The sequence below is a fragment of the Miniopterus schreibersii genome (genome assembly GCF_964146895.1).
Source record: "Miniopterus schreibersii genome assembly, chromosome: 2".
Classification (NCBI taxonomy): domain Eukaryota; kingdom Metazoa; phylum Chordata; class Mammalia; order Chiroptera; family Miniopteridae; genus Miniopterus; species Miniopterus schreibersii.
Window position 1 is genome coordinate 141,714,532 of NC_138102.1, and position 144,179 is coordinate 141,858,710.

General features: G+C 43.3%; 3 protein-coding genes and 1 pseudogene across 4 annotated transcripts in view; 3 read left to right on the top strand and 1 right to left on the bottom strand.

The window, feature by feature from the left end:
• Positions 1–1,601: 1,601 nt before the first annotated feature.
• SLC4A8 (solute carrier family 4 member 8) lies at positions 1,602–73,143 on the bottom strand. Its single transcript, XM_081127125.1, has 25 exons — positions 73,045–73,143; positions 60,363–60,444; positions 51,899–52,066; positions 51,281–51,416; positions 49,673–49,833; positions 47,421–47,609; positions 46,061–46,152; positions 45,002–45,159; positions 44,036–44,123; positions 42,901–43,047; positions 41,745–41,845; positions 34,505–34,679; positions 33,767–33,900; positions 32,568–32,813; positions 31,213–31,318; positions 30,433–30,594; positions 28,182–28,295; positions 24,345–24,506; positions 23,298–23,549; positions 21,582–21,650; positions 20,249–20,422; positions 14,542–14,679; positions 11,190–11,281; positions 8,833–8,928; positions 1,602–7,741 (listed from the first exon to the last, which is right to left on the bottom strand). The coding sequence occupies exons 1-25, from the start codon at positions 73,087–73,089 to the stop codon at positions 7,729–7,731; spliced, it is 3,300 nt and encodes a 1,099-aa protein (XP_080983251.1). The 5' UTR covers positions 73,090–73,143; the 3' UTR covers positions 1,602–7,728.
• Positions 73,088–82,085, top strand: LOC308552552 (thioredoxin-dependent peroxide reductase, mitochondrial pseudogene; annotated as a pseudogene). Its single transcript has 2 exons — positions 73,088–73,316; positions 81,423–82,085. The product of its transcript is annotated as a thioredoxin-dependent peroxide reductase, mitochondrial pseudogene (transcript).
• A 16,349-nt stretch (positions 82,086–98,434) lies between these two features.
• On the top strand, positions 98,435–129,057 carry GALNT6 (polypeptide N-acetylgalactosaminyltransferase 6). Its single transcript, XM_081129273.1, has 13 exons — positions 98,435–98,502; positions 100,475–100,573; positions 105,015–105,137; positions 108,434–109,025; positions 110,614–110,786; positions 117,134–117,283; positions 118,352–118,586; positions 121,993–122,110; positions 123,459–123,659; positions 124,199–124,330; positions 124,931–125,032; positions 126,058–126,210; positions 127,120–129,057. The coding sequence occupies exons 4-13, from the start codon at positions 108,535–108,537 to the stop codon at positions 127,231–127,233; spliced, it is 1,869 nt and encodes a 622-aa protein (XP_080985399.1). The 5' UTR covers positions 98,435–98,502; positions 100,475–100,573; positions 105,015–105,137; positions 108,434–108,534; the 3' UTR covers positions 127,234–129,057.
• Positions 129,058–140,364: 11,307 nt separating this feature from the next.
• CELA1 (chymotrypsin like elastase 1) overlaps positions 140,365–144,179 on the top strand; it is a gene marked incomplete at both ends in the record, with an annotated part of 12,055 nt that continues 8,240 nt past the window's right edge. Inside the window, 7 exon segments of the mRNA XM_081127780.1 lie at positions 140,365–140,404; positions 141,076–141,158; positions 142,031–142,073; positions 142,076–142,136; positions 142,138–142,198; positions 142,291–142,391; positions 143,248–143,373. Of these exon segments, the coding sequence (XP_080983906.1) occupies positions 140,365–140,404; positions 141,076–141,158; positions 142,031–142,073; positions 142,076–142,136; positions 142,138–142,198; positions 142,291–142,391; positions 143,248–143,373 (515 nt within the window).

Here is a 144,179-nt window from a genome sequence, read left to right on the forward strand (position 1 = left end):
ACACCGGCACTGCAGAAGGGCTACGAAGGGGAAGACCATGTATGCGGCGAGGGTGAGGAGGAGCTAACTGAAGTGAAGCAGGCACAGAAGAGCCGTCAGGCAAAGGTGAAGCCTTAGAGCAGATGACGCGCAGCCCTGCACATAAGCTAAGAATCACCTGGAGAGGATTCAACAAACACTAGTGCCTGCGCTTTCCCCCCGATTCCATTTAATTGGTGTGGAGTAGGGGCCTGACATTAGTAAGTTAAAACTCTCAAGTGAAATTTCCTGTAAAGGCAGGTGGAGAAGCACTGCTCAGTGAGGTGCCCTGGCGCCTTGAGGTTCCACTCTGCAGGAGCCCCAGGGTTCAGTTGCTCCTGGGTTCTTTGGCAGACACATTTGGATATTTAATTACTTACAGCTCCTGCCTCATTCCTTGCTAACAGAATCCTAGTTTTGTACAAGTAGTGGAGTAGCAATATGGTCCAGGAAGATGGGCCCAACTCCGGAGGATGAAGCCTAATCGGTCCAAGCCAAACAAAGAAATTCCGCCTGCCCCTCCCCACCTTAGAGGGGAGTATGTGATCCAGTTCTGACCAATGACACGGGAGAGGGCGACCCTCTCAGAGTTTCCTCTTTAAAGAGAGAGAGGCTGGAGGAAGTCATGCTAGCTGCATTCATAAGTTATACTGGCTGATGTGATTCCTGGAGCTCCTGGAGCCATCTTGTATGAGAGGAAAACCAAGGGAACCGCAGAGAATTGGGCCCTCATGCAACTGCTACTGACAGAACCTACCCAGGAACCACCTGCCTCCAGAGTATATGCTTATTACGAGCCAGGTGCTGTTTTAAGCACTTTTTGCGTATTACTTAATGAAAGCCTTAACAACCCTGAGGCTAGCCCTCTGGATGTGAGAATGATCAGTGCTCCCCCACCCCCCACCCCAGAACTGGCTCCATACCTTGCATGAGTAGTTTTCCCACTACTTAGTACAACTGAAGCATGTCTGAGACAAACTGACATAATGTGGATACTGTCGGGATACTTAAAAAGTAGCCAAAAGCTAGAAAAAGGCCTCAGAGCCCGTGAGTTGTGTGTACTCACAGTGGGCTGCGTGTCCAGGATGCTCTCACGTGAGGCCTTTCTAGTCATTCCACAAAGCCTGCCGACACCTCGCCCTCACCCTTGCTTTTACTCCATCACTGGTCTCTCTACTCTTACTCCATTGTTTCCCTTTTCCCCTTTTCTCCAACCCACCAACTGAATTTGAGAAGAAGAGAAACACAGCACCTCCCACCCCCCAAAAACCCTACAGAGTGACAGCAAATTTTTAAAATCTGAATTTCTAAGCAGTGGAAAGTTCTTAAATATTAGCAATTCCTCTCATCAGCCTGGTTGCATCTCCAAAATGGGCTTTCTTTTCATGCTGTCCTGTCCCCCCCACCCAAACATAAGTCTAAGCGTTACTCCTTCCATGGCTCTGCCTCAAGGAGGTGTCCACACCCCTCCCAAGACACCCTCTGCAGACACCACCACATCTTTCCCTCACCATTCATAACTTTCTTCACAAGTTCTGAACTTGCTCAGCATCGGGCTCAAAGAACACCACAGGTGTCAGCAGTTTACACAGACTTTATTTTTCACCCACTGGGCACAGGGAAGTCTGGGCAGACAGAGGTGCCACACCACCTCCCCTGGTTCCCAGACAGACCATGAGACTTGGTGGTGAGGGAGAGGGGTCCTAGTCCTACCACAGATTGCTATGGGGTTATCACAACACATGATTCTTGGTTCTATTTACACCATGGAGTGTGGAGAGGGTACATTTCTTACACTAAAAATATATACTTTGGAATCTCTAAAACAAAAATATCTCTATCTCTACATGAACCCTACTAAAAAGAACATAGAAAACAGGGAAATGTACCAGCACCTCAAGTTGTCCCCTCCCAAGGGAAGGCTGCTCTGCTTTCCACTTGACACCCTTAGTTTGGGAGGGCAGCCATATCTAACCAATCAGACAAATACAGGTAAATAAGAGGGAGGCCCATCATCTTGGAGGAGTGAATATGGAAGAAAGGAGCAGGGAGGAGGATTTTGGCCTCTTTTGCAAAAGGAGTAATTGCACATTCAGTTTGGTACTTGTTTCCAACATTATTGCACATGGGGAAAACCTGTGTGTTGGCGCCAATTGCAAACCTGTGAAGAGAAGCCCCAGCTCTGATTTCAGCTGGGCTCAGAAAAGTGCCGTGGGTGGTTTCTCTCTCAGGAAATATTAATGCCATCAGCTGGAAGAAAAAGCTCTGTATTCCCTGGTGCCGAAAGTGGGTTAGTTTTAAAAATGTCACTCCTGCCCTGGCCAGTAGCTCAGTTGGTTAGAGCATCATCCCTCTACGCCAAGGTTGCAGGCTCCATCCTCAGGGCACATAAAAGCAGCAACCAATGAATGCATAAATAAGTGGAACAACAAATCGATGTTTCTCTCTCTCCCTCTCTCTAAAATCAATAAATTAAAAAAGAATGTCATTTACTTTATTTTCAGAGGATTAGAAACCATTCCGTTCCCTTTGAGCACAGAATCTCCTAAAAGAATTTTGCCTATGGGTGAATCATTCCAGTTTCTGAATTTTCCTACTGAAAAGATTCACAGAACTCTTTTCATGTTTCAAGCGGCGATGGATACCATGACTTCACACCTCTTTTGGTTATGAAAATTAGCCTCCTTTCTGGTAAAGAAATGTAAACTGCATTTCAGAGTCAACTGCCCATTCTCTATAATTAATGTAAGAGACCAAGGGTACCAAGAATCATAAAGAAAAATCCCTGGCTGGGTAACTCAGTTGATTTGAACGTAGTCTGGATACACCAAGGTTGTGGGTTCCATCCCCAGTCAGGGCACATGCAAGAAGCAACCAATGAATGTATAAATAAGTGAAACAACAAATCAATGTTTCTCTCTCTTTCTCCCCCTTCTTCTCTCTAAAATCAATAAAATTTTTTTTAGACTCAAAGAATAGATTTGGTAGAAAAATTACTTCTATTTGGTTTTACAGTGTCTTTTTCTATTTATACTGAAATATGGATGAGCCCAAGGGCTTGAGAATCCATAGTCCCTCATCCTAAATAAGAAAAAATAACCACAATGTCCCCTTTGCAAAAAACCCCAGAACCTTTCAACCTCCTCACCTCTCTCAACACCCCCAAAGCTGGTGGTGAGCTTTAGAATCTCTGACCAAGAACTTCTCTCCAAGGAGAACTTGAAAGACTGAGGAAAAGGCAGAAGAGAGAGGAAAGGGTGCTTGGAAAGCTGAGTTAGTAAACGGGATAGGACGTGGATGATGTCTCCTTTGGCCAGCCAGGGACCACAGGAAGGACTTCCACTTTATGGGAGGCCTGACAGCTACAACCGAAAGTCAGGAAGGCTGAGAACACTCAGTGCAGGGGTCCTGAATGCCCTGCCAGGATGAGAATCCAAGGAAGACGCAGCATCAAACTGGCAGACAGTGTCTGAAGTCCTAGGAGAAGGTGCTCACTCTCGCAAAAGAGACTCAGAGAAGCCGGTAAAGCAGAGAGGACATACTGGATTGTATTTCTGATGCGAGTTAAAAGGAAAGCCAGGGACCTGGGGTCAAGCCTTCTCCTGTGCTTCAGGAAAATGTGGAGACTCAGAACATGGATGCTGAAATCAATGGAGAAGATGCAGGGAGAACTGCTGACTATTCTAAGAGGAAAGTCTGGAGAGTTGAGTGGATAGAAAATACAGTAGAACTGGGAATCATCTGTTTTAGATGACCAGAAACCAGATTCCTAGCATCAGAGACCTCTTGAAGGTCACAGTGGTCATAGCCTGAGATGTCAACCCAGCCTGAGACTTAGCATATACCATATTTTTACCAAACATTTATGACTAAATTGCCCTGGCTGGTGTGACTCAGTTGGTTAAGCACTGTCCTGTGCACTGAAAGGTCACTGGTCCAGTCCCCAGTCCAGGTGTGTGCAGGGGGCAACCATTCAATGTTTCTCTCTCGCACTGATGTTTTTTCCCCTCTCCCCCTCTCCCTCCCTCTCTCTTCCTCTCTAAAATCAATAAAAACATATTTTAAAAAAAAAACATTTATGACTAATTTAAAAGCAAGTCATATCCCAAAGAGAAACAGCAAATGTTCACACTGTCTTTTGGAAATATGTGATTCACTACCCCCCTATCCTAAAGGCAAATTTATATGACTAAGGAGACAGGGATAGGAGCTGCACGTGGTAAAGACCAGATCTCCTGATTATTCCATCATCTGAAGTCTGAAATCATATTAGCCACAAAGAGCTAGCCTGCATTTTATGCAACCAAACATATCTGGCAACTTCCAGCATATTTCTGCTGGTTTTCACCTTCTCTCCATTCCTTCCCTAAAAGTCCTGGGCTAAGCTCCAGCTGGTGTGTCCCAGGGGTTAGAGCATCAACCCACAAACCAAAGGGTCGCAGGTTCGATTCCCATTCAAAGGCAGATAGCTGGGTTGCAGGTTTGATCCCCAGCCCTGGCTGGGGCTCATACAGGAGGCAACCAATTGATGTTCCTTTCTCACACTGATGTTTCTCTCTCTCAACCTCTCTCTCTGTCTCCCTCTCTAAAAAAAAAAAAAAAAAAAGGAAAAAATATCCTCAGGTGAGGATTAACAGCAACAACAAAAAAGTCATGGGCTAGGAAGTAACCCACTCTCTTAGCAATGCCACTTCTTCCTCCCCCTTACAACCAAGATTCCACTCATCATCACTTTCTGAAATTCCTGACCTCTGTACTACCAGCCTGCCAACACTCAACTGAAATCTGCCCTTGTCGTAACAGGTGGACTGCTTCTCTGGCCCAAGCAAACTGGGGCACAGAAATCACGTAACTACCTGCCTTGCTTTTCTACCCCTAAGTCAGTTTCTCACCCTTTTCTATAGACTAATCAGTCTATATTTATCCTCAAGCTATTCTACTGGAGAAGTCTGAGAGGGGAACCCCTAGATGGGGGAATGATCATATTATTTTGATGTCCCCACAGCTTAGGTGCTCCGGCAATGTTTAATAGCAGCAATGAAAGCTTACGGATCAACTTTCATTTGTTGATAAGCACACATGCATATGCGCACGCACACACACAATCTACTGCTGCTGTTTCACCTCCACTCACAGTTTGCTACCCCACACACAGTGCACCTTGACCCTGCCACCAGAGTCACCGGCTACAGACCTGAGCAAGGAAGCAACCAGGACTGAGATGGAGTGTTTGGTGGGAGCTGGGAGACAGGAAAGAATAAGAGTAGGGAATGATGCCTATCACTAAGCTGTAGCACATATGAGTCTGGCTATTGTCTGAGAAAAATCTAATGGCCTAAAAATATTGGAACAGCCTTCAAAAGCAGCTAGTGTTCCTAGGGCACAGTAACTTGGGAGGGTCTGGCTTGGCAAGGACTCAAAAATGCACATGTGGCCCTGTAACTGCTCTGCACGGTTAACGAAGACAGATTCCCTACTCTGAGGAAGCCTAGCAGACACAAGGCATCACAAGACATCAGCATATTAGGAGAGAGATTTTTCTGAGTGATAGTCACCCAGTTTTGATGCATGAAGGGCTTTTCCCTGTTACATTCCTTACAGCCACTCTGAGGCTAGGGAACAGGTGAAGCAGTCACCAACCTCCCTACACAGAGGTGGCAGGTGAAGATGGGAGGGGCAAGATGGAGGGAGTGTGCAGGGGTGTTCTCTGGAAACAAAGGTGAGAAAGAAGGCAAGCTCAAGGATGCATCCAGAGAGGGACAGGGAAAGCTAGCAGAAAAGCTTTTCCTGTAGACAGGCTGCCTTTTGATTTTCTAGATTAGGTAGGTAAATGGGCACAATTATTACATTTATCCTAAAATGATAAAATATGAAACTTTGGCTCACAAAGATTTTAATGCCCATATAGTTCAAAAAATTCCGATTCCTGTCTGCACTACATGAAAGGAAGTCGAGGCTGTCCCTAAAACAGCCTTGTAAGTAGAAAAATCAGAAGAATCAGGAAAAGTATCCACAACTCAAAGGGATATCATTTTAACATTTGAAAGCAGTGTGCTGTTCAGCCAATAGATCATGCATATTGCTTGTTTACAGCAGGTATCCGTTCTGAGTGGATGGTGTCCTTCCTATACCAGTTGTTAAATATTTTGAAAATCATCTGTGTATTAAAAGAACTGTGGCTCTAAGAGACAGGGAAATATGAAAGAAAAGCAGGACTCCTTCAATATCAAAGGTCCTTAGAGTAAGCCTAGAATACACTAATACATTTTAAAAGTCTAAGGAATGCAAGATTCCATAAAGTTATCTAGCCAACTCTTCATCTATGAAATGAGAGTACACTGAGGGGACATCCCACTACACAAAGATTTTCCAGGACGGGAAACTAGTATGATCAGATTCCTTGGTGTTGATATGCTTGCCAGTAATGTTCTGTGCACAGAGGAAGGGAAGGTCTATACACATTGGAGCCCAAATCATTGATATTCACTGCAACAGGGAAGAGAATAAAACTATAAGTGTAGCTGTACACTAAACACCAAAATTAATTTTACATGTACAGTCATTCCCCAATGTGGCTTTTCACATCTGACAGCCAGAACATTTCTCAACCAAAAAAAATCCATGATGATGAAGAAACAACATGGCTGAAGGCGGCTTTGGTCCATTGATGGTTTGCTACTAAGGCAGCTAAGGAGACATTAAGTAAGCACTTAGATATCTCCAGGAATGGAATCAGATGTGCTCTCAAGAGACAGCAGCAAGACACAGGTGTTTCCACAACATGGCCAATAAAAACACCTTATCTTCCCTCCCAGTCACCAACAACTACTATCAAACCTTTCCCAGGCACCAAGAAAGCAAACACTATGACAAATTTTCCACCCAGGAAGTCCTCCTAGTGTCTAATTCCATCTGCAGCAATTTAAGTTCAGTCTCTTACTCTATCCTGAAGGAAACCAAGAGAAGCTACTCATTCTCACTTATCATTATTGATTTCCCCCCCGAGCCTTCCCTAAGCTAAACAACTCCAATGTCCCACTTGGCTCTTTTATCGTCTGAGGTCCTTGCTTAGTTATGCAAGCTGCTGCTAGGGAACCATGAAGGTGCACCCGGGTCAGAGGTGTCTTCTGGCTGTGGTGAGCACTGCCAATGCCCTGGCTGCTGACTCTCCTAGTAGCCAATCCTCCTGACAGCCTCTGACTCTGACCAGCATCCTCTTGGCAGGCAATCCAACCAAGGTCCAGGGTCCTAACAGCCTACAGACACTCTGGGACTGGGGAGCCTTCCCTTTCCTCTCTGCTCTGCTCCCACTCCTTACCCCTCCTTTAGGAAGAGGAACCTCACTGAAGGGATCTGCAGTGACAGAATGGGTCCTATGGTTTGGCAGGCCAGCAGAGTTTCAGAGAAAATGTCTGGAAGCTGGGAAGCTGGGTCTTCAGTGGTGGCAGTTTCGAAGAGAAGAGAAGCGAGAGGAGAAGTACCAGCAGGTGGTCTTCTGCTTCCACGGTCCCATCTGGCTGCTGGTATGGGGACAGCTGGGTGCCCTCCAACACACACCATGAATAACTGAATGCTTCAGCATGGCTTTGACATGACCAAGGACAGGGCCAGACTTGGTCTTGCTGCTTGTCTGACAGATTCACCATCTTCTCTGTAACCAGACTTTCCTGAGGCACCTCATGGCCCAAATCTTCCATCTCGGCAAAGATTTTAGTTGAAGAGACTAAATAAAAGTGTTACAATTAGACAAAAAGGGAACACATGATTCATTCCAGCTTTTAAGACAATACTTTGAAGATGTCACCACAATTTGGATCTGGCTATATTTTCAGTTCATTGACAAGTAGACTAGTTCTCAACTAAAAATAATCATGTGAGTTATACATTTCAACAGCTGCCTGGATTTTCCTCTGAAGGAAAGAAGATTCTATATTTCACTCACATTCAAGCACAGATTTGTTTTAACCCATTCAATAAAGAAATAACCAGTTTCTCCTCAGAGCAGCCTTATGAGTACAACGGTTATGACCATTCCCATTTTCCTGCCGAGTAAACTGAGAGCCAGAAACAGTGGCCTGCCAAATTGCAGGAATTAATAACTGAGCTAGGTCTCTTCATTGCTAGTCTCCTTTTTTTTTTTTTTTTTAACTAGGAAAGTTGCCTTTAATAAAACCTAAGAGCTTCCCTTCAGTTATCTGCCTACTTAAAGTTAAGTGGTGTTTGGACTAAATTATTCAATTTGGGTGCATGGCCTACCTCACTGCAGGCAAAGATGCCTCAAGTCCTTCCATTTTCTCCATTAACCTGATTAAATTTGATCTATGCTATTGGCAAATGATATACAGAATTTAGTTTCCAAAATAATTCCAGCTGCAATTTAATACTTCAAAATCTTTTCTTGGCAATAATTCTCATTATGGAATTGTATCAATACTATCAACACTATATGAATATTTTAGCAATTTCCCAGTTTGTGTGGTTTCAGTAACCAGAGAAATGCTCTATAGATTTTGAAATGAGGACTGGAAAGATTAAGGGAACTAAATAGGTAAAGCAAATTTATATCCCCAAATAATTCCATCCTGACTTTGGACCTGTATAAATGGGCAGCTCAAAATGGCATATCTGTTCAAATAGTTAGAAAACATTTTTATTTTACTTAGGCTTGCAGTCATTCTTGTGGGGTTAGTAGCAGTCCTGGAAGGGATATTTGTTAGACAAATTCAATTTTACAACTAAAATATCTTTTACTTTCAACATGATTGCTATTTTTAAAAGCCAGAAATAAAAATCAGCAATTATAGTTCTCTTTACCTCTTTTCCTTGGTATTTCCAGAATTCATACTGAGAGCTTTCCAGACCGTGGTTTTAGGCATTTCATCAGATATATTAATCTCAGAGGGGTCACATCTGAAATGAATACTTAGAACAGTAAATTCCAGACATACAAATAAGATACATATCTTACACTATACTGAGCACCACCCACCAGAAGGGAAAATATGAGGTCTGAAGGAGCTCAACTAAGAGCTCTTAGGAGGACTGGGAACCAGACAGTCGGAATGTAGAGAGGCAAGGTGACCCTTGAGGTGCTTGCTGCTGAGGTCTGGGCTGGTGTGCCAGGTGGTGGCCAGCCCTGCCCCCACAATTCTGCACTCCCTCGAGGGGCCCCTCTGGGGTTGCTGATGTCAGTGCTGTAATGCCAATGGCGGTAGCATCAGGAGCTCCCACTTACTGAGTACTTGCTGTGTGCCAGCCACAAGGCTAAGCACTCTTCATTCATTTTCTCACTTACTTGGTCAAATGTTTTCCATCTGTAGTTAACAAAGGACTTTTATAATATATTATTTTAACTATCACAGATTCAGAGATTATTAACATCCTCATTTGAAGATGCAGAAACCAAAGCTCCCAGGGCTAACTGACCATCCAAGGTCAAATGCTAGTAAGTGGGGAATCAAGACCTTGAATCCAATCCTTGGTTTCCTAGAAACCCAGAGTGCTCTGAAGTTTTCTACAAGCCACGCTGTATCCTTTCAAAAGGCCAAGAGAGGAGGCAGCATCCTAGTAGAGGAGGAACATTGCTCCTACTTTGCCACCAGAGATTCAAAGCCTATGGCTCCTTCTAGAACAGCCTGTAGAAAGTTTATTAAAGTCCAAAGATTCCACTTCTTTTGGGGTCAGTTAAAAAGTCAACCTCATAGTAACATAGTAACAGGGAGTAGAATGGTGACTACCAGAGGCTGGGAGATGGGGGAAAAGGGAAGATGCTGATCAAAGGGTACAAACTTTCAGTTATAAGATGAATAAATTCTGAACACCTATGAACAGCATGGTGAACACAGTTAATAATAACATATCGTACATGTGAAATTTGCTAAGAAAGTGGATCTCAAGTGTTGTCACCACAAAAAAAAGGAATGGTAACTATAGGAGGTGATGCATATGTTATTAGTTTGATTGTAGTAATTATTTCACAATATATACATATATCAAAATATCATGTTGTACACCTTAAATATATACTAGTTTTATTTAAAACTAATATATATTTATTTTTAATTTTTAAAAATGTTTCATTATCTTTATTGTTGAGACCAATACAGATGTCCCCCTTTTAACCCCACTGATCCCCTCCACCCCACATCCATCCCACCCCCAGGCCCTCCTCACACCAATGTCCGTGTCCATGGGCCATGCCCATAAACTAATATATTCTTAAATAAATATATTTTAAAGCTTTTAAACTTTAAAAGAAAAGTCTGTCCTCACTTCCCCCTCAGTATAAACCACAATCAATTCAATGATTCAGCAATAAAATATCCAGGATCTAGATGACCCAAATCCTCTTTCTTCCATTTCTGCCCCTTCGTGACCTCTGGGCTTCTTTCAGCTTGAATGTATCTCTTCCATAGTGGAAACAAAATGCCAGGAATGAAACCACAAATGGACCTATTTAGCTTCCTGTGACTTGTGGTGAGCAATAGCTTCAACAGAGAAAGGGGCTGAAATCACTGGCAGAAGTAAGGAGTTTCTGTGACCCATTTCAGTTCATGGGACTATAGATGCCATGAGCCAAGCTGGAATGGGCTATCTCTGCCCATCCCCAAAGGCTTGCCCAAGCTTGGGAATTTCATGCCCACCAGGTTGAGAACTCACTGAAAACAAAGACCACTTCCTACTCATCTTTGGAAGGTAACAGAGAAAGGCAGAGGAAACACTGGGCTGAGGAGTACAAAGACGAGGAGTTGAATCTTAAACTTTCTACTTAGCAGCATTGTGACCTTGGGCATATTGCCTAAAATCCTCCAAACCTCGGTTTCCTCACTGTACAAATGTGGATAGTGACACTTATATCAGAAAGCTGTTGTAAAGATTAAATGAGAGAACATAGTAAACCTTCTAGCACAGTCCTGGCACAGAGAAGACACTCAGTACATGGGCTCCGTTAGCTCTGTCCTTGTGATTCCCAGCACTGGTCTAGTGCCTCACACAGGGCAGGTCCTCAGTGAACCATGAAAGGAAAAGTTGTTTTCCACATTTTCAAACGGGAAGGCTGAGCATTAGCTTTTTATACCAGCAGCTGCAATGGTGACCCCCTCCCCCACAACACACACACACACAGCCAGAACAACCAAAACAGTCAACTCCTTGGTGTTTTGGGATTTTACCTGAAACTGTTGTTCTTTCCGGGACTACTTAGTAACTTCCTGCTCTCTAAGGGGAACTTGTCTCCCCCCATGTCTAACATTTTCTCAGCCTCCTGGAAGAAAAGGAGACATTATTATATCTTGGACCAGGTAAAACCGTAAGTCTACACCAGTCCATTTTTTTCTATCACCACAATGTCTACCTAATTTTTCTCACATTTATTATAAAAAAGTATAATTATGTTCTTTCCTAGAATTCGCTCATCACAAAAAGAGAGACTACTAAATATCTGTACCCATGGAATAGTATTTTTTTTAAATCCTGAATTTGAATAAGCCTCTAGATCCAACTACCATACCAATTTACTGGAAGCACAGAGGACAGATGAAAATGTTAAATGACACAAGGACACATTTAGTAAAATCTAAATGGTGGGAAACCCTATAGGTCAAAGACCCAGTTTCTTCAGCAAAAAGTAAAGGGACAGAAGGGGAACTCCTAAACAGTTTTAAGAAACATATCAACCAACTGCAATATATGGATCATATTTGGATCCTGATTCAAACATATTATTAAAAATAATCATAAGGCAATTGGAGGAAATATGAATACTGAATATTCTTTCTACTTTTGTATATGCTTGAAATATTCCAAAATAAAATGTTTTCTTAGAAATAATTCCATTAATACAAAGGAAATAATTATAGAGAAAAATATGTACAGAGATGTTTAAATTAGTATAATTAATAATAAAACCTAAAACTATAAACTTTAACAAAGGAAGAATGTTTAGATTATTAGATATTATAGAATATTATGCAGCCATTAAAATAATAAATATGAGCCCTGGCCTGTGTTGCTCAATGGTTAGAACATCAGCCTGAAAACCAAAGGGTTGCTGGTTCCATTCCCCATCAAGGGCTCTGGGTTACAGGTTTGATCCCCAGTCCTGGTCGAGGTGCACGCAGGAGGCAACCAATCGATGTGTCTCTCTCACATCGATGTTTCTCTCTTTCTCTCTCTCCCCCTGCTCCCTTCCACTTTCTCTAAAAATCAATGGAAAAAATATCCTTGGGTGAGGATTAACAACAACAAAAAAGAACAAATATAATTCTTTATTGTATGGACACACAGAAACATGCAAGTGTCATAAAATCAAGTTAAGGGGGGGAATAAGAATATATATACCACCCCAGAAACAAATATACAATTATTACACTTATGTGAAAACTATGTTAAGGATTTAAAGAGAACGTAAAGAAATAAACATAAATGTTGAATGCTAACATGAAATTTTGTGGTGAAATCTTCAATTTTTTTTTTTTTTTTAATCTTCACCCAAGGATATTTTTTCCATTGCTTTTCAGAGAAAGAGAGAGAGGAAAAAAACACTGGTATGAGAAAGACACATCAGTTGGTTGCCTCCCACATGTGCCCCAGCCAGGGATGGAGCCTGCAACCAAGGTATGTGCTCTTGGCCAGAATCAAACCTGGGACCCTTTGGTTTGTGGGCCAACACCCTAACCACGGAGCCAAACCAGCTAAGGCAAAATCTTCATTTTTTTCATTTGATTTAGTTTTTAAAATAATTTTATAAAGAATTTTTGGGAAGTAAGGAGTATAATGTTTACTAGCCACCTTATGTTTAACATCCAAAAGACATCCCTTGATTTTCATCTCAAATCTGCCGTTCCTTGCTCTTCCCCATATTAATAGCACAACCATTCATCTAATTGTTTCTCCAAAAATCTAAGTGGTGTCCTTCATTCGTCTCTCACCCATCCTCACTATAGTTAGCAAAACCCATCAGCTCTATCTTCAAAATAAGCCCCCAAACCAGCCATTTTCATCAACTCTCCCTTAGCCTAAGCCACCATCACCTCTTGCCTGAACTATTGCCAAGAGATAACAGATGCTGGCAAAGATGTGGAAAAAAGGGGACCCTTGTACACTGTTGGTGGGAATATAAATTGGTACAGCCACCGTGGAAGACAGTATGGAGGTTCTTAAAAAAACTAAAAAAGAACTACCATGATCCAGCAATTCCACTTCTGGGTATATAGCCAAAGGAAATGAAATCACTATCTCAAAGTGGTATCTGTACCCCCATGTTTATTGCAGCATTATTTACAATAGCCAAGACATGGAAACAACTTAAGTGTCCATCAATAGATGAGTGGATAAAGAAAGGTTATTACACGCACATACACACACACACACAGGGATATTATTCAGCCATAAAAAGGAAATCCTGCTGTTTGCAACAACATGAATGAATCTTGAGGACATTATGTTAAGTGAACTAAGTCAGGCAGAGAAAGACAAATACTTTATGATCTCACACGTGGAATCTAAAAAAACTGAAGTCATAGAAATAGAACACATTGGTGGTTACCAAGGGTGGAGGTTAGGTGGGGGAAATGGGTGAAGGTAGTCAAAGGGTACAAACCTTCAGTTATAAGATGAATAAATTTTTCTGGGGATATAATGTACAGCATGGTGACTATACTTGACAATACTGTATTGTATATTTGAAAATTGCTAAGAGAGATTTCAAAGTTCTCACCACAAAGAAATAATTGTGACTACGTGAGGTGATGGATGTGTTAACTAATGCTATTGTGGCAATCATTTTGCAATGTATACATATATCAAATCATTATGTAGTACACCTTAAACCTATACAATGTTATATGTCAATTATATCTCAATAAAACTAGAAAAAATAATACAAGATTTTTGAAATTCAAGATATATTTTAAAAAGTCCTTTAAAATGCATTGCAAAGGACACTATTTCAAGCACTAAGTGTACTTGGAAACACTTTCCAACTCAGTTCTTGGTCTGGTATTTTCATTTTGCTACACATCCATTCTTTGAACATAGAGGCCACTGACTGAGGGTCCATTGTATGGATGGCAGATGCCAAGTGCTAAGGGAAATACAGAAGGACAGAAAGCCCTATGCAAGTTATCTTTGCATGGTGCCAACCACAACATCATCTGCAATTAGGTACATAACAAATACTCTCAGAAAATAACAGGTTTTGTATACTTATCAAATTAGACCTTTTGGGAAAACATGACCCATTAGATCTGATAAAAGCAGATTTTATGTTTATATTCTAAGTGTGAATCTGGTGAGTAGACTGTAGACAAACCAAAAAACAACTGGTTATCAAATCCAAAAATGAAGGACAAACAGAGACAAGAATTCTTAATCCTTTCTCAGCTGAGAACAGCTCTGGAGAAATCTTCCCAGCTCCCAGATATAACCCTTGGGATTCCAGACATGCTGACTTTTCCTGTGGCCCTTCCTATGTTTGGTAATTTAAGGCTGCCCCAAATGTACAGTTAGTGCAAGAACTATGACCTCTTCCTCCTTGGCCTTCTTTTTGGCATCATCCAACTTCTTCTTTTTGCTTTCAGGCATGAGATCATCTAACCAGCTCAGCTCTCGCTTAGAGAAACAGAGATCCATGACTTTCCTGACAAAGACCAAGGCCAAAACCTGAAGAAAAATAAAAAAAATACATTAAAGGGACTCATTTACTTCCTGGAGTTAAGAGCAAAATCTTATTTTCATAGCAGACTAGGACATTTCCTGTTAAATCAAACTCATAATAATCATGATAGTTGCCTTCTACTGACTGCCCTCTTTGTACCAGATACTAAGGTAAGTGTTTTATATACAGTATTTTACTTAATTTTCATAACAACTTAGAGAGCAACTAATTTAATTCTCTCATTAAAAAAAAAGCCTTGAAGTAAGAGAAACAACAAGATGGCGGTGTAGGTAACCACAGTACCTGCCACTTCCCACAATCACATCAAAATTACAACTAAAATACAGAACAACCATCATTCAGAACCTCCTGAAATCTACCTAAACAGAAGTCCTACAATGAGGGAACTAAAGAAGCATCGAGATGGGTAGGAGGGGCAGAGAGATGGAGCAGAACTGCGGAGACACAGCGATGGTCCCACACCCAGGTGCCGCGGTTTAAGCCCGGGAGGGATATCTCAGCGGTGGAGGTTTCTCAGAGGAGCAAGGAGTCCCAGCCTCACATCAGGCCCCCCAGCCCAGGGTTCCAGTGCCGGGAAGAGAAGTCCCCACAACTTTGGGCTGTAAAAACCAGCGGGGATTGTGGCTGAGGCTGTGGGAGGCTGTGGGAGTCCCAGGCAGCTCCTCTTAAAGGGTCGGCACCTCGACTTACTCAGACGCGCTCCCTCTGAGCTCCAGCACTGGGCAGCAGCTTGAAAGGAACCTGGGATATTTGGGGAGGAATTAACTTGCCTGGAATCAGGATGGGAGCTGGAGGGGCAGCTTTCTCACAGACAGAGGAGCTGGCAGAGGTCATTGCTCCTTTGGCAAGCCCTCCCCACACAGAGCTGGCAGGCAGGCACCATATATGAATCTCTAGCACCTGACTCACACCTTTGGCCTTGCCCTTGCGATTCCCAGAGACCCCGCCCCTCCCTACGTGCAAGCTCATCCAAGCCATTTCCAGGGGCTTTTCTATGCAAGTGGCCTCTCTAGTTTCATACTTGGGACTTTCCTAAAATCTAGTTTCATGCTTGGGACTTTCCCAAACAAGCAGCAGCTGGCCTCAGCATGCCCCATATGTCTTGGTAAGTGGCCCCAGACCTGGCATTAGTGGCAGCCTGCATTGGTTCACAGCTTGGCCTCTCCTGGACACCTCCAAGCCCAGCACAAGTAGCAGCCAACAAACTGCTGTGTAGCTCATGCTGGGTGGCCCTGGGCAAGGCACAGGCAGAGGCTGACTTTGCACCTCCAGGGAGGCTCCAGAGACAGTGCACCTGGTGGTCAGACTTGACCATGCTGGATTACAACCCTACCACATCCACGAATGACACACTCAAGGGGTGAACTTGGTGAACACCAAAGCTCCACTGACGTAAATCCTGCTCCACAGGGGAGTCTCCAGCACAGCAGCTCTTTGGCTGTAGTTGCAGTTTTGTCCTCACAGCCGACTAGTCTGGGGTCAATTCCTCCCAGTGACGCCAACAACAACCAAGGCTCAACTACAACAGGACAGTGCACACAGTTCAGTCCACACAGGGGAGCATTTAGAAGGCCCAGCTCAGGTGACTGGGGAGGCTGAGCCACTGGGCCCTACAGGACACCTACTACACAAAGCCACTCTACCAATTCCAGGAGACATAGCAGCTCTACCTAATACAAAGAAACAAACACCAGGAAGCAGCCAAAATGTAGAGGCACAAAAACATGTCACAAAGGAAAGAACAGAAGAAATCTCTAGAAGAGGAACTAAATGAAATAGAGCCAAGCAAGCTACTAGATACAGAGTTCAGAATAATGGTTATAAGGATCCTCAAGGATCTTAGATCTTAATAAGACTATTAAAGAAACTAGTGAGATCATTAATGACATAATAAAGAACCAGTCAGAAATGAAGGCTACACTAACTGAAAGGCAGAATAATTTACAGGGAATCAACAGTAGAGCAGAGGATGCTGAGAGTCATATCAGCAATTTGGAATATGAGGAAATAAAAAACACCCAACCAGAAGAGCAAAAAGAAAAAAAGAATCCAGAAATATGAAGATAGTATAGGAGTCTCCGGGACAACTTCAAGTGGCCCAACATTCGCATTATGGGGATACAAAAGGAGAAGAAAGAAAGCAAGAAATCGAAAAACTATTTGAAAAATAGTGACAGAAAACTTCCCCTACCTGAGGAAAGAAAAAGACTTACAAGTCCAAGAAGCACAGAGAGTCCCAAACAAGAGGAACTCAAAGAGGCCCACAGCAAAACACATCATAATTAAAATGCCAAAGGTTAAAGACAAAGAGAGAATCTTAAAAGCAGCAAGAGAAAAGCAATTAGTTACCTACAAGGGAGCACCCATAGGACTGTCAGCTAATTTCTCAACAGAAACCTTGCAGGCCAGAAGGGAGTGGCAAGAAATATTCAAAGTGATGAAAAGCAAGAACCTACAACCAAGATTGCTCTACCCAGCAAAGCTGTCATTTAGAACTGAGGTCAGACACAGAGCTTCACAGATAAGAAAAAGCTAAAGGAGTTCATCACCACCATACCAGTACTACATGAAATGTTGAAGGGTCTCCTGTAAGAAGAAGCTAATGAACAAAAGAATCTGACAAACAAAACAGACCCAGAGACATTGAAGCATGCAACAGACTGTCATACCTCAGAGGGAAGAGGGAAGAGGGAAGAGGGAAGAAGAGGGAAGAGGGAAGAGGGAAGAGGGAAGAGGGAAGAGGGAAGAGGGAAGAGGGAAGAGGGAAGAGGGAAGAGGGAAGAGGGAAGAGGGAAGAGGGAAGAGGGAAGAGGGAAGAGGGAAGAGGGAAGAGGGAAGAGGGAAGAGGGAAGAGGGAAGAGGGAAGAGGGAAGAGGGAAGAGGGGAGGGAAGAGATTAACCAAGGAAGTTAATATGCATAACCCATGGACATAGACAATAATGGGGTGAAGGCCAGGGGAGGGGGTTGGAGTGAGATGGAGGGGTTCAATGGGGGAAAAAATGGGATACCTGTAATACTTTCAACAATAAAGATGAATTTTTAAAAAAAGAGAGAAAAAAGCCTCCATTTGCAGATGGCCCAAAGAGTTGACTTTCCCTGGCTTGGGGCCAGCAGGAAGGGCTACAGGGAAGCATGGGGGTGGAGAGCCTCTGCAGGAACAGGGCCATGATGGGCCAGTTACGAACAGCCCAAGCATGCCTCACCAAGGGGTGAGGGGACCTTGACAGCCTGGATTCCCTCTAATCCTTTGCCTTTACGTTTTCCCACAAAATCCTTGTTTTATGCCCTGCATCATGGATCTGTAGTGGTTTTTGTCTTTGCACTTTGGCCTGGTCTGATAGTCATTTTATAAGTGGAAAACTGAGGCCCAGAGAGAGAAAGTAACTTGCCTAAAATCTGACAACTAATTGCCTCAATAGAAACAGCTCAGGGTGTCTCATTTGCTGCTCCATTTTGCCCCATAAGGGCCATTTTAGCCAAAGGAAAACAAATAACCCAGAACGACCTGCCTGGATTGATTGGTGTTCACCAGCTACCTCTGGTGGCTAGAGAAAGAACGAGGCAAATTGGGCTTATGAAATTCAACCACATTTCTCTTCAGGAGAGGCTATATCTAGGAGGCTAGAGTAAAAAAAAAAAAAAAAACCCTCCAGTTTCCTCACCCGTAAATATTCTCTCATTTAGACAGAGTTCAAAAGTACCTAAACAGGTACCAAACATTATCCTCACTGCCTTTTCCCTCTAGAGGCCCACCTTTTGGGTAACTTTCAAACAGCCCACTGAATTCTCAGCTTCCTCATGACACAGAGCCAGAGAAAGGAAGGCATCAAGAGGAGGCGATGAAACAGTCAGGTGGCAAGAATTTCATCACCACCCTGGATTTAGAAAACAGCCTGTTACCTGTTGCACCACACACAGTTCAGTTTCTCTAGTCTTCTTTCCAAAGCCCTTGCTTCAGTTAGAAAAGAGGTAATACTGTCCCAGTCACTTAGTGCTAGAGCAACCTTTTCCTCTCTCCCAGAGGCTCAAAAGAGTGCATTTCTTCCACTTTAAGCACTTCTGATTGCAATAAATTCTAAATTGGAACTCTACTACTTTGAAGCAACATGCAAATCATTGCAAACATGAGGAATCCTTTCCATGTCAGATTCACAAAAGAAAGTAAGGGGGGGAGGGAGGAAGGAAGAAAGAACAGGCAGACTGGTGGCTTGGAAAGTAAATATGGCAAACTGTTACACACTTGTACCCACACCTCAAGGTCCCCAAAATAATGTTGCTCCTACAAAGACCAACCAAAAAACAAAACCTCACCAATAAGGGATTGATATCCAGATTTTATAAAGAACTCCTAAAATTCAACAACAAAAAAAAATAAACAGCCCTGGCCAGTGTGGTTCAGTGGCTCGAGGACTGAACTGCACACCAAATGGTCATGGGTTCGATTCCAAGTCAAGGGCACGTATCTGGGTTGCAGGTTCAACCCCTAGCCCTCGTCGGGGTGCATGCAGGGGGCAACCAATCAATGTGTCTCTCTCACATCAATGTTTCGCTTTTTCCCTCTCTCTTTCTCTACCTCCTCTCTCCCTCCCTTCTACTCTACTCCCTTTAAAAATCAATGGAAAAAATATCCTCGGGTAAGGATTAACAAAAAAACAAACAACCCAATTTTAAAAATGGGCAAAGAACTTGAATAGGCATTTCTCCAAAGAAGATATACTAATAACCAATAATCACATGAAAAGATGCTCAACATTATTAATCATTAGAGAAATGCAAATCAAAACCACAATGATACCACTTCATACCCATTAGGATGGCCATTATAAACACACACACGCACACACACAAAACAGACCAAAAAACAGAAATTAAGTGTTGGCAAAGATGTGGAGAAATTGAAATCCTGTGCACTGCTGGTAGAAATGTAAAATGGTGCAATCGCTATGAAAACCAGTGTGACAGGCCCTCAGGAAATTAAAAATGGAAGTACCAATATGACCCAGAAATCCCACTTCTTGGTATTTACCCAACAGAACTAAAAGCAGAGACACAAACAGGTATCTGTTTCCCGTTACCATTATTCACATGGTCAAAGCATTATCCACAAGAGCCAAAAAGTGGAAGTAATCCAAGTGTCTATCGACAAATGAATAAACAAAATGTGGTCTATATACATAACGGGATATTATTCATCATTTAAAAAGGAAAGAAGTTCCTACACATGTTACAACGTGGATGAACCTTGAAGACATGTTAAGTGAAAAAAGCAAATCACAAAAGGACAAATACTACAGGATTCCACCCACATGAGGTGCTAGAGTAGTTAAATTCAGAGACAGAAAGTAGGGTGGTGGTTACCAAGGGCTGGTGGGTGGAGGGAGTGGAGAATTATTGTTTAATGTGTATGGAGTTTCAGTTTTGCAAGGTTAAAAAAGTTCTGGAGGTGTATGGTGGCAATGTGAATGTACTTAAAAATGGTTAAGATGGTAAATTTTATGTCATGTGTATTTTATCACAATTTTTTAAATAAGTAATAACTTTTTAGAACTCACCATCATTGGAAAGACAATGGCAGCTGGAGATGCCTTGATGACCCAGAGCAGGACCAGGCAGGTCAGCTGGATGAGGGTAAAGAGGTGCACTTTGCGGAGTGGCACGTGCCGGAGGTAAATGAAATCTGGCTGGTGCTTTGCAGGCATCCCGAAGAGCTTCAGCCGATCAAAGAACTAAAAGAAAGGGACTAGAATTTATTTCCAGGAAGTTTCTCTGGGTCAGAAACTTGTTAGGCCCATTCATACCTCTTACATCACCTGCTTTGAAAGGTAGACAATACTATTTCCACTAGACAGAATGGAAACAGTCTCAGAACAGGTGGCTAAGGTTGGTAAGTGGCAGAGTCAAATTTAAAATTCATCTTAAATTCTGGGTTCAAATTTCTTTTTCCTATCCCACACTGTGGCTCCTAAGAGAGCTCTTTCTCAGGGAGTGTTGAAAATAAGGCAATTGCATCTTTCTCTCTATTATCAAAACCAAATCTCTTCTGGCTATTGGAGGAGTTTGGAGATTCTCATTATTTATAGTAAATACATAAAATGAAACCTGATAACATTATTATTTATAGTAAAGACATAAAATGAAACGTCATAACATTCTGGATATAGAAAATATGGCTATCCTTATATTATAAAATGAAAAACAGGCCCAGAGAGATTAAATAACCTCTCCAGAGTCACATTACAATTCAGTGTATAAGAATGACCACTGGACATTCCATAAAAACAAACAGGAACCAGCCACCAAGAGTAGAAGCAGATAAGTCATATCATCTGGGGTACCCAAGTAATCAGGGACAAGCTCCTGAGTTTCTCTGTTCAAAGGACTCAGAGGAATGAATAGATGGGAAATGGCAGAGTATGCCAGGAAGTACTATCTGCTTACCTGGAGAAGCTCCCACTGCTCCCCAATCTCTTCACCAGAGTACCCCAAGTTAAACCCCTGTCTCACACTTTAGCCTGGCACTAAAACTATCACTGTTCATGTTTGGAAGCCAGTTTGGTTCTTGACCAACCTTTCATATCTAAGTTCACCAGCCTTAATAGCTGACAAAGCACCTATTATTTAATGTGTGGCTAATAAGTGTCTGTTGAAAAAGATGACAAATGACTGGAATCATGACGTCAGGCCAGGCTACTGTGTAAGTCCTTATACCCTCATGCCAACATGGCTGTATTTTTCCCAGTGTCCAAAGAAATGTCTAAAATAGCTTAACCAGCAAGACTAGGAAAAGGTTTCTCAAGAACTAGTTTGTGCTGGAGCTGTCCCACCCTGGTCAGGACAAGTGAGCTCACAGTGAGAAGACATTGCACTGGCTGAGCCATATGATACCTGAATTCCCTGTAGAGAAGAGACTCCCATGTAGAGGAAGACTCCGTAGAGCACTGGCATAGGGATGAACTAAAGACAAAGGGCAGAAAGACCAGAGATTACACTTGGTATCAGCACACTCAAGACTATAACAACTTTTACATCTCCAAGAAGGAAGTAGTCACAAAATCACAACATAAACATTGCATTAGTTTCTGCTGCTTTTTCATGATGTAGAAGTAGAAGCAAAATAAGCTGACTACGATAAAAATCCCTTTGTTCTGAAATGAAATGATTACATGTAAGTGTAATCTCGTCCTGGTTAAATCATAGGCCTTGTGTCTTACCCACATCTGGCTCTTCCTCCTCTGTGGGGATGGGGTTACACACACACACACACACACACATACACACACACAAACACCTCTTTGTTTTTTTACTAGTGAGAGAGGAAAGGTGTATTTTTTTCATTTTTTAAATTTTATTTTTTGCCCGGCTGGGCGTGGCTCAGTGGTTGAGCGTCGACCTGGGATCCAGGCCATTGGGGTTCGATTCCTGGTCAGGGCACATGCCCAGGTTGCGGGCTCAGTCCCCAGTCGGGGGCGTGCAGGAGGCGGCCAATCAATCACTCTCTCATCATTGATGTTTCTATCTCTCTCTCTCCCTCTCCTTTCCTCTCTCCGAAATCAATATATATTTTAAAAAAAAAATATTTTTCAATAATAGTTGACATTCAATATTATTTTATATTAGTTTCAGGTGTACAGAATAGTGGATAGACAATTATATAATTTATGAAGTGATCCTCCTGGTAATTCTAGTACCCACCTGGCACCATATATAGTTATTATAATATTATTGACTATATTCCCTACGCTATACTTTACATCCCCATGACTATTTTGTAACTACCATTTAGAACTTCTTAATCCCTTCACCTTTTTCTCCCTGCCCCCCAACCTCTATCCCATCTGGCAACCTTCAGTTTGTTCTCTGTATCTATGAGTGTGTTTCTGTTTTGTTTGCTCATTTATTTTGTTCTTTAGATTCTATATATAAGTGAAATCATATCATATTAGTCTTTCTCTGTCTGGTTTATTTTGCTCAGCATAATACCCTCTAGGTTCATCCATGCTGTCACAAATGGTAAAACTTCATTCTTTTTTATGGCCAAGTAAGATTCCATTGTATATATATACCAAAGCTTTTTTATCCACTCATCTATTGATGGGTACTTGGGCTGCTTCTGTATCTTGGCTATTGTAAATACCATCTCCTTAGACAGGCCTTTTCTAACCACACTAACTAAAACAGTACCCCCTTAATTCTCTATGGCACCATAGGCCACTATATACTCCCTTTTATCATTTATATTCTCTAATTATTATGTTTCTTTTCTTTTTTTAAAAGATTTTTAAAATTGATTTTTAGAGAGAGAGGAAGGGAGAGGGAGAGAGAGAAACACTGATGTGAGAGCAAAACATCAGTCGGCTGCTGATCCCCTATTGGGGATCAAGCCTGAAACCTGGGCATGTGCCCTGACCAGGAATTGAACTGGCAACCTTCTGGTGCACAGGACGACACCTAACCAAGTAAGCCACACCAGCCAGGGTTTGTTTGTTTTCTTAATTAACTTTCTTAACTACATCTTATTTATCTTACCCCATTAGAATAAGCTCTTTCTTATTTTCAAATCAGGCACTCAATATATTACCTAACGAGTAAATGAATGATTACCTTTAATATAGCCGTCATGAAGACTGAGCAGCCCATCAGCACAAAAATCATAAGGCCTGTCACTCTCTGTTCTCGGATGCCCAAGAACTTGGGCTGTTCTCCAGGAGCAGAGCACTCGGATTCCAGTTTGAGGCTGTTCACATGTGTGATAGACAGGACAGTTGCAGCCACAAACCAGGGCAGGCCCATGATGGAGCAGACGCCCAGCATGATGGCTACCATTAGCAGGTCCAGGTGGTAACCACAGCCTTTCTGTGGGGAAACAGAGTCTCCATCACCATCAGTCTGGCATAGATCAGTGAGCTAAGAGTATTGCAGCCCCTCCTGGTTTGGAGGGAACAGAGAAGAAAAAGGGAAACTTTAGCCTGTCTAAAACATGCCAGTATCCATTCTTTATGCAAGTGCCCTCAGATTTCACTTTGATTCTCACACATTCAAAGATTCATCCTTTCTTGGCAGAGTAACCAGAGATCAAGACACATTTTGACTATTCTAGATGGTAGACACTATAGAGGTTGAAGATAAATACTCTTATTGGGTTCCTATAAACACCCCCTGGATCCTTGCCAAATTTGCATGTTGCCTACTATAAGTAAGGAAAGAACAAAGATGAACACATGAAGCCTCTCACTAATACATGCACTGGAACCAACCCTACATCTGTAGGATCCTTGGGCTTAAGGTTCAGTCTGGAAACCCCAGTAATGGACAACAGTGGGAGAATACCTGCCTCTAGGAAACAGTGGGCCAAGCCCTGACCTGAACCTCAGGAAGGTAGTCCTGACCCAGAGCATGTGGCTACATAAGGATCACTAGTCCTCTGCTTTCCCCATAGGTTTGAATGGAGAGTAATGGAGCCCAAGCTTCTTTTGCATCATACCATCATGCTCCACTCTAGGGATTAGAAACCCCTAGAAACCTCTCATGAGCTCCTTCCATGACTTTTTCATCCAGGTTCTACAGTTCCTGATTTAAATGGGTTTACCCTAATTTTTTTTTAATGTAACAGGATGCCATTAATCCTTCTAGGTCATAATATCTTGTTACCTTGAGTTTGTGTTCCTTCCTGTTAATGATAACAGCTGTGATCTGCTGGTCCATGAATATTAAGATAGTGCAGAGTAGAGCTGGGATAATTGCAGCTATCACAGTCCACCAGGGATTGGGGCCAATGGGACTAATAATCCACCCTCGATCATCCCTTGTTGGCTAAAGGAAAAAACAAGATCTTATTTTTGTATTTTAACTATAGTTATTAAAGCAAAACAGATTAAACTGAATCATAATATCCACAATTATGTTTATTCCTGAGTGAAAATGCTTTAAAAAAAAAAAGGCATGAAATACAGCAACTTTTTTTTTCTTTCAGTGCAAGCTCTATCTATTTGAAAGACAGATTTTTACACATTTCCCTTGTCCAGTTATCTTCACCTGCATGCATATATGCTTCCTTATCTTCAGTTACACTCAAGGCATGCTACATGATTCTATTTAAAGCCAGCCTATCCAGTTCTGCACCTGACTCCCTGTCCTCATACTTACTTAAGAACTTCTTTCATTTTGCTACACTCTTGGTTCTTTAATTTTTCCTTTAACCGAAGCACTCCACTCAAATATAATTATTTTATAATGTCTCATATTTAAAGAAAACTCCCATCTGCTCCTCATGCATACTCCAGACACTATCCCATCATTGTGTTCTATTCTATAATACTATAGTGTATAGCAACTCCTTTGGAAATCTATCACCTTGCTCAGAGTCAAGCTTCAATTATCAACTTCTTATGAAATATTCATTAGTTCTTCATTTCCTTCTTCTGCTCTCCAAACCCTTATGTATAGAGAAAGCAACTTTATCTCAACATTAGCCCAAACAAAATATAATTAACAAAATTTGTTGTCCAATGTAATTTAATAACTTCTAAAGATAAATATAAATAATTTTGACTCTCTTCCTCCTGAAGCCATATAGTGTATGTCTACAGGACAAATAAAGGCAAAGTAGAGCCAGCTGCACGGAATCTTATGGGCTTAGCTTGGATTGGTTTAGGGGCCTTCTCCCATCAGCACTGAAACAGGGGCCCAGGCACTGAAGACTTGGGAGAGGAACCTAAGACTGCTGAACCCGGGTACTTGTTTAATCCAGGACCCTTCCAATGCCCCTCTAAGACCACACTGTTCATAAATCTTATTTGAGTGTTCATGATATACCTAAATTCTCCTAGGTCCTCAACCTCTGTCTCCCCTGTCCAAAGCAGTCTGAGGAAGAAAAGTTCCACTTGTTTGGCAAGCAGCGAATGAGTATAAAGGCCCAGGATACAAGCTGGCCCAGAACTCAAACTCAACAAACAAAGCCATGGCTGTTATATCCAAAGTATTTGTTTCCATATTGGTCATGACTCTAGGATTCAAAGACTCTTCAATAATGTCACCAAGTCCCAAATAATGAATGGGTTAGGTTTTGAATGTTTACAGAATCTTTGTCTCCTTAGTAACAATGTTCTAAGTGGCAATTAAATTGTCAGACCAACACAAAAACTGATTAAACCCTGACTGACATTAAGCCATCAGTAATAATACTAGCCTTCAGATTGGGTCTTGGTCACTGGGGTCCATGTGGAGTAACAGGGAAGGAAAGAAGTAAGACAATTTCTTCTCTGCTTCCTGAAAGCAAGGCCTGCCAATGAACATTTTCTTTGACATTCTCCCATTTCCCTTTCTCATCCGTCCCATCTATCTCCCAGAGACCTTCTTCCCAGATGTCCCAGGAATTCAGTGCCTTCTGACTATCTTAAGCCTACCCATCAGGGACAGGTTAATGCCCCCAAATTACTTATTTTTACACAAAATCCATTCCTCCTGCAGGGTTGACCTGAACTAGGTATTAGAGGGAGAGCTGAATGCACTCATTCACACAAAGGTAAGAATGACATATTCTTGGAAGTATTACATTTTTAAAGAGAGTGTTGTTGTTTTTAATCCATGAATTTCTAACTGGTGGCATTTTCAGCAAATTTACCAAAATATAATACAAAAATTTTAGGCCTACTTTAGGAAAAGAGAGAAAGGGAAGACAAAGGCCATTTATAAGTCAAAGACTGCCTTTATTCCTGTCTTCCTTCTCCTTCCCAGCCTCTCTTATCCTCGCATTAAATGATTATTTTCCAGTGATTGAGTATAGCCAGCTTTTCTCTCCTCTCCACCATGTAGGGATCTATGGAGCTGAGCTCAGCCTTTCCATCTTCTCTGTTTACTCAGTGTCCCCAAACAGAACTGAAGTCCCACATATTGATCATTTATTTTACTTTTTATATAGGTTTCTGGAAAAATATTATGGATTATAGAGAGTTATATAAACAATGAAATAAGGTTAAAGACATGTCATGGTTACTCTGGCAGGAGCCCTACACTCTGGATGGGGACCCGTGGCCAGCTCACCTCTTCACCTGGCAAGATTCTTTAGGGTAGGGGCCAAGTCCTACATTTAGCTTTCTCACCCTTTCCAGTGTCCTCATACAACAAATGGGCACCATATTTGAGACTCCATAAACCTGGCTATCACTGTTTGCCCCTACCCTGGTGATTCCCTGAGACCCCACCCCACCAAACTTATGGGCCCACCCAAGCTGCTTCCGGTGCCTTTTCTATATGAACAGTCTGTCTTGGCTTATGCTTCAGGCTTTCCCAAAATCTCTCAAACAGCCTCTGGCTCAGCATGCCCATACTTCTTGCTAAGTGGCCCCAGGCCCAGCACTAGCAGCAGCCAGCCATGGTTCACAGCTTGGTCTCTCCTGGGCACCTCCAAGCCCAGCATAAGTAGCAGAGAAGATAAGAATAATCCAACCTAGCTGGCGTGGCTCAGTTGGTTGAGCATCATCCTATGATCTAGGAGATCTCGGTACAATTCCCGGTCAAGGGCACATGCCCAGGTTTCGGGCTCGACCCCCAGCAGGGGGAGTGCAGGAGGCAGCTGATCAATGATTTTCTCTCATCATTGATGTTTCTCTCTCTCTCTCTCCCTTTCTCTTTCTGAAACCAATTTAAAAAAAAATTTTTTTTTTAAAAAGGAAACACACTCATAGATACAGAGAACATTTTGACAGCTACCAGATGGGAGAGGCGTTGGGAGGATGGGTGAAAAAGGTGAAGGGATTAAGAAGTAGAAATTGGTTGTTACAGAATAGTCATGGGGATGTAAAGTACAGCATAGAGAATATAGTTAATAATATTCTAATAACTATGTATGGTGTCAGATGGGTATGAGATTTATCAGGATGATCACTTAGTAAATTATATAATGTCTAATTACTGGGATATATACCTGAAACTAATATTGTATGTCAACAGTAATTGAAAAATAAAAAATGAACAAAATAAACTGACGAACAAAATAGATCCAGAGACATGGAAGCATGGAACAGACTGACAAATCTCAGAGGGCTGGGGGGGAGGGGGGAGGAGATAAACCAAAGAACTTATATGCACATATGGATAACCCATGGACATAGACAATAGTGCTCTAGGCCTGGGGGGGGGGGGGGGGAAGGTGGTCAATGAGGGGGATGTCTGTAATACTTTCAATATAGATAATATAGATAAATTTAAAAATTAAGTAATTTTTAAAAATAAAACAGTTAAGTGGCATTAATGATAGTAAACAATACTTTTTGTTCATTAAGTGAACTGGGGCTTGTCCCTTTCTGACCTAAACTTAGCCAGCCTAGAAAGCCCACTTTTGGGAATAGTAAGGCACAAAGGGCAAGGCTCACAGGCAGAGGGCTGCAAAACTCGTGGCATAGGGTCGGAAAGAGGCCTTTGAACTTAACTCTGAACCCGGATCTGTGAAACTACATGAGGGTACCAAGTACCCCAAAATCTGTTTACCTTGAACACACTGGGAACTTGAAGTTTTGGTGATGGAACTCCAATCAAAAAATCAATAACCACCATTGTGAAGATTGTGAGGAAAACAGCAAAGTCACTCACCATGGAGCGTACCTGGCATGCAAAGGAATTAGAAAAGTGTTTTAGTAGGTTGAATACAGTAGAAGAGAATTTAATATTGTAAAAGGTTTAAAAATCCTCCGAGAATGCTTTAATTTTATACTTGAATTAATACAAGCATATTTAAACAACAGGAGTATGTTAATATGCCCAAGTTAATGCCTCCACCAAAACCCTGAAATGGTTGTTCAGTTCAATGAGTTAAAAACCCAAAAGGCCTTCTTGGCCTATGAGGCCCACACACACTCACATCATTACGTCTCTGACCCTAGCTCCTATGCTCTCCCACTTGTTCACTCTGCACACAGGCCTCACTGTTTTTTCTTAAACATGCCAGACTCACTCCCACCTGAGTCGTTGAACTTGTTCATACCTCTACCTCAAATGTTTTTTCTCCAGTAATTTCTTGGGTCACTCCTTTACCTTCTTTATGTTCACTCAAATAACACCTTCTCCATGAGATCTTCTCTGAAGACCCTACTTAAAATCGGTTGCCACCCGCTACCCCAGCACTTTCTATACTCCTTTCCTGCTTTATTTTTCTCCATAGCACTTATCACCATTTTGTTCTAAGAGGACTAGCCCACTTTATAATTTAGTGTAGCTAAATACAATACCTCTGAAATGCTCAGTGCCTGTCTTAAGCTGAACTTGCAACAGAGATAGAGCAAAATATATCTCAAACACGTTTAACATCACTAATACCTGAACCTGACTTTGCTTTCCTTTGAAATCTGAGCTTTCCAGCTCCCCCTCCCTGATTTTGTTAGTTCTCCTCTGAATGCTACATAAATTCTCTGAACATGTAGCTGTCCCTGCCATGAAGCCCGTCTTGACATTCCTGGGGCCCAGTGGCTCTTCTCTCCTCTGAACTCCTATGGCACTTTACACCCCAGGCTGGTACCCAACTCTTCACTACTGTCTCATAAGGACCTGGTTGTTGCATGTTTCCACTTCTTATCCAGTGGCAGAGACCAGGTTTTTTTGTTTTGTTTTTTAATCCTCACTCAAGGATATTTTTTCTATTGCTTTTCAGAGAGAGTGGGAGGGGGAGAGAGGGAGAGAGAAAAACATCGATGTGAGAGAGACACATTAATTGGTCACTTCCTGCTCGCATGCCAATCAGGGCCAGGGATTGAGCCTACAACAGCGGTGCATGCCCTTGGCCAGAATCGAATCCATGGGCCAATACTCTAACCACTGAGCCAAACTGGCCAGGGTACAGAGACCTGGTTTTAAACTTCTTTTGCATCCCCCATAGCACTTAGTAGTAGTACACAACTGAGCAAGTAGTACACAACTGCCACTTGCTCACTATTTGTCCAGACTGGAAACGACCCAGAGCGTATCCAGTATGTGCCTCCTTAACTACTGTGTAGGCCCACTGAAGTCTAAGTATGTGTTTTAGTCACATATGTGTGTACAGTAAATATTCAATCAACTGAGCCCATTCCCCATTCATACATCCTGCTCTGCAAATGTGCCTGACTGAAACCTTACTTACAGAAAAACCACCAATTCCGCCTGATTCAAGCACCTTTTCAAAGCAATGGCCCCTTCAGTTACTCTACATTTGGCCTATAATTCTGTCCTACCATAACTGGTCATGACAAACAGTGCCATCTGCATCAGAGAAACGTTGCTGAGGCTTCAAACGGTCATGCAAACTAAGTCAGGAGCGTTCTCACTGCTGCAGTCAATGTGACCAGTGATTTCATAAGCTAACACAAGAGCCATCCCTGGGAGGAGACTTTGGGATCCCCTACATATCCAAAGCAGTCATCCCAATTAACTATATTAAGGAGCCAGCTGTAACTGCTGCATTCTGGAAATAAAACTTAATAGCATTCTAGATATGAGACTTAATAGCTTTTAGAGAATACTACTCCACCTTAAACTTACCTGGGACTTTTAAATAAAAAAGCTTTTATGTATTAACTCCTCATTCCACATCAGCCCCTATCTATGAAAGGGGCTGCTGGACACTAGAAGAAGAGATGCTACAGTGGGGCTCATCAGACATTTAGAGCTCTCCACTGCCACCCAACTTAGCAAGCAGCCTGGAGGCTGAGAAGAGGCTCTGTTATATTAGAATTCTAACACAAAAGAAATGTATGAACATGCTACCTACTCTGGTTGGGAAATAGCGGCTTGTCTTAAATGTCTTTAAAGTGCTTGAGAGGATGAAGGTGGTGAAGAAGAGAATGCAGGACCAAAAGAGCACATCGGGAGTATAGGGTCCATGATGGCCACACGCAGATCCTGTGAACTCTCCATGCATCTCCTGGCATTCCTGGAGAAATAAACATTCTGGGTAATGAAAAGCAGGCAGGACGGAATATCTCGCAGCTGCCTTCTGAGCCCACTACTCATGGTTACTGGGGAGCACAAGCTGCCAGCACCACTAACCTCCATGCAGTTGTGGGGCTCTCACTTGCACAGGCCCCTTCCAGGCAGAGTGACTACTTTATGGTCTAAGCAAAGACATTTTTGAAAATGAAACCAGAAATCAGAACTGTCTCAAGCCAACATGAGGTTCTAAGAGGGCTCTAGCAATTTGTATTATTTTTATTACAGAGGACTTCCGGATTTGAATGTTCTTCAAGCTCGATAAAACCTGAATCTGCTCCCCAACCCTGCCTGGATTCATCCCCACATATCCTTAGTGCAGGGTCACTGGGTAGGGGGGATCTATTGCATGTGGGAAAGAAAAGAGAGAGAATATTATTTTCCCTTTATGTACAAGAGAATTTTGAAGGGGGGGAAGTCAGTTTAAGAATAGTTTAAAAGAATAAAAATGCTTTATTTTTGTAAATGCCAGAGCTTGCTAAAGGGCTTCCCACTTCTACCTAGAAGACCCCTTGTACCTGGTAGTCACAATGCTAGGCCAAATGGCAGCTCCCAGACTTACAGTAACAGTCAGGTTAGCCCAGTGGACTTCTGTTGTCACGATGTTATGGTCTTTCCAATACTGTAGTGTGTGATTGTTTGGATTCTCTGGGACAGTACACCTGCAGCTAGAGGGGAAGAAAAGATTCCTGAGGAAAGCAGTCAACTATTCAATGAATATTTTTAGCCATGACTGGGCTAAAGGCCCTAGCATCAGAGCCTTCCTTGCTTCTTTGCCCACTTCAGATCCCTGAGGTTGGTCCTATTGGTTGAGGCCCATCTGTAGGCCCAACCACATCCCAATTTTTCAGTCAATCACTAATAAAGATGGACTCAAATCAGTGTGTGGGTCTTGGATTCGACTGTACTGACAACCAAGCTTAGCATCTGATGCACCCAAAATGAGCCCTGGTGGTTTCTTACTTAGTTTCTATCTCTTAGGGCTCTTCCTGTGGAATTCCGTCTGCATAGCAAGGAGGACATGATAACCCACTCAGCTCTCAACAGCTTCCTCTAAACCTGGATGTCTTGCTCCCTATACCCCTATCACATTCTTGCTCTAAAATTCAGAGTCTCCTGGAATTGTGATGTAAGTTCTTCCTGACACTGAGTCATCCCTGGTAAGCCACTACCTTAGCCATTCCCTGGCTTCCCAGGCTGCTTCTATCTAAATCGGACCAGACCAGACTTGTCCCACTGGCTACCATGCTGCCTCCCAGTCCCAGCATGCTTCATGCCTGAAATGGCCCCATGTAGATTCAAATGATATAGCCATTCCCACCAACTTTATTTCACCTGAGAATTTAATGAGCATGCCTTCTAATAGCATGAACAGATTAAAATTCAAAAAGATCTCAACAGTTTATAAAATAAGAGGAAATCAACAAGATGAAAAGTAATAGGGAAAGCTATAAAGTCCTACATTTACGTATAAAAAAATCAATTTCAAACTTGGAAGCAACATAGTGTCCTTAGTTGAAATCTAGATAAGTAAATAGATTTCTAGATATCTTGATAACACGGTCCCAGGGTCTCACAGTCCTTACAAAAGTTCTTCCCAAGAACTAATCTGAATTCTCCCACTACATTTGCAGCCTATTTTTATCTCAATGCCTGGAACCAAAAGACATGCTTGGGAGCATTTCTCAAGTCCCATCTGAGTTTCACTCTTAGTCTGTCCTCTCCATCATCAATTTTGACTGTTCTCCTCTGGCAGCCCCCAAAGTCTCCACATCCATACCTGAGCTCTGTTTCACAAAGGGCCAAGACAGTTCCATAACAGAAGCTGTAAGCACTGCCTGACATACTACATTAGTCATTAAACTCAGATCCTTTGCTCAATTTTTTTTAAAAAAGACCAGCAGAAAGCATACTTACTAATACAAGCTAAGATGGTCCAGTTGACTATGCATGTGGATGGGGTAGGTCTCTGCCAGGTGAATCAGCTTTTCGATTGCTTCATAGATGAAAATAATGCAAATCAGGGAGGCAAATGCTTCTTCAGTGAAGCGAGTAATGTAGCAGACAAGGGAACTGGCATCGGTTGCCACAAGGACAATACATAGGAAGGCGGTCCACAGTCCAATACAAGCACGCAAGGAAAGGTATGAAAGAGCGTAGTCTCTGAAACAAGACCAACATTCATCAAAAAGCATGGCTGAATGGCATTAAAAGACAAAGGGTCAGAAACATTGTTAATTCATTTCATATTATCTATACCAGTATTGCAGCCCAATTTCCCCTTATTCTGACTGCACTGCATTTTTAAATGCTGCCCTGGAACAGTTGTGACAAAGATCTGCTTCATGGATGGTACCTGCTATAGCAAGGACATGAAAAGTGGAGAATTGCACCCCCCATTTCTGCTGTTAATGTCCAACGTAACAAGATCTTATTCTTGCAGTTAAGAAAAAAAAGAGCTGGCTAGCCCTTGTTCCATGTGCTCCTATTTCTACTACAAAATTTTTTTAAAAAATAGTCTATTAAAAAATCAGTTCTAGGAAAAGTAGGGAAATGAGGGCACTGCTGAGCACCCACCACTGGCAACCAGAAAACAAGTTTAAAACAGACTTGAAGTGGAAACAGGGGAGTTTAAATTAGCGAGGGAAAGTTTTTTTAAAGATAAAGATTTCAATAATGGCTGAGGGACAGTAATAAAGCTCTTTAAGACTTGGAGATCTGTGCCCTGGCCAGTGTGGCTCAGTTGGTTGGAGCATCGTCCCATACGCCAAAGGTTGCCATATGTATTCCTGGTCAGGGCACATACCTAGGTAGCCAGTGGGAGGGGCGTATGAGAAGCACCAATCGATGTTTCTCTCTCCCTTTCCCTTCCCCTCTCTCTAAAATCAGTAAATACATATCCTCCAATGAGGATTGAAGGAAAAAAAAAACTAGATCTGCTGTTTTAGGTATGGTACCACCTGGAGGCAGGACAACAGACCAAATGATGTTCTTTCTTCAGGTTTTTACCATCCAGAATGATATTTACCTACTTATACTCATCTGGGACCCTGACATTAAACCCTAACAGCACAATAACACATCCAGTTCGAGTTTTCAAAAACCAAGTGTCTTACTTGCAGAATTTGAACAAAATCTTTTCAAACACAAGCACGGGCCCAGTGCTTCCCAGGATGGTGAGAGCCTGTCCCGCAAATAAGGAATAGGCAATCCCAGTCATGGAGGCTCCAAACAAAGATTCAATTGCACTCTGAGAGGAAAAAAAAGATCATTATTGAGTCCACAGCCCATCTGCAATGAGTGATGTGGGCTTATGTACGTCTCTGACTTAGCTCTCATGTGTGCCCTGACGAATCATTTGCTTGTATTTCATCTTAGCAAGAGTGGTATGTACACACTGTCTAATACTCCTGTAAATGGTATCACTTTGATAATTCAGAAGCTCAAATCCATCCACATATGATTCCTTAACTAAGTCCTGTTCTGCAGTGACTCACTTCAGTATTTAATAGATATAGAAAGCACATTGATACCATTCACACTACAAGCTGTCATACAAAGTCACCTAAACCTTGTTTTCAAATGACATTAATATATCATTTTCTATCCCTGGAGCAACAGGCAATTCAACTGGGCAATCAGCTACTGAAATTGATATTCAAGCAGAAGTGAGTCTGTTCTAAAGGAAAAACTGTGTTGCTGTGTAGTATGAAGTCAGAATACATAGTAATTCAATAGAAAGACTCCAGTCTCCTTAGTCCTAGCCCAGGCAATTTCTCCCTCAGTGGACTTGGCAGCCACCACAATATTTTAAGTTTTCTTTGGGACCATTAAGAGTGGTTAAAAGTTCTTACTATGCGTCCCTCAGTGGCTTCTCCAAGTAAACCCCCAAAGGTGATGACAGGTGACATGCAGGCACAGTACAGGAACAGAAAGGAGGCCAAACACTGTAAGCTGAGCGCATCCCGGTAGTCACTCCAGTACCAGGGGGTCTTCCGCTTAATGTCCAGCACCAAGCCCCCAAAGAGCCTGTGGAAACACAGAAGACAGGCCTCTAGCACAGTCCCTCTTCTACAGAACCATCATTTAAAGGCACTTCAAATGTCCTCTGTACTGAGGTAATACTTTGGTTTTAATTTGACCCCAAGTACAAGAGATCTGTCTGGGTCAGAACAGATTCTATTTGCAACCAAGGGCATGAATTTAAATGATGATTCCAAGCATAAAAAGAATTAATTTAGGTGTGCATATTACCCACTCAATAGAAAGTGCCAAAAAATTAACATGAAGTATTAGCTTCAAACTTCAAATCTGAGTTGTCAGGAGGAAATGTGCAAAACCAAATCAAGGAATTAAAATCATTAGTTTTATTACATCTTTCCTAGATATAAAGCCTCTTTCACATGCACTTTCCTATTCTAAACAAACTATCCACCTTACGCTTGAGAAATTAGCATAATAATTCATTCATGCAGTTGACAAGTAGTAGCAGATACTTCCAAGCCAGGCACTGAGCCAGGTATTGAAGATGCAGCAGTGAGCAAGACAAACACAGCCCTTCTCTCCAGGACAAAGGTCTAGTTCAGGAGACAGGCTGTGCTGTGAGGGTGTCATGGCAGCATGTGACAGGGAGCAGCATTTCAGCAAGGGCTCAGAGAATGGACCAGGAGTTAGCCTGATGAGGCAGAGGGGCCAGCATGGATGAAACCTAGAAGTGAGAGCACATGGCAGGTTCGAGGTGCTGAAAGAGATATGGCTGGATAAGACAGTGTGAGGGGCAAATACCAATAGCTGAGGCTGGAGAAGCTAGAAAAGTAGAACCACAAAAAGCCTTGGAAACTGTCTTAAGGAATTTAAACTTTATCCTAATGGCATGTCAAGTAGCTAAAGGATTGTAAACAGGGGAGCAAATAATTAAACCTGTATTCTGGAAAGATCACTCTGGTAGAGGTGTAACTAATGGAACATGGGGAAAGACTAGAAGTAGTGGATAGGGATGAAGAGAAGCGGATTGATTCAGAGGCTAATCAGGAGTTAGAATCAACAGGACTTGGTGGCAGGACTTCAAAACCCCTCCCCACTTCCCAAGGATGAGACAGGTCAAGTGCAAGATAGCCCACACCAAGGATGAGTAGTGTTCCCACTCTGAGTGACTTCTAAGAGTGCAGTAACTGTACCATGGTGAAAGTTGTTCGGTGAATAACAGAAAGAGCCACTGAGCTTTCAACAGAGCAATTTGCCTGTTTTCTTCTGCAAATCAGTGGCATAGAAAAAAAGGAGGGTGGGCCGTGATAGACTGGAAACATAATAACCAAATGCAAACTTTGATTGGATCCTATGTCAAACAAATTAACTCTAAAAAGATGTTGCTAAGACAATCACAAAAAGTTGCATATGGACTGAGCAATATGCAAATTTAAAGAATTATTGTTAATTGTGTTAGATTTAATAATGGCACGATAGTTGTTTTTAAAATGTTCTTATCAAAGTATTCATACAACTCAACAAAAGGAAGACAGACAATCCAATTTTAAAATGGGCAGAGGACCTGAATAGACACTTCTCCAAAAGAGGACATACAAATGGCCAAGAGACATATGAAAAAATGTTCAAAGTCACTAATCATCAGGGAGATGCAAATTAAAACAACAATGAGGTACACCTCACACCTGCCAGAATGGCTGCTATCAACAAATCAACAAACAACAAGTGCTGGTGCGGATGTGGAGAAAAGGGAACCCTAGTATACTACTGCTGGTGGGAATGCAGACTGGTGCAGCCACTGTGGCAAACAGTACGGAGTTTCCTCAAAAAATTAGAAATGGAACTGTCATTTGACCCAGCGATCCCACTTCTAGGAATATATCCTAAGAATCCCAAAACACTAATCAGAAAGAATATATGCACCTCTATGTTCATAGCAGCATTATTTACAATAGCTAAGATCAGGAAACAGCCCAAGTGCCCATCAGTAGATGAGTGGATAAAAAAGCTGTGGGACATTTATATCATGGAATACTACCCAGCTGTAAAAAAGAAGGATCTCTTATCCTTTGAGGCCCTTTGAGCATGGAAGGACCTGGAGAGTATTATGCTAAGCGAAATAAGCCAGTCAGAGAAAGACAGGTATCACATCATCTCACTTATCTTTGTAATCAAATGAACACAATAAACTGATGAATAAAATCGAACCAGTGGCATGGAAGCACATAACAGAATGACTAATCTCAGAGGGAAAGGGGGAGGGAAAGCGGGAAAAGATTAACCAAAGAAGTTACATGCATATATACACTGCCCATGAACACAGACAATAGAGTGGTGAAGGCCTGGGGTGGGGGTAGGAACCGGATGGTTGGGGACAAGAAGAAGGAAAAAAAGGGGGGACATCTGTAATACTATCAACAATAAAAATAATTTTTTTTAAAAAGTGTCCTTATCAAACGAAGATACATACTGAAGTAGTTACAAGTAAAATGACACACTACCAGTGATTTGGTTTAAAATAATCTAGAAAATATAAAAATAAAACAATCAAGTTGTGAAGAAATAGGTGAAAGAAGACTGGCAAAATGTTGATAACTGTTGATGGGCACATGGGGAGGTTCATTATACTATCCTCTCTTCCTTTTTATATGTTTGAAATTTTCTATAATAAAAAGCTTTAAAAAGCAATCTACTCTCTCATAAAAGGAAGTTTGACCAGTCCTTCCCTTTCCTTCCTTCTCCTTTCCTTCCTTCCTTCCTTCCTTCCTTCCTTCCTTCCTTCCTTCCTTCCTTCCTTCCTTCCTTCCTTCCTTCCCTCCCTCCCTCCCTCCCTCCCTCCTTCCCTCTCTTTTTTTTAGGGGCCCGGAGGTGTACCACAAGGTCTGGGACCTGTATGCCAGGGGAGAAGGCACAACAAGCTCTCTCCATTCAAAAGCTCTCTGTCTCGTCTGGCTAGGTACAATGTGTGTGCTGGTAGACACAGGGAAGATGGTGTTCTATCATACCCACTTGCTCTTTTCCTCTGGTTTGGGTGGATACAGTTGGGATTCACCCTTTCTCAATCTATAGCAGTAACATCCCAATGTGGATCTGGGCTTAGGGAGAAAAGCAGAGCCAGTCTTGTGACCTGCTTTGGTTTTAGCCTGCCTGGCAAACCTAACTTAGGAAGGAACTATCTACAGGGTCCAACCTAGAGCACAAGAGATCTGACTCAGGGTTTGAGACCAAGGCTCCCGTTTGTAATAAAGTGTTATTTCTTGCTTTCTTCTCTGGGTAATTCGCCCTTTAAGGAACTTACAGGCAGCTGCAATTAGTCTGGGGCAAGATTCTAGTGTTTCTGGGTTCTTGGCCAACATAGCATCTTAGCACAACATGAATATCACCTCTCAATCACCAATGCCCTTCCTCTGAAGAGTATTATTCTGAGGGAAGAATTTCCTTCTGCAATAATGAGTCTCACCCCACTTAGGCAACCAGAAATGCTGCCATGATTGGTCAGTCCCCTGGACACAGGAGGCACCTTCAGAAAGGAGTGTCTGTGAGTTACAGACAAAAGATTTATGTGAAATGGATTTATGAGAAGCCATAGAGAGGGAGGACATCTGTCTGCCTAGCAGTAATTAAAAGGGGAGAGAAAGAGCTGAAGCTTTTATTGATGGTATACTATAAATTAATAATTTCTGAACCCTGTTTATGGAGTCAGCTGCATACCTCACTCATGCATAAAATCAGACCATAACTGCACATCTACCACAGATATTAATCAGATATGGATGCTTTTTTCCACATTTTGGACTTCCTTTCCCTTTCAACACTACCCCTTAATGTTCAAATTTGGGGTGGGAGGCAGGAGGCACACAGGAATATGAACTTAAGTTTGATGCAAGGAAGGACTTACCTGTGTAGAGGGTCACTAGGCTCTGGAGGACTGACTTAGGGAGCCCTTCTCTGGAGGGCTTTAGGGACAGGCCAGCCATTCTTTTGTCTGGTGTGCTTTGGAAGAAACCTGTTTGAAGTGTGTAGGGGATCACGGAGATAGCAGTTCCTGATTCTTTTTTTCATTAACCCTTCCCAAAAGTGGCATCCACAATTAAGTACATAAATCTACCTTGGAAACCCCCATTCCAGAGTATCTTCTCTGCTGTGAAGTGTCTGGCCTAGGAATGCTCTAGTCAGACTCTCCTTTCGTTATGTACAGGAATGCACTGGCCTCGTCCCTACGCCAGCATCAGCGAGGTCTAAGATACTGCCTGAGCCCTGGCTTGGTGATCAGGCGACACAAACCTCAGAGTACTGTTTTCAACTTTGTCTCCTTTCTCTAGTCTTAGGAGTCTACACTACACTTAAAGAGTCTTCAAACACCTCTCCACCAACGAGGATAATATCCTCAAAGTCTCCAAGTTCTGCCCCAGGCTGTGCACAAAGAAATACAACTAATGGTGAGAAGAATTATAAATCCCAGGCTCATATTTTTAGTCTGTGCAGTCCAGGTGGATCCAGAAAGTTCTATGATATCCATCTGCAGGGGCAGGTTCAGGTTCACCCCCTATATAAATTGAGATTGGGAAAGGGGCCAGAGTTGGCATGGAAGTATGGTCCCTGATAAAGGCATTAGGGCACCCTGGCCTAAAAGGCTACAAACGGGAGCAAGGCAAAGTGTCTTGAGGTCTTTTATGAAGGGCTCTGAAGAGTTTAGGAAGAGAAAGCATCTCTCACACCAAGCACGGACACAGGGAAGACACTGTCCTCCCTCCCTTCCTTCCATTGAAAAGGTCTCTCTCATCTGGCTAGGTAAAATAAGGGCAGACACTGGACAAAACTAGGCTTTGAGCTCAGACAACCCTTCTAATTTCAGCTTTGTCAATTCCCAAAGTTCCTGATGTGACATTATGAGAGAACGTCCTCAAACTCCAATTGAATTTGTGAGTAAAGTCATTTGGGGTTGATGATTAAGCCTGTGATGGTCCTAGCTATATGGAATTTTGGGGGAGTAAGTCAGGCACCATTTCTGAGATTCTATAACTATTGAAATCCAATCTAATGGTCTCCTAAACCCCCTATGAAATTGATTATAAATGACCCCACTCAAAAGGCCTGGGACCCTAGTTTCTTCTCCTCCGACACCAAAAGAAACCTAAAGTCTTACCTCTACATGAATTATCTGTTTGGAGGAAACCCTGCTGCCCTCATTTCTTCTACTTTCAAACTCTAAATCCTAGGGGTGTAGATACCCTTTATATTTCAAAGATAAATCATAACTCTGAAATAGTATCAAATCCATACCCCAAGACCCTTCCCCTTAAAAACCAGCACCTCCTCTAAGACAGTCTCAATCCTGGAACCTACTCTAAGGACAGATGCTACCCTTGAACTGCCTCTCAATACCAGGCCTCTCCACCCAATTCAGAACGCTCCCCACCTAAAAGAAAATGTTAAACTTACTCTTAGAGGTTGCTCCTTCTTTTCAGTGACTCCTTCCAACAAAGGGCTCCTCCTTTCATCCAGTGATCCCTCTCCAGGACCTACTTGTCTTTCCCCACCCTCAATACATTCCTCCAACCAAGAAATATATTCCCCCTAACAGGATGTTACCAGTTAAGTGTCATTCTCTCCTGCTCCTCAATCTCATTTCATTTCCTCTCCCTAAATTTCCAAGAATGGAAAAATAAATCACTCTCCACAATTTAACAAAAAACACACCCTTGAGTTGCCTTTGTGTAGGGTACTGAAGATGGAAAAGTAAGGAAAGCAATTTTAAGGAGGAAAAAAAATAAAGTGAAAGCAGGGGAGTACAAAATGTTAAAAGCTGCTTTCTATGATCTGAGTCTTGTCCTGAGAATCTCCACCCAGCAGATGATTTCTTAGACAAGCATGACTTACAGAGTCAGGACCATAGTCTCAACCTTCTCCCACAATCTAGGGGACACCACCGGATATCACTCCAACCCAAAATATCATCCTCTTTTACCACCTTCCTACCTGGCAAACAAAACCTCCTAGGTCTGGGGACCTGCTTCCCTCACCTATCATAGAGAATCTCCTTCTTAGACATCACTCCTTAAAATCTTGGCCTAGCCCTAGCCAGTTTTGCTCAGTAATTTGAGTGTCAGCCCATGGACTGAAGGGTCCTGGGTTTGATTCTGGCCAAGGGCACGTACCTCAGTTGCAGGCTCCATCCCCAGCCCCTGTTGGGTGTGTGCAGAAGAAAACCAATCGATGTGTCTCTCACATCAATGTTTTCTCTCTCTCTCTGCCTCCCTCCCTCCCTCCCACTTTCTCTGAAAAGCAATAAAAAAATATCCTCGAGTAAGAATTTAAATAAATAAATAAATAAATAAATAAATAAATAAATAATCTTGGCCTAGAAGAGTATGTTGCCTATTCTGAGACACACACCTAAAAGAGTACCTATTTTTCTACTCCAAGGGAATTTCTTAACATAATCACTCAATACTTATCTATACCTAGTTAGTCCATTCATGTTTCTAAACAGGCATCATTCTAAAAGTATTCATTCATTCATACATTCATTCATTTGATGTTGAGTGCCTGCTCTGTGCAGAGCGTTGTGCCGGGTGCTAGCAAAATAATGGGGTCCCTGCCCTTATGGAGCAAACATTCTAGCAGGAAAGACAATGAATCAAACAATAATAATGAAGTATAATAAGAGCTGTGACACGGGGTTGAAGGTAGGGTGGCAGGCAGGCAGGAGACAGAGCTCAAAGCTGTGACACCACATAGCAGGAATACCTAAACTCATCTATAGAGAGTCCTGGAAGGTTTTCCAAAAGAAGTGACACCTAAGCTGAGACAAAGGATAGGTAGCAGTTAGTCAGGAGATGAGGAAGAGGACGGTATTCAAATCAGAGGGAACAGTGTGTGGGAAGAACTGGAGGTAAGACAGAACATGGTAGGTAGTCTGAGAAACCTGAATGAATGAATACAATATTGATATATTCATAATACTTACAGTCAATGGTGCCATTTGAAAAGTCATTCCCAGACAATTAAAATCCCACAGAGAAGAAGGCTGAAAGCAGAGGATGACTCACTCCTTTACACAATGCTGCCCAGCAAGCAGTATCAGCTGTGAAACACCCCAGAACTTACCGCCCGGTGCGCTGAAGTTCTGGCCCGCTGTGGCCCCCATGTGGTTCTGGTTCTATGTGGCAAACGTTTCCATTTGGAACTCCAGGCATTTTCCTTTTCTCCTTTTAACAGATGACCACAAAATTAGCTAAGTCAGCCATCTATTCTGTTCTTTCTACTAACAGCGGGGAGTGGTAAAATAATCCAAAAGCAGCTAAAAAATACCCAAGTGTTTGTAGCTTTCAAATGCATTCATTGATTTGGGGCAGTTTACTGACTTTCTGAAAAACAAACAAACACATAATTTCTCCTCCTCTCCACAAGTACCTGACTTCTAACTCTGCCTTGCCCAGAAACAGGAAAATGGAGGCTTTGGCATCAGATATAACCTAAGGTCCAGTTTCAAATCTGCCTCTGTATAATCTTACTTTACCTTAAAACCTTGAAGATGGTTTTATTCCTTATTTGTAAAACTAAGGATAACAATACCTATTTGAGGATGTTGCTGAGAAGATTGAATCAGCATATGTAAGGCATCTGGCCTACTGTCCATTGCATGGTAGGAGTACTATGCCCATTTTTAACCTGTCAAAAAAGTATGGGGCGCCCAGCTGGGTGTGGCTCAGCAATTGAGTGCCGACCTAGGATCCAGGCGATCGGGGTTCAATTCCCAGTCAGGGCACATGCCCAGGTTGCGGGCTCGATCCCTAGTCGGGGGCGTGCAGGAGGCAGCCGATCAATGACTCTCATCATTGTTGTTTCTGTCTCTCTCCCTCTCCTTTCCTCTCTCTGAAATCAATAAAGATATATTTTTTTAAAAAAAAAAAGTATGGGGAACTCTATTTGCTCTCTATATACAACTTGCTCTTTGCATTTAAAATGGCTTCATTCATGATATACTCACAAAATATGTCCTTCCCTCTCCTCTCTGCCATTCCACATCAATTCTTCAAAAGTTGGCCTAAAATTCATCCTGTGTAATCCTGACAGACCCTATCACACCTGAGCCAATCTGTATTATTGCATATTCATCTTTATTACTGTACTGACATTCTAGGTGCCCCAAACAGGGTCATGGGTCAACTTATTTAGCATATACCCAACATGGCCTTTGCTTTTGTCCATGGTTGGGCACTCAGTGACACTAAGCCACCATTGGCTAATGTGCATACATTACCTGGGAAGGGACGTTTTTGGGTGGCTCAATTCTAATGGAGGGGTCCCACTCCCCTGGAGGGAGCACCGTCACCTGGTCTAGGAACTCATCAATCCCCGCCAGGAGATCATCTCTCTCTTTTGCCTTATATGCCACATCATGAAAAATCTACAAAGAAGAAAAAACCCTCAGGAAAGTTGAAAATGACTTTACTTAAAGCAATCACCAATGGACATGGTGAAGAATGAATACCTTCTCTTGATTTTACTTCTGTCATAGGGATCTGAAATGTAGAAACTTTAGCACTTAGAAAAGTATAAATATAAAAGGATTTTTAAAAATGAACCTAAAGATGAGATAAGTCAAAAAGAACTGAATATATATCTATATAAGAAGAGATAAGACATCTGCATAATTCTTACATTTGTATAAGACATTCTATAATTCTACAGCTGTATAATTCTGTTATCTCCTCAAAGAATGGAATAAAAAGCAAAGTGCATGGGAAAATTTTCCTGATCATAATGGTTGGGAAAACTGGATGGAATTACTAAGGTCCTCTGTGAAACAAGCCTCCCAATCAGAGAGCTGATTAAATACAGCCCCATTTCCTCTGCCTGCTAAGACATATGCCTTGAAACCCCTGCTTTGCAACTTACATGAGCAGCAAAGTCCTTATGGGGTATTCAGGGGGGGTTCAGCCCCATGGCAGTCAAAATGTCTGGCTGCCTCGGTACATTTGCATTACCATGCCAAGCATAAACCCCTGACTTATACAAAATGGTCTCATTTATGTGGAACGGGACTGAGGTTCCTTCATGTAAATAGGTTGGATGCATTTAATTAACAATCCTCTTCAGAAAGTTAAGTCAACCTTAATATCTTTCTCTCTTAAGTAGTCTACTTGGCAATAATAATTTTCCAAGAAAAAGATTTCTTCTGTACCCTTGATTCTTCAAAAAGGGAGAGATGACACAGGAAGAAATATCCCCCCAAAGGGCTCAGTCCTCCCACAATAAGAATTCAGAGAAGTGACCTGAACTGTTTCCCAATCGAGATTGCAATTGTAATTATTTTATCCCCAACAACTGGCACAGTGCCTGGCACAGAGTAAATACTCAATACATATTTATGAGATGAATGAAGTGGCACATACCTCATCTGTCATGATGGTGGCCATGGATCTGCCAATCTCATGGTACTGCTGACCCTTCCCTACTGGACCCAATAGGATAAACAAAAATCTGGCAACACATACAAAGGACAAAAGTAAGTAAGTAAACATAAAGAAGTGGCATCTTCCTCCTCTCTAAACAGCAGAACATTTATCTCTCCTATCAAACAGAAATCATCACGGTACCTTCAATAAAAAGAGGCAGACTAATGATGGAGCAATATGAGCTGCTTTGACCTAAAAGCTCCACTATGGGCACTGGAAGCTATTTGTATGACTCCATTAATAATGTGGTTATAAATCTTAGGATTTTCATAGACACTATTCCTTGCTATAGAAAAGACACTTTTTTAAAACATGGCATTGTAATGCAAATTCAAGGTTATCTGAATCTTACTGATTGCTCTAATAAGAAAATGATGGGGAGAGGATAGGAATAAGGAAGTTGAAATTATCAAGCCCTGAAGAAGAGTCTAAATTGTATTCTGGACATGTGAATACTGTGTAATTAATAGGGCTGAGTCACCTGAATCACCACCTTCAGAGTGCATGAATAGCCTTTTGAACAAATGTGGACATATCTGCAAGCCAAACAAATCCTGCCAGACACTGGAAAGAGACATCAATGCCTTTGCTCAGAGACATTTCCCTGGGATACAGCTCTGTAGAACTAGGAGGGTAACACAGTCCCTGCTATGTCCTTTGAATGTTCTTCAGTTTTCCATTTCCAAGGCCTCAGATATTGTACAGTCATAGCCTTAAAAGTCTTAAAATTCTGCATGGAGGTTAACCAAATATACCCCAGTGAAATCACTGCTGAATTTTAAGCAGCATTCCCAAAATAATTAATTATCCTAAGTTTTGCCATTAGCTGATTTCTTCCCCTAGCGCTCACACAAATCTGTACTTTGGATAGAATGCACTGAGTCACGCAGTCTTTCTCTCTACCTTGTTGGGATGGGCACTTCTGTCAAGCCTGAGAGAAGAACAGCTGGAGACAGCCTCACAAAGGCAACGATGGGGCGATCCAGAGTATCTACCTCGCCAACCAGGACGTTTGAGGCCTCTGCCCCAGTGGGAATTTTTTTCATGAAATGAAGGTCTACCTGAAAGTTCAAAAGAGCCTCTGAACCTGAGAGCCAACCCATCACCTCAAATGTCAATCACCATCCTCATGCCTTACATTCATATGTCATTTCATGATTTAACAAATGTTTTCTCATTCTATTTCATTTGATACTTACAAGAACTCTGTGGGTAAGACATGTCTTATTAGCAGCATTTTTTAATTTAAAAAATGAAGGAAATGAGACCCAGAGAGGTGAGGTTGACTAGCTCAGGACAACAGAGCTTTTAAGAGAGAGAATTTAAATCCAGGTGTTCTGATTTGAATTCCAGCACACCATGCTTCCTCAAAGAAAAATGTTTTTGAAGCTCTAGGTCAAATTTTTTCCATTTTAACATACTTAAATGCTTTGTCAGAGGTTTCAGGTTTTTATAAGGCTCCTTGCCTTATGAGCAGAGATGTGACCTGACACTATGCATGTTTTAGAAAGACAGTGTCAAGGACAGGCCAGATCAAGAAAAGGCTGGAGGCAGGAGATCATGGCTTAAATCAGAAACTGCAGTGAGGCCTCGGATACCAAAGTCACAGTCCCAACTACAAAGCAGTTTTAGGAGACAGTAGCAAATGTATTGTTTTGACAAAACCCCTGGAGGTAAGGAGGAGCTGCTGGAGAGCAGGTACCAAAAAATATATCTGAAAAATCAGGAGGTCTGTGTGAGGGAGGATTATCTGTGGCAAGTCCCAGTTTCAGCATGTCGAGCCTGGTGAAACAAACTGATGAGTCAGCCCCGTCCAGGCTGGAGTAGAAGGAAAAAGACACAAGCAGACGGGCCTCTTTTTCTACAGAAGGGGCTCTGGTCTTGGAAAAAGGGTGTTGCAATACCAAAGCTCTCTAGAGGTACTCTTAGGCCTATAAGCCAACTTCCCATGTCTCCGCTCACCTTGCTTAAATCCACAGGACTGTGTTCACAATTCACTCCATTTTTTACTTCAAGGTTTGTAGTTGGAACAGACTGAGGAGACACAGTTTGACCTATTTGGAGAAAATCAAAGAGAATTCTCTGAGTCCCTGCCCTTTCCACCTCTGACACACCTCATTCATTATCATTTGGCTATGACTATCTCCCGCAAAGCCCACACAAAGAGGTTAAGATGATTAAGAAGCTAGGACCACACATACCTATCTCCTTATCTACTAATTAGTGCTTTAAGGAGAACAGAGGTATTACCATTCCTGCACCCTCTTCTTGAACACCTTTGTAATCCTCTTTTCTTCCTCTATTAAGGTAGCAATCTTTCACCAGGAATGCATATCAGAGACTCCTATGGAGAACTTTCCAAATATATAGATTCCCAAGCATATCCTCTGTACACTGTAATTCAGTACATGTGGGAACAAGGACACCAATCCAGGTTAGGCCCTGCCTGGCCACAGAAAATGAACCCAATCAGCAGCTGAAATTCATTGAGTGCACCTGGCTAAGGGCCTTACGTGAATTAAGTTATTGAAACCTCACAATAAACTTATGGAGTTGAACCTATTATTATCCTCATTTTACAGAGAAGAACATGAGACTTAAAGAGATTTAGGAGGTTTCCCAAGGTCACACACTTTGCAAGTGGTGAAGCCGGAATCTCAAACCTAGAAGTCTGAATCAAGAGTCTACACAACTGTATTTTGACTCCCTAAACTAAGACATTTGTTTACTCTTTTAAAATCTCCAACTGAGCCCTGGCTTGTGTTTCTCAGTGGTTAGAGCATCAGCCCACACACCAAAGGGTCGTGAGTTCGATTCCCAGTCAAGGGCATGTACCTGGGTTGCAGGTTCAGTCCCCAGCCCCAGTCGGGGTGAGTGCGGGAGGCAACCAATTGATGTGTCTCTCTCAAATTGATGTTTCTCTCTCTCCCCGTCCCTCCCTTCTACTCTCTCTAAATCAATGGGAAAAATATCCTTGGGTGAGGATTAACAACAACAACAACAAAAATCTCCAGTTGACCTTTTCTGGCCCCAAATTATCCCCAAAGTGGATATCTCCCAAAAACCACATCAGTTCTGAGGCAACTCTGGGCTACAAACCTCTCACCCTGGGTCCACTGAGCTCTATCTGAGGCAGGCATCCCTAGTGCCACAAGCGATAGATAGTCATCAGTCCCAGCCAATCACAAAAAGTAGTGTCTAAGTGAGCATGGAAGCATATTAGATAAATATAGCTCCTACCCTCTAGTAACTTAGTATCTCCAGCTAGTTCCTAAGTGTCTGATTAAAAAAAAGAGAAAACAGTCACTCCTAATAATCTTACCATTTTTGTCCATTGAATGTGGATCAGACTGCTTCTTGCCAACCTCAGCAAAGGAGCGAACAATGGGAATGAGGTTATTTCTCTTCTTTTCATTCTGATGATGATGCTTTTTGAGAAGAGCTTCCCGTACTTTAACCCTCATGCTGTCACTCAGGTCACTGAACAGTTCTTGCTGGTCCAGGACCAGGTCTGGAAAACAGACGCTAACATGAACACTCTGATGGCCAGTGGACCCAAAGAGACCAACGTCACGTGGAGTAAGAGGTGAGGGTCAAGGAGTAGGGAGAGGCAGTTCAACCATTGTCAGTGAGATACAATTTCCTCTTCAGTGCCTGAAATAGTTATCTGATGACAGCAGCTGTGGCAAGTTATACTTCATTCATATAGCAAATCATTATTATTAGAAATAGAAACTACTGAGCACTTTGTATGTGCCAGGAACTATACTAGATTTTCTAATCTGATCCTTATAAAAACTCTGAAAATTGTCTGGTATAATGATGTCTACAGATTAGGAAACTGAGGTCCAAACATTACAGAAATTCCTCAAGGTCTCACATCTAGTAAGTTGCAGAGCTGGGATTCAAACACAAGACTGTCTGACTTCAAAGGCCACAGTATTACCCATTTTGTTCTGTCATCTACAAAAGTTCTCTATATTCCCTTCCTCCAAGAATCCATTGCTGTGATTCATCACTGGCCTGAATACATCAGGTACCTAATGTGGAAAACAATAGCAGTTTTATTTCAATCCTACCTACCTACTCCCAAGCCTCCCCCAAACTTCAACCTGTTCTCAACTCCAACTTCACCCATAACTATCCCAATGCTAGTAGCAATAAATAAAGAAAATCTATTTCAAATATTCAGTCCAAAGATCCATGTTCCTCTATCTTTAACCTTTGTTTGATTGGTTCTTTGCCCCCACTTTATAAACATACTTCAGGATCCTTCATCTTGGGGGGAAAAGAAAAAAAAAGAATATCTTCCCCAAGTCCTCCTTTATCTATTTCATCGATTTCTCCCCCTCTCTCCCTCCCTCCCTCCTTCCCTCTCTGCTATCACTTAAAGTTCTCAAAACAAAAATTCTTCAGCGCACTACAATTTGGCTTCTTCAAAGAAACTGCTTTTGATAAAATCATCAATAACTTTCCACTTGCTAAATCTGATAGATGTTTCTAGTCCTTCCCTAACCTGACATCTCTGCAGCATTTGAAACTGATGAATTAAAACTCTCTTCCCTTTTGCCTTTTGTAGTGTGTTGAATGGTGGCCCCCTAAAATATATGTCTATATACAACCCCCAGACCTGTGAATGTGATTTATTTGTAAAAAAAAAAAAAGGGGGGGGTCTTTGCAGATGTACTTAAGGATCTCCAGATGAGATCATCCTGGATGATATTGACAAATATCCTTATGAGAGAGACACAGATCCTTGTAAGACAGACACTAGAAGCTAAAGCTAGAAGCATCAAGGAATAACTTTCCCCTAGAGTCTTGGGAGGGGACACAGGATCCCATCAGTGCTGACCCCTCCCTTGGGTCCCCATGTGATCCCAGAGAGGCATTACTTGGATACTTTAAATGGAGAAAAGTTTGGAGAAATCCTTATTTAACCTGTCCAGCCAAACCAAGCTAAGCTGAAGGAAAAATCCTCACATGCACCCAGATGTTTCCCAAACTCCATTCCCAAAACATAGTATCATAACACTCAACCACTCCATGAAACTCCATTAGACATATCCCCTTCGTATCTTGCTGAAGAAGTGGGGGTACTTTGGCTCAGTTTCTTACATGTCTTCCCCAACTGCCATATTTTTAAAATCTTTAACTCCCTTTTCTCTGCACAGCTCCTAGTTGCCTCTTTCTCTAATTATCAAAACATATCTCCCACTGTTGCACTTATATTGTTCCATAGCTGTTTTTCCCACTAAAAGATGAGCTTCTTGAAGGTAGGAGCTGCATTTTATCTTTATTCCCCAGTGCCTACAATATAATCAGGCATAAATGAATACAAAATAAATTTTTGCTGAATGAACAAACAAATGGAAGACTAAACACCATGTCATTTGAATCCCATAAGTCTGTGAAATAGCTGATTTCTTAGTTTGAAACCCATCCCACTGCTGAGAATGTTGAGGTCAGGAACGTTAAGTGACTTGCCTAAGGACACACAGCCACTTGATTCTTTCCTCTATACCATACTTCTTAATTTGCACAAACATTCCTCTGTTTTCCTTCACCTAACCTTACCTGCAATTTCTTCTATGCTATTTGCACGCATATCCAGAAGGACCGTTCCATTAATAAGGCAGCTCCTTAGCTCAAAGAGACTGTGCAATGAAAGGGTTGCCACATAGGGCTTGCTCCAGCGTTCTCCCCCATCCTCAACATCTTCTTCAAACTTCAACCACCTGAAAGCATTACAAAGAACTAAATGCCAAAGACAGAAAATGAGGACTTTTCAAGAGAGAATCTTTAATGTAAGTCACAAAGAAAGATATGTGAATAATCACACTGAACACTGTAACCTAATCTCTATGTTCAGGGTACACTGCAAAGTGAAAACAGCAGGCTATAAAACAGTGCAAGCCCTAGCTGGTTTGGCTCAGTGGTTAGAGCGTCGGCCTGCCGGGCCTGGTCAGCGTGCGTGCAGGAGGCAACCAATCAATGTGTCTCTCTCACATCAATGTTTCTCTCTCCCTTCCACTCTCTCTGAAAAGCAATGAAAAAATATCCTCGGATGAGGATGAAAATAACAAAAACCAGTGCAAGATTGAGTATAGTTTAATTCCATTTTCATTTAAAGAAATTTAAAAAAACAAAAATGCATACATATATATGACACCAAATATTATATTCCTCATTCTCCCTGGGATTCTGCACATAATTTTCATTTTCTAATTGCTTATCTTTATTTTCTAATTTTTTATGATGAGCATGTATTACTTATGCAATTAAAAATAGATCTAATCTCTATCATTTGGATACATTGACAAATCACATTAATAAAATGTTTTCTTTCTTAAAGAGCCTATCCATGTGACCTTTAGCAGTTTGCAAAGACAGAATGACAAGACTAATTGTTTTTTCACTTAGTATCAGGTCGCTTGGCTTGTTTAATCCTCTCTACCTGTAGAAAACATCCACATCAGCAGGCATCCAGGAATAGCTGTTCCAATAGGAGCTGGAGCCATGCTTTGCTGGTTACCCACATTGCCTCTTACCCCAACGCTCAGGCATGCTAGCTTCGTGTGATACATAAGGCTCACTGGTCAGTTACTAGAGGAGCCTAGACATGGCCCTGGTTAATCTAGGTGCTCTTTTTGGGTTTGATCCTCAGACAAGCACAGCCACTCTACAACTACCCCAGGAAGCTTACTATCAGACAGGCTATAATCTCAAGGGTCTCCATGAGGTTGGATTGTCCCATAGGAAGTTAAAGTCTCAAAAATTCTGGGAATTCCAGTGAATTCAAACCCAAATGACTCTATGGTTCACCTGCAGGAAAAGTCTGGACCTGTGCTCTGTCTTCTGGGCTAGTCCAAACCAAGGTGGCCCTGTCAGGCGTCTTCTAAACCAGACCTATAATATCAAGATAGCCCATGAAGTACTCTGAGCCCCAAATAAATGAGAGAGGACTTCAATCCTAGGCTCAAGGTGAACTGGCATAGGTGTGACCAGAGACACCACAAAGAGGCCAATATCAAGACTCTCCACAGAATACTCTCGAACATCAGTCCCTAAGTCAGTCATCACTTCTCCCATGAAGAAATAAAAGACAAGGCAGGCCTGTCACTTGCTGAAAGGCAACACTGCCTACCCAAGCAAATCCTGACCCAGTTTATTGTAGGGCCTTACCTGGCTGTCTCTTTCCACTCAGCATCTTCTCCCTCTTTCACACAGATCTCATCCAGCTCTGTGAACAGCTCGTGAGGAACATGCTCTTCATCTTCCTCAGTGCCAAGAATGAACTGAACACGCTGAGATGGTGTGTCTAGAAAATCAACCACAGAGAAAGGTCTGCTCCCAGCCTCAACTTAGAGATAGAATTCTGCCATACTTAGCGCATCTGGGGGCCTTAAAACTTCAGTAACATTAGATAATTCTGAACACAGATCTGAAAATTTTTTCTTTATTCCCAGAAAATTTTTAAAAATCTCTTCTGTGAAAGCAGTTTCATGGGAGGAAAAATTATTAACTAAGACCACTTGAAGAAAACCTGCAAGAAATTGGAAATCTGATGAACCTGATCAAAAGGAATGGCTCGTTCTCTGGCAGATGATTTCACCTAGTATGGTATTGATTTGGGGGCCTGAACTGTATAGTTTTCATGAAGACAATTTTGATTCTTAGAAGCATTTCTTGGAAGCAAGCTCTGAAAACTCAATAGAAGGGCTAGAGAATCAAGACCACCTGCTTAATGTCCATCACACATTCCCTTCAGCCTTACCAATCCTCCCAGCCATGGACACTCACCCTCTCTCCCAAGGGTGATACCATGGGCCAGGGCCTCCTGGCCTTCCTCCCCTTGGCTGGCTCCTTTGCCCCGGCCTCTTCTCCGGTGCTTCTGGCCATGGGTTCGGTGATGCCGATGGCTCTGCCGGCCCAGTGGCATCCGAACGCCCACGTACAGAGTTCTATGACCTGAAAAGAAGCAAAAGGTCTGTAGAGAAAACCCCTTTAGTAAAAGGAGTCTAGCATCTTTAAGGGGGGGCAGGGAGGGATGCACAGAGATTACAGTTCTTTGGCCTGGTCACAACACTGTAATGATAAAACTTCAAAGACTTCCAGAACTAAGAATATAGAGATCTTGGAAGTTCTCCTTTGCTTGCATACAGCTGCAAACCTCACAGGAGTGTTGTTAAGATCAAAGGAAACAATTACATGAACATTAAAGGCCAATACAAATGCTAGTTGTTATTACAACAACAATCTGATCAATTGTAAAACAGCAATATATAGTCACTTTATGACAACTGCAACAAGTCTTGGCAGGGAGGCAGCTCAGAAAAGTGGTTAAGTACTCAGGTCAACTGGTCTGGGTCCAAAACTCGACCTCATCATTTACTAGCCTTGTGATCTTGAACAAGTTATCTAATCTCTCTGTGACTGTCTTTAAAAAGGAGTACTGACAGTTTATCATTTAAACTCAGAAGGGTTTTGTGAGCAGTAAATAAGATAATGTAAGTAAAATGCTTAACACAATGCCTGGAATAAATTTTAGCAGCCAATATATTCTAGGATCAGTTTCTTTTTTTTTTTTTTTCTTCCTCCTGCACTGTAGAATATACAATGTAGAATAGCTTGAGAGACTAGTTACAAATCAGGGAGCATAAGGCTGGGTTTATAGGGGGAGATATGAAATAATTGTACAAAAAGAGGGGAACATGAAAAAATGACCCAATAGCATTCCTCTCTAGTTCCTCCTTTCCTTACTCGCTCATTCCCTCTATAAACCTTATTTTGTTCTCTTCATGACTTCCAGGCATCTCTCACCTCTACCTGGCTTCATTAGCCTTCCTGTCTGGCCTGGAGCCCAGAATCAGAAGCTTCCAGGATGCTCCCACCCCTCCACACACACAGCCTCGGTCTTCCCCATTTCTGCTGTTACTGCTGATCATCACTCTAGATCTCAGGCTGACTCCCAACATCTTCCATCACAAAAGCTGTTCCAGTCTTTAGTCACTGTCTTCAATCCACAGCCTTCTCCACATTGCCTCTCTCTGAGCAGGTGACCTTGCTTCATGTTTTAATGGGAAGACTCAGGCCCCCTCATGTAAGCTCCTCCACCTCAGCCTGGCTCACTTTCCTCCTCCAGTTTCTCCTCTTTGCCAGGCTAATGAGCTTTACCTCCCAGCCCTGGAGTTCTGCTCCATCAGTTGTCCTCTGTCTCTCCTTTCCATCCAGCCCCTCCACAAGTTTCTCCTGAGTACACACATTCTTATCTTAAAAAGAAACTTTCCCAATGCAATGCTACTCTCCCAAGTTCCTGCCTTGTCTTCTTTGCTTCTCCATCAAAACACTTTCAAGAACAGTCTATCAACTTAGCTCCCTTTCCTCACCATCTCCTTGTTTGATAGTCAATGCTTGTAACCACTCTCCACTGAAACTGCTCTCCTTAGGGACACCAAAGACCACCTAATCTCTAACACCAAATCTCTATCTTACGTCTCTCAACAAGAAGACTTCTTGAGAGCCCACCAGGTTCCACGCAGTATCCAAATCCCTTGACCACTGCCTCCCCTTGGTGGTCTGGGCTCCCTTAGTGCGTGTCCCACTGCCCTCCCCAGCTCGCCTGCACGTCCCTGACTGTGTTTCTTCATCCCTTCCACAATCCCACCATCCATCAAAGGAAGGCTCCCTGGATTTCCCTCCTTGACCCTTTCTTCTCTTCTTTCAGTGATATTTACTCCCCTGATTTCAAAGTTCACTTCTACAAATGACCCCCAAATCTTTATCTAAATGATTCAATTATGTCCCAAAGCAAAGCACCATCCTCCATCTCAAATTAGGCTCATCTATTCATTTCCTCATGTTTCTGTCCATGGCATCACCATTCTCTCAATTTTCCAGGCTTGAAACCTCAGAATTACCTTAGATTTCCACCACTACCCCTTCCCCTTCAGGGCTACATCCTATAGGTTAGGGCTGTCAAGTCTTTCTCTCCTCCCACTTGGACAACAGCAGGGGCCTCCCTCCTTTCCCCCAGCACCAATTCAATCCTACAACCAATCCTCCTGCAGCACTTCTCTGATCACTGCTCACTCCCACATGGTCACAGCATCCTTTATTCTCCGGCATGCTCGGGGTCCCAACCTCCTTTCTAGTTTTTTCTTCCTCTAGGACAAATAATACATTCAATAGGAAAATAAAGGGAAAGGCCCCTAAAGGAACTGAGTGACAAACGTGAAAATCTTACACATTGAATAAATGTTCTGGGGGTGAGGAGATAGTAACAGAATGGCTTGGTTTTGACTGTCTCCTCCTCATTGCCTTGGCTGCTGCACCCATCATCATCTCACACTCTTTCTTCTACCTAAACCAAACCACTATTCTTCAAATCTGCCAATGCCTTTTGGACACTGATGTGGCTCCCTCCTTCAAGATTCAATGCAATGCACCTTCCTTCTTGGTATTATTCCTGATCTCCCTGATCAGATGGGCCACCTCCTTTCTCTAAATCCCCAGAGTCCTTGCCTAGCATTCTCTTGTGCACTCATCTTATGCCTTGCATTACAGTTAAGCCTCTATCAATATCATCTCCCACTATTTATTTGCAAGCTCCTCAAGGTCCCACGTCAGACCTTCTTCCTCTTGGAATCCCTCACATAACAAAGCCCAATGTCTTGTACATGCTCATCCTTCCACAGATCCAGAAAATGGAATACTTCCTAAGTGCCTCCACTAGGAACATAAACCCTTAGAACCTCCTCAGGAGAACATAAGATAACCTAGGATGAAATACTTACCAGGGCATGTGAGGAATGAGAAAATCCTAGCCAACCTGGTAACTGAAAGCTTAATTTAGGAAGACCTCCTAGATAAGTAGGCTTCATGGAAAGAGTTACTTCTTCCCCAGCAATGGAGTTTCCTAAGATTGTGCTCAACTTCTTCTTTGGGGGTTCCTTCACAGTGCTCTCTACTTCCAAGTGGGGTTAAAGTGCCTTGGGGTGCTGCTCCAACACCCCTTTATTTCTCCTTCCTTTTCTTTGTTTCTTTATTTCTCCCTCCTTTTCTTTGTTTCTTTATTTCTCCCTCCTTTTCTCTGTCCTCCCCTGTCTCTCAATTTCCAAAGTGAAAAAACAAAATAAAAAAGAAACAGTGAGGATGGGAAGATAATCAGAGATTAGTTAGAGTGTTGAGAGGCAGACAGGATAATAAAATATTTGGATCTGGTAGAATCGCACCTCTTACACACCTACTGTCTCGGGACAGTCCTGTTGACTTGGGCACACCTCAGACATTGGAGAGACAGATTTCTACACATAATGTAGTTATCTTGAAACTTTATTGAAACAGAAATATAGAGCCAGAAGAGGTCATTTGCTAAGATGAGGGATTTCAGACCTCTGTCATTATCAGTGAAAACTATAAAGTGTGAAAATTACTAAATTAAGTACCATTTTAATAAAATACGATGTTAACTAATAATGTTCGACTATAATATTTAATTAGGTCTCTGCAGTATACCACTGAGGTCAACCCAGGCTGGGTTGTGCCAGGTCTTGTTCCAAGGGCTGGGGATACAGCAGTGAACAGCACAAAATCCCTGTCTTCAAGACACATATTCTAGTTGGGGAGGACAGACATCATAAAAACAAAAACATATTATTTCAAATATTGATAATTATTATGAATAAAATACAATAAAGTACTAGAGTGTCTGTGGTGGGGGTAGGATGGAGAAGGGAGACTTTAGCTAAGATGATTAGAAGAGACATCCCAATGATGAGAAGGAAAGGTCATGAGAAGACCTGGGAGAAGAGCATTCCAAGAAGAGGGAAGATCAAGTGCATAGGCCCTACAATGGCAACGTGTGGGGCTGGTTCCAAAAGAAAAGGACAGCCAGAAGGGCCAGAGCAAGGTGAAAGAGGAAAGGAGAGGAGGAGGAAAGGTTAGAAAGACCGACATGAAGAACCTGTAGGCCATGAAAAGCATGATTAGATCCTAGAGAATCACTTCAACCACCCCCTAAAATAGTGACCTAAGTGTAAAATCAGGTGTGTCCTAGTAGAGCTGGACTTAGGTGAAGAACAGTCTGAGGAGTAACTTTCAGTCCTTCAATAGAGCCAATCTAACCATCCTAGCAAATCCCCCAAAGGTTACTGGTCAGGGTAGGCCCTCCACTTCTCCTTACGCACACTCCAAATGCTTCCACTGGGCTCGTGCTTGTATGTTGTTAGTATTGTTTAATTTTAACTACATTCTAAAGAGAAATTGAGGAGATTGTGATTAGGTATTAGGACCCATCTTATCAGACCTCATTTTTTTGGTTAATTTACTCACTAACACTATCAAAGTGAAACAAGAGGTTGGACCAAATGACTTCTCAGGTCTTGTCCAAATGATGATTAGTCCAGGTTGTAATGTTCAAGACCTAGGAAAGTCCCAGGCTAAGGCTTTCTTTGAAGAAGTCACAGTGGTTCAATTGTTCTCACTATCCTTATTTATTGCTGCAAAAAGAAATTATAAAAGGGCCTCAGTATTTACTCAGTTTGTTGAGTAAATAATGTTCGGTTTTGCTTGATATTTAAATTCCCATTAGGCAGGTCTGTAGCATAACAGGGAAGAATCCTACAGATGCCTTTGATGGCTCTGTAGGAAGTAAGGTAAAGCTTAAATCTTAGAGAAAGAAGACTCCTCCTTCTCTAAGTAGCTTTTTTAGTCTAATCAGTTCTCACAAACTTTAGCCAACCACGTGCCTGCCTTTTGAAAACACCAGCGAGACAAGCATTAATGAAAACAAGCCCCAGCAGAGGTCAGAGCTAAGCAAGACCAAGTAGCTATCAGAAAATTACCCATCTGTTTCTAGGCTGGGAACTCTGAAGCAGAAACTTGGATTTTCTGAGTGAAATCAGCAGAAAAGATGACAAAAAAATGGACACTAGGAAATTAATATAGCACCAATAAAATTCAGTCCTAACTGGATTCTGGCAGTGTGGTGACTTCACTAAACTAATTCCGTGGTCACTTTGCTGGCCATTCAACTGCTCTCCTACCCTCACAACCTTCATCCCCCCCCCCCATCTACCTATAAACTCACTCAAATTCTACCTCCATCTAATTCTCCATTCTTTTCTCCAGTCATTGCCAAATCTACTCTTTGGAAGCTATCTGTATGCAAATACAAGTATTCATTTAGTAAAAATTATGGAAAAGATATAACAGTGTATATATTTTTTAAATAAGTATGTATACAAATGCAGACAACAATCATTAGTGAACTGGGACTGAATCTTGTAGAGCAGGACAGAAATCACAGGTGAGACCCATCCTGCAGCTGGAGGCTGGATTTACCATTCCATACACGCTGTTTACCGAGAGTGCAGACAGAACTCATTAGCACATACAAAAGGTGTTCCACTCCCCTGGGCTACAGTTTGATACAAAGTCAATAACCACAGAGGAGGAATCTAACATGTGGAGCAGATGCAAGCCTTTTTCTTTTTTTCTTTTAAACTTATAAATATGAGCAAATGGCTCTTACACATTTGTTAAAAACTTATTAGACGGCGCTAAACTTACTCTAGGATTCATAAATCTAGTAGTTAATCAGGAATAATGATCTGTCAGAAAAAATGGAAAAATCCATTCTTCTAACTAAAGCAACTGCTCTGTGTTCCTCTAGGACTGGGAGAGTCCACTGAAGCACATCATGGACTATTGCTCTTTGTGAGTTTATCTTTGGAAATCTGCTTTAATGTTTGCTTTTGACTCCTCCCATACATAGTTTTTAAAAAGCAATGTCATGGTTTAATGCGCCATCTCCTACTGATGGAATTAACTTACACAAAAGACCCATATTTTAAAAAGTCTCTCACAATGTCCAGAGACTAAATCTCAGACTAGTTCTGAAAATGAGTGAGGAAATGGTTTATGTCACGTGGGGTAGACAGTATGGAATAAAGGGGGAGAAAGACCAGGAATTTATCTGTAGCCACAAAATCTTATATCAGGGCATACATATTGAATCAGAATATAATTTACTTGTCTCCCATCAAAGTGAGGCTGATTTTATCCCACACCATCAAGAAACAATGACACCCTGAGTGCAGCCTCACTGAGTCCCAGAGCTGCCCTCAGAGTGAGTCAAAGTAGAGCTCACAGCATGGCCAGATCCACAGCAAATCCCTCTTCTCATCAGAGCTGCTCTAGAACTACATTTGTCCTCCATTTGCCTGGAGTGCTTTTTTAAAATAGTGCTAACATAAATAAGATTCTAGTTTTCAAAACGATCTATGTATAAAGGACCATTTCCCAACACACTACCCCCTAGTAATGACATCATAGATGACTATCTTTTATGGCAAAATGGAGAATGCATAAAAAATAGATGTCACCATGAGAAGTTGCTCCTACTGCCTATTATTCAGCTGACCTCTGTGGATGGAACACAGTCCTCAGGATTCGAGAGAGTTTGCTCAAGTTTATTATTCTACTTGCAAGTGTTTATAAATGGTTACCTCTGTGCTAAGGATGGAGGTCTAGTAGGCCCAAACAACTAAACTGAGAGCAACACTGCCCCCACAGAGCAATGAGAGGGTAGAGAGGCAACAGGATTCAGGGCAGGAAGTGGATAATACATAAAAATATTTATATAATGGAGAAAAAGCAGACTTTCGTCCCATCTCACCTGCCATCAGGCTAGACCAGCAATTTTCAACCGGCGTCACACCAGTGTACACCAAGAATTTTTAAAACATGCAATACCTGACCATTTAGTCAGGGGCACTGACCTCTTTTCCCTTAGATTGTCAAATAAAAAAATGACTACAGCCAACACGAAAACAGCCATCTGATGTGAATGAATCAAAATGATACCACTTTTTTTTGTCAGGTCAACAAAAAATATTGTTTTGGTGTGCAGCAGAATTTTAGAATTAGCTTATGTGTGCCATGGGATGAAAAAGGTTGAAAATCATGGGGCTAGATGACTGTGAACAGTTTTCCCTAAAATAGGATAAAACTTACCTGCCTTTGTTGTTGAGAAGATAAAAAAGACAACTTGTTCAAAGGCCCCAGTCAAATGCCTAACACACAGGGTCATTCAACAAATGTTAGCCTTCCATCCCCTACCCCCTTTCCTTCTCCCACTTTCTCCCAATTGCTGAAACCCACAGTGGCTTTTCCATCTGGTTAAAATAACTTGGAAAACTTGACCTTGATACATCCAAACTCCACTGACCTACACAGAGCCACCTACATAAGTTCTCATGGTAACAGATCCGAAGGCTGAGTCAGCCTCTAGAGCTTTCACTCTCCCCATCCAAAGGACAAGTTTTCTCGGGGGACTGTAAGACTTTGATGGAAAAAAAGTCACGGGAACAAGCAGTACAGAGAGAATTTTTCACATGCTGCCCCTCATTAGAAAGTTGCTGCATCATAGCCTTCAACATTGCAGGGGATGTTGCAGAGAGTTCACAAAGGCTTTTGAGCCAAATGTGGGTTCTCACTAAAGCTATACTAGACAGGAGCCTTTCTCTAATAAAACGGAGCATCACCAATTATCAGGAAACTATGCCCCATGGGAAAAAGGAAAGCAGAAGGACCTCACACATGGTCCTGTGGGGAGCTAGGGGTGGGGCAGGTGAGGAAGAAGAGCCTTAATAAGGTAAACCAGAAACAGCAGATCGATAAAAATGTTTCTTCCTGTCCACTTCCGTTGGCTTTTTATATAACACTGTGCTGTGAACCTTAAAGAATATGTTACAGGTATGTACGTGTTTTCCCTTTTCTTGTTTAGATGAAAACACCAGGCAGAAATGTGTTTAGTTAGAAGGAAAGAGTAAACATTGTAAATGGGGTAAAAACAGGGTTATATAGCCAAACTGAGTTTTAAATTTTATTTGTATTTTTTTCTTTTAAATTTTTGCACATGCTTATATTTCTAAGCTGTTGTCAAGCAAGAATCAATAAACTGATCTGAGTGCTTCACATTCTCATGGAATAGATCATTTATTAATGTTTATATTGGACTTTACAGTGCTCAAAGCACTGTCTCAGATGATGTCTATTAGATCCTAATAGTAAGACAGGTATTATTATCCCTACTTTTATTTAACAAACAAGGAAATTGAGCTATTAAGTGATTTTTCCCCCAGGGTCTTACAGCTAGTGAGCATTAGGACTCAAACCCAGGTCTCCTGATGACAAAGCTGTTCCTCCCACACCAGGTTGCCTCACACTAATTTCTCCCATTACACAGAAGAGCAGTTCTTACCTTCCAACTCTTCTTTCTCATAGTGAATATTGAGAATTGTGCTGGTCCCACCCTGATCCACCACAGCTTCTTCATCTGGTCTCTGTTAAAACATAAATAAGTAGTCATAGTAATACCCATTCATTCATTCATTCATTCATTCATTCAAACATTCAGCACAGTACCCTGTGTCAGACTCTCTATGCAACACTTGGAAGAAAAACACAATGGTTTATATATTTTTAAAATTTGAACCTCACAATAACTTTGAGATGCAAATATGGCAGCCATTCTCTTTCTTATTTTATAAATGAGCAGCCTGGGACTCAGAGAACATTAAATAATTGTTGCCCAAGGTCACAAATGGGGTAAAAGCAGAGCTAGGACTGAATCCAAGTCTTATGACGGCCGAATCTCATGCCTTTTCACCTCTGCACTCCATCTATACAACCGTATAACAGGTTGGCATTTTTGTTGTTGTTGTTAATCTTCACTGGAGGATATTTTTTCCATTGATTTTTTAGAGAGGGTAAGAGGGAGGGAGGAGAGAGGAGAGAGAGAGAGAAACATCGATGAGAGAGAGACACATCAATTGGTTGCCTGGCTGACACTCTAACCACTGGGCAACACCGGCCAGGGCCAGGTTGGCATTTTGTAAGTGGTGTCAACCACATTGTCTCATTTGGTGTAAATTGGTCTCCTTGACCTCTGCAGCATTTAAACCTGTTTAACACTATATCCTTGAAATTCTCCATCCTGCTCCCTGACCAAATCTTCTCTGCCTCATCCTAAGGCTCATCTTCTTCCTCTGAATATAATTCCCAAGAAAGAGCTGTCTACCTTTTGTTTCCCTCACTTGAGTATTACAATTTCAACAGCACCCTAAACAGTGTGTGGCTCAGTATTTGACAAACCCCTGGAAGGCCACACCTCAAGACTCATGTGTCTAAAACCGAATTAATCTTCCTTCCAAAACTAGCAGCCTGTGCTCATTTCCTTACTCCTTCCTATGGCACCATCATTTCTTAGTCCACATTTGAAATTTCAAATGTATTTAGTCATCCGTTCCATATATATTGAATGCCAATTATATGCCTTCAGGAAAACAGTTCTCTTTTCTTATCAAGATCTCTTTTGCAATTTCCCTCGAATTTACTCTCATCTCACATCCACTCTATCCCATATTCTCCAATACTTTTAGTCACACTGGACATTTTTTTTTCTGTTCTAGAACCATACTCACTTTCTTCCCTACTATGGCCTACTACTCTCACCCCGCCACCAGCAACTAATACTTATTCATCATCCCATATATCTCAGTCTAAATGCACTTCCTTGGAAGACTTCCCTGACTACCACTCTTCTAAACTAAGCTAGGCCCCCCCATTTTTATGCCTTCATATCACAATGTACTTCTTCTTAGTAAAGAAATGTCTCTGCTTCTGAAGGGAGGGACCACCGCTCTGTCTTCCTCACCGCTGTTTCCCCAGCACTCTGCACAGACTTCACATAGTGGGTGATCAATAAATCTTTGTTAAAAGAATGAATATAGCCCTAGCTGGTCTGGCTCAGTGGTGAAAGTGTCGACCCACGGACTGAAGGGTCCCAGGTTTGATTCCCGTCAAGGGCATGTACCTTGGTTGCAGATTCCATCCCTGACCCCTGTTGGGGCATGTGTGGGAGGCAACCAATCGATGTGTCTCTCCCACATCCATATCTCTCTCTCTCTCTCTCTCTCTCCCCCCCGCCCCCTTCCACTCTCTTTGAAAAGCAATGGAAAAAATACCCTTGGGTGAGGATTAAAAAAAAAAAAGAATGAATATAATGGCACCTACTCTATCAAGACCATCACCATACCCTGAATTACTTCAAAAAATATCTTAACTGATCTCCCTGCTAGTCTATTTCCTTTACCAAGCCTGCAGCTCCAGTCAGGCTTACTGATCCCACAGGCACCGTGCACATTCCCACCTTCATGCCTTTGCTCTCACTATCCCTTCACTTAACATTCCTTTTCCCCAACTCTCCAGCACAGCAAATCCTAACCATCCTTCCCGATCCTGCACAAATTTCCATTTTACTGTTCTAACTTTACTATTTTGTAGTTATCATCTATATCCTCCAATAAGGCAACCCTGACTATAAGACAATCCATTTTTCTAAAAAGAAGATTAAAAAAAAAAAAGGTTTTGTAGTCAACTTGAATAAACTTTTAGGGAAGTAGATGAAACACTCAAATGTCTACTTATAGTACTTTATTTACTTAGTTTTATACACATGTTTAAAAGTATATATTACTACCACTATGTAATAAGCTACAAGATATAATATTAAGTTTAAAAAGTAAGGTGGAAAAAACTGTATAATTTTTGTCTAAGAAAGGGTTTTGGACTATAAGCATCTGCTTATAATTAAAAATACATAAAGGAAGAATAAGCCATAAAACATGTTTTTATTTTTTAATTTTCTTAGTTCATCTGGAGTTGTCTATTGGTTCAGAGAGAAAAACCAACCCATTATATAGTTACCTACTGAGGGAGGAAGGGCATCTAGGAAAGGAGACAAGGATAGAAACTAAAATTCTGTGAACATACTTTTATTTTATATATATTTTACACAACTTCAAAACAAAATTAAGAATTTAAAAAGCAATTCCCAGAAATCAAAAACAAAATAAAAACAAATGCCAAATTGATGGCATAACTATTCCAAGAGAAATTATTCCAAGTAACTTTAAAACATAATAAATTGAGTATCCTTCCTGGGATATATCCTAAGGACAAAAAGAACTGAAAAAGATCCTAAATTGCTTTTTGGTTACTATATTGTTGGTTGTAGTGATGTTATTGTTCTGAGACTGTTGCGTATTGTGGGATGAATCAAATAATTATGTGAACTTTTTCTGTTACTCTCAATGTGACTGTGAACTGGGATTCTCAGCAGGGGTAAAAGGAGAAACAGTTGTAAGATAGAAGGTAAGTAAAGAGCAGTGCAGTTCTGAATGTGAATTGAAGTATCAATAAGAATATATGACATATTTTTATCTGTAAATATTTTTAAATCTATAAATTTATATTTTCTAGCTCTGTCCATTCAAAAGCCCTAGAAAAAATGGCCAGCCAATAGCAATGAGTATCATTAGCACCTAGACTATGGTCTCTTAAAGTGCTATTTTCCACTAAAAGGCACTCAAAGACAGCTAGGGTCCTGTCCAAAGGACTCGACAGCCAACTTAAAGAGGTCCCTTGCCAAAAACAGGACAATGTAAGCACCAGTAAGGGTAATAACTGCACCAGACTGGATATATCAAATACATACATTAAAATCCACGAGTTCAAAATGCCACGTTGAAAATGAACTAGTTGGTCAACATAAAGTTCATGCTAATAAACTGATTGCTTTGAAAACTGTTAAAAATTAATCCCAGTTTACCTATATAAAATGTACCACAGAGTAGATGAGACAAGTTTCTCATTACAAAAAAGAATAAATGGAAAGGAGTGTTAGAATTAGAACACTGCCATTTTGCAGTCCAAATGGACTGCACTGATCTTCAACAGCCACCAACATCACACAGAGGGAGACAACCAGGCATTACATGCCTCCTAAAGGGAGATCTTATCACCACCCATAAGGCAATCTTACCAAATAAATTGTCTCTGAATCTGATCAAACCTCTAAATCCAAATACCAATTTACTGAAAATACAATGAATCAGAGCTCCACGGAAAAACATCACCACGGGAATACGATCAGCAAAATCCAGACTGTGGGAAACTATATAGAACAAATCCCCCCCAACCCCCTTTTTAAAAATAAATAACTGAAAGAAGAAAGAGAGACAGACAGACAGACAGACAGACAGAGGAAGAGGAAGGTGAAACCAACAGGTTAAGAGACAACGAGCCAACCAAAATGTGGATGTTACTTGAATCTTGATTCAAACAAACTAACTGAAATACATTTTTTAGTTATTTTTTAAATACCTTTTCAAAGTTATGACACTTGAGACGATTGGAAATTTGAATATTGACTAGACCTTTTATGATATTAAAGAAATTGTTAGGCCCGGCCGGGCGTGGCTTAGCAGTTGAGTGTTGACCTAGGATCCAGGCAATCAGGGTTAGATTCCCAGTCAGGGCACATGCCCAGTTGCGGGCTTGATCAACGACTCTCTCATCATTGATGTTTCTCTCTCTCTCCCTCTCCTTTCCTATCTCTGAAATCAATAAAGATATGTTTAAAAAAAAAAAAAAAGAACTGCCCAGCAGCAATAAAAGCTAAATAAAAATAAAAATAAAAAAAGAAACTTAGTGTACTGTGCTTATTTTTTAAAGAATGCTTATCTTTTAGTGATACATACTGAAATATTTATGGATAAAGCTGAAAGATTACTGATATGTAAAATAATAAATTAACTTAGAAATATTACTTATTGTCACATTTTATAAATGTTCCTCAAAATCTTCAAATACACCTTTAACATCAATGTCCTCATCACCATAGGTGCTTTGAGTCAATTTTCCAAGCATGTCAGTTTCACTTCCATCCAGGTTGTAAAGACTCTTGTATAAAGTCCTGCCTGAGGAATAACTTCTAGGTAGAAAAAACTTGCCTTTATTTTAGACTTATTTGTTCACCTAGCTTATGATTAAGATCATGAGTTTCCTGACAGCAGGCGCCACATTCTTTCACCTTTATGTCCTCCCAGAGTCTAATACAGTAGCTTACCATTTTAAGCAGCTTGCTCTCTCTAAGTCCCAGGAGGGTAGGTACTTATATTCACCACTATGTACCTAGCACCCAGTAAAATGTCACATTATGTAGTAAGTATCCAGTAAATTTTGATGAATAAATATTTATTAGTTTTCTGAACTCTTTAAGTCATATAACATATTTTCTCATAATAATTTTTCACATTGGCTTCCCCACAGGTTTGTAATATCCAGAGGGCAAGGACCAGTTAATTTGGATGCTTAAACTGTCTACAGACACCTCACACAGCATAGAACACAGCAGGAATCTGGATGAAGAGGAGAAAGGAGGGATGATTGATTTTTGACTCAAAGACTATGAAAGCAAAATATAAAGAGCAAGGTCAACTGTCTGAAAAATTCAGGTTGAAAGTCAACTTGTTTGTTTCCTTAATTTAGATTGGTTACCCACAGCCTAAATTCACTGAATAAAATGTTCATCTACTTTCTTTGTCTTCCCAAAGAAAACAGAGCCACTGTCAAACACCATTAGCCAGAGCATTTGAAAGGTCAGGCTTGAATGTGAATGTGTGGACCTTGTTTGGATCCTGATTCAAATAAGTCAACTACTTAAAAACTTATAAGGCACTCACAGAATTTTAAACAACTGAATGGATATTTGATTATAGAAAGAATATGTTAATTTTTAAGTGTAACAATAATATTATAATATGGTGGTTTTGTCATTTTTTAAAATGGTCCTTAATAGTGATACATACTGAAGTTTTTGCTGATGAAATAATATGATGTCTGGAATTTGGAGAATGAGTGGAGACATAGATGAATCAATACAGGTGTGTTCACTGTCAAACCCAAGTCATTGGGTACATGACAATCCATTTTTATTTTTTTATTATTATTATTTTTTAATCCTCACCAGAAGATATTTTTTCCATTGCTTTTCACAGAGAGTGGGAGGGAGAGAGCGGGGGGGGGGGGGGGGAGAGGGAGAGGGGGTGAGAGAGAGAGAGAGAGAGAGAAACATCGATGTGAGAGAGGCACATCAATTGATTGCCTCCAGCACGTACATGAATAGGGCCAGGATCAAGCCTGCAACCAAGGTACGGCTTGGCCAGAACTGAACCCAGGACCCTTCAGGCCATGGACTGACGCTCTAACCACTGAACCAATTCATTTCTATGTCTAACCAATTCATTTTTATGTCTTTCTTACTTTGGTACATGCTTGAAATGTTCCATAGATTTCAAGTATATATAAAGTTTGTTTAAAATCATAAAAATGAAAAGTACATTTAGTCTCACTGGTCTGTTCATGTTGCAGATTCCCCACCAGTTGACTATTATTTCCTCTGACACCATCATTATTTATGGCAGAGGTTTCTTAACCATGGATTTCTAGGGCTCCTCGGAATCGGCTTCAGAGGATTGTGTGAGTGTACATTTTTCTTGGTAAAGGTTCATAACTTTCATCGGATTCTCAGGGGAGCTTATGACTCAGAAAAAAATTAGAATCATGTTAGCCACATTATATAAGTTTAGGAGAAAAAAGGAAGGAGGGAAAGAGGAATGAACTAGAAAAAAGGCCCTGTTTCTAAGTCTCTTTTCTGTACTTCCTCCTAACTCACTGATAAGGATCCACTATGTAACTGTGAATTGATTTGGGTGCCTATCACATGGACACGAAAAAATAAAAAGAACTAAGGGAGTTAAATAAACATTAAAACACTGAAATTGCAAGGCACATAGTGAGAAAGCATTATTATGAGCTTTGAAAAATGAATGAATTATAGCTGAGGAGCAAACCAGATTCTCACTTACAGTTAATGAACAAATTAAAAGGCAGGGGCAGGGATGAGTCTTACATAATGGCTCCTGCTCCTAGAATCAGCCACAGAGGCTGCAGGGGAGGGAGAAGAGGCAGGCAGTGGAGCCTACCTTAAGCCCTCTCCCTGACACCCCTCCCCTGCTGTTCCACTCCACCTGTGAAGTTGTAGACCTGCCAAATTCAACCCCACCTCCTTTTCAGCAGTCAGTCTCAGATTTTTTACCTCTAAAGACCTCTTTCATCTTTTTTTCCTAAGGATCCAATGTTTTCAGGGATTGTAAGTAACACTCTTCTACCCCTCCCCCTCCCCCACCCAGGACAATAAAAAGATTCAGGCATTTATTAAGTTCTAATATATTTAACCAAGTTTTAAAAATCAATAAATATATAAGTGGCTTCAAGGGTTTCTAATAGCAAACTGAGTTAATGCAATTAGTATTAGAAACAAATATTTATGATCACTTACTATATGCCTAGCATTGTGCTTTATACATATATTACCTCACTCAATCCTCACTACAGACCTAAGTCAAGGCTAAATAAGATCTCGCAAGAGCTAAGTGGGATAGGAAGCACTCAGGTTCCTGTGTTCCTTATATTAACATTATACTCTAATATTGCTAAAAGCAAAGAACCCGGTTGTTTTGAGAGCTCATGTCCACAGTGAGAACAGCTCGAGTTCCACATTATTACCTTCCTAAGTTCTTACTGCTCCAGAAGCCTGTCCCTCACACTGCCCCAGACTTGCAACAGTTCTCTCTGTCTCTTTATTCACTTCCATCTTCCTCTTCACCCAGCATGAATTCTGGTCCCTTAAAGACTCTGTCACTGAATCTGACCCATAGATCCTCAACTCTTTAATGACCTCAATTTCACTTCCTCACCGAATGCAGTCACCCTAACAAGAGACAAGGGTTCCAGATCTCTTCTCCGTGGCCATGAGCTCCTGAATACCCACGAACTCCCTGTTCTGACTCTTCAGCAGCCTTCTAGAGGACTAAAATTTCAAAGTGGTTCTGGTTTCTCAGTGATGCTTTTATTGAATCCCACTTGGAGTCACTCCTGTTCAGTACAGATTACTGGTTAATACACTATGGTAGGCAGAATAATGACCCCCGAAATAAGTTTGCAGATGGAAGTAAGATTGTTAATCAGCTGAATTTAAAATAAAGAGATTATCCTGGATTCTCTGATGGGCTCCACATAATCACAAGGGTCCCTTAAAAGTGCAAGAGGGATGCAGAAGAATCGAGTCAGAGAAAGAGATATGATGCCAAAGGCAGGGTCTGAGACACTGTGTTGCTGGCCTTGAAGATGGAGTAAGGAGCTATATAAGCCAAGGAAGGCAGGTAGCCTCTAGAAGCTGAAAAAGTCAAGCAAAGAGATTCTCTCCTAGAGCCTCCAGAAAGAAACACTGCCCCACCAACACTTTGATTTTAGCCCATTGTGATCTTGTTGAACTTCTGAACTACAGGATGGTAAGAGTACCAGTTAGAGTTAAGCCACTAAATTTGTGGTAATTTGTTATGGAAGCAATAGAAACTAATACATACATTATGGCTTTCTAACTACCAAGACGAGAGTAAATGTGTTACTACCTTATAAGAAACAAACCTCTCCATTATCTAAGATTTGCTGTTTCCTAGCAGCAGATTTAGAATAAACACAGTTGCTTTGCTGTGTCCTGGTTACTACCGTGCCGGCTTGACTGAGAGCTCTGTCTACTCTGCCAAGGCAAACCATGAGCTAAGAGAATTATCTACAAATATTTCAGGAAGTAAATTTGCAGCCTGAATTGTCCCCCAGACGACCTCAATTCTCTGCTTAGCATGATAGCCCACACTTCTACTGAAGTTTCCCTGGTAAAGCCAGGTAAAGAGAATGCTCACAGCTTCGCCAATTCCCACTTAGGGAAAGAACACCCAGCGTGTGTTGGGAGAGGGTGGAGGAGTATGGACTATACACTGCAATGCAGTGAGAGAAGAACTGCTATGGTTGATACTTTTGTTCAATAACATTCAGCAAATATTTACTGACTGCTTATCATAAACTGAACTCAGAAAAGTTGACCTGCTCTCTACAGAGCCATTCATTCACTTAGAAAATATTTACTGAGCTTCGACATGTGCCAGAGTCACTGGGCACGGGCAGTCAGGCCCCTTCAGGAACTCTTGTCTTAGAGCTTTCTCAGGGCTACCATAAAACATATAGTGTGACTCTCTTCCCATGTGGCCATGCTTCTCAATTATCACCCACTTACCAGGGTTTGTTATTCTAAAGATTTCTGCAAAATTTTCCATTCTGAGCAGGCCTGATTCACAGAAAAGCCTTAGTAATTTCCCAAATTCACTTGCTCCCCACTTCCACCCTCTCTGAACCTCCCTGCAAGTCCCAGCATCACTTGACTCAAGTGCTAATGGTTCTGACCACTCCAGCCTCCTCCTCCCCCAGCACTTCTTTCTGCTCAGTTCTTAAAGTGCTGATTAGGAGAACTTTGAAGAATTTTGAAGATGTCCCCAGTTCCAGTACAAACTAGGGGCTTTCCCTAAAGCTTTCTTATCTCCTTTCATTACTACTCCCTTTAAGAGCTCCCAGACTCCTAAAATTTCAATAATCACCTCTGGAGATCTCATCAAAATTCAATAATGCAGACTTTTGTTGACTCATTCTAAATTACACCCTCCTAGCTGGCCCCCTCATTCCAGTCTCTTCCTACTCTAATAATTTCCTTTGCACACCTTGCCACACATATCTTCCTAAACACTTATTAAATGCTAACTCTGAGCGAGGCACCGGTCAAAAACCAAACGCTACATTAATAGTGTTAGTTAAGGGCACATCCTTTGAAGAGGGGCAGCCACTTACTAGAAAAAGTTACTTAACCTTTCTGCATCTTGGTTTCCTCGTTTGAAAAATGGGAATAATAAATAAAAGCATGTAACTCTCAGGGCTATTGAGAGACTTAAATGAAATAATGCATGGAAAGCACTTACAGTGTCCGGCACACGGCAAGCACCAATAAAAGCATACATAAACAACAATATCAAAGGGAGATGTCAGATTAGCAATAGAGATGAACAGGTATATTCCATAAGTAAGGGGTGGGAGAACTAACAGAACTTGGTGGGTGTCATGAGCAGAGAAGACGAGTGATGAATTCTGATGGTGATATGAAGCTTGAAGGTTAAAATGGGATATTTTGGAGAGGGGAGGAAAGATTTTCCAGCTGGGAACACCTGGGCAAAGACAGGACAGCACAGAAGGGAGTGCTTTTGTGTAATTGAGCAATGGCATCTGTTGCCCTGTGCTGATTCTGACAAGGCCGTGAGCTCCTTAAGGAGAGGCACACTGGCGTTGGCTATGGAAGAATCATTCATTTACTCATGTAACTAAGCACCTATATTATACCTAGCACTGTGGTAGATGAAAATACTTTGTGCCTGGTCCCTGCCCTCATGAGGCTTCTATTTGAAAATAAACATAAAGGCAAAACAAGAACACTTCAGATAAATTATATGTGCTATTAAGAAAACAAAACAGGATCATATGAAAGGGGGTGACTTCAGTTAAAGGTCAAGGAAAGGCACTCTTAGGAGATGACACTTGAGTAATAAGAAGACTAGGTAGAAAAATGTCCTAGGCAGAGGTAACAACACGAACAAAGGTCCTGAAGCATAAAGGTGCTTGCCATATTGAAGAAACAGAAAGCCAGTGTTAGGGGTGCATGGTGAGAGGGTGGAAGAGAGGCAGTCAGGGAGGGTGGTCAAGGCCTTGATCACTTTAAAGCTTGGTAGGCCACGATAAGGAGTTTGGATTTTATTCTAAAATGCACTGGGAAGCCATTAAAAGGTTTCAAGATAGGATATGACATAATCTGATTTGTGTTTTTAAAAGCTCCCTCTGGCTGCCATGTTTAAAGTAGAATGGCAAGAGAAAAGGCAGAGGGAATCATTAGAAGGCTAGTGCAATAGTCCAAAGCAGAGAAAACAACACAGACTTATGATATTTAGATGTGAGGTCTGGAATCTCTCTGTTTACATAAGTTATACAATCTCCTCATTTTGTAAGGTCTGTCTCCCTTCCACACAGCCTACTTGGCACATAGGAGGCTTAACTGGTAATTTTCAGTTGGCTGACTGCGTCTCCCACAAATCAGCCCCATTTACTTTCCTCCTTCCACCCTCATTTCTTCTCCTGCCTATGTACACGTTCCCTTATGTCCAATACCTGACTCAGCCTTCACAAGGTCCTACTGTTCCCACTCCATTCCTTTTCTTCTCATCCCACCACCCATGGAAGTTTCATGAACTAGATGTAAAGGAGACAATTATTTTCTATCCTATCTCAGAAGCACTCTGGAATTATCAATTTCACAGAATACTAATAGAAGCCTAAGGGTTATTATGACCTTGACAATATAACCTGTACACATTCTGCAATTAAGGACACTGTCTCCTCACATTCGTTCCAGCCTGTTCTCCCCACTGCAGCCAGAGAAATCTTTTTAATAGGAAAATCTGGTCATGATCTCATTGGCTCCCTTTCTTTCTCTAGCTCATTCTCTCTCTCTCTCTCTCTTTCTCTCTCTCTCTCTCTCTCTCCTTTTGCTCCCCACTTAAATCCTTTTAGTGGCTTCCCCTTGTTCCTCAGAGAAATACCAACTTCCTCAGCATGGGTTACAAAGGCCCAGAGTACATCTCACACCATTCCCCTCATTTGCTCTCTGTGGCTCTAGCCACACTGGCCCTCTTTCGAGTCTTGTAGCCAGATGTGCCTCCTTCTGCCACAGAACCTTTGCATATGGTGTTCTCTTTGTCTCCAAGGCCCTTTGAGCTCCCTCTTCCCTCAAGTGACACATTCTTTAGATTTTTGTCCATATTTTGTCTGTCTTTCAAAGTACTTATCACAGTTTATAATACGTTTACTTGTGTGGTAATCCCCACCTCCCCAACACACACACACACACACACACACACGATAGGAAGCACCAGAGGGCAAGGACATTGCCTATTTCTGTTCATCACTGTATTCCAAATATAGAGTGAATACACTTAGTAGGCCTTAACAGGATTAGATAAGAAATTTTTTTTCCACAAACTTGGAGTAATTTCCCTGCCTCCTTACAGCAACCATCCCTGGTGTCAATGTGGCACTTGTTTCCAAGACCCATCATCCTTCCCAAGAAGGTCCATCATTTTCTTCACCGCAGCCCACTTCAGACTTGACCCTCCTTCAATCAATCCCTTTTCCTAGAGCAGTAACTATACCACCTGATTGCACAGGAGGGGAGGGGGGGAGGGGGGCTTAGAGAATTCAGCGAGGTGCCACTCACATACTGGTTGTTACACAGTAAACATCATTTCACAAAGCCCTTCCCCAAATAGCACCTTGTTTTGTCCTCAAACCAACCCTACCAGGTAAGGGGAGCAGCTGTTACCATCCCCGTTTTCCTAGATGGGGGGAACTGAGGTTAAAAGAGGCAAGTGACTTACTCAAGGTCGCCAAGTCTGTGTGAGGTAGATGTAGACGTGCACCTACGGACTCTGACACCGAGTCCAATGCTTTTCCTTGCACTCGCCACCCCAGCATTTGGGTTACCAGTCACTTCAACCCGGTTTCCTCACTCCCTTAAATAAACACTGCTCCTGACTCCTCAGCACTTCCCCAGCCCACTCCTGCTTCCCCACCCACAGCTAGTCGGGTGTCTGCGCAGCGGGGTGGTCGGAGTCAGAAAGCTGGACGCACTACAAGGGTCTGATCGCAACCTCCAGTCTTTCCAGCTTTTCCTGAAACCCCCAGAAACAACACAAAGAGGAGACCTGCTCCACCACAGGACGGCCCCTCGCTACCCTTTCTCCCACGTTCCAGCTCCACGCGGCGAGGCCCGAAGCCGGCCTCTCCCCCCACAGGGCGGACCCGGGAGAACCGCGGTCGCCGCCGCGCGCGGGACGCGGCCACCCTCCGCCCGCTCGGGGTCGGCCCAAGGTCACCCTCCCGCAGCCCCGGCCCGACGCCCAGCCTCCCGGAGCGCCCCCTGGTGTCCCGGGATGGCCGGCCCTCGCCCTCAGGGAGTGGCCCGAGGAGCCCAGCTTGGGGGCAGGGGCAGGAAGGTGGGCAGAGGATGAGGAGGCTGAGCCCGGGGAGGGGCGGGAGGCGGGCCCTACCTGATAGCGGAGGACGCCGTCCGGCTCGCTACTCCCGACGGGCATGGCGGCGCCGAGCAAGGTCTCGCCCGCGGGTTCCAGGCCGAGCGCCGGCAGCCCGTGCCCTCGGGTCGGATCTGAGCCGCTCGCCCCAACGGCGACCCCTACCCTACAGCCAACGGTCAACCATCTACCTCCGCCGCCTCCACCGCCACCGGCCCGCGAGGCATCGCCGCCGCCAATCAGCAAGCGGCCTGTGCAGCCAATCAGGGCGCGGAGCACGGGAGGACGCCGTCCGGCGGTACCCTGGGCTACCGGGAGGGGGGGGGAGCAGCCCGCGGAGCCCAGGTTGCCGTGGAAACCGCCTCCCTCCCTTCAGAGGCCCCTGAGCTTGAAGGTCCTTCCCACTGCTTGTTAGAAAATGAAAATCTCGTGCTTCTATTTGCAGCTGCCCTGACCCTTGGGAAGTGGGAAAGTGTAGGTTTTGTCTCTTCTGATTTTATTCCTTGCATGCTTTTTAAGTTCTGGGGAAACGTCACTTGGGGATTGCAGAAGGAAGTAATTGAGGATGAGGGCCTTCTAAAATTACTTGTCAATCTCTGAGCTAGTGGCCACATTAAAGAGCATTAAAGATAAGCAGACTGGCAGTGATCCTATCCCCTCCACAGACTCACTATGATTTAGGTCTCCTCCCTGGGTCTCAGGGTGGCAGCAAAAAACACAGAGTTGAGCTGAAGATGATTGTTGAAGTAATTCCACAAAAATGCTTCCAACTTTTCCGAGAAATAATCTAAGGCAAATTATTTCTTAATAACAAGAGCTACTGATCTAAGACACGTTTAGAAAATCATGAGTAATACATTCAATTTGATTTGGGTTTTAAAGGAAAGGGAAGCTGGCCATAATCCGACCAATCCTCTGTTCCCAAGAAGAGGGAATGAGCCTTTTTCTTTGTATGTACTATCACATCAGACTGTAGATAAGTCACATTAGAACAAAAAGACCTGTTGCAAATCATTCTCATTCTCCAAAGAAGCTACACTTGAGGACCATAGTCAGGAACATGTTAAAGTTTCAACCCCTGCGTACCACCCCTTGCATTGTCCCTGAAATGTGAAACGAGGTTGTGCTTCAGTGTAACTGAGGCAGAACCGTATTGGTCCTGTTTCTGAGTCTTACCATTCATTGCCACAGTCTCTTTCATTTTCTTCACTAACCCTGTCCTTTGACTCTGACATTCACCCCATCTTTTCCCATCAAAATCTTAACCTTTCCTCAAAGTCAGTCTCTTTTTTTTAATTGAATTTATTGGGGCAACATTGCTTAATAAAATTATAAAATTATATAGATGTCAGGTGCAAAATTCTATAACACATCATCTGTATATTATATTGTGTGTATATTACCATTTCTCCATCACCATTTACTCCCCCCCCCCCCAATACCCTTCTTTACTTCTCCCTGCTTCCATCTGGCAATCACCAAGTTGTTGTCTACGTCCATGTTTGTTTTTTGCTTAATCCCTTCACCTTTTTTGCCCAGCCCCACAAACCCCTCCCCTCTGACTGCTGAGAGTCTATCCTCTATCTATGAGTCTGTTTCTATTTTGTTTGTTAGTTTATTTTGTTCATTAGATTCCACATATGAGTGAAATAACATGGTACTTGTCTTCCTCTGACTGGCTTATTTCACATAGCATAATGCTCTCCATTTATGCTGTTACAAAGAGTAAGATATCATTCCTTTTTATAGCAGAGCAGTATTCCATTGTGTAATGTACCAGCTTTTTTATCCACTCATCTACTGATGGACACTTGGGCTACTTCCAAATCTCAGCTATTGTAAATAATGCTGCAATGAGCATAGGGGTGCGTATACTCTTTTGAATTAGTGTTTTAGGTTTCTTTGGATATATTCCCAGAAGTAGAATTGCTGGATCATAAGGTAGTTCCATTCTTAATTTTTTTGAGGAATCTCCACACTGTTTTCCACAGTGGCTGCACCAACAGTGCACAACGGTTCCCCTTTCTCCACATCCTCGACAACACTTGTTTGTTGATTTATTGATGATAGCAGTTCTGACAGGTGTGAGGTGATAACTCACTGTGGTTTTAATTTCCATTTCTCTGATGATAAGCATCTTTTCATCTTTCTATTGGCCATCTGTATGTCCTCTTTGGAAAAGTGTTTATTCAGGTCCTTTGCCCATCTTTTAATTGGATTGTTTATTGCTTTGGTATTGAGTTTTATAAGTTCTTTATAAATTTTGGAAATTAATCCCTTATCAGATATATCATTGGCAAATATGTTCTCCCATTCATTGGGTTGTCTTTTCATTTTATTGATGGTTTCCTTTGCCGTGCAAAAACTTTTTGGTTTGATGTAGTCCCATTTGGATTTTTTGGGTTTTTTTGTTTCCCTTGCCCAAGGCAATATATCTGAAAAATTATTGCTATAAGAAATGTCCAAGATTTTACTGCCTATGTTTTCTTCTAGGATTTTTATGGTTTCAAGTCTAACATTTAAGCCTTTAATCCATTTTGAGTTTATTCTTGTGTATGGTGTAAGAAGGTGGCCCAGTTTCATTTTTTTGCATGTATCTGTCCAATTTTCCCATCACCATTTTTGAATAGACTGTCTTCACCCCATTAATGTTCTTGCCTCCTTTGTCAAAGATTAATTGACCATAAAGGTGTGGGCTTATTTCTAGGCTCTCTGTTCTCTTCCATCAATCTATATGTCTCAAAGTCAACCCCAAAGGCCACCACTTCCAAGAAGCCTTTCTCATAGCAGTTACCATGCTGTGGTTATTTAATTACTTTAATTATATGTTGATTTTAACTTGCTCTAATATTGTAAATGTTTGAAGGCAATGGCTTTTTCTTACACCCTTCTATATACTCCACAGAGCTTCAAAGAATGCTGGGCACATAGAAAGTAGTTAGCAAATATATGTTTGAACACCTACTATTGACAGGCCCAAATGGCACAGAAGATGCAGAGAAATCTAAAATATAATACATATCTCCAAGGGGGTAACAATTTAATCAGAAACAGGATATACTGTATGTTTATATAATGACAAGATAATAGAACATAGAATAAGAACCCTATGAGTAATATAAACAACGAAGATTGTAAAAATTCAAAAGAGAAAATGATCTTTATGACTTGGAGCACTTTAGAAACATAACACAGAGGACATGGATTTGAGCTAAATCTGAAAATAGTTGAGCCAAGTAAGGGGAGTGAGCATAGCATCTTAACTCTTGGGCAAAGACATGGGCATTCATGGAAGAATGCATATGGCCCATTCAGGGTAACAATGATTTGGGCCAAAGTGGAAAGTTACAGAGAAGAGCTGTAGGGAGTAAAAACTATGCTAAAGAAAAGCTATGGCCAAATTATTGAGAGCTGGTTAATTAGTTCAGACTTTATTTTTCTCACATGATAGAAAGTAGAACACTGCAGTTTTAGAGAACACTTCCATGCATCAGGACCCAGGTTTAATGTTGTAAATACATTATGTCATTTAATATTCATTACATAGCCATTATCTCTCCATTTCACTGGTAAGAAAACTGAGACTCAGAGAAGTTTAGCAGCTTTCTCAAGGTTAAGCAGTCATTAAGCTGGGATTCAGTCATTTATTAATTCCAAACATATTTACTAAGAATCTATGTATTCAGCCCTGTGTTGGGTGTTGGGGAAACAGCAATAAGATAAACAGGGTCTTGCCCTCTTGAGCCTTACGATCTAGTGGGGGGAGAGTAAACAAGTAAACAAGATAATTACAGGTCATGATCACTTCTATGAAGTAAATAACAGGGTTATATGATAGAGAGTAATTGACATGGGGGTTGGGGAGAGCTACTTTAAATGGGGTGATCAGGGAGGACTTCTCTGAGGAGGTGAGGAGAGCTTCACCTGATGAGATGAGCCAAGGACAGGTCTGCCTGATTCTACTAGCTGTTTGTCTTTACGCAACATGTCCCATGTAAGTGGTACCATTGCCCAAATCTGCCATTAGGGGCAAGCCGTTTAGAGGAAGAAACCTGAGGCAAGGGGTCAGTTAGACTAGCTCTGGCAATGTAATTCAGGAGGGGCCAAGGATGGTGACCAAAGGAAAGATATGCCTACATTCCCCTCTCCCCAGAAAGACACCTCTCAGCCATGGGAGTGGGCTTGAGTGGGCAGCGCAGGGAGAGGATTGAGGAGGTAGAGGATTCCTGGGAGCTCTGATGCGTCTGATTTCCCTCCAGTTCAAACAAGAAACAAGTCAGAGCCTCTGGCCCTTGACTCCAGAGTCAAGAGCCCCATCTTCTGGTCTATTGTGCAAATTACAAGAGGAGCTAGGCCACAGAGGCGGCTTCTGAGGTGGCCTGAGGAGGCTGCCATCTGGGGCGCTGCAGCTTATAGGCTCTCCCCTCCCAGGGCTGATTTGGTCTCTCCTTCCCAAAGTCGCCGGGCTCCCTTGGCTCCAGGCTCCAGGTTCATAGCTTCTATTGCTCCCGACACTGCTTGGAAAAGTGTGAATATGCTGCTCTCAGCCTGCCCAGCAAGCTGGTGTTGGGGGAGCTGGAAGTCAGATATTCAGTCAAGGACACCACCTCACACTCTTAATTTTCTAAAGAAAGCAGAAAAAAACAAATAGCAGAACAGAACTCTGGGCCTTCTGAGGCCTGCACAGGATGCTTGGCCTAGAATGAGGCATAAAATTAAAAATACACGTAGAGCCAGAAACTACACACACACACACACACACACACCACATCAACAGGAAGGAATGAGGCATGCTACATGGATAACTTTAATTAATCCTTGCAACAATTCTATGAGGTATGTATGTTCTGTCATCCCATGTTATAGATGAGAAAATTGAAGACTGAGGCTTAGAGATATAAATTGCCCAGATCACACAGCCAGCACAGTTAATAAGTGGAGGCACTGGGCTCTGAGACCAAACGTATCTGACTCCAGGGCGCACACAGTTCACCACCTGCTGTCTCTCACGGGGCTGCCTGGGGCCTCCACCCTTCTCTAACTTTTACAGGCTCCACCCTCACTTCAGGGCTTCCCAATGTGGCTGTCCTTCCAGACTTCTGTCTCTAGATCCTTCTCTTCTCTAATACCAGTGGGGAGGGGGGGAGAAGCAGGCCTTGAATCCCCTGTAAAATATATGGACTCTCCTTTCAGATAAGTACACAAAAGCCCCAAATTTTGCATATAGTTATAAGGCTGTGTTCATAGCCTTCCCAGGGAGGCATCAGGCACCCTACATGCATTATCTTTAAATGTTGGCTGAGAAACATTGAAATTCTCTTAGTAAGAGACAAAAAGGCAAAAACACAAGAAACTCAAAACGTCTGAGAAAAATGTTCTCATATAGTAGCAACCAACTTTTCCTTCAAAAGCGTCTTAATTCCTCCATCAATTTACCATGTCCCTTCCCCTGTTTAAACTGTCCAAAGAGCCACCAGGGCAAAGGTTCTTGCCAATTCCCAGCTGCATCTCATACCTGATTTACTTTCTCCCACTTCCTCTTAATTACACCTCTAAACCCAAGAAAAGGTTGGTAGAAAAAAATGTCGAGATTCAAGGAAAGACTTAATTAGGGCTTGTTTGTGCAGTCGTCTGGGAGAATTTCCTGCGAAGGGAGGGCAGTGGGAAGGAGACACCATTCTTCATCAAGCTAAAAAGGTGACGCAGGTGCGTGATTTGCCTTCAGCCCTTGCCAAGTCACAGCACATCTAAAGAGGCTACAGAATACAATTTTCTTTGTGCGCAGCATGCCGCCAGCCTGGAACACTGCACATCACAGGGAAGAACAATGAAGCACCACAAAAGCTGACTCTTGACTGGGAAAACCAGTCCCCCTCCACTTGTCATCATCAACATTATCCATATAAATTCCTTATACTGGACTCACTCACATCTTATTCCAAACTAAGTAAGGCTGAACACAAGTAAAATAGCAAAAACCTACTTTCTGTCTTCTCTGGAGTCAAGATTGAGATCTTTGGACAGAGGCAGAGGTGGTGGGAAGGACCCATAGAAGGAATAGAACAAATCAGAAAAGTAGGCCTTGGATGTAAGATGCCATGGGACTTCCTGATCCAGGTGGGAAGCCGTTCTGGAACTTGGGAGAAATAGGTGTTAACCAGGAACGGCTTGCCAAGTCCTTGATGTCAGATCTGAACACATTTCTATTAATTAAATACACTTATCTTATCCATTTCTAACCCAACCTAGCCCTGCTTAGAAATCAGGTCTGTGTACAGTAGTTTCACTCTACATTTTATCTCCTTGCAGATAAGACCTCTTGAGCTTGTTATACTCAGTAGGCAAGTTCCTACTTTTAGCCAATAGGCCTGGGATATCCTTAAGGCAGCAGCAAATTCAGTACTCATATTTATATAACACTATATACTTATAACTACTTTATCACCTTATCTCATTTCCCTTCAAAGCGTCTGTAAATATACACAGAACATTTCATGGACTAGGAAGCTGAACTGTGGCTAGAATAGGGACTTGCCCAGGCCAATTAATAGCAGAGCTGGGTCAAGAACTACGGATGATTTCCATTTCATTGAGTAGCTTCCTAGAAATATATTCCATTCAGCCACTTCTTGCATAAAATTGAGTTGGTTTCAATGGGACAGTGAAAATATGAATTTCTTTTACAATTCACATGAACTCCTCATAGCAAAAACCTAGGGCTTCTCCTCTGTTACCCTTTCCTATCAGATGACAGTTTCATATAATTCCCACTTTGGAAAGCTTGTCAGTAATACCCAATCATTAGTTAACTTAACAAACTCTCATGAAGTTCTGAAAATAATTATTACTGCTCTTTGTCTCTGTAAGCACATTATCTGACACAGACATAAATTCAGCCCAACCTACTCTTATTCCCCATGAAACATCCCTTGAGGTCTTTCATTTTGCAGTTAAGAAGAATCAATTCAGACATTCAAGCTGGGGCAAAAAAGAATAGACATAGAATTTGAAGGTATTTCACTGATTTATCTTTTTTTACCTCTACTGTCAAATTGAAAAGGCCAGCCTCCTCTTTAAAGAAGACAACATTTCTCTGGTCCTTTCTTATAAAATAAAAAAAAGCATATCTGCTAGATTTACCAAGAATAGCCAGGAGCATGAGGCAGTCAGCCAATAAACACCAGAGGGAAAAAATCCAGCCTTAAGACAGAAACAGACACTATCAGTTTGTCATTAAAGTGCCATTACAATTTGATTATAATTACAGATCAGTTTGGATCTCTCCAGAATTTCTTATCCCTGTCCCCTAAAAATTATTAGAAAGGACTTAAAAGTCCTATAGACCAGTTTTCTATTCAACACAATTCCCCTCCACAGCATCCCCAAGAAGGGGCCATCCAAATTTCCCTGGATATTTCCAGTCATTGGGAACTCCCTGTTGAGTATAGGCCAGTAGTCCCATCCCTGGTTCACTTTGTCTTCTTGAAACTTCCACTCTTTATATCCCAAATGCTCCCCTCTATAGATCCTAAGGGAAGATCTGCTCTCTTTTCCACATGACTGCCCTTCAAATACTATAGCCAGTTATGATATCCTCTCTTGTTCTTGTCTTCCTGACAGGGCATGATCAGGATGGGATTACTGTCTTCAGCAAGCCCCCTGCATCCCTATGATTCTAGACTACCATGAGAACTTCCAGCAATGAAATACAGAATTTAAAAGGACTCCACCATGGTTATTTTCATATGTGATCATGGTTTGAGGTTAGTCCAAGGAGATGTATGCTGCAGTATTTAGGAGTAGAGTATCATGATGTCTACAATTCGTTTCAAATAATATAACAATATAGATATAGACATAGATATATGCCTAGATAGACACAGAGAAAAAGAAAGCAAATTTGGAAAGATGTTAACAATTGTGGAATCTAATGGAGGCTTTACAGATGTTTGTTGTGCTTGTTATACATCTATGTTTGAAACTTTTCATAATTAAGAGTTTAGAAATGGAGTTCGGGATTAAAGTGAAATAAAGACATTTTCAAAAACACAAATCATTGAACAAAAAAAGACCTCCATCAAACAGACAAATTCTCAGGCCAGTGAGCACTACTTCAGAACATCTCCTGCCCAAATAAGCTGGCCAAATGCCAAAAGTACAGATTGTCCCCAAACTATAAGAGTGAGGCCTAAAGCAAGATGACTCAGACAGTTTGAAAGATAGACAGAGAGACAGAGAGACAGAGAGAGGGGGAAAGGGAAGGAGGGAGAAGGGAAGTCATGACCTAAAGTGAGTCATGATCTGTCCTTCTGGTGAAACTGATTTCAGGGTAAAAGCATAGGCCCTGAAGATAGCAACCACAGAGGTTGCTCAACATGTGAGCGACACTCCTTGAGGCACCTCTGCCTCTGCAGCCCTAAGGCCTGCTGCTTCTCCAAGACCACACTTGACAAATGTATTGTGGTTTGCTTCCAGCTAAGCAAAAATTTGCCCTTAGCAAAATTCCTCATAACCATGCTCCTGCCACCACCCAGCATGAGCCCTATTTTAAGAGTAAAGCCATTGTCAATGGCGATTTCAAAGAACTAAGCCTGAATGATTTTAAGAGGAAATATTTGATGCTTTTCGCCTATCTTTTGAATTTCACCTTTGTGTGTCCTGCAGAAATTACTTTTAGTGACAAAGCCAATGAATGTCGTGATGTGGGCCATCTTGCTTGGATAAACACATGGAGGAAAAATGATGGTTTGGGCCCCATGAACATCACACTCTTGTCAGTTTTCACTAAACATTTTTTGAGACTACCGTGTGCTGTTAGAAGGTTCTGGTCTCACACTAAGAGGTCTCTTCATAATTCACCCTAATGCAGTCATGAAGCATTTGAGTGTCAATGATCTACCTGGGGGCCGAAATGTGGAAGAGTCCCTCTGGCTGGCGAAGACATTCCAGTTGTGGAAATCCACGGAGAAGTCTGCTCAGCAAACTGGACACCAGATTCCCCTACGATCAAGCCATATCTGACTGCTTCCAAAGAATACTTTGAGAAGGTAAATCAGTAGATCATCCCATGTACACCAACAGCTTTTCAAAAGAACCACAGTGGGCCCTCAGTTTTAACATTTCAAAGAGGATTATTATAGAAAGCAAAAAAACAGTTACACTTGCATTTGTAAATATTACTCTAAAAGTTTTGGTTTTGTAACGTTGACTAAGACTTTTTAAACATGGTTAGTTACTAACATGAGTCCTTTATAGTAACTTCTTGATGACCAGCTAGCTTTTAGAATGCTTAGTACATCTATTTCTTTGATCATGTTCTCAGTGGGAAACACTGTTCTTAGCCGTATTTGAGCCTTCATGTACACCACAGTAGTACCACAAGTATCAAAAGCTTCTGATCAAGGGTCCTGAAATTTTCTTCCCGATTCTCTCCATATTAAACTAAATTATCTTTTAAGGTAACAAAGATCATAGTGTTAAGTTGTTAGCATCAGGAGTCTAATTTAACTCTTGGAGTGGATGTATAGGTGATTGAAACAAATGTGAATCATGTTTTTTAAAAAACATGGTGGCGAAGTGACTATTGATCATGCATGTTCCTCATTCCTGAGATTTCTAGTTTATATAGTTATTTTATTATGTGTTAGCTGACTTAGTGTCTACATACATTTCTAGATATTGATTGAGTGTAGTTATAAAGGATATTTATTTAATCCAGGGATTGCATTTTGAAATCATTGTAATTATTTTCTTTTCTGAAGCACTCAATGTAAAGTATATAATAAAAAAATAAACATTTTTAAACAAGGAATTATCACAATCACCACTGTTACTTAATGTGTAGGGAGGGGATTAGCCAGTGGAACATGACAACATAAAAAAATAAAATATATGAAACATCAGAAAAGAAAAGACTAAATTATAACACTGCAAACCTGGGAAACCTCAAAGAATCAACTGAAAACTATTGTACACAATAAGACAATTCAGAAAAGTGGCTGGACACAAGATTATTATGCAAATTTAACAGCTTTCCTAAAACACAAAGCACGACTGAGTAGATAATAGAATGAGAGAAAATATTCCTGCTACAGTAATAAGCAAAGAAATGAAAGATCAGCCTTGCCCGCTGTGCTCAGTGGTTAGAGCGTCAGCCCATTTACTGAAGGGTCATGGGTTTGATCCCCGGCCAAGGGCATGTACCTGGGTTGCAGGTTTGATCCCCGGCCCCAGTCAGGGCACATATGGGAGGCAACCAATCGATGTGTCTCTTTCATATCAGTGTCTCTCTCTCTCTCTCCTTTCCATTCTCTCTAAAAATCAATGATTAACAGAAGAAGAGAAAGAAGAGAGAGAGAGAAAGAGAGGGAGAGAGGGAGAGAAAAAATCAACTTCTGCTCAGTGGCACAAAAGAAATCTTGAGCAAACTGAATGGCACACCCTGTGTCTGGTAGCAAAAACTTAATTTTATTAAAGCTGTTCATTCTCCTTTTACTCTTCCATAAATTTCAGGACATCACAATAAAATCACCAAGAGGGTTTATTTTTATCATGGACAAGCAAAACTATCCAGGAAAACTCGGGGGGGTAAAAACCTGGGTAGTTAGTTAGACCCCTTCCTCACTTCTCACCTGCTCTGGAAAAAAAATATCCTGAGTGAGCATTACACTGAGAGCCTCTCTCCTTGAAGAACGACTGTAAAAGGGCCCCCCAAATGGCTCCCCTGACAGGAACTCAACCCCACCCCCCTCCTCCCCACCCAACATACCATATGGCAGAGTGCCAGGTCCCTGTAGCCCAGCCTTCCTGCAGCCTCAATCCTGGGCAGCCATGGGTGCTCAGGCAGAAAGCTAAAAACACTATGCTCCTACTATGGAAAACAGTATGGAGGTTCCTCAAAAAATTAAAAATGGAGCTGCCTTTTGACCCAGTGATTCCACTCCTAGGAACGTATCCTAAGAATCCTGAAACATTAATCAGAAAGAACATATGTACCCCGATGTTCATAGCAGCACAGTTTACAATAGCTAAGATCTGGAAACAGCCCAAGTGCCCATCAGTAGATGAGTGGATAAAAAAGCTGTGGGGCGCCCGGCCGGGCGTGGCTCAGCGGTTGAGCGTCGACCTAGGATCCAGGCGATCGGGGTTCGATTCCCGGTCAGGGCACATGCCCGGGTTGCGGGCTCGATCAATGACTCTCTCATCATTGATGTTTCTCTCTCTCTCTCTCCCTCTCCTTTCCTCTCTCTGAAATCAATAAAGATATATTAAAAAAAAAAAAAAAAAGCTGTGGGACATTTATACCATGGAATACTACGCAGCTATAAAGAAGAAGAATCTCTTACCCTTTGAGACAGTATGGATGGACCTGGAAAAAATTATGGTAAGTGAAATAATCCAGGCATCGAAAGACAAACATCACATGATCTTGCTTGTATGTGGAATCTAAAGAACTTAATAAACTGATGAACAGAACAGATTCAATGACATGGAAGGGTAGATGAGACTGACGAATGTCAGAGGGATGGAGGAGGGCAGGTGGGTGGAAGGGGAGAGATTAACCAAAGAATTTATATGCATATATGCACAACCCAAGGACATGGACAATGGTGGGGAGAGGGACTGGGGAGGGGGATGGGATGGGGTGGAACGGGCCATTGGGGAGAAAAAGGGACATCTGTAATATTTTAAATAAAAATAAAATTTTAAAAATTAAAAGATAAATAAATAAATAAATAAATAAATAAATAAATAAAATAAAATAAAAAATATTGAACTAATATAAGCTATGGACTTTGGGTGATAATGATGTGTCAGTTTAGGATAATCAGTTTTAACAATTTATCATTTTGATGGGGGTTGTTGATAACAGGGAAGCTATACATATGTGGGGGGTAGGGAGCATATGGGAAATCTCTGTACATTCCAGTCAATTTTGCTGTAAAACTAAAACTGCTCTACAAAATAAAGTATAATTAAAATTTTTTAAAAAACACAAAACACTATGCTCCTAAGCTGTCACCCCTGAGCATCACTTAGAACACCGGGATCTCTAGTCCTTGCCATCTGAAAGCTCTGCCATGTGATTTTATTTGGAAATATGGTCATTGCGGGTGTAATTAATTAAAATGAGGCCATACTGAAGTAGAGTAGGCCTTCAATCCAATATGACTGGTGTCCTTATAAAGAGATAGCCATGTAAAGATGGAGGGTTGGAGTGATGCATCTACAGTTCAAAGAATGACAAAGATTGCCATGAAGAGGCAAGGAAGAGCTCCTCTATAGGTTTTAGATGGAGCATGGCCCTGTAAATTTCACCAGAACCATGAGACAATAAAGTTGCTTTTTAAACCACCCAATTAGTGGTACTTGGTCACAGCAGCCCTAGGAAACGAATACAGATGTCTACAGTCAGAATCTGTGCATTCCACACCATTAGGGCCGGCAGCTGAGCACCCTTGATGGAAGCTGCCAAGAGTTTTAAACAGGAAACCCTGACCAGTCCAGCTAGGAGTGCAAGGATCCCATGTTTGAGAGACACACCTTGGAGGCAAGACATCACTTTCACATGCCTCATAACCTTGCCCACCCTGAGAACTTACTGGCTTGGGTTGGATCATTAACTGCAGTCTTCTGCTGCAACGAGCCCACCTAGCCAGAACCAAGCTGGCTCTGTTTTTACATAACACTAGTAACTTTGGGGTCCTGGGGAGAGAGTAGAGCCTCAGAGGGCCCCAGACTGGACTTCTGGATCTGATATCACTGCATGTAGGGCCTGGAACACTAAATTCTGGGGACAGCTGAGGAATGTTACTTGTGTAGTCCAAATTGTAGGGGCCACCCAGGTCACACATGTGCCCCTCGTTTATACCTGCGTTTCTCCCACTTACCCACCAGGCAAACTTTTATTCATTCTTCACAACTAGGTCATGTCACCTCTTCCTCCAGCAGGTAAGTTAATCACTTCGTCCTTTGTGTCATCTCTGGGCCTCCTACACATATTTCTCTGTTACAGCTCATATCACATTCTAGAGGAACGGTTCAGTAGACTGGGAACTCCTTACAGATAAAAACTAGTCTTTCATCTCTGACTACCTAATACCTGGCACTGTAGCCCACACTAATAATGCTTTATGGCTTTCACAGTGCGTTCATATACAGTAACCTTTCAACTGAGGATAGAATGTTAGAATGTTCTTGCTTATACCAGGACAAAATCTCTCTCCTGGGATAACTTTATTTATAGCTGGTGATCTCCCTCATTATACAGAGTTCCCTGAGAGAGAAATGCTAGTTCTTTGCACTCCTTTGATCCTAACCCCATTTTCACAGAAGTTGCCCTCAATAAATACAACTTCAGCTGCTGCCACCGCCATACTTCCTACTTTTAAGGAGGCATCTGATAAGCCCATTATGTCTCCCTGGTGCTCTCTGTCCCATGAATCTCCAGGCAATTCAATTTGTTTAATGCCATGTGATCTGCTGCACACAGACCACATTTTATGGTCTTAATTTCATTTGTCATAGACATTGTGACATGCCTATTTTTCAGAAAAACAGGCCACCTCTTACATTAGTTATTTGGCCACAAGCCCTCTCTGAGTTGACAAGGGCAGGAACTTTTTTTACATCTCTTTTTCTAGTAGTGGATAATATTTCCTCCTGGAATAAGAATCGAAAAGCTTAATAATGTTCGTACCCCTTGATCCAACACGTTCCACTTCTAGTAGTTTACCCTAGGAAAATGGAGCTTTACAGAAGCACTCTTTATATGTAACAGAGGAGACTTCACTGGGGAATTTGGTGCAATCTCTCCAAAGCAAACACAAGGGACATTGTCGGCCACAGAACATCAACAGGCCTGAGTCTAAGGTTGTAATGAAATGAAGAAATGGTGATCTTCCAGGCTCACCCAGCACTACCAGGGGTTGAGGTGCAGCATGCCCTGGGAGGCTTGGAGATAGACCATACACTGGACCAACCTCTTGCCTCTCTGGTCTTGGGGTCACTTCCTCTCCCAAGGGGAAGTCCTCAGTTCCCCTGGTTTCTCATGTATCTCCCAGTCCTGCCTGGGAAATTCCCTGGTTCAAGAGCATCTTATGGGATAAAGCCTAGAAGAATGGGAGGCCTGTCCTTCCCAATCCCTGCTGTGATATGTCCCTACTTCCTCACTGTGAGTCACCACTCAACTCTTCTTTCTCTGCTCTCTTTAGAGAGTCAGAAGCATCATTTCCTAAGTGTTTCTTGGAGTTTCTCTCTGCTTCCTTCCTACCAGGCCTGCATTCCTCCCCCTGGCTGCCAATACCGCCACACTCTGGAGGATGTCCCTCTCTGTGAATTGACACAAGAAGCCATGGGGAGCAGCAACCACCACTGGGTATACCCTTGTCTCATTTCCATTCTTTGCACTGCTTTCAGTTTCTTTGGGAGTAAACCAAAATGAAAGGACTTTGAGCAGGATCCAAGTGGTCATTCTTGCCTAACTTCAAACCCAGACCAAACTTTATGGATCAGCCAAGCTTACCAATGAGCTGTGAGGCTCCTGCCCCAGCTCTGAAAACAAGTAAGTAAAGCTGTCAGATGGAGTTACAGGCACGTACTAAGAAAAAGCCACTTGTTGGCTCCACTGACCCTTGTTCTTCAGGTTTTAGTGTCCCCAGCACATTTAGTAGAGTTCAATGGCTCTCCTTGTCAGTAGAGAGGAGTGGCCCTGGGTGCCTGTGTTGCTATTGTTGTTGCTGAACTCAGAACATTATGCTCTGAGTGATTTACATACATTATCTCATCTAAATGTCTTAATAGACTCATATCAATATCCTCTTTTTTAAAAAATGTGTTTTTATTGATTTCAGAGAGAGGAAGGGGAAGAGAGAAATAGAAACATCAATGATGAGAATCATCAGTCAGCTGCCTCCTGCATGCCCCCTGCTGGGGATCAAGCCTACAACCCAGGCATGTGCCCTAAGCAGGAACAGAACCGTGACCTCCTGGTTCATGGATCGATGCTCAATCACTGAGCCACACAGTCTGGGCTCAATAGCCTCTTTTTAAAAAGAGAAAACTAAAGTTAAACAACTTGCCAACAATTACTGCCAGCTAAGAGGCTTCATGCCTTCACTCTTCGAGTCTCTCCTTTGATTAGGAGGAGTTCTATCAGAGCCTCCCAGCCCCATACACTGAGATGTGCCTCCCCCATAGCATCTGGCCATGGGATAACCCTGTGAAGAATGGGTGAAGTGACCTGGCACCTCCAGAACGTTCCCTGGGCTCCAACTCTCTGGTTCCAAAGGCAAGAAGTGCATGAGTCCCAACACCAGGACTTCACTCCTCTACGAGGTCTCAGAGAAGCTGCTCACATATGCAGTAGACTAGGTTCCCATTCAGACATGGCTTTCTCAGCTTTCTGAGTTAAAAGATTAGATTCATATTGGCAGTAAGGTTCTCAGGCTCCCTAAGTAGGATTGTTTCCACTGTCACATTCTGCAAAAGATTCTAGGTTTGGTTGACTCAAAGCAAAATCTTAATGCCCTTGGAGGAAGTCTGGGTCCCTTTGGACTAGTACCCCGTATTTTCCCTTTGGTCCCTCCTTTTGGTTCAAAAACAGTCCACTGAGTTATTTCACATAATAGACATCAGGGTGGGGTGGGCCCCAAGAGCAGTCTAGGCTCTAGCTCAATAGTGTCAACAGGAGTCCCAGTTCTATTATCCCTCTGCTTCACCCTGCCACTGTGTGGGCTTTGTTCTCAGGTAGGCTTCCGAGGAACTTATTATTGTCTGTTTTTTGTTTTTTCATGAATGAAAGTTTTCCCAGCGGCCCCCACAGACGCCCTGCTTTGCCCATTGAACCCTCAATATTTTGTCTTGATAATTAATAAGCACAGCCAATATTTTTTTAAAGCTTGAGCTCACCCCTTGTTGTGACAACATATGCCTGTCGCGTCTTACTGTGGTCTGGCAGAATGGGCATATATTAAAGTACCACTTGGTCTGTCTTCTCCTGGTAGAATGAGATATGAAGAGTACATTCAGGCTCCTTAAACATCCTGCTGAAAAAAATTATGTCATGTAAACAAACTAGATAATCCACATCCTCAATCACATTTTTCATGGGATCAAATGTTCTGGGCCATCCCTTCAAATTGATAAAACTCCACAGACAATTAAGAATTTGATTTTTTCCCCTCACTAACCAAAGGTTTTTCCTAGTGCCTCTCCTCACCAAATACCACCAACTCGCTCTCTGGCAGTGGGTCCCAACTCTGAGAAAACCTACATACATCTCCATTGTGTCTGGCTATTTAGCCACTACCATAGTTGTGGGGCTGGGGGTTACAGGACCTCACTGATAATCAGTAGCTCTTCAAAGTATCTGTAAATTCTTGATTTCAAACAATAAAATCTATTTTAATCTGCTCTCGGCAAACATAACCCACATTCCATTCATTAAGAAAGAAATAATTATTTTAGTTTAGGGCTTCCTTTTTAGTCTCTCCTACTGATCTCTGGGTGCTTAGAAATCCCTGAGATCAAAGCCCTCTGGATTTACCCACAGATGCAGGTGGAACAAATCCAGGAGTACAGAGGGACAGCACTTGGCTCTGCGTAGCCACTGCCCACTCCACCCACCACACTTGGGGGAAGGACCACTTTATACCTACATGCTGCCTTTGGAGAGTGCCAACATTTTATAAAGGTCGGATTTAAAATTAAACAGCAGGGAACTGGAAGAGCCAGGATTTGATTCAGCTCTCACTCCAAAACTGTTTTCACTTTGCCAAAACCATGTGCTGTTGGTGTATGTTTCTACCTAGACAACCCAAGAGAATCAACTGGAAATCTATCAGAGCCACAGCGAGAGCTCAGTAAGTTGACTGCTTTTTAAATAACTTTAACAGTTTCAGACAATCTGACGAAAAAAGTTACTATTTAAGGCACTTACTAAAATCAGCATGGCTCATTCTCTGGGCAGTAACAATGGCTGCCTCTGGGGAGAAAAACTAGATCACCAGGGATAGGAGTAGAGAGGAGACTTACACTTCACTGGACTTTTGAACTTTTAATTCTTGTTCCATATGCACATTATCTATTGAAAATAAGTAAGATTCCATGGGAATGAATAAGTAGTAAGGCAAAAATTTCAGGGCATTAGAGCCCGGCTGGTGTGGCTCAGTTGGTTCAGCATCGCCCCATGCACCAGGAGGTCACCGTCTGATTCCCAGTCAGAGCACATGCCCGGGTTGCGGGCTCGAACCCCAGCAGGGGATCAGCTTGCAGGAGGCAGCCGATGGATGATTCTCTCTCATCGATGTTTCTGTCTCTCTCTCCCTCTCCCTTTCTCTCTCTGAAATCAATAAAAACATTAAAAAAAAAAAAAAAAGAGGACATCAGGACATTAGAACAGCTGTTGAGTTCTATTACCTCTCCTTTATTTTATTTTTTTATTTTTTTCAATTACAGTTTACATTCACTATTATTTTGCATTAGTTTCAGGTGTACAGCATAGTGGTTAGACACTTATATACTTTACAAAGTGTTTCCCTGATATTTCCAGTACCCACCTGGCACCATGCATAGTTATTATAATATTATTGACTATATATCCTATGCTGTCCTTTACTTCCCCATGACTATTTTGTAACTACCAATCTGTACTTCTCAATCCCTTCACATTTTTCACCCAGTCCCCAAACCCCCTCCCCTCTGGCAACCATCAGTTTGTTCTCTGTATCTATGAGTCTGTTTCTGTTTTGTTTGTTTGTTTATATTGTTTGTTAAATTCCACATATAAGTGAAATCGATGGTATCTGTCTTTCTCTGACTGACTTATTTCACTTAGCATAGCACCCTCTAGGTTCATCCATGCAATTGCAAATGTTAAGATTTCATTCTTTTATGGCCAATTAATATTCCTTTGAACATACACACACACACACATATTATCACTTTTATTTTATTTATTTATTTTATCCTCGCCTGAGGATATGTTTCTTGATTAGAGAGAGAAACATTGATTTGCTGTTCCACTTATTTATGCATTCATTGGTTGCTTCTTGTATGTGTCCTCACTGGAGATCAAACCCACAACCTTGGCATATCGGGATGACGCTCTAACCAACTGAGCTACCCAGCCTTTGCATCTTTCTGATCAGTGACTTTGAGCTTCTTTTCATCTGTCTGTGGGCCTTCTGTATGACCTCTTTGGAGAAGCATGTATTTGAGTCCTTTGCCCATTTTTTAACTGGTTGATTGTTTTTTTGGCGTTGAGTTGTATGAGTTCTTTATAAATTTTGGATATTAATCCCTTATGGGATGTATCACTGGCGATATATTCTTCTATTCAGTAGGTTGTCTTTTCATTTTGTTGATGGTTTCCTTTGTTGTGCAAAAACTTCTTAGTTTGATGTAGTCCTAGTTGTTTATTTTTTTCTTTTGTTTCCCTTGCCCAAGGAGAAAAAATGTTGCTAAGAGAAATGTCTGAGATTTTACTGCCTATGTTTTCTGCTAGGAGTTTTATTGTTTTGAGTCTTACATTTTAAGTCTTTAATCCATTTTGAGTTTATCCTTGTATATGGTGTAAGAAGGTAGTCTTGTTTCATTTTTTTGCATGTATCTGTCTGATTTTCCCAACACCATTTATTGAATAGACTGTGTTTACCACATTGTATGTTCTTGCCTCCTTTGTCAAATATTGACTATATAGGTTCAGGCCTCTCCTTTACTTTTAATCCAAACAATATTAAACAACACTCAGATACTATCAAATAGATTTCAACCGTTTCTAATTAAATTCATTGTTTTTTCAAAAGTCTAAGAAGATAGGAATTTCATTTTTTAGGAATAGATAAGAGAGGTTTTGCTGTTAGCTGGGTAGTGGTTTGTTCTGGGGGATAGTTTATTACTCCTTTTATTACTTCCCTTTGAGCAAAATAATTGTTAGGTTGAGATCCAATTACCTCTGTTTCAGAAGGTTCAATGTGCATACCTCTTTTTTTTTTAAGAGAGCTATTAAGCAATAACATATAATAATTTTGAGCAGAAGGAGTTCTTGTAACAAAACCTTGCAACATTTATGTGTTTTATTCTTCATAATTATTAAATGTCTCTTTGCAAAAGGTACACACAGATCCTGGACATCGTGAGTGCTTTTAAGGAGAAAATCTTGTGTTATTTAAGTAGAAGAGTCCATAGTCACAATTTGCCAATCCCACGTTTTTCCCAAGAGAGGAAAAATAATTCATTGTATGATATAAGGAGACTTCAGTTATATTTTAAAAAAATGGGCCAAGAGTCTCCTGGAAAAGATAATGTTTACAATAGCAATCAAAATATAAAATATAAAATGCTGAGGAGTAACTTCAATAAGAACTGTGCAGATTGGGGAGGGAGCGCACCAGAAAACTTTTCTGAAGATCATAAAATAAGGATTTGAGTAAATAAAGGGTCTTGTAGAAAGTAGTGGCAAAGAGTTCAGACCCTGGAGTCACAGGGACCTGCTGTGCTTATATGCTGCTCGCGTGTAAAAAAAAAAAGTAGGGATACTCATAGTACCCATTTTCTAGTCCTTTCAGAGAAAGGGTGTTATTTCCTGTAATGCTGTCTATATTATACCAGGTTTCATAAAGGATAAAGATGCAGCATTTTCTGCAATAAAAGGGGTAGAGGCCAAGGCAAGCTGGGCCTAAACTTGTGAAAAGCTGTATTTTCAAGTGGAATCTCTGCTTTGAGTTTCTGTTCAGTGTCCACAGTCTTATCTCATGCATGGTCACTGTATTAGTCATGGTTCTCTAAAGAAACAGAACACAATACATGTAGATAGATTTATTTTAAAGAATTGACTCACATGGCCATGGGCACGGAAACTCTTAAATTTGTATGGCAGGCCAACAGGCTGAGAACTCAGGCAGGGTCTCTATGTTGCAGTCTTGATTCTCTCCCTCCCCTCATCCTGCCCCCCAAACCTGTCTTTGCCCTGAAGGCCTGCAACTGATTGGATGAAGTCAGCTTTACTTAAGTCAACTGACCGTATATGTTAATGACATTCACAAATACCTTTGCAGCAACTTCTAGACTAGTGTTTGACCAAACAACTGGGCACCATAGCCCTAGTTAAATTGACACATAAAATTAACCAACGCAGCCACCTCCCAGCTATAAGGGGTCTCCTTGATCCACCACTCACTCAAACTGTATTTCCCTTCCTTCTTCCCCTGCAAGGGGTTAGCTAGCATTTCTCCCTTTAGGTCCTCCTAACCCAGAGAGACTGATAAAAATCTCTTTCCTGCAGGCTATGTGACTACCTTTCATGGTCCCCTCAGTGCTTCCCAGGGTAGTTCTCTCTCTCTCTCTCTCTCTCTCTCTCTCTCTCTCTCTCACACACACACACACACACACACACACACACACACACACACACACACACACAATCCCCTACTTCTTGGGGGGAGGAGGGAGCTACTTCAAGGACTCAAGGTGACTTTATCTTATAAATGCCAATGTAAGTGACTTTCTGACTCCTCTCTCATTTGAGGTGGGACAGAGAGGGAAAGAAAAGCATGTACATGGACTTAACCTCTAATGGGACAGCCAGCTACATTTAATAGAAACACAAAAAGGCAAACAATCTAAATGTCCTATAATGAATGTCTGGTGGAAATTTAAAAAGATTCATCTATAAAAAGTGATTCATAATCTTATGTGAGATTGTTTCATCACCTTGAAAAATATATAATATAGTAAGTAAGAAATCAGGTCATAAAACAGTATATTCAATATGATTTCAGTTTTATAATATACACAGTAACTACATACCTATGTAATTTCATATATATGTACACATATAATTTCATGACTATATATATAGTCACCTAACATAGATTATAAAACAAATAATTATTTTATATACCAGTAAAGGAAAAACACTGCTAATTAAATTATGATACCAACAATTTAAGATACATCCCAATTTCAGCAATGTTAAAAAGTGGAAAAAATATGCGTCTTAGAATTGATGAAATACATGTGTATATGAATTATATATGATTAGAAAAATAGAACATACTATACCATAATAGTAACAGCAATTATTTCTAGGTACCATAATTACGGGTAGTTTATTTTCTTCTTTGTGATTTTTTGTGTGCTTCCTAAACATGATATTTGGGTAATTAATAAAAACAATAAATACTACATTACCCACCCCTCCAATTCTTCTAACCCTTCTTCCTTTCTCTTATTTCCCCCTCTATTTTCTTCAGGTTCTTTGTCCAGACCCCCATCCAGTGCCATGCTGAGCTATATTGGAGCCTGAGGAAAAAGAAAATTGGCTTTAATGCAAGCAAACTCACCCACGATACTTTCAAAATCTAATTCTTTGCTTATTTCATTTTCAGTTAAGAAACTGCCATGTTTGCAATTTTCTCTTGACCAAGAGATGATCTTAAATAAATTTTAATTAACTTAAGCTGAAGTAAAATCATAGTAAATTCTGTTTGGGTACAAATAAAATATTTAAACTTAGATTAATGTTGTGAGTTTTAATACACCTACTTTTAAATTTTTCAATATTTCTTCAGCTACTTTAACGTGCTAGAAAAATAACCATCTAAAAAATACAGAAAAACATGAATATGGGGTACACGTTTTCTCTTTTGCCTCAGACTCCAATATGGCGCAGCAGAGCACTAGTCTTTATTTTAAATTGTTGGTATTTTCTTTGTCACAGATTTTTTTGCATTAATTTTTATTTTTTTAAATATGACATTAAATATTACTTGACTATGGAGTTTTTGGTGCCCCCTTCAATCTTGCATCCAAAGCAAGTGCCTCACTCACCTTAGCCTAGTCCTGGCTCTGTCCCAGTCATACTCCTTTGTACATTACTAACTTCCTTTCCTAGACTATAGGTGGCCTGAGGAGAAGGATGTGGTTTATTTACCTTTATATCTCTGAGTCCTACCCAACACCTAGCACAGAAGCTACCCACCATGGGCTTTGGGCTTCAACATCGTTTTGCTGAAGGTAGGAAAAGAAGAAGGAAAACAGCTAATTATGATAATGACTAACATTCTAATGTCTACTAAGAGCTTATTATGTACCAGGCAGTGGGTTAAACATTTAACTTATTTTAATCTAACATCAATAATAAAAATAATATTATACCCATTTTACAGATGAGGAAATAGAGGCACACAGAGGTGAGTGAATTGTAATGCAGAAGTGATTATGGCAGTACTTGGAATGGTTCTGCTTAGGTTTCTTGCTTTGTCTATTTCTCTTCTGGGTATAGAAATGAGAAGAGAAGAGAAGGAAGGGGGAACGCAGGGAGAAAAGAAATGAAGAAACAGGTGTAATAGATGAACTAAACTGTCACACTTTCCCCTCAGTTACCTGCTTGAGCTTCACAACAACCCTGGGCATCATTAACCCCACTTTACAAATAACAAACTGAGATGTAAGAAAGTTAAAGGGACTTGTTTGGTTCTTTCTGTGGTTAGCCATCCTCCAGAGTGGGGGAGTAAAGTCATGAGCAGGGTAGGCAGGTTGTCAGCAGGCCAGCTGCCCTTCCTCCTAACCTCCCAGGCAAGCTTAGGGCGGCTTCCTCTGCAAACTTTCCCTGCTAAGTGAAGCCTGATGGGCAAATCTCCCTCATTCTGCCCCACCCAGAGGTGGCTGTTCCCTTACCAGGGTCTGCATATGGAAGGAAGAGACTTGATAAGGGCCAAAGCTGATGTCAGTAGCCGCATACAGCTGCTCTTGTTTCACTTGTTTCCACTGATCTGCTCCCTACTGCATTTCCTGCTCTTTGGTGGGGGGAACTCCCTGAAGCACAGTGATGTGAAAAGTGCAACTCGGAACACCCAAAACCAAAATCTAAAATGGCCAGAAATAAAAGTCAGACTGTGAGAAAAAAATGAAATTCACAGAATCTCCTGAAAAGCAGGGAATTCAGGCATTTCCTGCAGAAATGCTTAATGATGGGAAAAGTTAAGGTTATAAACATGCATAGATGATTTCTGGAGAGAAGAATCGAAGATCTAGGGAGGAAAGAAATGTATCTTTCATCGTATACCGTTTTATAGTGCTTGATTTTTTAAACCATGTGCCTATATAACTTTTTCAATTAAAAAAAAAAACTTTTAAAAAGTGGCCTGCCACCAGTGGCAGGCTGAGATCATGTCACTTTTCTGACGTGGCTCATCTCCAGACCTTCCTGGAGCAGAGGGCAGGAAGCCCAAACAGTCTTTCCTGTTAGGAGAGAACAGCTCAGTGCATGACACATTAGGGGTGGGTCCCCCATCCTGTAAACTACATGTGCCTCCAAATTAGGCAGCTAATGATTCTGAGGACTCAAAATCACGTTTAAAATCAGAGTCAGCTGAAGTAAAATTAGATGAGTAATTTGCTTCTGGAAAGTGGAGCACACAACACAGACTGATGCTGCTTCTTTGGGAGTCTGGGCACTGCCTCTCAGGAACTCCAAGATGAGGTTAGTGGTCATGACTCTGTCCTGGGGAGAACAGATGCTGTGAATCCAGCCTAGCCGATCACCCTCAGTCAGGTTGGGTCCTGACTAAGGATCCAGGGCCAGGTCAGAACCACATGATCCGTGAGGGTCAGGTAGAGTGAAGATCATAGAGCCAGACCCATACAGAAGTGTCCAGCCCCCAAAAAGAGAGAAATGAGGGGGTAGCATCCCACAATCTTCATCAGAGAGTGCCCTTATTCTGAGAAAGATAGCTGTCAAATAAGACAAGTGACAAGAGTGGTAGCAACTGGAGCAATGGGAATTAAAATGAGCTCTTAGTGTTTCTAAAAGGGCTAAAATGGATGATCAAGGTAAACACCATAAAGTCCTTCTTTAGAAATTTAAACTCCAGAAAATCTCTAGTGTGAAAGAAAGGGAATTGGGGGGTGGGGGATTACTGAGCTACTTGGAGTAAGGGGAGATAGGTGACCATGCCAAGAGAGGGGGGACACCTTTTCTACTCCTTTGGGAATGTGTCCATCTTTCACCATTCCCCTGATCTAGTGTAGCTGGGCAAGATCTTTTCCATGCTCCACTGGCCTTGTCTCTCCAGACTCCATCACTGGAAATCTCTGGTCCCCTGCTGAATCGCTCAATCCTACCATGGGGTCTTAGATTAGAAAACAAGATAACTTCTTCATCCAACTGTTAATCGCCAAATGGCTTCCCCTGCCTGTCCCAGTTCGTGTCAGAACTGTCTTCTTGCTCAGATCTACTAACCCACATCCCTGCTCCCAGGTCTTATAGACTTAGACATACAAACCATTTAAATATCAAAACAAAAGAAAAACAAAATTAGTAGCCCAAAATTCTACCACAGAAAATATCCAAATTATCGGCTGTTTGGAGTCGACCATGCTGCTTCTGTGTTACTGAGATAAGGACCCAAAGATGACATCACAGAACCTTAGAGCTGGACTGGACCAGTGAGCAGCCCTGGAGGAATGGATGATTCAGAGCATGAGTTTAGGAATTGAACTGACCTGGATTCTAAAACCAGCCCTGCCAGTACACGTTCAATGGTTCTCAAAACTGAGTGTTGAGTGTGCACCAGAATCACCTGGAGGGCTTTTAAAAACACAAATCTCTGGGCCCCATCTCTAGAGTCGGATTATTTAGGTCTAGGGTGGGACGCAAGAATCTACATTTCTAACAAATTATCAGGTGGTACTGCTGCTGGTGGTCCGGAAACCACACTTTGAGCATCACTGTAGCTGTGTGATCAGCCGCCTCCGGAGAATATTCTGGACAGTAATTGTAGGTATTTGTCAGGGCTGGGGTTTACCTCAGATCTGGCCTATGGAGCCCTTAGCATTGTTCTTGGCACGCGGGTAAAAGCAGCTCTTGCTGTTAACTGGAGGGAGAGGTCATTTGCCCAAGACCACCCCGACAATGAGAAGCAAACCTGGGACGGAGCCCCGGGCTCCTCACTGCCTGGCGGCGTTTTAACTCTGCGGCGCCGCTGCCTCGGGCTCTGACCGCTCCAGCCGCGCGCCCGCAAGCGTGCGGTCCCTGCACACGCTGGTCCGCGCCACCCGCGGCACCGCTAACGCCCGTCGTCCTTAGGGTGGCTAAGACCCTCCAACCTTTTTCGGCGCTGAGCCAGGGCTGTCAAACGCAAGAGGTAGTCTGGAGACTGCACCCGGGGGTGGGCTGGTATCTGGAGAAGCTGGGCTCCTAGCAGCGGCCAGCAAGAGGAGTGCAGAACGCGTGGGGCCCGGGCCCCAGCCTCGGGCGGGCCGGAGCAGCCCCAGGGGCGCGGCCAGCGGCGGCGCTGCGGGGCACCCGGGCGGCTCCGGCGCCCGGCACCCGGCACCTGGCCTGGGAGGGGCTTGCAGAACGCGCCCCAGCGGCCTCGCGGGCCCTGCCCCGGCCCCGCCCTCCAGGACGTCCCGTCGGAAAACCGGTGAACTGCTCGGCGGCGCGGCTGCAGCTCTGCCTTCGCGCGGCAGGTAAGCGGCAGAAGCAGCCCGCGACCCTCACTGGCCTCTGCGACCCTCCCCCTGACTTGGAGCCCAGAGCTCTCCGCCTTCCCGGGACTGCCCTCTGGCCTCACGCTTCTGCCAAGTCCTTGCTTTCTGCAGCCTTCTCAGCGCCCTCTTCCTCGCCACCATCCCCCACAATAAAATGAAGAGGGTGGGCCAGACTGGCACTGACGGGTCGTGGTGGCCTTTAGCTCCTCCCTCGGTAGGATCCCCTCCACCTTCGCGCCTTCCTTAAAGGATGGAGGAAAGAAAAGCTCAGACCTCTGTGGCTTGTTGGGGTGGGGTGGGGGAGGGACAAGCCATAGCACTCCCTCCAGGGCTCTGCCCCTCTTCCCTTCACCCACCCATGCTGCCACCCAATTCCCTGTGGGCCTAGTCTCAGGTTGGGCCACCCTCTGTGCCCGGCTACAGAAAATCTTTCAGAGAGGTTCCCTTCCGCCAGTGCCATGTCGCTGCCGAGCTGAGGGGGGAGGCAAGAGAAGCCTCCTGGTGGGGGTCCGTCTGGGAGGCCCTCCCTCTGGAGGCCTGGGCCTTCTGCAGATGGGAGCTGTGTGGTATTGCAGGGAGGGAGTCTGATGCTCATTCATGACAGTGACTGTCACCAACTTCCTGATTTCCCAGTCATTTGTTCCGAGCCCCAGGCTAACCAAAAGGAGAAACAGTTTGTTACTTGCCCCAGAGCCAGTCGTCCCAGACCCTGACCTTGGCAGAGGGTAGGACAGAGCCCTCCTGTGTATGTGTGTGTTGGGGGGGAGAGGGTGGTCAGTTTGCCACCAAAGCATAGAACAGACCCCCTCTATGGGCCAACAACCCACTGCAACTGTCCCAGGGAGGGTTTTGATGCTGTGCTCTCAGCACATCCCCAGACCCACTGAGGTTGGTTAAAACCCTGGATACACCAAAGAACCTGGGGCTTGTGTTCTTTTTACCAGAGATATGTGTACACTGCCCAGGCCCTATTCCCCTTGTGGACAGGTCAGCTGTGTCCCTCCCTGCCCATCACAGGAAGGGTAAAAAAAGAATGAGACGGGCAAATTTATGTGATGAATAGTACACTCTAAGGTGCGAGGTTTGAAATATACTTTGCTTCACATTATCCAGCAGAAGTCAGTATCATTGCAGGTACTTCCCTAGCTCCTGTTCCTCAAGAATGCCATTCACTTTAGGTTCCAAGAGGTAACACTTTCAGGGGCACCATGGCAGAAAACAGGGCAGGACTGTGAAATGGAAGAGGTAGTCTGGAGCTGGTGGGACCACGAAGGATACTGGACTGCCCAAGGTGTCCTCATCCTTGGTAATCGCTGCCCACAATTGGTAGGACAGCTGACTCCCACCCACAGCAGCATAGAAGAACTCAGCATGAAAGGGGAGGCCCTGACTCATGTCAGATGCCCTCTGAGATAAAAAACATCTTATTCCAAGTTCAAGTGGGAGAAACCTGGACAGGAAGTATGACCATGGGCTTAGTCCATGTAGCCACTGCCTAGAATAGAAGTTAGGAATAGGAGGGGCAGCTAACCCTGGCACCGAGGGCCTCTCAGTTAGGGAAGGCAGTGGGTATAGTGGAGGCAGGCATCTGACTCAGCCCTTTCGATAATTTAGTTGTCTAACCTTGGCCAAATCACATAAACACTCCCTGGGTGGGGAGCAAATGAGAAGGTGTATATAAAAGTGCTTTGGCAAGGCTCCAAGCACCAGCCAAATGCAAGGCAGTGTGATGTCATGGTTAAGGCAGTGAGTGGGCTTTGGAGAGATGTGGGCCTGAGTGCAAATCTTGCCTCCGCTACTTCCTAGTTATGTGACGTTGGTCAAGTTACTTCACCTCCCTGTGCTTGTTTCCTTCTGTGTAAAATGGAGAAGATAACTGTTACTTGACTTGATAGTAAATAGTAATTTAAAAAGTGTTGGTATTGTCCTAACCCTCCTCTGGCTCTCACAGGCACATTCTGACATCTCCAGCCCTGGAAGTGAAGCTGAGGACCAGAGCAGGTGTCTGCGCACTGGAGGGACCCAGTGAATGGCTGTGCCGAAGACTTGGGTAAACTCAGCTCTTCATACAGCCCTCTGCTCTTCTCTTGGAAAGCCCAAAATGTCCGTTCTCATTTGATGGGAATGAGAGTGAGGGTTTGAATAAAGGAGAGGTCAAGTGCAGGGCAGTGACTGTCTCTGTGTCGAGCTCAATGCGGTAATTGTGCTATGTAAAAGGCTTGCACAGTGAACAAGGATGGGTTCAGTCTGGGGAGAAAAAGGACTGTTAGAAGACTCTTTTGTGGCACCCAAGAGCCCTGTGGGGTCAGGTTATTCTCCTGTACCCTGTGCAACCTGGTCCTAAGCCCTACATAGAGATCTGAAGAATGGAAGAAACCCAATCCTCACTCTCAGCTCTACATCTGACATATAACAGAGAACAAAGGACAGACAGATGACAGCAGACGGGGCAGAGGGATACTACAGGTTTGGAAGGCTAGGTGGATTGCATTCCAGAGGCAGAAGATTGGGACCAGGATTTAAGGATTGGGAAGGAGAAAAAAAAACAGGATCTAAGTGGCCTAGTGTCTAGGCCTGTTGGTTCTCCCCATAAAATCTAGTGGGGAAGTCCCACATGGGGAAACATGGGTGGTGAAACTTGGAAACAAATACACCTTCATGCTGAGGGCAGTAAGATGCACCTTAGTCTTAAGAAGGCTTCTCGGAGGAGGGGAGTTTCAAGTAAGAATTTGAAAGAGAAAAGAAACATGGCTTGCTCAGCAAGAATGTAAGGAAAAGTCTTTGAGGAGGAAAAGATAGCCAGTGAGGGTGAGCAGCAAACAGGAACCAGATTGTCCAGGCCATGTAGAAACGTGCAGTCAAATGGCGCTAAAGAAATATGAACATGGCTGTTCTGATTGTGAAAGGGAGAGGGAGGCCTGAGGCGGAGGAGGCGGGCAGGCAGCTTCTGCTTATCTTCCAGATGTTGGGTGATAAGGGCACATTCTCAGATGAGGGTTTTGAGTAGGAAGGAAGAGGAGGATCCAGGAGGCAGGGAATGAATCAGCGGAATTTGACAGTGGGTGTGGGGTGAACTGAAATTGAGAAGGGATTCAAAACTACACACCTGGAAGTGGGGCAGGGGCAGAGTTTGTTTCTAGGATTTCGATGCTACTGGCTGCTGTGGGGAGATTGGCATATATATAGTAGGCACTCAGTAAATATTTGTTGATTTTATTACAAATTTGTAAAAGTCCCTGAAAATAAAAAGAATAAACAAAAATGAAGTTCAACAGTTAGCTCACAGGTGAGGGGGTAGGGCACAGACCCTGAGTTCAGGGTGTGACATGTTGAGTATCTGGGCACCCTGAGTGAGTAGAAGGCCTACAGCCAGGAGCAGACTGTGGGGCGAGGAAAGAAGGAAAAACTTCAGTTCTATCCTCTCCTATCACCCCCACCCCAATCTGGAGACCAGTCGAAGCCTTCAGAAATACCTCTCCTCTTAACCCCGGCCCCCCACCCTCTCCACCCCAATCCCCAAATGACAGAGAAGACTCAATTCAAGTTCCTTTTTTCTGCCTTCTCTCAAACCCAGCCTGACTGTCACCAGGGTTTAGGAAATCCCACCTCATGCCCACCTGAAGATTCCTCTTTCATCCCTGGATTCCTAGGAGCCAGCAGTCTCAATGCCCAATTTGAGAGTTGGACATCCCTGTCCCACCTTTCAGGGCCTGGAAGTAAAACCTGTGAGCTAACTGTTGAACTTCCTTTTTGGTTACATATTCTTTTTATTTTTAGGGACTTTTACAAATTTGTAATAAAATCAACAAATATTTACTGAGTGCCTACTATATATATGCCAAGCACTATTCTAGGTATATAATCTGAGCAGAGTTGGGTAGATTATTTCAATTGAAAATCTGTGTTTGGGTAATTTAAGCATAAAATGTTATACTAACATAAAGTGAACCTAGATATGCTAGGGGAAGAATTTGATAGACTAGCTACAGAAATAACTTTCAGTGTATCTTTCTGGGAAAATAAGCCACAGTAGCTCAAGTGTCTTGAAAGTGTAATTATGGAGAAAAAGTGAAAACCTCCCAGCATTCTGTAATCAGAAGGGTCAGAGTTGGGAGGAGGGGTTGGAGGGGGGGGGGGTCATTTGCTACTTCGTTCACAGCACGAGAACAGAGGAAGTGAAATGAGTGCTGCTGTGTTTGATGGCAAGGAACAAAGGGATGATCATTTGGCCAAAGCAGCCTCTTGGCCCCCTCCCCCCACCAGCAGCCTGAAATTGACCTGTCCCTCGCCCCAACATGATGTCCAGCTCCACACACCTGTGCCCTGGGTGAGAGTGGCCACAGCCATCTCTTTTTCGAAGAAACCTGTAATTGAGCCTTAGTCTGACTAACTTGAACAAACATCCCTGTGGTGCTGTCTTACTTCCTGGCTGCCACGTCTCCCGGAGGTGAGGAGCTCAGCTGATAAACAGAAAGAAACTTTGTTACAAAGAGGCTACCGGCCAGCAAGGGTGTGTTCTGCATGGTTTACTCTGGCTTTCATAAAAGCTGAAAGTTTGCTTAGGACTTACAGTTGTGGCATCTTTAAAGAATTGTAGCCCCACCCCAGACTCAGGAGAGCCAAACCCAGTCCCCAAACTCCCCAAGGGTCCTCCAAGGGGTAGGTAAGATGTGGGAACAGAGTAGTGGCTTGGGAGTTAGGAGACTACCATCTGCTCCTGGGAGCTGCAAGCTGTGTGACTATAGAGAAGTCACCTAACCACTCTGGCCTCACGTGTAAAATGAGGGTGCTGGACTCACAGACAGACCTAGTCAAAGTGGCACGCTGATGCTTAACAGCAGAATATCATGTAACTCAATGCTCGTTGGAATGAGTACATTCAAAACACTTGGTGAAGCCAGTACTTACCCTTGTGACTTTAACTCCTCTGTCCTCTGCTCATTTAACAAGAATTTATGGAGTACTTCCGACATAGTAAACTTGTGCTAGACTTTGCAAGTGATAAAGAGGTGAAAACAACCTGGCATCCCTGGTCCAGGAGTTCACGAAGGTGTAAGAGAACAGACTCCTCCCACACAGGAAAGGCTGTGATGGGGCCAGGGTAGAAGTATAAACACTCTGCTAAGCGGCAAGATGGGAGAGATCAAAGAAGGCTTCTTGGGAGAGGCTAGAATGTAAAATGGAGGGATCGAACAGTGTCATTGGCTTTCAGATGTCTATGACTGGACCACAGTAAGAAAGACGTTTTACAACAAAACTTCATACCCACTTAATGTGTGACGGGGTATCTTAAAAGTCTTCAGGCTGTTTTACACTTAAATCACGTCAGAGGTATGAATTCTACAAACTAACAAAAAAACCCACAATTTGAAAATGTAATAATTTCAATTTTTTACCTTTATGAATTTTGAATAACAATTTTTCAGTTTAAGTTTGTATCAGGAAGTGTTTATCATCAATGGATTGAGACAAACATTAAAATAAAATTTTATTCAAAATTCATAAAACTCAAAAAGGTAAATGAAATTTAAATAAAATTTTCAAATGATGTTCTTTGAAAGTCTGTAGCATTTCTGCTTCTGAAGTTATTAAAGCTTAAAACTGCACTAAGACTTTTGAAACACTCTCTATGTATGTATAATAACTGAAGTGAAATTTAAACAAAACAATGCCTGTATTACATATGACATACTTTGATATTTTCTTTTTTGTTCTGTTCCATCCTGATCTTTTCTAAAGAATTTTTACATGCTAATTTGCAACAGTTTAAATTTATTTCACAGTCCTATAGTGGGTTGCAGTCAGTGGTGTGATAGACACTGAGCTGGGTGAAGGCCCAGTTCCCTTAGGCTAGTGAGAGAAGGCGAATTTGTGTTCTGGCATCACCTCAGTACTGAAGCCAAGATGGTCTGATGTGTTGAAACCCCAAGAGTAGCTGGAGGAAAAAGGGCTGAGAATGAACGCTCCGCAGCCACAGGAGGGGAATGAGTGGATGAGGGCTGTGGGCACACTTGCCAGTGCACCTGGTCTGGTGGCCATGCTGTGGGAACCCAAAGGTGAGGGAGCTACACAAGACACTGGGGGGAGGGTCCTATGAAGCCCTGTACTTGACAAAGTACAGCACTGCATACAAGAGGGGCTGTTCCTTCACCAAGGCTGATGGAGCGGTGACCTCCGCGACCTTGCTAACCACACTTCTAGGCATCATCTGTGCAGAGTGTCGGAATCCTTAATCCTAGTCTTCTGCCTTCCATTGGATTATGTGTCTCTTCCTAGTGACTCTTTTCCTATTGCCCGCATGCTGAGCAAACAGACTAGAGACCGAGTCCTTTACTGCCAAGGCTAATCACAGGTGTCTCCTTTCACTTCAGGATGTGGTTAGTACCTTGAGGAATTACAGGCTCGAGAGAGAAAGCCTTCGACTGCCAGGTTGGATTGAAAGAACAGATGCCTGGGCAGGGCTCAGTTTAACCCTAGGTCTCTTTCTCCAGGGGAAATAAAAGGAATAAAGGCCAACCCCACTTCGAGGGACCACAACGCGGTGCTAGGGAAAGGGAGTTGAAGTGACCTGGGTGATTCTGAGTGAGTCGGTCAGGGAGGCCTTCCTGGAGGAGGTAAGTCTTGAGCACTTGGCAGCAGCTGGTAACTAACCTATTCCCATGCTTTTGTTTCTAGCTGTGCTCCCTCTTTTCTTGCTGGAATGGGAAGGTAGACAGAAAATACCAGGGAAGTGCAGCCTGCAGTTCGACACTGTCATTGCAAACACTTCCCCATTCTGTGGGGCTGTTTGTGCTTAACTGGGGCAGTTCCAGGATTTATGAGGTGTCTAGCTCAAGTAGAACTCTTCTGCTGGCCGAGAGTACATTGCTCAACCTCCGGCACAGGGAACTGCCTCTATACTGAATCCCCATTCCCTCCTAGAAGCCTTCTTCGAGCCCACAGGGAACTCCAGCTCTTCAACTTGGCACTTACTGTCTGTGCTATTGTTTTAATTTTATTAATTTTTGAATAGGTAATATAGTCAGGTTCAAAGTACAAAAGGGTATTCAGTGAAAGATTTTTTTTCTGTTCCTGTCCCCTCCCCAGACAGGTGCTCCCTGAACCCAGTGGTACCAGTTCTTATTCTCCAGCTAGATTCTAAAATCTCATGGGGAAAGCAGTTATCTCATACCTCTGTGCCCCAGCTGCAGTGAGCTGGCCCCTCTGGCACCCAAGGGAGGTTTTCTAGCACCACATTCTCCCTCCTCCATCAGCACCACTGCCATCTTGGGTCAGACCCCCAACTCCCTCTTAACTGGCCACCAAGCTGCCAATCAGGTCCACCTCCTAGGTGCCCTCAGCCAGCTATCATATCATTCTTCCTGTAATGCTGGGCTCCACACTAATCCTGTATTGCTCAGGTCACAGCAGACTTCTTGGCATGATGACTTGGTGGCATCTGCCTCTCCAGGCTCATCCTCTACTATCATCGGACTTAATACTCCCACTATCCCCATCTACTTGCTGTTGTTTGATTGGCTATGCTGTCTCCTGCCTCTGGGCCTCTGTGTGTGCTCACCTCACGTGGCCAGCTCCTACTTGTGGGTTAGTGCTCAGCCCCAGCTCCTCCCCCTTGGGACCTCTTCACAAATGTCACCCTGCCCCACTTGCTGAGTTTCCTGTATACTCTCTCCCTCAGCACACATGGGTGCCTCTCTTATGCCATCTTCTCACTGGATGATCTCTGTTTAAAATCTGACTCCCCCAGTTGGCTGTACACTCCTTGAAGGTTGTGCTTGCTCATCTCTGTATCTCCCCCATCTGGCAGAGTACCTGGCATACAGCAGATACTCCATCAATACTGGAAGAATTAACATATCTCCTCTCCCATCTCCTAGACAACATCTAATACAAAGTAGACACTCAAATAGACTTCATTTTATTTTATTTTTGATGCTGCTGCTGAGCCTGATATTTAAAAGAAAACCACCTGTCTCCCCAGCCCAGAGTGACCCATGTTCCCCCTTGAGATCATATCCCCAGATCCAAGTGACTCCAGATACCAGGCTTCTCCACAGGCAGGAACTTGGCTAGTTTAAGTAATAGCACTAAATAGAAAGGCACGCCACAGGGTAATGAGTGTGGCTTTGGCCAAGGACCAGGTGCTTGAGGAAAATTGCTGGAAAGCTGAGCAGGGATTTATTAATTATAATAGTAGAAATAATTGATACCATTTATTGAGGGCTTAGTATTTGCCAGGCACTCTCCTGAGGAGTTTACATACATTATCTCTGACTTAATCCTTACCACAACCCTGTGAGTTAGGTATTAGTTTACCCCCACTTTATAGATGAGGAAATTGAGGCTTAGAGAGATTAAGTAATTTGTCCAAGGGTCACACAGCCACTATTGATAAAAACTATTACTTTTCCAGAAATTACTGTGTGCAGAGACTGCTAAGCTTTTTCCATGATTATTTATTGACCTATTAATCCTTCTAACAACCCTAGGAGGTAGGTGCTATTCTTACTAGAAGAGGCTGAACTGGGATTTGTGCCCAGGCCTGTTGCTGTGAATATCTGGTACTTAACAAGGGAGCCTTGTGTTTCCAGAGCTCTCCACAGAAAGTTTTGCAGACATTCATCCTCTGAGCTGTAGGATCATGTATGTGCCCAGGGGTGTAAGCTGAGGAACACCGAAGCTCAGCCCTGCCTGGAAGGTGTTGTCATAGAATCTTAGTATTTTTTATTAAACATGTGTAGATACAGAAGAATATTTATAAAATATGTCTAGGGTATAAGGAATAATAGTACTAGTAGCAGCTACCATCCACTTCAAGAAAACCCACTTTACTTTGAATCCCCGTGTGCCTCTATCCCCATATCTTTTTGTTGTTGTTGTTAATCCTCACTTGAGGATATTTTTCCCATTGCTTTTCAGAGATAATGGAAGGGAGGGAGGAAGAGGGAGAGACAGAGAGAGAAAGAGAGGAACAGCAATGTGAGAGAGACACATGGATTGGTTGCCTCCCACATGCGCCTCAACCAGGGTTGGGGATCGAACCTGCAACCCAAGTATGTGCTCTTGACAGGAAATCGAACCTGCAGCCCTGTGGTGTGGAGGCTGACGCTCTGACCAGAGCCACACTGGCCAGGGCTATTCCCATATCTTTCCTCCTTCTTCAGAAACTTTGGTTTCATTATACCTTTAGTTTTCTTTATAGCTTTACCACATATTCATTTTTGTATTCACAAACAATATTTTGTATTCACTTTTGTTTTCATAAACAATGCATTGTTTAGTTTTACATGCTTTACAATTTTCTGTAAATGGAATCACACTGTATGTATCCTTCTGCAACTTGTTCTCACTCAGCATTACATTCCCGCTGTTGCATGTAGACATGGTTCATTCTTGGTCACTGCTGTAGAGTACTTCATAATAAGGATATATTTCACACTCTATTCATTCTACTGCTAATGGGCATTTGAATGGTTCCTATTTTTGCCATTTTAGTTAGTGCTACTAGAAACATTCTGATACATGCCTCCTGGCTCATGTGCACTGGAGTTTGTCTGGAATATAAAACTAGGAGTGGAATTGCGGCATCATAGGATGTATACGTTTTAGATTTTACTTGATAATGCCAAAGTGTCTCCCAAAGTGCTTATTTCTGTTAAATCTCTGCATTTAGAGTTTTAGTGTTCTATTTATTCTAGATCCACCAATGTCAGAATCTTAGGGCAGGAAAGAAACACTTGATTCCAGTCTCCTCATTTTATGGATGGTGGAAATTTAGGAGGAAAGCTAAGTGACTGGATAAGGTGATGTCACCATTCAGCAACAGAGCCTAGTCTTGAACCCCAAACCCCTGACTCCCTCTCCATCCCTGCCTTGGCTTATTTCTCTCCCTCATTCCCTCCCTTCTCAGGCTGAGACCCCGAGGTGTGGCCACCACGACATATCAAGCTATTTCCAGGCTCAGGCCCAGAACTCGAGTAACTCAGCCAGGGTCCCCATTAGTTCCAGAGGATGAGACTTCTCCGCAGACGCCACATGCCCCTGCGCCTGGCCATGGTGGGCAGTGCTTTTGTACTCTTTCTCTTCATCCTGCAGAGGGATGTAAGCAGCAGAGAACAGGCCACAGAGAAACCGTGGCTGAAATCCTTGGTGAGCCAGAAGGATCACGTCCTGGACCTCATGATGGGGGCCATGAACAACCTTAAGGATTCGATGCCCAAGCTCCAGATCAGGGCTCCAGAGCCCCAGGAGACACTGGTCTCCACAAACAAGTCCTGCCTCCCTGGGTTCTATACCCCAGCTGAGCTGAAGCCCTTCTGGGAACGGCCACCACAGGATCCCAGCAGCCCTGGGGCAGATGGGAAAGCATTTCAGAAGAATAATTGGACTCCCCTGGAGACCCAGGAAAAGGAAGAGGGCTATAAGAAGCACTGCTTCAATGCCTTTGCCAGTGACCGGATCTCCCTACAGAGGGCCCTGGGGCCAGACACTCGACCCCCTGAGTAAGTAGCACCCAGAGTCATGGGGTGAGGCCTGGGCTCTGCCAAAGGTATGGTTGGTATGGCCATGGCCTTGGGCCAAGTGCCAGGTAAAGAGCTGATGGGGATTTTAGCATATGGACAAGGATTTCCTCTATACCCTCACTCCTTTTCTTGACCAACTGCCCTTATCCCAGGAGTGGGGATTCAAGAGAATTCTGGTCAGGCCAGAAGCCTAGGGAGACCTGTGAGAGTAAAAACACAATTATGAAGGTGACAGGATACAGAAAAAAGAACTCAGGGCCTGGGACCAGGGCCTGGCATAGGAGTGACTGAGAGGGACTGATGCCAGGCCACTGATTCGGTGGCCTTGCCCTGTGCTGAAGCTTGCCCCAGAGACTATGGAACGCTGCTGCTGAGCTGCTGGGAAAGGGACATTTCCTGACAGCGGCCCTGGTGATCAGGACTATCCCCACACCTTCTGATTTCCTTCCTCCAATGAAGATGCATAGGCCCATGAATTCATTCCACCCTTTATTTGAAGCTGTTTATACTTTCAATCCTGGGCAGTGAACCAGCACTTAGATCTTTGAGCCGTAAGCCACCTCACCCTAATGTGGTCATGGCTGTGTTCACACTGTCCTCAAGTCAAAGATTTTGTGTCTTTCTCATTTAGACTTGTCTTTCCCAACTCAAAGTTATACCCTTTCTGGCCTTTTGTCACGTGGCAGCCCCTGTCCCCAAATTCATGATTCTTTAGGGTTGTGAACCTAAGTTCCTCAAAATTGACCAAGTATTATAGTCCTAGAAGTTGGAGCCACTCGGAATTGTCATGAACTTCTCAGCAGGGAAGGGTATTGGGCCATAAGGGCAGCCAGAGGAGGAAGTTTGGGTGTCTCTCCTGGAGGCTCCATGAGAAATCTTCGTGGCCAGCAGAGGGGATAAGAAAGGGTGTTAGGCCACAGGATTCCTTGAGATCCAGGATTCACACATTCCCACCGCCACCCGAGATGGAGTGTCAAGAGGGCAGCAGCATGATCAATGCCACAGAGTGGTTGGAGTAGATGAGGGTAGAGAAAAGGTCACAGGAAATTGATTGTGATAGTAGTGTCCAACTACAAGGAATTAATGAGGAAATGGATTAGAGAACTGTAAAGTATAACACGAAGAGTATGAAAATTGTAGTCACTTTTCTCAGATGTCAGATTTGCCCTTTATTACTTCCCCTCTGGGACCTCTGGATTGGATTACACTTTATGCAGCACACATATTACTGAGGAAGAGAGTCAGCCCTGGGTACTCCTAGAGCATATGAAAGAAGTGAGAAGGGGAGCAGGGAGGAGCCCTCAGTATCACAGCTGGGACACTGAGCCAGCTCTGGGGCAAACGGATTTTGGAGTAGGTTGGTTAGGACCTGTGCAGAGGTTCAGAGTAGGTGGAAAATACAGTGTAAGCTGGGAACAGGGAGCAGCTATTCCCAACTGCAACAGGGAATGTAGGCTAGTGGTTCCTAGGAGCAGTAGGTGGTTATGGTAATCTGTGCACAGAGCCCTCCTTACCCCTGGAACTCTGAGGGACCTGGAGAGCTGAATCTACACTTTCATTCTTCCAGATGTGTTGACCAGAAGTTTCGGCGCTGCCCGCCACTGCCCACCACCAGCATCATCATTGTATTTCACAATGAGGCCTGGTCCACGCTGCTGAGAACAGTGTACAGTGTCCTACACACCACCCCTGCCATCCTGCTGAAGGAGATCATACTGGTGGATGATGCCAGCACTGAGGGTAAGGTTAGAGATGGCCCTGAGGAGAGGGTATTCTGGGAAGGAGGGCAGGTTCTCTTGAGGGAGCAGGCACCCTCACTGCCTGCTCCCTAGCATCACAGCTCATCATAAAGGCCAGGAGCAGGGAGAAGGCAGGTGAGGAACAGGAAGGTAGGGGAGAGCAGGCAAGAAGACCACATTCCTAGAGCATGGACTTCATCCCCACTTCACCCAAAGGGCTCCAAAAGCTTAGGAGTTGTTGCTTTTAAGACTCCCTTAGAGCTCTGAAGCCCAACCCCAAATCAGAAATGCTGGGAGAGATCAAGGCAGAGGGTGGGGATGGGCCTTCCCTCTGTTTTCTACCTGCTAGACCACTCTTTTGCTCCTGAAAGTTTCCACCTCAAAAGCCCTCTTTGCTGTAGTTCATAATAGGCAAGTGAGTTGCTCATCAAACTTCCACCCACACCTTTTAAAGTAATTCCACAAACATCTACAGAGTATTCTGTGCCTGACACTGACTTAGGCATAGGGGATACCATGACAAATAACAAATGAGATGGATCTTGCCCTAAAAAAGCTAACGACCCTCATGGGTCAGATGGCCCCTTACAACACCAATCACAGCAGTGTGGCCCATAATACACCCCTAATAGATGTGAAAGGGCATGGACTTGAGAGGCCAACACCCAGGAATTCAAATCCCAATCTGCCTCTTCCTGTTGGACCTTGGGCAAGATACTTAGCATCTCTGAACCTCAATTTCCTTTTAAAAATGAAGACAGTTGACTCCCTCACAAGGAGGGATCAGAGACAGGTGATAAATGAGATAATTCATGTGACACAGTACTTAGATGGAGCACTATAAGCACTATAAGCATTGGCTCCAGTTTAGTCTTTGTATGGGCACAATGCACTCTGGGAGCACGTAGCCAGGAGATGTTATTTCTCTGTAGTGTGGCTGGGGCAGTCCACAGTGGAGGCCAGATTGGAGCTGGGCCTTAAAGCATGAGTGTCTAGGGAAAGAAGAGGCCTTGAAGGGCATTCCCAGAAGAGAAAATGGCATAGACATAGTCCTAGAGGCATAGGTATATTTGTGAAAAATTGAGAGGTTTCATATGGCTGAAGCTTAGGTTTGTTTTAGGAAATGACACTAAAAAGATGTTGAATTGAAATTCATGCCATGCTAAAGAGTATTTGGGGGGGAAATTAGGAGTCATTGAAGATGTTTAAGGTGGAAAGTGACCTTGTCTCAGAAGGATGGCAAGTGGTAGGAGGGTAATTGTCAGGAAGAGAGGCAGAGGATCCGGAGTCTGGAAAGGAAGTTCTTAAGACCACCTGAGAGTTGATGACAGGGCCAGAACTAGGAAGGAAGCTGAGAGACTGATGCATCATCATTAGGCTGGGAGTTTCCAGAAGCTGAACCCTCCTCCTAGGTGGCACATGGTATCTAGGACTCTCCCAGGTTGGCTTCCTGTGCCCATGTTCCTATATCTAGCACACAAACTGACACCACACTTCCCAGAGTATTCCTTGGGGCCACTCCAATAGAGCTGCTGCTTCTCCTGACCTTCCCCCAGCCTTCCTCCTGCCTTGTAGATTAGAGTTGATGCTAAAAGGATGAATAAGGCTGGGGAAGACAGTGGAAAGAGGAGCTGAGTGTGAGTACTGGTGGGTCTCTTTCTTTGGGGAGTTCACATTTCCCCACATAGGACAGACACCTAGCAGCACTTAGAAAGCAAAGGTAAACAGGTATCAAGGATGTAGTGAGAGAGTCTGGTGGGCAAGAAGCATAATATTAGGCTTCTGGAAAGGGAGAGGCAAAGTTTGGCAAAGATGGGAGGGGCTTGGGAGTGCCCCTTAGTAGCAATAGAATGGTTGTATGCAATGGGGAGCAGGTGTATCAGTTGCCCTTCCTCTCAAACTGGGCTCTCTGGTACCCCTTCTCCCCCAAACCTATGCTACCCATTCTTCAGATGTTTCTTCCCTTGAATCACATAGGGTGGGAGTTCTAAACTATTTCTACTCCTCACCCGGAATTTTTTGAGTCCATAAGGTACAAGTGCCCAGTTGGGCAACTCCTCTGACCAGGCTAGAAAAGTGACATAATGCCAGGCTGGCACGGGCAGCATCTAAAGGGCACAGCAGCCTTTGCCTAGTAGGGTGGAATTTGCAGTGGCCACAACAGCCCCTCCAAAGTCCCTGGCCCTAGCAGGCTTTCTCTCTCGTTGTCTCCTGGACTCTCTCTTAGGGCCAATTCCAGCATCTCGGAATCACCTGCCTGAAAACCCTAAACCCATCCTTCTTAGTTTTCTGGGTCCTGGCCTCCTTTGAGAATCTGTTCAAAGCTTTACTCCACTCCCTAAAATAGAGCAGAATTGCTGCAACACTGTGCACACACCCACATTTCTGCATCTAATGCCAGGGAGTTTGTGGACCCTAGGACAGACAACCGCACTATGCAGGCTTTCAGACTTGGGAGATTCTCTCAGCAGTGTTCAGTTCAGCGGGGAAAAGAACAGAACTCATAGCCATGGTCAGACGTCTCTGCAGTCCACAGCCAGATAAAAATTTTCCACACATTTGACAGTATTATCAGATTAGCTGGCTCTCATTGCACACACACAGAGCAGAGCTGTGTCTCTGCTGAAATACAATGTCCATGCTCTCTGTCATCCTATCCAGGTACTTGGCAGTCCTCTGTGACTGCAAGTACACAACAGACTTTGGGTGCTTGGGTTGGGGGAAGGATGCCCAGTGGCAGGCTGGGGAACTTTTTCTTACCTACCTCAGAGTCTAAACCCTGGGCACAGATTTTATTCCTGTGTGGCCAGGTATACTCCTGGTCTGGCACACTCCACAAGCTTATGAAAACTGGCCCCCAGGCCCATCGGTCTGTTGTGCCCCACACAGGTCGGCTCCATGTCAAAAGCCCTGCCCTGCCGGGGGGGGGGGGGGGGGGGGGAGACAGCCTAGTCCTCCCTCCTGTGGGACTTTGCTAGGTAGATGGGAGGACATCAGACACATTCCCAGGACCTGGTATTGCTGAGAAGTGAACGGGATCCTCAGTGAGTAAGTTCCTTATGGAGAGAGGAGGAAGGAGGTGGGGTTGGCCAGGAAGTGGCGCTGTGGAAGGGAAGGTAGAGGGATCTGTAGGAGAAGGGGCTACCCTGAAGTCAGGAAATGCACTGTATGCAACCCAGGGGAGAGACTTTTGGGGAGTGCTTTGGGTTAGTTTAGATTTGTTTATCCAGTCATCCGTCCATGGACATTGGGTTGTTTCCACATTTTGGCTACTGTGAATAATGATGCCATCAACATCAGCACACAAATATCTGAGTCTCTGCTTTCACTTCTTTTGGGTATATACCCAAAAGTGGAATTGCTGGACCATGTGGTAATTCTATGTTTAATTTTTTGAGGAACCACCATACTGTTTGGATTTGTTTTGTTGTTGTTTTGTTTTATTTTGAATCCTCACCTGAGGATATGTTTTTATTGATTTTTATAGAGAGAGGAAAGGAGAGAGAGAGAGGAACATCAATGTGAAAGAGAAACATCAACCCATTGCCTCCTGTACACACCCCAACTGGGAATGGAACCGGCAACCTTTTGGTGTATGGACAACACTCCAACCAACTGATTCACCCAGCCAGGGCTGGATTTGTTTTTAAGTGCAATTTTAAACCACTATACTCACATGGTCTGATTTAGTTTTATACAATAACTCAGCTGCCCACTGTGGCCGCTATTTCAAGAGTAGATTGGGCCCGGCCGGGTGTGGCTCAGCGGTTGAGCGTTGACCTAGGATCCAGGCGATCGGGGTTCAATTCCCGGTCAGGGCACATGCCTGGGTTGCGGGCTCGATCAATGACTCTCTCATCATTGATGTTTCTATCTCTCTCTCCCTCTCCTTTCTTCTCTCTGAAATCAATAAAGATATATTTTTTAAAAAAAAGAAAAAGAAAAAGAAAAAAAAAAGAGTAGATTGGGAAGAATGATGTCGAGTAGAGGCCAGGAGACCAGTTAATACATGACTGCTGGAGTGACAGTGGGGACCAAGAGAGAGAACTGGTAGTACTTGCTGATGGACTATCTGTAAAGGATGAGGAAAGGGGAGAAGCCAGCATGATTCCTAGGTTAGAGCAGCTGGAGGGATGCAAGTACCGCATACTGACATGGGGATCATGGGGGTGGGGTACAGCTTGGGAGGAAATCTGGAGTTCTCTTTAGGGAATGTTTGGTTTGTGGTTCTGTTAGACATTTAAGTGAAGATGGCAAGGCCAGGAAAGAAGACCTAGGAGCATCTGCATATTGATGAGACTGAGTAAGGAATGTGTGTTGGAGGTCACGGGAGTTCTACAAACTCTGTCATGAGGAATGAAGCTGGGTTCGGATAGTGGAGCATTAAACTTAAATTAGGAAGCTGTTGTCTGGGGGACATAGATAGTATGGATGGGCTTGTCTGTTTCTCCATGCTCAGCTCTGCTATGCATAGCTCTGGAGCATATGTCCAGTGGGTCCAGAGGTGTTACAGGAAGACTATCAGGAGTTGTCTCACTCCCTCAGAAGGACCTGCACTCATACTTAGAATCCCCAGGTCCAGCCCAGCCACCTGAGCCTAGAAGGAAGGTGTGGGAGTAGGGCCTTATAGAGCTCAGACCCTCCTGAGGTTCACAGCTCAGTGCTTCTGTCTCTTACCACAAAACCCACTTCCTGTGATGTTTTGTCCCTGAGTTTATCTCCATCACCATGAACTTCCTGTGAGCACAGTTAAGTGAGTTCTCGCCCCCCCCCCCCCAGACATCAGTCACACTGAGAAGGTGAGGCTCTCAGTTGGAGTTCCTCCCTCCTTCCTGTTAGACCCAGCACTTAGGGCTACAGTTGGCTTATGAGTCTGGAAGCTCCTTGAAGGCAGGACCCAGATCTGGTCCCTCCCTGCCCAGGGTAGTGTCTAGCACCTGGGCAGTGAGTTAGCAGGTGTTTGCTAAGTGAGTACTGTGCCTAAGCTGCCAAATGAGGCCAATTTTGACTGATAAACATTAGGGACAATACTCCCTATTTCATAGCGTTTTAATCTCATAGAGAATGTTAAATAAGAAAGTCAACATGAAAACACCTAGTTCAATGACTGGCACATAGTAGGTACTCAAGTATTTGGGCATAGTGTGTGTGTGTGTGAGGGGCGGGGGGGATAGAGAGAGAGAACATCCCCACCCCAAATTGATTTCAGGCCCCACAGTCTGTATAGCACTGTGCTCGAAGCAAGGTCTGAGCACTGGGCTGATCCCACAGCTCAAAAGAGAAAGGACACAATCATCTGTCATACCTGCCCTCCACTTCCACTTCTAAAACTACAGGCAACTCCATCCTGCACAGTCAGGAACAGAACAGGGGCATGGGTAAACCAGCACCACAGCTAATAAAACATAAGCAAAATTTGGAATATGTTTCCAGATGGATTGCCTCAGAATAGAGCTTACCTTTAATGCTCAGGATTTCAGACTGAATAACAAGATTATGAAGTAAGCCTCAACTCAGAAGGAATGAAAAATCTCAGCAGAGATATCCCTGCCTTCAGAAAGCTTTCTCCATCCCCAAATTCAGGATGGTTGCCCAACGCCCACCCCTTCAGGCTCTCAGCCCTTCACTTCCTCTGGCAGGTCACTGATCATCCTAGGTGGCTGGGGTTACCACTATGCTTGGCCAATGGTAGGCACTCGGTACATGTCTTTAATTTAATTAAAAAGCAGCTCAGCATCTTTTCATTTCTTAAAAATTCCACATGCAGAAGACATAATAAAGGAGATTAGAGTAAGACTTCTCGCTGCTGGTCCAGCAAGTAAGCAATCAACATTTGTGTGTTCTACCTGGCAAACTTATTCTGAGGAGCCTGGGAAACAGGACATCAGACACTGAGAAATGACTGTCACAACTACTAGGTGTGGAAAGGAGAGGAGGCTGGAATCACGGCTCTGAAAGATGGTGGCTGAAAGGGTGCAGAGACCCAGAGGGACGACTGAGAGCCTTTGTTGGAAGTTTTACTTGATTTAGGCCAAAGAAACACAGCCCTGAGGTCCTGTCTCAGACATTAGAGAAGGTGCCTAGGTAAACAGGCACAGGATTCACCCTGCAGAGCCAGTGTCCTGGCAAAGTGGGCATGGGGTGGCAGGGTGTGCTTGGCCACTTGCAGGACTTCCTCCTATCTTCTTCCTCACCATCTGCTTCCATGGAATTGCTTAGTGTGGTTGGTGTGGGAGAGTTAAAAATTCAGGCCTGCTGGAAGCCTGAGAGCGCCAGGGCTTGGTGCCCATAGGGGATTTGGCTTGCAACAAAGTGGTGAGCTGACTACAATGACACTGTCCCTTCCAGAGTATCTAAAGGAACAACTGGAACAGTACGTGAAGCAACTGCAGATCGTGAGGGTGGTGCGGCAGGTGAAGCGGAAGGGGTTGATCACTGCCCGGCTGCTGGGAGCCAGCGTGGCACAGGCAGAGGTGCTTACCTTCCTGGATGCCCACTGTGAGTAAGAGTGCTGGCCTGGCACCCAGGAGGCTTGGGTGTAGTCTGGCCCACCCCCCTTCCTGGCAGGATGAAGAGCTGTGACCACAGCATCAACAGGCCCCTTCCTGCTCTGTTTCAGGAGTGAAGGAGGCTTCTTCTAGCTTCTCCAGCTTCTTCTAGCCCTCTCTTACCCCAATCCCAAGGATGTTTTATCAAGAGGCACACACAACCCTAAAACAGTTGGTCACCCCACAATTGCTGGGAGTGTGCTCTGGGGCCCCAGACATTTCTCTCTCCCCTGATCTGTACCTTGTTCTGAACTCAGCCCCTCAGAGAGGCCTCCCATTACCACTGGGAAATGATCTCTGTGGAGCTTTCCTGTAGGGTCACCTGAGCCAGGAAAGCCTTCTCCTTGCTCCAAACCAAAACACCTCCCACCATTGTCAGGAAAAAAATAACTTCCCTAAAAGCAGTGATATATACTGGGGAAAGCCTAGACCTGGAAGTCAGAAGACCTGGGTTTATATTCTGACTCTGCCACTAGCAAAGCCTCAGTTTCCTCATTTGTAAGATGGGAAGAGGATACCAACCTTACTCACCCACAGAATTATTACTCTGAGAGCCAAATAAAGTAATATATATGGTTCATTGAAAACCTCAAAGGGCTAGACAAATGAAAGGGATTATTCTACAACTGGAGCTGAAGCTTGAGATGCAGATATTCCTGGGAGAGAGGACTCTTGGGCAGGGAGGGCTGATTCACTGGATAGGCTTGGAATCCAAAGACACCCTTCCAGGGCCTTCCCTGTGCTTTTGGATCGTTTGAATTGACCATGTTACTCCCCTGAGACCTCCATTCTCCCCTCCAGAGCTACCTGCATCTTTGGGTGGGGGAGGGGTGGGGAGGAGGTTCTCAGGAGATCTCTCTGTGCTCTGTACAGCTGTGGAGCCTACCTTTGTTTCTCAGCCTATAGCTAGGAAGTGGACGGAGAGTTCTCTTGTCCTCCTGCATCTCCCCACTGGCCTGGGGCATGGGCTCAGCTGTGGTCAGGACCCTGACAGCTGTCTCCTGGTCTGGGCCTGCAGGTGAGTGCTTCCATGGCTGGCTGGAGCCCCTCCTAGCACGCATCACTGAGGATGAGACAGCAGTGGTGAGCCCAGACATCGTCACCATTGACCTTAACACTTTTGAGTTCTCCAAGCCCGTCCAGAAGGGCAGAGTCCACAGCCGTGGCAACTTTGACTGGAGCTTGACCTTCGGCTGGGAGACTCTACCTCCACATGAAAGGCAGAGGCGCAAGGATGAGACCTACCCAATCAAGTAAGGACCATAGCCTGGTGAGCCCCCAACCTGGCCTATATGGTCCCAGACTCACCCAGTCCTAGGGACCTATGCCATCTCAGGTCAACACAAGCACCTGACATATTTTATTTAATTCTCATACCCTATGATTAGCCTGTTTTATAGGTGAGAACACTGAGGTTCCTAGTTATAAACAATTAGCCTCAGATTATGCAGCTAACAAAGGTGGAACAGGGATACCCATCCTGGCCTGGCTGACCCAACACCTATGTTGCCAACCATGGTACTAGACTGCTCTTATCTGCCACTTACTGTGTGCCAGGCACTGGACTAAGGGCTTTACACACTTTGTGTCATCTATTCCTCCCTACTTGTAGAAGGCCATGACTGGTGCTTGCAGAGGTGCCGAGAGATAGTGGGTAGTGGCCATCATTGAATAGCCGTTGTAACAAGAGGGGGTGGCATGTGCTCCCAGGTCATTCTCTTTGAAAAGACTGAAAACATATTAAAAGAATATAGACAAGTGTTCTGCAGTTTGCAGTTTGTTGCAGTTGTCCTGAACTTTTTCGGTAAAGGGCCAAATAGTAAATATTTCAGGTTTGCCAGCTACATACAGTCTGTTGCATAATACTCCTTGTTTGTGTTTCTTTTAAGCAATCCTTTAAAAATGTAAAAACCATTCTTTGCCCCAGAGCCTTATATAAAGCCAGGCCACATTTGGCCCCTGGGCCATGATTTGCCAACCCTGTGAATGCCTCAAAGTTTACCCATTGTTTAATGCCCACCTGAGCTAATCTTCTCCTCATATACCTACCCTGTCCTTCCCCTCTGATTGTCTGTGGTGTTGTTAGAGACCACAAGTTTATTTTAATCCTCACCTGAGGATATGTTTTTATTGATTTTTAGAGAGAGAGGAAGGGAGAGAGAGAAACATCGATTGGTTGCCTCCTGTACACACCTGACCAGGGATGAAACCCGAAACCTAGTTATATGCCCTGATTGGGAATCGAACCCACAAGCTTTTGGTGTAGGGGAAGATACTCCAACCATCTGAGCCTACCTAGCCAGGACAACCACAAGTTTATTTTAACAGATGTCTCAGCCAAACTGAGTTGGGGAGTGACTTTTAGAGTATACTGTGATTATCTGCCATTGTTTTCCCATACTGGCCATGAAACTCCAGGGTCAACTGAATATATACCTGGGATGGAGGGAAGCAGAGGTACAGGATACAGTGAGCAGAGATAAGAGGGAAAGCTTGAAAGGAAGAGAGTGCTGGAGTTCTTCCCCCTCTACATGCCCAAATCCTAAGAGATGCTGCCTCAGTGGAGAGGGCTCAGGTGGGTGCCACAGGAAGTAATCCCATGGATGCTGAACAGCCAGCCACTCTGTCTCCATTAGAAGGAAGAGGAACAGCAACAGAAAGGGAAGAGGTAAAAGAGAAGGCAGGAGAGAGAAAAGAAATTAAAACTCCCTATTGACCGGCTGCCTGTTTCATAGCTTTCTTTTGTTTGGTGTAGACAGCAATAAAGCCCCCCTCCCCGAAGCTGGGGGCAGTGCACACAGTGGCACAGTCAGGGACAGGGCACCTAGCCACCGCCCATCACTGACATCTCTGGCTCCAATGTCCAGCTGGAAGATAAAGCTCCAGTGTTTGAGGAATGAAATTGCTCCCTGGTGGCAAGCATGGATTGCCCTCAGAACTATGCATAGTACCCCACCAGGAGGCCTGCAGGCCATACGCTCTTGTCCTCTACTCTGAAAGCTAACAGGAGGAGGCTGAGAGGAGAGGTAAAAGACCCAGAGGATCCTAAGAAGTAGGCCAGGAAATACAGGATGTTGCCTGTTGGTTGTGAGTCTGCTGTGAGTTTCCCAGAATAGGGTTTATCCTCAGAGGTAATTTGTTAGTGGCTTCTGGATCAGAGAGACCTCTCAAAGCCAAGTGACAGGCCCAAGTCAGGGAGACCCTCAAGAAGAAATAGGTTAGGACCTGGCTGGGTAGCTCAGTTGGTTAGAGCACTGTCCCAGTATACCAAGGTTTTGGGTTTGATCCCGGGTCAGGGCACATACAAGAAGCAACCAATGAACGCATAAATAAGTGGAACAACAAATTGATGTATGTCTGTCTCTCCCTCTCTCTGTCTCAAATCAATAAATAAAAAATTAAAAAGAAGAAGAGGAAGAAGAAGTAGGTGAGGTCCAAAGGGCTAATCTGGAGTTTCAGGACTCTGTGGGCCTTACTTGGGCTGGCTTAGAACTCCGGGGTCAGAACTGGTAACAGAAAGCCTGCGTGCGCATGAGGATTTCCCAATTAAAATTTCTTCCAGAAAGCAGCTGCAGGAGTCAACTTCAGGGCAACAAGAGCAGCCACAAGATTAACTCCAAGGTCAGGGTCCTGTGTAGTCAGTCCAATGAACACAGATTGAGCCCCTGCTGTGTATAAAGCACCTTGATCGGTCCTGGGCTACAAGAAGTAACAGAAGGGGGCAGCAAAGCGCTGTCCAAGATAGCCTGGCCAGACAGCTGCCAACACCTACCAATTAAATATCTGTAGTTGACCCCAGTCTCCCTTAGCCCCTACCCCCTCCTTCAACCCTTATTGCACCTCCCCTTCTGAGCAACCTGGTATCTAAATTCTAGGAATGAGATGTTTTTGTTAATTTATCTTCATATGAGTCTGTGCCTCCCTGCTTTTGTCTGAAAGCCAGAATATTTTTGTAACCTCCAAATGCTCCCTTTTGTGTAAATTGAGCTTGATGTTGTCTCATTTCCTATTCTGTTTCCAGGAGTTTCCTCTGTTCAAAGCAGCTGGCAGATTTTCCCCAAAGCTAGTTGCCCATGCAGTATTAAGCACTAGGGCTGGGCTCCTACTAACACTGGCTTTCTAGTCCCTCAAGGGCCAGGGACAAAGAGAATGGGGTCAGTTCAGTTCATAATATTCATCCATTCATGGTTTGAATCCTGTTTCCAAAAAACAAATTTCACATAGCTTCTGATAACCAAGTACCTACTATGCTCCAGGATCTTTGCTGCCAAAAAGCAAACAAATGATAGTAGCTTTACCCTTTGCTACTAGACTGAGCTCTCGTAGAATGTGATGTCTTTCGTAGCTCTATATGCCTAACGTGTAGCACAGGCCCTGGCGGCTGGTATTTAATACATCCTTCGTTGAATGAATGAATGGGTGCCTTCTAGAAGAGAGTAATGAGAATTACATCTTTCCTTGACCTGGTTCCTAGAAGGTAAAGGAGACTTAATAAAAGCTCAATAAACATTTGCTAACCGAACAAGTTAGCAAATCCCGGGAAAGGGGGTGGGAATGGGGTAGGAGGTGTTAACAGTGAGTCCTCAGCTTTCCACACCAGGCTGCCACTCCTCTCCCCTCCCCTAGAAGATGCACATGCTTCTCCCTCTGTCTCTCCAGATCCCCGACGTTTGCTGGTGGCCTCTTCTCCATCTCCAAGTCCTACTTTGAGCACATCGGTACCTATGATAATCAGATGGAGATCTGGGGAGGGGAGAACGTGGAAATGTCCTTCCGGGTGAGAGTGAAGAGGGCTTCGAGGGGGGAACCACAACATCCCGGGGACAGCCTGAGAACCTGTCTCTTAGGCAGCAGAGATATCACATCTGGAACTGAACTTAAAAGGTGGCTGTTTCCTGGCATGACTGCTTTTCCTCTGCTCCCCTCCCTGTCTCTGGCAGTAGGACTTTGGAAATCAGATTGGACAGCTTGAAACAAATTACTGGGCAGAACTCCTCAGAGACAAAGGATAATAGTGGTAATAGGAACTGGACATCTGGGGACTGTTGATATCTTTCGTGGTATCTGTGGAAAAGGATTAGACCCTAGTCAAGGGCTTAATGGTAAAGAACCCTGGAACAGGTCAGTAAGCAGTTGCTATCTTTTTTCTAGAAATATCAGGTTCCCCTTTCCAGGTCAGAGGACAGGTGCCCTGGTATTCTTTAGAGTTTCTCTACCCTATGTTCAGAAATCTCTTCATACTGTAGGAGAAGATGGTGCCCTAATTCTGGTAGACCCCACAATTCTGAGGAGTTCCAGGAATAAGGCAACTCAGGATTAGGTTAGGAAGAAAGGATTGCCTCTCCATGAAATCGACACAAATCCCCATGCCAGTGGAAGGGTAATTAATAATTAAATGAGCTCATTTGTGAAGTCACCGCTCACAGTGCCTGGCACATATTAAGCATATATTTAATACCTGCTGTTACTATGATTATGTATTTCTGTTGCTGCTATACTAAGATAAACTGTACCTCCTGATTTAAAACCTAAAAAGAGAAGACACAGGTGGGAGGCCTTAAACAGAAGGGTCACTAGCTCATTCACCATAACTCCTAGGGTTCTGATTCTAGGTTCATCCATGAGCCTCTGACCTCTGCTCAACTTCTCTCCTAGGAAACTAGTGTGCTAAAGGTCCAGGTGACTACCACCGGCCACCTGGTAGTTGACTATCCTTATGCTCTGATTTAGTCACAAGTCTATCTTGATTTGAGGAAGCTTGAGTTTCCAGTAACACTTGTGTGTGCTGATAAAATCACATTTTCAGGTCAAAAAGCCAAGTGACCAGAGCTCAAAAGTATACAGACACAAAGTTAGCCAAACTGTCTTTTCTCTACAGTGGGCCCTGATAAAACTTGGGGCATGGAAATTTTCTTAAATCAGAGTGAACCAATATCAGAGAGCTAGGGATTGTGTTCTCATGGCCTAAGAAGCCTGGTCAATGTCCTTTCCTCCAGGAGAGAAAGCAGCATTTCCTTGAGTTCTTGGACCTGAGGTCTGGCACTCTGGGAATGGAAGAGAGCTGCTTGTGGGGAGATTGTTGTGCCCAGCCCCTGAAGGCCCCATTTTGTATCCTCTTATGGCAGGTGTGGCAGTGTGGGGGCCAGCTGGAGATCATCCCCTGCTCTGTTGTAGGCCACGTGTTCCGTACCAAAAGCCCCCACACCTTTCCCAAGGGCACCAATGTCATTGCTCGCAACCAGGTGCGCCTGGCTGAGGTCTGGATGGATAGCTACAAGGAGATTTTCTACCGACGAAATCTGGAAGCAGCAAAGATGGCCCAAGAGGTAAGGGGAAATGGTGCTCAGGGGGTGTCTGGATGAACAGAAGTGCAGAATCCCAGACCCTGGTCAAGAGCTTAATGATATAGGCCCACCCATCTCTACCATCTGGTGCTTCCCCTTCCACCTTCGACCCTGTGAGCTATAGCCCAGGGAAGCTAGAGAATGAGGAGAGGAGTCTTTGTTGTCCCTGCCTAGAGAGCCCCAGCATCTTTTAGGAGGGGAGGGCAAAGAGATTTGGAGAAAGAACCTCTTCCAGGAGACTGGCTTTGCTCTGAGAGGCTCAGAATGGAGCTGGGAGAAAACTAACTGGGAAGTGACAGGAGATGAGGGAGTAAGGGGGCTACGGGTGGAGTTCCCAAAGCCAAGATGGGGCTTGAGATTGGATGTGAGTCTGGGTCAATAGCTCCAACAGGTCCTGAGCAGGAATGAGCCTGAGACCTGTTCTGGGAAAAAGTGACCCCAGGAACTCTGGACTACTTCAACCCAGACAAGAAGGTCAAGGCTGGTGGAATTGACCCTTAGGGGGCTGTCTTGGTTGACAGAAATCCTTTGGTGACATTTCGGAACGACTGCAGCTGAGGGAGCAACTACACTGTCATAACTTTTCCTGGTTCCTGCACAACATCTACCCAGAGTTGTTTGTTCCTGACCTGAAACCCACCCTCTATGGAGCTGTAAGTCTTAAGAACCAACTTCCTGCCCATCATCACAGAACCCCCAAGAGAAGTTCAGGACCACTTTCCCCACAGGCAGATTACAAAGGAGAATTGAATTTTACTCTCCACACTCCTTTATCCAGAAGGAGGACTTTGGGGCTTCTAGAGATAGCTAAATCCTTTTAAGAGGAAAACAACCCATAAACAGTGGCTCTCAAACACCTGCATCAGAATCATCAGGAAGGAGTGTTTAAAACACAGATTGCTGATTCAGTAGGACTGGGTAGAGCCTGAAAATTTGCATTTCTAACAAGTTCGTGGGTGATACTGATGTTCTGAAGAATCACATTTTGAGAGCCAACATTCATGAGGAAATTTCCATGTGCTGAGTGCTTCTCCCAGGGACCTGGTAGCCTAGGAGGTTGCCCAGCCTGCCCTGGTCCAGCCTCTGGGCTGTGCACCCCACTTTGCTATTAACTCCAGGCATTAATGAGCAGAGGGGAAAAATCAGAGGAGAAGTCCAGTCATGCAAATTTATTCCAGTTGGACCTGACACCGCGAACTAAAAAACTCCTGACTGTGTTATCCTGGTTTCTCTCTCTGCTCCCCATTCTGCAGATAAAGAACCTTGGCATCAATCAATGCCTGGATGTGGGTGAGAAGAACCATGGAGGGAAGCCCCTCATCATGTACGCCTGCCACGGCCTTGGCGGCAACCAGGTATATAGCCCAATCCTACTCGGGCAGGCACAAGAGAAGCCTGTCTCTGGGCATCTCTTTCCATAATGGGCCCCCTTTCTCCATTCAAAATAGTCTTTTCCTAAGGACAAAGGTGGGGGATATCCAGAGAGAGGAGGAGATACCATCCCTGCCCTCAGAAAGCTCCTAGTCTGAGGATGAATGCATGACACAGACAAGATCTGAAGTCTGAATTAGGGACATATAGAGAGCACTGGGCATCAGTTCTGGGTGCTAGAGAGGGATGGGGAGGAGGACTGTTCATCAGAAAAGGCTTGCTGGAGGATGCCAGTTGCTAAGTGATATTTTAGAGTAAATGTGGGGAATTTTTTAGCACTTTTCCTCACCTACATACAACTTCTATCTTCAGTGCCTCTTTTGCCCAGAAAATACCACTCTGATACTGCCACCCAAAAATGACCCCAAAACAACCACCTCCTGACATCACAGTCACCTGGCATCCTGAAAATTTACTCCATGCCCTACAACGGCCCAGCTCTTCCCTGGGGAGTTACTAGTAACCTCCCTGGCCCAAGTTCCTTAATCTACCCTGAATGCCCAGCGTTTGGTAAGGAAGAAGAACTTGAACCATAGCTGAAGCAAGGGAAGGATGGCTTTGGACACTGAACAGACTGAAAAGTCATTCTAAAGCAATTCCCTGTACCTGATTTTAGGTGGTACATTGGTGAACCTTTTTATTTTACTAGTAATCTATTAACAAAAGAAGAACTTGTGTATCAAACACATGACTTCACAGATAATGCTTAAAATGAAGCTAAGTTAAAATTTTAATTAAATAAAAAATATTAATTAACTGTTATTTCAGTATAACCCAGATATGGTTAAAAATTCCTGAAGGTGACACTTGAATTACTAAAGTCTTGTCACCCTCTCACTTGTCTCACCAGGAGGCCATCTGTGGTTGGCATCTTAGGGCAAATGGCTTTGGAAGGTAGTGGGCAAACTCTCCACCTGTCCCTCAGACTTCCTCTTGTCTTGACTTCTAGTACTTTGAGTATACAACCCAGAGGGACCTTCGCCACAACATTGCAAAGCAGCTGTGTCTACACGCCAATGCTGGCACTCTAGGCCTTAGGAGCTGTCACTTCACTGGCAAAAACAGCCAAGTCCCCAAGGACGAGGAATGGGAATTGATCCAGGTAAGCTGGCCCAGAAAGTTTGGTATCAAGAACCTGAAGCCACCACTGCACCCCTCCTCATTTTCTGTATCTTATGCCTGAAATACCATGGGGTGGATCAGGACAACGTAGAACGTATGGAAGGTGTGGGCTTGGTCACAGGCAGTGTTCCCCAGGCTTAAGTAATGTTTGGTGATGGCTGATTCTGGCTGATAGAAAGATAGGGTGAGGGGTTTTAGTCGTGGCCAGCTGTGTCATAGCTCAAGTATTTTAGACTGAACCTAAGTAGATGAAAGTGAAGAGTCACTCATGGTTCCAGCCTGCCTTCTGTGTTCCAGGCACAAAGCTATGCACTCACCTGCATTGGTTTGATTAATATTTCAGAGGCTCTTCCCAAGAAGCTCCACAAGTTTGTGACTGGCCCAAGACCCATCAGTAGTAAACAGCAGGCCTAAGATTCAGACCCAGATAAGTCTGACTTGAAAGCACAGGTTCTTTCCATTATACCACACTGCCTCCAGATTTATAATGTAACTTCCACAGTACTGAGCCCAAACTAGCACCCCCTACCCCAATCCCCAGTCCCTGGCTTAGGGAAAGAGGAGCCTAACCTTGGGGCTATAGGGAAGAGAGGAGTCTAAATATGATCAAAGGCAGAAAGTGGAGGTAGGCAGCAGTGGCCCAGGTCTCTAAAACTGGCCATCTGGAGGAGGCAGGCCCTGAAAGCATTTTTTCAGTTAGCCCATGGTCCTTCCTCTATTCCAGCCATTCAGGCTAAAGCTTGGAGTAGGTAATTGGCACCAGATACAGGTGGAAACTCAGGAATGCATCCCATTAGAGTGTCTAGCATAACAGTGCGATTTATTGTCCCCTAGTAGCACTGTTACAGGATTGAGGCCCAGGTTGACCCTTTGCTGTGTCATCTTTTAGGACCAACTCATCAGGAACTCCGGATCTGGTACCTGCCTGACGTCTGAGGACAACAAGCCAGCCATGGCCTCCTGCAATCCCAGTGACCCCTACCAACACTGGCTCTTCATCTAGGCCCCATACCATCTCCTGTGGGAGTTCCCACAAACCGCTCAGGAAACAGTATTTTGGGAAACCTGATGTTTGGGAACCCGATCATCAGCTTCTCTATATGATCGGAGTTCTGAACCTATTTTGGATGTCAAGGCAGGACCTTCCTACTTCTTGAAACAACATTGGGCCCATTTTCTTTTCTCCACATTGATGGAAGACACCGTAAAAACACATAATACTTGACCTAGAGCTTTCCTTCTGCCCTAGAAACAGAGACTTCCAAAGCAGAGAAAGCTCCTGGGATAGGACCCAAGGCAGCAATGGTGAAATCAAGAAAAGAACCTCCGCAGCCATGTTTGACTCCTTGGTCATCTAGAGTACCCACCAAATTTAGTTACATAGTATGTTCTAGCAGAGATCCCTCTGTTAGAGGTCTAAGAGCATCTCCCTTGCTAATAGTATCCCAAGTTTGTAGAGCCATTTACGGTTTACAGAAAACACCCTGATAATCCTTTATCTTACTTCATCTGCACAATGACTTTGTAAGTAAGATAGGACTTGAACCAGCATGCCCATTTTACAAATAAGATAGCTGAGGCAGAGAGGGGTAAAGGAGGTTGTCTGTAATCCACAGCTAGTGAATGGCAGGAGCCAAGACTGAGACTTGATCTTGAACACTGAATCAGGATGCCTTCCACCATACCACAAGAACACTAAACAACTAGCCACCAGCCTTTCCATTCTCTTTTCCCTCCATTCTGATTATTTATGGATATCTGGTCTCTATGAAGTTTAGAACAATGGAGCCAAGTAGCCACGAAGGAGACCATACAGCTCATGGAGCCAGTGATTCCCAGGTTTTAGTCCCAGAACCCTTTTTTCTTTTTCTTTTTTCTTTTTTACTCTTCACCTGAGGATATTTTTTCCATTGCTTTTCAGAGAGAGTGGAAGGGAGGAGAGAGAAAGAGAAACATCGATGTGAGAGAGACACATCAATTGGTAGCCTCCAGCATGTGCCCCAACCTGGGCCAGGGATCAAGCCTACAACCAAGGTACGTGCCCTTGGTCGAACCCAGGACCCTTCAGTCAGTGGGCCAAGGCTCTAACCACTGAGCCAAACCGGCCAGGGCCCAGAATCCTTTCTTCGGTGTACCATGTGTAATGTAATAAAAGGCAAAGTAGCCATGGAAGAAACTGAGAGTGGGTAAGGACAATGTCCACTAGCCCCTGTAAGATGACTTGAAAACAGTTATTTTAGTCCAGCCTTATCATTTTCCTATTATGAAACTGAGGGCAAATAAGTGAAGTACTTTGCCCAAGGCCACACAGCAAAGCATTGGCAGCCCTGAGGCTAGGACCCAGATAAGGCTAACAAGAGCCCTGGGAAGTCTGAGGAATCAGGGACAGTGTATAGTCAAACATGACTGCATGACTGGTCTTGTCTGCTATACTAGCACGAAGTCCCCACATGGAGCAGACCTGACATGCATGTCAGCTCTTTTCCAAGCAAGTTGGACCCCGCATACTTCGACTCACAATTCCTTCCAGGAGGACTTCTGACTTTCAGTAACAGGTTGTCATCTTGGGCATTACCACGTGAGGGTGCGATGGGACCACAACTGCCTCTCCTTCCCAACTCAATACTGCAGAAGTTTCCTAGATCCCCTAAGAGCCTTCAGGACCCTGTAGAGGAAACATTCTGGGATAGCCCAGCCAAAGGGAGAAGACAGAGCATAGCCCCTCCCAGGATGTGGCCTGGAGTGCGAAAAGAAAAAGTTCTTTTCCAGAAAGAGAAGAGATTTGGGCATAAGATCCCCATAGAAATAAAGGTTTTATGGCATTGGTAAAGGAAGTTTTTGCATTGGATTCCTCCTCCCCCTGCATTGTTCCTTAGCTGATCCCTTTGAAGAATCTGTTGATTCAGGTTGTCACAGCCACTGGCTCTTGTTCCCAAACATCCTCTGGCCCCCATTCTAGCCTACATACTGTGTGTCAAACACATGTAAACATGAGGAGTTATATGATGAGGCTCTTCCCCCATGAAACTCACTCTAACTGGGGAAACAGATACAAGCAAGTCATGGAGTGTTCAAAGATGTGCTAGCTGAGTTAGAACGATTCCTTCCATTTAGAGGAATCAGGGAATACCTCACAAAGATGGTGACATTTGACTTTACACCTCAAAGAATGAGTCCTCATACAAAAAATGATCTAGCATGAGAAGAGTCACAGAGGGACAAAAGTGTAAGTGGATCTGGGAAACCAAGAGGACATCAGGGTGAGGGAACAGTGGATGTAGAAGCTAGAAGTTCATGGCCACATAACTTTCATGGGCACTTTTGCCTTCATAAAAAATATTTAAAATTATATTTTATAACTTCCTTGGTATAAAGATAAATACATTCCAGGCTGATGGTATTCATTTTATTTCTTTATGATTTAAAAAGAAACTAAAACATCTTTGTGGGCCCCTAAAAGTATTGTGAGCCCTCAGCACTGTGCCTGCTATGCCTACTGGGTAAGTCAGCCCTATAGAACAGGGGTTTGAAGACCAACTGAGAAGGCTTTGAATGTCATGCTAGTAAGTCAGGTAAGCCATACGGAGATATAGGGAGCCATAGTCCCTAACTCTAACCTTAGCCCTACTCTTGGTTGCATTAAACATGCAATCATTTATCAGGCATTATTTGCCATTTATCCCAATATCCCTCATACAGTCTATAATGTTACCCAACAGCTCTCCAGCCCAATTTTATAATATATGCCCAACCAAGGTACCCTGATGTGATTCCTCACCCTTACCCCAAAAAAGCATAGCCTCTCCCAGGGTCAGTCAGATAAGAGTAACTCTCAGGAAGTGAGAGATGCAGCAAAGAAAAAAAAAAGACCACATGGCATACTTATAGAGTAGGCCCAGGTTTGGGGGTAAGGAGAGGACTAGGGAAGGGAGGTAGTCAAGAAGAGGGAGAGATCACTGACAAGGGTGGTGGAAAGGCTCAAGAAATCAGCTTCATGGCCTCTCTTTAGCCAAGGTGGGCCTTGCCCTAACCTGACATCTGCACTCTTCCTTAAAGTCCACCCCTCTGACCACTCTCAGAACTAACCTAAAACCTTAAAACCTTGATGATAGCCCTGTGCTATCTCCTGGCTCTAGAAGCCTCTTACCTTAGCATTGAATGGCTAGTCCCCTTTGGGAATTTATTTCCCACTTGAAGAGTACTGGTACCATTGTCAAAAGTAGCTAAATGTCCCAGAAATTATTCTCTACTTATTTTTAATTACAAAGTAATTCTGTAGAGAAGTCAAATAATACAGGAAAACATGAGTTTAAAAAGTGAAATTCATCCTCACAATGCTTCTATACCTATTGATTTGTTCTCTAGATGTAATAACTTTACAGCTTGTTATAAACCCTTCCATACTGCTTTCTATGAATCTACAAATACACATGTACACAGTAGCATATTGTTTGCAACTTGATTTCTTTTTTCTTTTTTTAATATATCTTAATTGATTTCAGAGAGAGGAAGGGAGAGGGAGAGAGAGATAGAAACATCACTGATGAGAGAGTCTGATTGGCTGCTTCCTGCACACCCCCCAATTGGGGATCGAACCAGCAACCGGGACATGTGCCCCAACCAGGAATCAAACTGCAATCTCCCAGATCCTAGGTCCATGCTGAACCACTGAACCATGCCCGGCAGGGCTGATTTCTTTATTTAATATATCAAGGACATCTTTTCATGTCAGTTTATTTAAGTCTAATTCATTCTTTTTCTTTATTTATTTCCAAATTATAAGAGAAAGTTTATTAAGAGTCCTTGTGAAAATTCCAGCAAAGCAGATTTGAAAGAGCCTGTGTGATCAATTTGATCAATTATTATTCTTGTTGTATTTATGCAAAAAACCAGGCCAAACTAAAACTGGACTTAATGCAGTCTATTTGAAAGGGAGGGTAATCTTTGAGAGAAAAATTGTGTTTCAATGGAAACCACCATGTCCAATTGTAGATATTGGATTCCAGTGCAGTTAACCATCTTCAAAATGTTGCTTTTAAGACTGTGTCTGTGTATGCCATATAAGTCTCAGCACCTGATGATATCACCAAGAATGTTCTAACTGCAGACAGTCTATCAGATTGTCACTGTGTACTTTCATTCCAGCAGAAGCCTTGCACCTGAAAGGCTTCTCAACTGGTGTATGATTTGCTATGTGTGTTAACCTTTCTGTTTTATATTCTCCTATTTTCATAGAATGTATGCCCATGTCCTTATTTACCTGATTGCATGTGCATACAATATAAGTCTCACTATAGAAGTCATCTGTATTACCATGTCCTGAAAATAATACTCAACGGTTTAGACTTATGGTTGAGTCAATGAAATATGGATGGTCTATTGGCTTCACTTGAAACTGCTTTCCCTTTTCTGCCCAAACAGTTCAGACAGGAAAGGCCCACATTTCCCTTAGCTTAACTTGAGTTAAGTATGGTGGACAGAAGGACTTCAGACAGGTGTGACACACCTGCCTGCAGGGAAGCCACTCCTCCAACCTAATCTGGGACACTGCAAGTTAGCCTTTCCCTTTATCGTATGGGTTTTTACCTCTCACTAGACCTTTAGTTGCTGTAAGTCTCCTCACTTTGGAATTTTGTCTTTTAACCCTCTTGCCAAGTTTGTCATTTCTAGAATACAACAAGGACACCAGCTTGTCCAGTGCATCATCCATCTGGATATTGCTTATATTACCTCCCAGGGACACCAGACTGACCTGGACTCTGCAAAATTCCTCTTCCCTACATGAAGACTTCCCTTCCCTTCTACTACTCCTTCCTCTGTCAGACAGGAAGAACCTCTGAGCCTTGGAATAGTCAGGAATACACCCCTCTGACAGCAGTAAGCAGTTACAAGAAGATGGAGACCTTTGTCCATTGTCCTTTGTAAGATTATAAAAAGGTTCCTTCTCTCTAAGAGGGGAATGATGCTGTCGTAATTAGCTAGTTATTAATAATAGGAAAGGAGCAAAGGAAAGGCCAGACATTATAAGCATGTTCCCTGCAAAACACTGGGGGAGGGATCCAACAACGGGAAGATAGATGCATGCCCAGTAAAGCTGGGGTGACATAGGGAAGGTACTTGCCTGTCAATCACACCTGGGGACAGAGACAGTTGGCCAGAATGGGCATCGCCACTGCAAGCATGAAGAAATTTGAGATATATATAATCCCCTAAACAAAGAAGCTCACTCTCTTTTTCTCCAAATTATAAGAGACACACTTGGCTCATGGTTCATGCTTGGCATCCTGGAATTCTCTCGTGTGCCCCACAGCCATGTGGACCCCACACATACAATGGACTAATAGACTGCAGTTAGCTTAATGCTATACTGGACACTGCTCCAACATGGAATGGAAAAATCTGGATACTGGCTCTGATTTTAGGCCTACTAAAATCCCAGCTACACTTCTTCTGTGACTGGACTAAGGGAAATGGGACTTTGGAAACTCAGGAGTATATAAAAATAAAGCTTTCTACTGTATTGCATCCTCCTGTGTGATTCTCAGAAAATTCCTTTTCTCAGGATATTGCAAGGACCCCACTCCCACTAGCAATGGGGGAAGATGAGGCACATTCTTCTCCAGTAGCAGTAGAAGTGAGCCCACTGGGCTGTGTAGGCTCAAGAAACAAGTTGCAGAAGCAAAAGAAGGGCCATTGGAGCTTAGGAGAGGAAAAGGCAAAAAAGCAAAGGCAACACACTGGGTAAGGGGGGCATGAGAGAGAGAGAGAGCGCTAACTCATTTTTAAAAGCTGCATAGTATTCCATAATATGGTTAAATCCAATTTCTTTAACCTTTCCTTATTGAATACTTAGGGTTTCCCAATTTTGCATCAAAGTTTTGTGACAAAATTTCCTATAACCCAAATCCTTGTACATTTATTTTTGTGCTTGTGTTTATTTCAAATGATGCATTCCTAGAATTAGAATTGCTTAGTCAGAAGAAATGCAGTGCCTTGAAAGTTAAGCCAGACTTCTGGTCAAGATGGTGGAGTACGTAAACACTGTGCTCCTCCTCCCATTGACCATACACATTACAACTGAAGACTAGCTGAACAGGACTCCTATAACGAAGGACATAAAGAAGCAGCAGCTGCTTGGAGACTGGTAGGAGGGGTGAAGACATGGTCCCACACCTGTGCGCGGCAGTTAAAAATTCGGAGGGATGTCCTGCTGTGGAGGTCCCCCATTGAGGAGTGAGGGGTCCCAGCCCCACACCAAGCTCCCCAATCCCAGATCATTAGTACCAGAAAGAGGAGTCCCCAGAAGAGCAGGCTGTGAAAATCAGCAGGCATTCAGTCCTGGTGAAATGCAGGGCTGCTGTAGGTCCAGGAGTCCTCTTAAAGGGCCTGAGCACAGACTTGCTTGCTCATACTCACCCAAAGCTCCAGAGAAGGGACAGTTGCTCAAAAAGCTCCAGGGACTACTGCAAGAAACTGGCTTCCGGGCAAGGGCTGGAGGAGCAGCTCTCTTCCCAACTAAGGTGCACCATTGTTCCTTTGTTGAGCCCTCCTCCATATAGCCTGTAGGCTCACATGGGAGCCAAATCTGTCTCCATCAACCTGGCTAACACCATTCGACCAGCCCCTGGTGATTACTCGGATCCCCACCCAATTCTTGTGCCTGCTCAAACCTCTTTCAGAGGCTAATCTATATAAGCCCCTGGCCTAGGCCCCAACTGAGGACTTTACTAAAAATCTCTCAAAAGTCCACAAACCCCAAACAAGCAGTAGCTGGCTTCACTGTGCTCTGTACTTCTGGCTAAGCAGCCCCAAGCCTGACTCTAGTGACAGCCAGCCCTGGTTCACAGCATAACCACTTCCAGGCACCTCCAAGCCCAGCACAAGCAGCTACTAACTACATATCACTTTGTAGCTCCTACCAGGTGGCCCTGGGCTGGACACAGCAGCTGACCTTGGACTGCACAGGAGCCCCTCCTAAGAGGCTCCAGAACCAAAACAACTGGTGGCCAATTTCAGACCACACCATCCAATTAATGCCACAAAGGACACACCCAAGGGGTGGACTTGGCAGGCACCAGAGTCCCCCTAAATTGAATCCCACTCCATGGGGTCAACACCCACACAACAACCTGCCCACTACAGTCATGGCCAACCCTCACAGCCAGTTAGCCTGAGGTTCAATCCCACCAACTGTTGTGCCAACAGCAATCGATGCTCAACTATAATAGGAGGCCCACACAGCTGGGACACCCCTGGAGCACCCAGCTCAGGTAAACACGGAGACTGTGCCACTTGACCCCACAATACACCTACTACATATAGCCACTCTGCCAAGACTGGGAAACATAGCAGATCTTCCTATAGAGTGGCACCTCAGTTTTCAAACATCTCCATTGATGAACATTTTGGTTTACAAACACCATAAACCCAGAAGTAAATGCTTTAGGTTTCCAAACACGCCTCAGAAGTCAAACATGCCACATGGCTTCCACCGAGTGCAAGATCCTGAGGCCTAGCCGTCGGCTGTTGATCCCTTGGTTTTCGAATGTTTCAGAACTCCAACGGTCTTCCGGAACAGATTACATTAGAAAACTGAGGTACCACTGTATATAGAAACAAACACAGGGAGACAGCCAAAAGAGGATATAAAGAAACATGTCCCAAATGAAACAGAACAAAACTTCAGAAAAAGAACTAAACAAAATGGAGGGAAGCAATCTATCAGATGCAGATTTCAAAACACTGATTACAGTGGTACCTCGGTTTTCAAATGTAATCTGTTCTGGAAGAATGTTCGAGTTCTGAAATGTTCAAAAACTGAGGTACCACTGTATAAAGATACTTGATGAACTTAGAGGAATAGCTATCTCAGTGAGAACTTCAACAAAGAGATTGTAAACATAAAAAGGAGATAGAAAACATAAAAAGTTACCAGTCAGAAATGAAGAATACAATAACTGAAATGAAGACTACATTAGATAGAATTAACATTAGATTAGATGAAGCAGAGGATCAGATAAGCGATTTGGAAGACAATGTAGCAGAAAATACCCAATCAGAACAGCAAAAAGAAAAAAAGAATTTTAAAAAATGAGGATAGTTTAAGGAACCTCTGGGACATCAAGTGTACCAACATTCGCATCTTAGGGGTACCAGAAGGAGAAGACAGAGAGGAAGGAATTGAAACCTATTTGAAGAAATAATGATGAAAAACTTCCCTAACCTGGTGAAGGAAATAGACATATAAGCCCAGGAAATGAAGACAGTCCCAAACAGGATAAATCTAAAGAGGCCCACACCAAAGACACATCATAATTAAAATGCCAAAGGTTTAAGACAAAGAGAGAATCTTAAAAGCAACAAGAGAAAAGCAATTAATTACCTACAAGGGAGCTCCCATAAGCCTGACAGCTGAATTTCTCAACAGAAACTTTGCAAACCAGAAGGGATTGGCACAAAAAGTAATGAAAAGCAAGAACCTACAACCAAGATTACTCTACCCAACAAAGCTATCATTCAGAATCAAAGGAGAGATAAAGAGCTTCCCAGACAAGAAGAAGCTGAAGGAGTATTACAATAAATATTAAAAGGACTTCTTTAAAAAGAAGAGGAAAAATCAAAGAAATGAATAAGAAAATATTGCCAAAAAAATTTCTTACTGACAAAGGCAAGCACATAATAAAAACAGTGGATCAACCAACACTACAGGTAATACAAACAGTAAATTAAGGGATATATGCAAATACACACACACACACACACACAGAAGAAGTAAAAAAAATAATGACAAAAACATAAATGTAGAGGGTGTGAGTAAAAATGGTAGTGATTTTAAAATGTGTTTGAACATAAGCGAATATCAACTTAAAATACACTGCTATAAATGTGGCTTGGTGTATATACCGTGGTACCTTGGTTTTCGAACATCTCCATTGACAAACATTTTGGTTTACAAATACCATAAACCCGGAAGTAAATGCTTCGATTTTCAAATATGCCTCAGAAGTCAAACATGCCACATGAGGCCTAGCTGTTGGCTCTTGATCCCTTGGTTTTTGAACATTTCAGAACTCAAATGGTCTTCCAGAACAGATTACATTAGAAAACCGAGTTACCCCTGTATAAGAAGCACATAGTAACCACAAACAAAAAAATCTACAAGAGATGTACAAAAAATAAAGAGAAAGGAATCCAAACACAACACTATAGAAAGTCATCAACATGCAAGAGAATAAGAAAAGAATAGAAAAGAATTACCAAAAAAATCAAAAAACAATAACATGGCAATAACTACATACTTATTAATAATTACCTTAAATGTAAATTGATTAAATGCTCTAATCAAAAAAAGAATGGATGAGCCTGGCTGGCATAGCTCAGCAGGTGAGGATCGACCTATAATCCAGATCGGGGTTTGATTCCCCATCAGGGCACATGTCCAGGTTGCGGGCTCAATCCCCAGTGGAGGCGTGCAGGAGGCAGCTGATCAATGACTCTCTCTCATCATTGAGGTTTCTCTCTCTCCCTCTCCCTGCCTCCCTCTGAAATCAATAAAGACATATTAATAAAAAATAAAATAAAAAGAATGGATGAAGAAGTGGTACATATATACAATGGAATATTACTCAGCCATAAAAAATGAATGAAATCTTAGCATTTGTGACAACATGGATAGACCTAGAGGGTATTATGCTCAGTGAAATAAGTCAAAGAAGACAAATACCATATGATTTCACTTATATGTGGAATCTAAAAAGCAAAATAAACAAACAGCAGAAACTCATAGATACAGAGAACAAACTGATGGTTGCCTAATGGGTCTGGGGTCGGGGGGCTGAGTGAAAAAGGTGAAGGGATTAAGAAGTACTAACTGGCAATTACAGAATAGTCATGGGGATGTAAAGGACAGCTCAGGGAATATAGTCAATAATATTGTAATAACTATATATGGTGTCAGGTGAGTACAAGATTTACCTGCAGGATCACTTAAGTTATATAAATGTCTAACCACTATGCTGTATACCTGTAACTAATATAATATTGAATGTCAACTGTTATTGAAAAGCTAGAAAGATACATATTTTTTAAGTTAAGCCTGACAGCAGGAAGAATGGAACCCAAAAGTGTAACTAAAGGAAAGATGGCAAAAGAAGGATATTCTCCTAGGGAACAAAAATTTTCAACTTCTTTTCTTCTCCTTCCCTAAATCCCACCCTCTCTTTAAACCAAATCAGTGGTGCTCTGGCCAGTGTTGCTCAGTGGTTAGAGTACTGACCCATCTACCAAAGGGTCACGGGTCCAATTCCTGGTCAAGGATAGGTGCCTGGGTTGCAGGTTCAATCCCCAACCCCAGTTGGGGCACTTGTGGAAGACTAGTCAATGTGTCCCTCTGTCTCTCTGTCTTTCTCCCCACCTTCCTCCCTCCCTTTTACTCTCTCTAAAAATCAATGGAAAAATCATATCCTCAGGTGAGGATTAATAACAACAAATATTAAACCAAACCAGTGGTCCTCAAACCAGGCAAATTCAGGGTTTGGTGTTGGCAGTGGAGACCTTGTCTTCCCTAGAGGATGGAATGTGACTCCATAGCTATCAAGAGCTGAACTATGCACTGGAGAACTTAAATGGTGCCAAGCAGAACACAGAAGCCACCAGGGACTGTGCCAGGGAAGAGAGAAACTTGTAGTCCAAGTAGTTCTACTATCTGAGACCTCTTCATCAAACATAGTTTGTTATCATTCTAATTGTTATTTTCTTTTCTTTTTTTTAATTGTTGGATGAACTGGAGGAGGAGACTTTATTTTTTTTTATTATTATTTTTTTTATTCCTCACCCGAAGATATTTTTTCCATTGCTTTTCAGAGAGAGTGGAAGGAAGACAGAGAGAGAAATATCAATGTGAGACACATTGACCGGTTGCCTCCCACACGTGCCCTGACCCTGAGATAAGGGTCCTTGGCCAGAATTGAACCTTAAATCTTTCAGTTTGAGAGCCGATGCTCTAACCACTGAGCAAATGGGCTACAGCTAATTGTTATACTCTCTGAGCATACTTCTCAAGGTTAGTGTGGCCTGGGGAAGCATGGGATACAATGTTAGAAAGTTTCAGCTACATCTGTCCCATCTGGATGGAAATTCTTTGAGTTATAGCCCCAGTAGGTCTCTAGTGCCATGGAAAATGCATAAAATTTGTCAACAATGTGTAACTCCCTTTGGACATTTCCAGGGTCTTCTTCTTATCAGTGTGACACAGAAGAACATCCACTGAAGTTATCTGTTTACCAAGAGAAGTTAGACTCAGCATTCGTGATGCCTCTGCTCTTTCTATCTGCCCTCAATCAATCAGCATCATTAAAAGGAAAAGAAATCTCCCCTCAAAATATAAATAAAATAAAAAGTTAAGCCACAGTTACTATCTATGCTTACCCCGAAGAGTTAGAATAAAAAGACTATGACCAGCATGGGAGATGATGTGGGGCATGTAGATTAGGCACTGGTTGTGAAGGTATTAAATGCAGTCCTAGAGTTTGGGGATTTTTTGTTTGTGTTTACAATTCTCACCTGACAATTTGTTTTTATTGATATGAGAGAGATTGAGAGAGAGAGAAAGAGAGACATCGATGTGAGAGAGAAACATTGGTTGGTTGCCTCCCACATGCACCCTGCAACTCAGGTATGTGCCCTGATCTGGAATTGAACCCATAACCCTTTTTGGTGTATGGAACAATGCTCCAACTAACTAAGCCACCCGGCCCAGGCCTAAAAAGTTTGGTTTTTAAGCAAATACGGATTGGGCTTCTCTGGTACATGGGTTCAGAGATGGATGTGATATTGGCCCTGCCCTTAAAGCTTCACTTCAGAGTATGTGATGTTGAGGGGTAACCTTTAGGAGACCCTAAAGCCTCCTCTTAAACTTCTCATCCTGGGGCTAGAGCTGTCTTCTTACTCTCCAAAGGAGGCAGGAGGTGGGAAAATGAAAAGAGGCCCCGGTCCCCAAGGCCAGCTTGGCCCTCCTCCCCAAGCTCTACTTTGTGTTAGAATGCTGGGGGTTGGACTGAAGAGGGAGTCCTCCAGGTTACCTGGGCATCACAGTGCAATTTCCTTGAACAGCTCAAGGACCTGAAAAGGTGACTGTTTGTACAGAACACCTTCTAACAGTTTTTTCCAGGCCTCTTCTGCACCTGCAGACATGCAAAGTTGAATTTTGCAGTTCTAGGGACCTGGCGACTTTACTGTTTCCCTCTAGGCTTCCAAGCTTCCTGGCTTCCCTCTGCCTAAAAAACCACTCCACCCATAGTGCTCTGCTCTGGGGCCGCCCAATCCAAAGCCTTCTGCCTACCTCAAGGCACACTGCATCTCCCTCTTTTCTCTTCTACTGACTTTGATGCACAGAGCCTTTCATCTCCTTCAGGACATGCCCACTCCTCACCTTTGCTCCCCCTGCCCTCTACCCTTATAACACCCAAATTATCTCCCTATCTTGAGGACTCCCTCTTCTAACTCTCCCCACATTCTCCTCTGGGAGCTCTGTTTTCAGCTATCTGAGTCTCCCCAAACCTGTTTCCTAGTACCCTCTTCCACAAGAGTTCTCTCCACCGCACCTACTTTGCTTTTGCCTCCTGCATTTACACCTATGTCTGCATGTGTACAGACATATGTACACGTCCCATCTCCCTCTGTGCACAGGGAGATGTTGCTGTCTCTCCCTTCCTCTTGCTAGCCACTCTTCCCTCCTCCAATCCCTCTTGCCTCCACCTCCTAGTGCACAGGAATGGTCTCTGTGCTTGTAGTGCCACCGAGGACAGTAAGGCAGTGACAGACTACAAGGGGAGCAGCCTGAGGGGAAAACCAGTCCCAGTTCTCCATCTTATTGCTGAAAAAGATTTTGTTGGATGCTTTTCAATGAAAAGCAGATGATTAATTCAGCCCTGACCTTGTTCTGTCTTTGAATAACAGATAAGTTTACTTGAAAAGAAATCTTTTCATTTGTATTTCCATGTCACCTGTGATTTTCCCTGCCTTCCACCAGCAGCCCTGCCAGCTGGCAGGAAGAAGGTCAGCAAAGCTGCTGATAAGAGGAGTATAAAGAGGGCTTGGTTCATGGTAAGGGGCTGTGGTCTACTCTGCTGGCAACATGCTGAGCTTCTTGGTCTTTGCCACCCTGGTCCTTTATGGTAAGTGGGTCATGTGGCCTGAGTTGTAGGGAGAGGGATTTGAGCAGGAGGGTCAGAAAGCTATCCCTAAACCCAGACCTGCTCCTTACTCCAGGGTGGATAGAACACGCTGCCTGTGTGTCTAGCAGAAACTTTATTCTCCTGGGGCCCATGAAAGGAGAGATCAGGCCACTCTCCATGCAGGTCCCTCATGAAGCAGAGAGAAGCCTCTTCCAGGGGCCTGGGCTTCCTTACCACCCCCGTTGACAGGAAGACATCCTCAGCAGGTGCCTGGCTGAGATGAGCACTGCTGCCCCTGCCCTGTGTGTGTGTGGGGGGGGGGATAGTCAAGGAGGAGGGATTTCCCTCAGGCCAATGGATGACCTGAGCAAGGCTGAGACCACGTGGAAGTTGCCTCTGAGGCCCTAGCCTGGTGATTTGAGGAAGGTCCTTCATAGCATGCCAGAGTTCTGAAGACACCCAGGGAAAACAGAAAGCACACGGACTTCCCTGCTTTCAAAAGGGGCTCAGAGAACTCACAGTGGCGGGTAGGGGTGGGAGGTGGGGGAGGAGGGCCTCATTTGCTAGTGAGGAACTGTGAATTTGCAGACAAAGCACAACTGCTACCCCCCACCCCCACACGGGCTAACCCCATGCTTAGTCATCACTCACTTTTCTTCTGCCCCACAAAGGACACAGCACCCAGGATTTTCCGGAAACCAACGCCCGGGTAGTCGGAGGGACTGAGGCCCGGAGGAATTCCTGGCCCTCTCAGGTGGGTGTTTCTTCACAGCCCCAGGCTTCCAAAAAAATAAGAGTTGCCCGGGGGCTGATACACAGTATTACACGTGTTTGTGTATGTCCTTATCAACAGGAAGCTCTCCAACTGCCTGGATTCTAGATTTTAAAGATGAATGGGACGAGGCTTAGCAGGTTTTTCTAAATGCAAAAGACTTGAAGGAGGAAATTTAAGCACGAACCACACATTCTCCCAGGCACACACCGAAACACAAATCACATTTACACTCCCAGCAACACCATTTGTGCCACATTAACATGAATGTGTGCCAGACCCACACTTCAGATACCACATACCTTGACACACATTCACACACACCCCACACACAAACCTCCACGCAGTATGTGTCATGCATTTGAGTGCACTCCTGCTCCCAAGTAGAGCATGTTGTTTATCTGGCTATTTAAAGAGTTTCCACTTTCATAACAGGACAGTTAAGCTCTGATTTAAGCAATTTTAAATGTGTAAAACTGGCAAATTGAGAGGAATCACTGCAATAAGAATTAAATTCAATTTACAAAAGTTGGAGCCCCAATTTTCAGGAGCAGAGCTATTGTGTAATGTGAGGTGCTGAAGAAGACATGAACTGATAAAAATGAACATGCCAACGGTATTTCTAAATATTCCCTAAGGTAGGGGGACAGGGTATACCTTGAAAACATTGGAGGGAAAGCTCTGAGACCTGAGCTTGTGGGTCTTAGGTGATGGAGCAAGTCCATAGCTACATTTCCCTTCCCAAGGGGAAATAGAGGTAGAAGGACCTAAGTTCTCAGCCCTTTGCAGCAACCTAGAGTGTGTGTGGGGTGGGGCAAATGGCTTTACCTCCCCTCACCGATCCATGTACACAGCAAACATCACCAAACAATGGAGCACTCTTTCCTGCTGATCTCAGATCATCTACACACCCTTTCTCACTACCATGCCAGGCAGCCACTACCAACCAATTAATAGCAATTGACAGGTCAAATGAAACCTATTTGCCATCTCTAGCCCAGGAAGTTGGAGAATGTTTTAAGGACTGGCAGGAATTTAAGGGGGTAACATGTAGTTTGGGGCAAAGCCTTTTAGGAAACACCACTTATTCTTCCTTTCTTCCCTCCCCATCTAGATTTCCCTCCAGTACTGGTCCGCAGGTAACTGGTATCACACCTGTGGAGGGACCCTCGTCAGACGGAACTGGGTGATGACAGCTGCTCACTGTGTGGACAAGTGAGCCCCTGGGAGGGGAAGAGTGTATCATTGACCACTCAGGGCAAGATTTCAAGGGGCTGTTTGGGGGGCTTGTGGAAAAGTAGTAGAATATAATGAAAAGTACACATTTTCGCATCAGACAAGCTCAGGTTCAAATTTCATTCCACCTTCTTCCAGCTATGTGACCTTAGATGACTGACTTAGCTTCTCTAAGTCCTCATTCTCTTATCTCTAAAGTGGAGTAATAATACCTACTTTGTAGAATTATTGTGAGGGTTAAGGAGGTAAATATTTGAGTGCCTAGTCAATGCCTGGCTGATAACAGTTCAGTTTTCTCATATGGAGCAATGGTTCTCATTCGAGCATGTATCAGAATCACCGGGTAGACACAGATTGCTGGGTCCCATCTAGCAGTTTCTTATTTGGTAGGTCCAGGGTGAGGCCTGATAATCTGCATTTGTAACAAGTTTCCAAGTTATGCTGATGCTGCTGGTCCAAGGACCATGCTTTAAGAATTACTGGTCTAGAAGTTTATGCTTTCCTCAAAATCCCTCCATGGGCCAAAAGCCATTATTTCATTTATGCTCACCATACCTCTCTCAGGTTATGAGATAATCAGCTTTTGATGTTTAGTATAATAAGCTGGGGAAATGAAGTTGATGATAGTTTTTGTCACCCTCATATGTTAGTGAATTAGGAAATAAGAGAGCTTGTTACCTCCTCACCATCCAGTGTTTTTCATCCTTCCTTTGCTGGGTCAGATGAGTTCCTGTCCTAAAGATAACATATAAGCTGGCTTCCCAACTTTTCCCTAAGGGGGAAAGAGGAGGCTTGAGCACCCTGAATCACTCAGGGCTTCCTTCTCTCACTCCAGCCAAATGAAGTTCCGTGTGGTGGTTGGAGACCACAACCTGAGCCAGAACGATGGTACTGAGCAGTACGTGAGTGTGCAGCAGATAGTGGTGCATCCATACTGGAACAGCAATAACGTGGCTGCCGGGTAAGGGCAAGGCTGGGCTGCTCTTGGGCCGGGAAGTAGAGGGCTGCCTAGCAACAGGGTTTTGGCTTCCTTCACATTCATCCAGGAGGACTTTAAGAACTTATATTTTGGAGAGTTTGAGAATTTTTGAAGATTTCTGGTATTTATTTGATCTAGGCTGCTTTGCATGGTTGGATTGCCTGAAGCTCCTTCTCTGCAGAGTTTAATGTCCCTGTTTTTATTGTTATTATTCATTTTATGGAATAGACTCCATCAGCAAAAGTAAATTTCTTAAAATGAATCTTACATGAGAAAACTCCTCCAAGACTGAGCTGTACACTTTTTGTTTTGTTTTGTTTTTATAAAATATACGTTTTTACTGATTACAGAGAGGAAGGGAGAGGGAGAGAGAGATAGAAACATCAATGATGAGAGAGTCATTGAGCTGCTGCCTCCTGCACGCCCCCTACTGGGGATGGAGCCTGAAACCTGGGCATGAGCCCTGACTGGGAATCGAACCACGATCTACTGGTTCATGAGTCGTCGCCCAACCACTGAACCACTCTGGCCAGGCTGAGCTGTACATTTTTAGAAAAGAAGTCATCAAAATGGTGGTCAATACTATAGAATATAGGGGTTGGGATTGATTCAAGTAATTGGGATATTTCTGCACAGCTTTCAGAACCACACAAATGTTTACATCTTTCTTCCTTGAGAAATTCTCTGCTACTGTCATCACGACACTCTGCTCCTTCCTGACTCCCCACTTATAACTGAAAGATGTAAGCTCCACTCCCTAGAGTTACAGGGATCAGAGCTAAACTACA

Excerpts from the sequence above, each read along its gene's own strand:
- SLC4A8 (XM_081127125.1), bottom strand. The coding sequence starts at position 73,089 with ATGCCCGTCGGGAGTAGCGAGCCGGACGGCGTCCTCCGCTATCAG. Across the intron at positions 33,901-34,504 it reads AAGCCACTGAGGGACGCATA|AGTGCAATTGAATCTTTGTT; the intron begins GTAAGAACTTTT and ends TTTTCCTCTCAG. Across the intron at positions 23,550-24,344 it reads GGAAGGAACACAAACTCAAG|AAAGGCTGTGGTTACCACCT; the intron begins GTAACAAGATAT and ends GTTTCCCCACAG.
- GALNT6 (XM_081129273.1), top strand. The coding sequence starts at position 108,535 with ATGAGACTTCTCCGCAGACGCCACATGCCCCTGCGCCTGGCCATGGTG. Across the intron at positions 123,660-124,198 it reads CAGCAAAGATGGCCCAAGAG|AAATCCTTTGGTGACATTTC; the intron begins GTAAGGGGAAAT and ends CTTGGTTGACAG. Across the intron at positions 124,331-124,930 it reads AACCCACCCTCTATGGAGCT|ATAAAGAACCTTGGCATCAA; the intron begins GTAAGTCTTAAG and ends CCCATTCTGCAG.